Below are 123,659 nucleotides of genomic sequence, written 5' to 3' on the forward strand. Positions count from 1 at the left end.
TAACTGGAAACATCCTAAAAAACCTACTAGAGCTACCTGGTTATGTAAGATAAATGGTGTTATCCCCCTATACAAGTTGATGTATATGGTTCGAGGACGCCCCCCCCCCCCCTCTCCCAAAATTTTCTAAGATATGGGGTTGCTTGGCCTAATACTGCATCAAATACATCTGACTAATTCTTCTACTTTGGGAGAGCTGCAGGTCTTTTTTCTTCTACCCTTTACTATATGCATGGATGCTGGGTGTTCGCTATATTGGTGGTTGTGCTGTGGGTAAAAGCTTTTAAACGTTTTAAGGTTTTTGTTCTATTTTGTTATAATCCCCCAGGTTGGGAATCTTGGCTTTTTTTGTTGAGAAGTTCCATGTTAAATTAAAAATAAGAGGGTATTATCAAGTGTAAAGGATTGAAAAAGATCTGAGAAATATTCCAATTGTCTTTCTTGTATTGTGTTATATAAAATGCTCAATAAACGTTCCTTTAAAAAAAAACAAAAAAAACTTTCAAGGGCATTTCTTCTTTGGCATATGGCAACATGGTCTTCTCAAGTATTTTGATATATTCTAACTGATCCATGATCCCTCGTATGCAATAAATTGGCCCAATACCATGCTATGTGAAACATCATGATTTTTGCACCAGCATGCTTTACTGTCTTCACAGTGTACTGTGGCTTCAATTCAGTGCTGACATACTGTCTGCGGCCACTAGACCCAAAAAGAACAATTTTGCTTTCATCACTCCACAAAATGTTGCACAATTTCTTTTTGGGCCAATCAATGCATTTCTTTGCTAATTTTAACCTATTCGGGACATGTCTTTTTTCAACAAAGGGGAATTCTTGCTGGTAACTTGGCTTCACTTAATCATCTTCCGATTGTAGCAGTATCCACTGCTAAGTTTAGATCTTCTTTGATCTTTCTTGAAGTGCTTATTGGCTGAGTCTTTGGCATTCTGGCTATTCTTCGATCCATTAACAGTAGTCCCCTGCTTCCTTCCACATCTTTCAGGTTTAGATTGCCACTTCAAGGCATTTGAGATCATCATAGTTGAGCAGCTTATAATTTACTGCACTTCTCTATATGTTTTTCCCTCTTCAAATTAACTTTTTAATCAAAGTACATCCTTCATGTTGAACAATGTCTAGAACGACCCATTTTCAGCAGTATTTCAGAAAGAAATGCAATATAACTAACGTTCAACATTTGCCACCCTCCTTACTTAAATAAGGAGGGCCAAAATGAATGTCTGTATTCCACAGAATTAATGACTTCAACTATTTAACTCCTCACTGCTATTATTTTAAAGACTCCCCTTTCAATTAATGATTCAATTACTCAGAAGGAGCGGCATGCAAGCCCTAATTGTTGGATCTGTTTTTTTCTATTACTCTACTACATTTACAAGAAAATTACTTGCTATGTAGAAATATCACTTCTACCAAAAACAGTGATTTATCAGGTTAATGATGTTGGACTGCTATTTTTTGAACGCTACTGTATCTTTAGGCTTATTTAAAGTAGGGGAGTGATATTTCTTTCTGAATATTTTGGCACTATACAAGCAATGAGAATTAGAACCATTGATGAAATATGCTACTTTCATTCTATTGTCTTCTGTCGAAAGCCACCAGTGAAACTTTACAACATATGAGCTGTACTTGCACTACAATCACACGGCCTCCTGTCTGTCCAAGTGGATAAATTCTGAGACATGATGGACAAGTGAGGAGAATGGGGCATGTCATTAGCTATAAATCCTAGTACCAAGGAAGAGGCAGCACCCCCACTCCAGTCTCATTACATTGCCAAGCACGGACCTCCCAGACAGTACTGCTCTGCCAGTATCTAACCCTCCTTGGCATCAGCAGAGGTGCGGACAGGCGCATAGATGAGTTAACACTAATGGCCAACGCCAAATAAAACAAGACGCAAAATAAAACTCAGAAAGAAAACAATCAATAAAGCCATTAATTGTGTCTGTGAGGCGATTGTGCACATTGTGCAGATCAGCATTGTCTCCCTGTAATTTATGTTCTGTAGTAATGAGAAACACCATTATGCCAGCTCCTCAGAACGTGTGGCGATCGAAGCCGGGGGCCGCTCACAGCGCACAGGACAGCATACTCCACATTACATTGTTTCAAACAAATGAGATGGCAGAAGATAAAATAAACTAATCACAAAATAAACGAGCGCAGCATGCAGAGATTTACATAAAACCTCAGATAAATCACAACCACACGACCAGAATAATGGATGAACTCAGCACAGATTTACTGGAGACTTCACCCCCAATGATCACTAAGCCTCTCCGCTGTGCATCCCAAGAATTTACCACCTACAAATGACATTCACCAAGTGATGGTGGAGACTCAGAGTCTTCTATCAGTGATATCCAGATATTATAGGGTCTATAGATTCTGTACATCATTATACAGTATAGTATCTATGAGCTCATTCCCATGGCCATGGGAATGAGCCCATAGTACAGGCACTATTTAGGGTCAGTATTACAGCCACAATATGCGGACTTCGGTCTACTGAAACAAGCTTTGTTCCTATGGGGTTCTATGATGATATTGTCAGGGATCGAACCAGGGACCTCCTGCACTCCAGTCGGCAGCTCTCTCCCCTTTGGACAGTTCCTTGCTGAAACCCAGCCTTGTTCTATGTTTCCTTGCTCCTGGTAAGTCCACTCCCTGTCTAGGCCCCACCCTGCTAATAGTTTGGACTTCCTATAAAAGCTTGGCCCTGCCTCAGATCCAGTGCATGATTATTGCTCCACCAGCCCTTGATCAAGCGCCTCTTCCTCCTGCTCCTCTGCAATTGTACCAATACCTCCTGTTGCTTACCTCTGGCTTCTATTTGTCTACGTTTCCGCCTCATCACCTTGCACTACATGACATGACTTCCCAATAACGACTCCCGGCTATCCTAACTACTCTCCAGTGACCAGCACGGCTACTATACCTGCAACTCCTATCCAGCACTAGTAAGACATAACAAAATAATCACGTCCAAACATGGAGCCCATGAAGGGGCGGAGCATGCCGTTGGCGAAGTGAGACATGCGGGAAGACGGCTCCGGCAGAGACAGCAAGCATAAAGAGAATTACCGGCAAAAAGCAGCAGCAAGCAAGAGAGAATGGGACGCAGGAGAGCCCACAGCACCTCGGGACGTCTATCCGAGCCAGAGAAGGGCAGGATGGAGCACTTCTTGCGCCCACAAACAGACGCGGCCAGCGGGCACAGCAGAACAAAGATGGCGCTGGCAGGAAGCGCAGCGGGACATAGCGGCGGCGCGGACTATAAGGAGATGCCGGGAGTGACAAGCGCCGGCATGAAGAGCCAGCCACGACACTCACAGCCTGAGGCAGCAGCAGCCGACAGCGGAGAGCTGGAAGGGGAGCCCGAGAGAGAGGAAGAGCAGCAGCGCGGCAGCATGTCTGAGGGGAGGCACCAGACGGGACGGGCAGCAGCAAGGGCTCTCTGGAGGAGTTAAGCCAAGAGCATGGAGTAGCAGAGGAGGACCAGCTTCCACCCAGCGGATCTACAGCCAGCATGGCAAGGGAACGCCTGAGCCACAGAAGGTACTGCACTACCCCACACATCACACAGCCTAACACAGCAGGCTTAGTGAGAGAGGGACAGGCTCATATCCCAGTGAGGCAGAGGAGAGATCTAGTGGAGCCCATCAGCCCAACAAACAGACCCCCCTCACAGACCCTGAGATTAGGACCCAAAGAAGGCACACAGACAAACTCCCCAAAACAACCTGATAATGGGGAAGAATGGAACTGGAGAGACCACCTACGCTCCCTGCCCACCAAGAGAGACCTAGACAGCTCACTGCATAAATTAGAGCTATCACATAAAAAAGACATAACAGCACTGCAAAAAGATATCATACACGTGGGCCAACGCCTGGTGGAGGTGGAGGAAACACAGGAAAAGTTACTCGACACGGTGGAATCCCATAGAAAAGTTATCGATACTCAGTCTGCACAAATATCAGAACTATTCCTCCACCTAGACGATTTGGAAAATCGTCATAGGAGGAACAACCTGCGCATAAGAGGGCTAGCGGAAAGCGTTGAACATAACCAGCTAAGAACATGGGCTCAGAAATTCTTCAATAGCCTCCTAAAGAGACCCCCAGACGAGCCAATCGAAATCGACAGAATTCATCGCACGCTGGGACCTAAACCCACAGACCCTGCAAGACCAGGGACGTGGACTGCAGGATTCACTTTTTCCAAGAAAAAGAACTGATCATGCGCAAAGCCAGAGAGGCAGGAGACCTGGCTCACCAGGGATCACCAATCCTCACCCTTCAAGACCTATCCAGATGCACGCTACAATTGAGAAGAGCCCTGAAACCGCTGTTGGCGGCACTGAAAGAAAAGGAAATCCTGTATCAATGTGGGTACTCTTTTCAGCTCCAGGAGCGTAAGGGAAACAAAAGAGCCTCCTTCAGGTCCCTGGGAGATTTACCGGGATTCCTAGGCACCTTTGAACTCCCAATGATTGCCCTGCCAGATTGGCCCCATCGTGAAGGGACACTAACCCCATCCATAAGCTCCGCATGGCAGACAGACGGTAGAAAAAGCAAGCGCTGAGCGGTGATCAGCTGTATGCACTTACAAAACGCTCTAATGATTAAGCAATGCATATATGCCTGCAATTTTCATCATTTATCTCGTTTCTAGGTCCATTTGAAAGCCGTCCTTCATACAGTTAAAGAACAATGTCGGTAAACAATATTCAGCTTGTTAGTCTCATAGATCTGCCGGGGCCAGCCATAGGGGTGACCTCGCCTTCGGATATCTGTACCCCCAAGTAGGGCACGCAGCCAAAACGCTGCTTGGAAATCCGTTTCACAAAAGGAGTTTAATAATGTTTAGAGGCACTAGGCCTCTTGTACCTCCAGTTTTCTGTTTCTTCTTCTTTACACCCGTCTTTCTCCCCCTCCCCCTTCTCCACCCCAGGTCCCATAGGGGCATAGGTGATGAACATCTCCAAGCGCACCCACACTCGCGCAATTATGGCTAATGTAACCACATGCTCATACAACGTTAAGGGGATGAACACCCCTGAAAAAAGGAAGCAGGTTTTATATCACCTTCACAAGAAGGGGATCTTGGTGGCCATGCTACAGGAGACTCACTTCAAGGCAGAAAATATTCCCTGTTTCTCATGCAGATTCTATACCACATGGATCCACAGTCCGCACCCCACAAAAAAGCAGGAGGAGTCTCGGTAGCATTGCACAGGTCGCTGCAACATACAATTATTGACCAGCTGATAGAGCCACTTGGTAGATACATTTTCTTAAAGTTGTAAATAATGGGTTCTGTACTGTAATTCGCTAATATTTATTTCCCCAACCAGGATCAGGTCGCCTTTGGAGTGGAGATTATGCGTAAGCTGACCAACTTCGCCGACGGAACAAGCGTGGTCATGGGAGGGGACCTTAACATGGTGATGAACCCGGAGGTGGACTCGTTGACGGGTAAGTCCCCCATCTCCCACACAGCACGACACACACTGAAAAGAGAGTTAGAGAGAATGCAGCTGGTGGATATGTGGAGAATATTACATCCAGGCGTCAGGGACTACAGCTTTTACTCAGCGGCCCATAATAGCTATAGCAGGATAGACCACCTCTTCATCTCGCACAGGCTGCTAGATGCCAATCCATCGTGTTCAATAGGCCCATTTCTATGGTCTGACCACGCGCCAATATACGGAGAATTTACTAGTGTAGGCAGATTACCCAAAATAAACCAGTGGAGACTAAACGAAAACCTTCTCAACTACACATTATGCGTAGGCGAGATTAAAAAAACGATCGAGACATTCGAAATCACTCACAGGAACGACCCAACCAACTTTCCAGTCAAATGGAAGGCACTCAAGTGCATCCTAAGGGGGGTCTTTATATCCCATGGGGCCCGCCTCAAAAAAGATAGGTCGGCAAAACTGAAAAGACTATTAAGCGAACTCCATACCAAAGAACAAAAAAACAAGGGCCACCCAGAGGAATCGCTGAAAGCAGAAATATCTACAATACGACATCAAATATTGTCTATTCTGGATCAGAGGTCGATGGGGTTCAGAGACAGAATGCGAAGATGCGCCTTCGAATACGGGGACAAATGCGGGAGATGGCTGGCCAGAACCTTGCACCCCAAAACACCAATGACCCACATCCCTAAGATACAGAAACAAGACGGGGGAGTCGCCCACTCGACCTCTGAAATTCTAGAGGTCTTTCAAAAATATTACAAAAACTTATACAATATAGAAGGCAACACCAATATGACACGGGGAGAGGCGGAAAGGGGGATCGAGGAGTACTTAGATAACTACGCACCGGGCCCGGTGGAACCAGAGGAATCCATCAACATTGAGGAGGATTTCTCGAGTACAGAACTTGAAGGCCTGATAAGACCTTAAAACAGGGAAAAGCCCTGGCCCGGACGGGCTTACCACCAAATTTTATAAACTCTTCAGAGAAGAATTGTCCCCCATAATCCTGAAAGCCTTCAACGCTATAAACAGAGGGTGCCCCTTCCCGGATCAGGCGCTGCAAGCACACTTGGTCGTACTGCCAAAGCCAGGGAGAGATCCTACGGCATGCGGAAATTATAGACCCATTTCACTCCTAAATATAGATGTAAAAATATTCGCGAAGTTGATAACAACCCGGCTACAACCCTGTATACCAAAGCTTATACATAGGGACCAGGTCGGATTCGTCCCAGGGAGGGAGGAAAGGGACAATATAATAAAATCCATGTCATTCATGTCGCAGGCCCGGAATGCGGGGTCCCCGCTCTGCCTCATGGCTATAGATGTGGAGAAGGCTTTTGATAGGGTCGGATGGAGATTCTTAGAAGCCACGCTGAGGAGAGTGGGGCTGGGACCCCGCATGAGGGATTGGATCATGGCCCTATACCAAAGGCCCTCAGCCAGAGTAAGGGTCAATGGGACTCTATCAGAAAACATCCCCATAAAAAATGGTACGAGGCAGGGTTGTCCTCTGTCACCATTCTTATACATTCTAACAATGGAATCCCTAGCTAATGCCATTAGAAAGAATGACTCAATTAGGGGCGTCAGAGTGGGACAGGCAGAATATAAACTTTCTCTATTTGCGGACGACGTCCGCATATACCTGTCCAGTCCGAACGTGGGAGTCCCGGTCCTGTTGGGAGAGTTCGGCAGATTTAGTGAAGTGAGCAATTTTAAAATTAATCTACAGAAAACGGAAATGCTGAACATATCCCTTCCGCGACAGGAGATGGAGACCTTGAAAGGGCAGTTCCCATTCAAATGGCAAGCTAACTCCATTAGGTACCTGGGGGTTCAGCTCCCATCGGACCCGGCGGACGTGATCAAACTGAATTACAAACCGCTCATAACCAGTTTAGAAAAAGATCTAAACAATTGGAACCCGCTATTCCAGTCATGGGTGGGAAGAATTAACACAATCAAGATGGATGCCCTTCCGAAATTTTTATACATCTGCCAGGCTTTCCCAGTTAAGCTAGCTAGGCCCTATCTGAGGCACATCCGCTCTTTAATTACAAAATTCATATGGCAAGGCCGTAGACCCAGATTAAAACTCAGCACGCTAACTAGAGCTAAGGAGGGAGGAGGCCTGGGACTCCCAGACTTCTCATTATATTATAAGGCCAACATAGCCAATTGTGTTCTGAACCTCCTAAAACACAAAGAGTTTAAACTGTGGGTCGAGATCGAATATGAGCTGGACCCGAACCTGGTACAAGGTGCATTCTAGATACCGGGCAGCCTGATTAGAGGTTCACCTAACATATCCCCCTTACTAAGGCAACTGACGGAGGCTTGGTCAGACCTGCTGAGGGGATACCCACTGGCCTCGATCCCAGGCCCACTCACCCCACTGTTAGCAAACCCACAATTTAAGGCCTTCGAGCAGCATAAATCCCTGCTGATCACTCCCACAAATACATCACCACGCCTGAGAGATGTGTGGGGACAGACGGGGCGGAGGCAACTAATAGAGCTCTTCTCAGAGGGGCGAGTTCCCCCGGGGGCGTGGATGGAATACCTGCAGATGAGGGGTTCACTGGACTCCCTGACGCCTGGACCAAAACCAACACAAGAACTCACAACCTTCGAAAAAATGTGCATGTCCACTGGCACAATCAGACACACAATCTCTCTGCTCTGTAAGACGCTGTTGGGGTGGGAGATGGGGGACGCCCGCCCGGGATACATAGCGGTCTGGAAGGAGGAGCTGGGCAGAAGCTTCCCACCGGTGGCTTGGGAGAGGGCCCTCACCCTGACACACAAAGGACTACAGGAACTAAATTACAAGATCGTGTCACGCTGGTACAGAACCCCAGAGCGGCTACACAGAATGTTCCCCCAGGCCACATCCAATTGCTGGAGATGCCCAAATGCAAGGGGAAATATGTCACACGTCTGGTGGGAATGCCCGCCAATAGCCGCACTGTGGGAAGATGTATCTGGGCTACACAAACGCCTCTGCAGAAAGGAAATACAACTTACACTAGAAATAGCAGTGTTATCCATGTTTCCGGGGTCCATTGCAGAAACCAAGAGGGGTCTGCTTCGCTTCTTTGTTCAGGCAGGTAGACAGGTCATACCAAGGTTTTGGCGGTCTACAGACCACCCCACCAGGAGACACTGGGTGGAGGCGGTCAATGAGCTGGCAAGGTATGAGGAAATGAGAGCGGAGGAAGACATGACTGTGGAAAAGTTCTACGCAGTTTGGCAGCCATGGCTCGACTTTAGGTCATCCCCAGAGGTGGCAGACTGGGTAAACCAGGGGACGGTACCGCCCTAGATGCGTCACCCGTCATCCCGTGAGCAGGAAAGAGAGAAAGGGGAGACACCCATATACGGTGCCCGCAGCGACACCGCCCCCTGGCGAAGCCGACCAAACACCAGCACACCCACACATAGGGCAATGCGAATACCAATATTGATGTACGACAACAGTGCGTCACCTACCCATACCCCTGCTTCCCCTTCCCCCACAACCACCCTCTGTTTTGACTTCTGTCCTGCTTTTTCTGCTGACATCTCCTCAGTACTAAACTGATACTTTCCTTTGTTATAAGTTTTCACCAGCTACGTAGACAAGTTTTAATAAAATAAAAATTACAAGGACAACACAATCCAAAAGCAGGATACCAAATCATGCAACGAGCAGGAGAGAGTCAATGTTAGAAAGTATGCTAAACGGTATCCATTGTAATGCAACAAGAAATGTTTTGTGCATTTAACGTGATATGCCCTAATAAAAACATTTTGAACCAAAGATGGAGCCCATAGTGGCCAATCTAAGAAAACAGATCATGGAGCTCCAGGAATTGTGTGCCTTCTACCAGGAAAAGGTTGCTAGTATGCAACGACAGATCGAGGGCTTACGGAGGCAACTCTTGGAGATGCGCAATTCAGTGACGGACATCCGCACTCTGCTGCCAGCGAAATTTGCAGGAGATAGTCGCCAATACCGGAGTTTTTTTAATCAATGCCGGATTTATTTTCAAATGCAGCCCACCCTGTTTATCAGTGACCGGAAAAAGGTATTCTTTATCATTAATCTCCTCACTGATGAGGCACTTGCCTTGGCCTCGCCATACATGGAGACCAACAGTAATCTCCTCGACAGCCTCGATACATTCACGACCTCTATGGGTCAAATCTTTGATGATCCAAACCCTTGTGCTATGGCTAAAGGGAGATTTTTTTTGAATGGGTAAAGGATAAACCTGCCAGAGTGGAGACCCCTGATAACCTTGAAAACTTCATTCAGCTATTCATCCGGATTGATCAGAGACTTTCCGAGAGGCGAAAGGAGAGACCTGGGTTTGGGCACCAACACCCCTTTCTCCTTCAGTCAATTTACTTTGTGTCACCCTTGTCTTCAGGCCCCATCACACAGGAGACAATTGAACTGAAGCTCCACATGAACCCTAATCATCAAGAAACAATCAGCTTCCAGCTCATATCATCCCCTAAATTTTTAGGGATTCTTGGGATCCCCTGGTTCTCTACCCATAATCCCTCTATCAACTGGGAAACTGGGATGATCAACAGGACTTTAAGAAATTACCATTTCACTACTTGATGTTTAGGGATGTCTGCAGCAAGAATGCTGCAGACAACGAATTTCATTGAAAAAAAAAGACTCTACTCTTTGACCGTGCATTGATTACCGAGAACTAAACAAGACTACTATTAAGAATCGTTATCTTCTCCCATTAATCCCAGAACTACTGGAGAGGCTTCGGGCAGCCAAGAGCATATAATATGGTCTCTGTCCCAGAGACGAGTGGAAGACGGACCTCGGAACAAGGTATGGACACTTCGAATCCTTTGTGATGCCATTCAGCCTCTGCAATGCTCCCATAACCCTCCAGCACTTTATCAACGATGTATTTCAAGACCTGCTGGATCAATTCGTAGTGGCATATCTTGACGACATCCTCATCTTCTCTGACAATTTGGAAGAACAACGCGGGCACGTTCGGGTGGTCTTGGAATGACTCCAAAAGAATAACCTCTATATGAAATTAAAGAAGTGTGAGTTTGAACAGACCCAAATGCAAATCCTGGGATACATTATCTCCCCAGATGACTTAAGTATGGATCCCAGCAAGATTAAAGCCATCCTGGATTAGCCCATTCCAAGAAATGTGAAGGATGTACAGTGCCTGATTAGATTTGCAGACTTCTGCAGAAGATTTATCAACGACTTCTCATCACCTCCCCATCACCTCCCTTACAAAAAAGGCACACAAGTTCTCCTGGTCCCCGGAGGCACAAGTCACTTTGGAGAAACTAAAGAATCTGTTTACTTCAGCACCAGTACTGATCCACCAAAAAACAGAATTGCCTTTTGTCATGGAGGTGGACACCTCCGACTCCACTGTGAGAGCTATCCTATCACAAGGTGTCAGAGATAAGATGCAACTACCTCCTTGTGCATTCCTGTCCTACACCCTATCACCTGCAGAGAAGAACTATGATGTACGGAACAAGAAACTTCTGGCCAGCAAGGTTGCTTTCACTAAATGGAGGCATCTTTTGGAGGGAGCCAATCATCCAGTAACTTACTAACCATAAAAATGTAGAATTTCTCTGCACTGCCAAGAGGTTATCAGTGAGACAAGCACGATGAGCCCTGTTCTTCTCCAGGTTTAATTTTGTGGTGTCCTACCACCCGGTTCCCGAAATGGCAAGGCATCTTCATTGTTCAGGATATTTTCGGAGCCTGAAGAGAAGTTAAATACAGACCATACAATTCTGTCTTCAAATTTTTTTAGGTATCCTGCATTCTGAAGACCTCCTAACAAAGTTTAAAGGAGGCTAGGAAAGTTACTCTTTCCTGAGTCATCCTTTTTAAGATGTGAAGCTCTCTTTTGAAAAAGGCCTTTGGAGACGGGAACATCAATTATATGTCCCCGAAGCCAGTCAATGTGAAGTCCTTAAACTGGTCCATGATTCCAAACTTGCCGGTAACTTTGGGGTCACAAAGACTTTGGAACTTTCACTTAGTTTTTGCTGGTGGCCCGGCTACAGGATGGATGTAAAGATGTATGTCACCTCTTGCGAAGTATGTGCTCGGAATAAGACACCACGAACTTGCCCTCTTGGTTTGCTACAGCCCCTTCCAGTCCCATCCAGGCCATGGGGGTTTATATCTATGGACTTTATAGTGCATCTGTTTTCATGCTGCATTGACCACCTAGCTGAAAAGTGGGTGGGTTTAATGAAGGTAGTGTGGCCTCCTATAGCTCAACAGAGTTACTATAATATGAATGAATTACACACAGCAATTAATAGCTGGCATAAATTAGATATTTTTTTGGTGCACAGAAAACCAAAAGATGTGCCAAAATTATTAAGAGGCACATCTTACTCTAGTGCATTTTATATTAAGACAGGCATAGAAAACGCCTATCCTAATAAATCTGGGCCTCTGCTCTTCATACCATTACCACAGATGATTGCACTTTATATACCTGTTTCCTGAGTTTCTTCTGATCTCTAGCAGGTCACCGCTTATTAGATGGCTTTGCTCAGCTAAATGTTAAATCTCCCTGTGATCTTGAGATGCACTCCTGACGTCTTGGTGATTGGGGGATTATACTGCTGACGAGCGGCTAAATGATTTTCCTGCAATTTACAACAATGTTGACATTTCAGGACAAATCAACAAAGCACAAGATTTGGAGCTGAGAAACTATGAGCATTAATGAGAGCGTAGAGCTGACAGCATTGCACATGGCATCAGAAGATTGTACTGGGTACAGAGGGTTTGATCCAGAACCTGGAGACCTAGCTGTGTGTGACCTGGGAGAATGGGTATTAGTGGGGATCACTGGGGCTATCATGGGTGTTTGAACTTGCACCAACTTCAGCTTCACAAATAAGCACAATTTTTTATAACTCCTTTTCATCAGAGCATAATTCATTATTCTGCTGGTTATTACTGGAAAAAGTCAGTAAACTTGTGGACTTGTTCGACTTAACAGCTTAGTTCCTATAATGGTGGCGGAGCTTATTTTTTCCTATATTAGACGACTGTACAGAGCCTGATGTAAAAACGGTGAAGAGATTTCATAATTCTGGGACTGACCATCACCTGGAATAGAATAACTAAGGAGAGGCGACTATGCTTAATTTTTTTATTTTCTGCCAGACCCAACTGATTGGAAAAGTTTTTGTAATAAAAAAAACCCTGTAATAATCCCACTTGCTGATATTAGGATCACTGCTCAGGGGGGCATAGTGGAGGCTGCACAAACAATGAGGGGACACATGTTACACGTGTTCAGGAAATATCCCTGAACTGTAAGGGATAATACACATTAGAGAAAAAAACTATTGACTGCTCTATACAGCTGAGGAATGGAGTGAATGGAGTTATGCATCACAGCGACTTAGTGGTGTCACTTTTCTTGATCGGCCAGGCTGAAAAATCACCCCAACTTTTGCCAAATGACATTGGGTAAGACCGACCCATTTTTGCTGAAAATTGTGGGAAAACCAAATTTCCCAAAATGCCTGCTACAGATGTCAGAGTGCAGCCAATCAGCAGTCAGGGCGCCTTGATGATTTCACCAAATGGGTCATCCGCCTTGCATATGTGAAGCAGTTTCATTAGATGCCTGCAAAACATGACCTAGCCATATATAACATAGGCGCAGTGTAAGCAGCGGCCATTTTACAGATGAGCATAGGACAGAGACGCTATATGCCGTTTATAAGCCTATATACCATGTGGTCTGTTATTAGGGAGAGATATTCTAGATATTCAGATGCTGGTGTGAACACTTGTATACCAGCAGAGAACGTAAACGGAGTTGTAGTAGAGAGACCAGAAAGAGAAGTGGCATCACATATAAATGGACAAAAGTATTTGGACACTGCAGAAAATCTGCAAATATGCAAATACTGAGGTTGCCGAACGACATGCTGGGAAGGGCATGGGTTAAAATAAAAGCTGCTCATTTTGTAATAATTCATTCATCCAATCGAGCACTTGTGGGACGAACTGGATCAACAGGTACAACACCGCCACCCACACCCATCTGCACAACAATCTCTTCTCACAGCCTGGCACGACAAATGACAAGCTATTCCTGCCCAGACTTACAGAGAACTTTTGGAAAGTATGTCCACAATGTGCTGCCGCTCTAATACAAGCAAGAGGAGGGCTGACACGTTACTAAATAGGATAATAAAGCACTTTTTCAAAAAAACATGCAGTGTCCAAACACTTTTGTCCTTATAGTGTATATATGCCTATAGAAAACGTGGTCTGTCCTTATAAGGAGATATATTCTGTAAAGTGTATATTTCTGCTGCTGGCACCATATATAGCAGCAAAACAGACAGAAAAACTATGCTTTGGCGTGCGTAATATTGCGATTCTCTGAAGATGTTCAAAGTCACAACTCCGGCCACTCTGAATTATTTGCAGGTCTTATGCAGCTGAGGGTGGGGTGAGAGGAATTAAATTACACTGCGTAAAATAGTGACAGTTAACAGAGATACAAGTTATACTCTGTGGCCTTCTTTGCTCACACATCGTGTCACCCCAGGATTGCAGCCCAGTTAGTTGTTGGTGGTTTTTGGTGAATATAAATCAAAAATAATCCAAACAGAGAAACAGCAAATACGCACAGTGCGTGTCAGCGACCTTAGACACTGTTCAAAGTCACGAGTCTGACAACTATGAATTATTTGCAGGCTTTACACAGCTACCTGAAGTTTTCTGCAAACTACAAAGTTAGCTGAAAAGTTATACAAAAACTACACTAAAAAACAAACACAAAAAAAAGAAATAAAAAGGAAACATACTTTACCTAGTGCCAAATCCCCGACACTCTTGGAAGCAGTCCACATGGATCAGTCTGAGGAGCTGTTTGATCATTCAGTGTCATAGATGTCAACCAGGCAGTCCAAACAACCAGAGGGAGAAACCCAAGACATTGAATGAATTGATGCCCATTATTTTCCATCGAAGAGGAAGGTTGGGGAGGGTCAGTGTCAATGGTCAGCCCTCCACACGTGATGTGTATTAAGAGGGATGCGGAAACGGAGATGCCAGCTCCCGGTGCTCACTGTGACATAGAGTCCACTCAGGAGGAGAAGGACAACGAAGAGGAAAAGGAGGTGGAAGAGGGGGAGATACTTGATCTAATATAGAGAGGCAGGAAGAACTATCAGAGCAGCACACTGGGGAAAAAGGAAGAAGTGGACGTTGTGGGGAAGCACCCTGGCAAGACAAGGAGTAGCGCATTGCATGAAAAAAAAGCAATTTTGTCATCATCAGGCTCTTATAGAAAACTGTGCTCACACATTCGGCAGCGGCAGTTAACGCTAGCACCCAACTGTCTTGTCTGTGACGTGTCTACACGGTGGAATTACACATTGCTTATGTTGCCGAGGCTAAGCCAGCAGCAGCAAGCGATCACAGAGTACTCAATGGTGTATGCTGTTAGCAGATGCGGTATAGAGGTTGGTCACTTGACATCTGTGAAGTAGATGCAGGTCAAAGATGTTTGTCCTGTTTTAGCCTGCTTTGAAGAAGCGACCAAAATGGTCAGTCATGATGACGCTCCAATCAGTATTGTAAGATCCCGGAGTGGGAGTGTAGGACTCATGGTAACTGCTGAATTATTGTACGCACCTGGGTACATAACAGTAAAGGGTTGGGGACTGATGGCAACAGCTGGCTTCTAATCCCTAGTGTGAGGTCGCCAGTGTAGTGGTCCCCTTTAGAAGTGGTGAAGGGTCAGCGGGTTATTACATTCTAATCTTCCATTACCCAACCTGAAGGTGGTGGCTCATAGTGCTATTTCCTTTCTATTGTCTCCCATACTGCTTCAGTGGGTTTCCTCACCAGGGCCGCAGGATACTTTCTGCTAGCACTTTGCCCCTTTTTATTCTTCACTCATACTTTCCAGGGAACGACTGATCAAGCCCAGTTATGTTCCTTAAAGGGGTTTTCCGAGTTATTTCTTTTATATAGTATAGTTTTGGACTCCCCATACCCAAAACTATGTAAAAGAAATATACTCACCGCAGCATCGGGTCAACGTTCCAGCAGTCCAGTGCTGAGGCATCTAACAGGTGACGTCACCTAGCCAGCAGGCCTGGTGACGTCCCGTAAACCTGTCACATGTAGAAGCCCTGGGGCAAGTTTACGGGACCTCACTGAATATGTCCCTGCCGACCTCCCATCGGCTGTAGCAGTCACATGTGTAAACAACCCACATGACCGCTGCTGTTGATGTAAATAGAATACCGCTGTGGAGAAGCAGAATGTGGCAGGTATGTGTGTTATTCATTTTTATTTTTTGTTTTTACACAAACCTTGCACCTCCACTGCCACCAAAGTAAAAATAAAAGAAAATTAAAAAATGTCTTTAAGCCAGCTGTCTACTGAACTGCCACTGCACAAACATTTTTGACAAATTGTTGTAAAGCCATGGCCTTTTGCTGCAGTTTTGCAGTTGTCTTGGATAAAAATTGGAACATGACCACTATAACCGAATATATCCTTACATAGACATCATAATCCTGTGCCGAGGCATGCGTCCACATTAATAATGTAACCAGAACAGAAGACTGGACCTGCTCCACCACGGAGCACAACCGTAATCTCAGCAAGAAGCTGCAGGGTCCACATGATTAATTACCAGATATCTCATCCATTATTAAGTAACACAAAGTGTAAAGCCGTGAAACCTTTCAGAGAGCGCCGCAGAATAAACTACACACAACTCCCTCATCATCGTATCCTTCTGAAAGGAAACCTGATACGCAGTATATGAGCTGCCAAGACAAGCGGAGGAGGCAAGGTGACCATGTTCCTGCCTCACCAAATGGCTGACATTAATACAACACCAGGGGTGAGGTTCAATGTGTCAACAACACGTTTCTACCTAATGGCAATTGTACCGAGCAAAACATGGCAAGCAGAACATTTCTACTACAACATCAAGTAAAACTATAAAAATGTCCAAATATACTACAAATTAATGGTGACCTCAAATATATGTATGTCGGATATATTTTCCTGACTGTACTTCAGTAATGCTCTGGAAAATAGAAACATGTAAATATTAACACATTACCTCAATGACATAAAATGTGTTACTTTTGAGCTAAATAATTTACTAACGTGGTGATTACAACCAACAATAGCCATTTAACACCCCAAATTTTCTGTTATTAATTCCATAATGTGTTAATACTCCATATTCCACTCAATGCCACAAAGACTCTTATCCCCATGATGATTCATGTGCAGCCGCAGAACAAAAGGAGATTTATCCCAAAGCTTATTTTGTTATAGTAAACACAGCCAGAGTACCTTGTAAGACCAATCCGGTATTCTACAAAGGAGTACCTGTAACATTTCCGCTGGAAATCCGTGGTCGCCAAATCCGCACCTAAATGGTGCAAATTTGGCCAGGTTTTAACTTGTGGATTAGCAACGATTAGAGATGAGTGAGCACTAGAGATGAGCGAGCACCAAAATGCTCGGGTGCTCGTTACTCGGGACGAACTTTTCGCGATGCTCGAGGGTTTGTTTCGAGTAACGAACCCCATTGAAGTCAATGGGCGACCCGAGCATTTTTGTATTTCGTCGATGCTCGCTAAGGTTTCCATTTGTGAAAATCTGGGCAATTCAAGAAAGTGATGGGAACGACACAGCAACGGATAGGGCAGGCGAGGGGCTACATGTTGGGCTGCATCTCAAGTTCACAGGTCCCACTATTAAGCCACAATAGCGGCAAGAGTGCCCCCCCCCCTCCCAACAACTTTTACTTCTGAAAAGCCCTCATTAGCATGGCATACCTTTGCTAAGCACCACACTACCTCCAACAAAGCACAATCACTGCCTGCATGACACTCCACTGCCACTTCTCCTGGGTTACATGCTGCCCAACCGCCCCCCTCCCCCCCCACAGCGCACACCAAAGTGTCCCTGCGCAGCCTTCAGCTGCCCTCATGCCACACCACCCTCATGTCTATTTAGAAGTGCGTCTGCCATGAGGAGGAACCGCAGGCACACACTGCAGAGGGTTGGCACGGCTAGGCAGCGACCCTCTTTAAAAGGGGCGGGGCGATAGCCCACAATGCTGTACAGAAGCAATGAGAAATAGAATCCTGTGCCACCGCCATCAGGAGCTGCACACGTGGGCATAGCAATGGGGAACCTATGTGCCACACACTATTCATTCTGTCAAGGTGTCTCTGCATGCCCCAGTCAGACCGGGCTTTTTAATTCATAGACACAGGCAGGTACAACTCCCTATTGTGAAGTCCCTGTCGACCGACAGCATGGGTGGCTCCCTGGAACCCACCGGTGATACACAAAAATATCCCATTGCATTGCCCAACACAGCTGAGGTAGTAATGTCGTGCTTAATGCAGGTGGGCTTCGGTCCACACTGCATGCCCCAGTCAGACTGGGGTTCTTTACAAGTGGAAACAGATGCATTTATAATTCCCTGTGGACCCACAGCATGGGTGGGTGCCAGGAAGCCACCGGTGGTACATAGAAATATCCCATTGCATTGCCCAACACAGCTGAGGTAGTAATGTCGTGCTTAATGCAGGTGGGCTTCGGCCCACACTGCATGCCCCAGTCAGACTGGGGTTCTTTACAAGTGGACACATGCAGTTACAACTCCGTGTGGACCCACAGCATCGGTGGGTGCCAGGAAGCCACCGGCGGTACATTAATATATCCCATTGCATTGCGCATCACAGCTGAGGTAATGTCATGTTTAATGCAAGTGGGCTTCGGCCCACACTGCATGCCCCAGTAAGACCGGGGCTCTTTAGAAGTGAACACATGTAGTTACAACTCCGTGTGGACCCACGGCATGGGTGGCTCCCTGGAACCCACCGGCGGTACATAAATATATCCCATTGCAGTGCCCAACACAGCTGATGTAACGTCAGCTGTAATGCAGGTGGGCAAAAAATTAATTGGATTACACTGTAGGCGAGGGCCCACAAAAATTGGTGTACCAACAGTACTAATGTACCACAGAAAAATTGCCCATGCCCAACCAAGAGGGCAGGTGAAACCTATTAATCGTTTTGGTTAATGTGGCTTAAGTGGTAACTAGGCCTGGAGGCAGCCCAGTTTAACGAAAAATTGGTTCAAGTTAAAGTTTCAACGCTTTTCAGAGCATTGAAACGTATAAAAATTGTTTAGAAAAATTATATGAGTGAGCCTTGTGGCCCTAAGAAAAATTGCCCGTTCGGCGTGATTACGTGAGGTTTCAGGAGGAGGAGCAGGAGGAGGAGGAGGAGGAATATTATACACAGATTGATGAAGCAGAAATGTCCCCGTTTTGGATGGTGAGAGAGAACGATGCTTCCATCCGCGGGTGCATAATACGTATTGCTTAGGTATCGCTGCTGTCCACTGGGGCAGAAGAGAAGTCTGGGGAAATCCAGGCTTTGTTCATCTTGATGAGTGTAAGCCTGTCGGCACTGTCGGTTGACAGGCGGGTACGCTTATCTGTGATGATTCCCCCAGCCGCACTAAACACCCTCTCTGACAAGACGCTAGCCGCAGGACAAGCAAGCACCTCCAGGGCATACAGCGCGAGTTCAGGCCACGTTTCCAGCTTCAACACCCAGTAGTTGTAGGGGGCAGAGGCGTCACGGAGGACGGTCGTGCGATCGGCTACGTACTCCCTCACCATCCTTTTACAGTGCTCCCGCCGACTCAGCCGTGACTGGGGAGCGGTGACACAGTCTTGCTGGGGAGCCATAAAGCTGGCAAAGGCCTTGGAGAATGTTCCCCTGCCTGCGCTGTACATGCTGCATGATCTCTGCGCCTCCCCTGCTACCTGGCCCTCGGAACTGCGCCTTCTGCCACTAGCGCTGTCGGATGGGAAGTTTACCATCAGTTTGTCCACCAGCGCCCTGTGGTATTGCATCATTCTCGAACCCCTGAGAGTGCAAAGGCTCTCCTTATACCGTGGGTCGAGCAGTGTGTACACCCAGTAATCCGTAGTGGCCAGAATGCGTGTAACGCGAGGGTCACGAGAAAGGCATCCTAACATGAAGTCAGCCATGTGTGCCAGGGTACCTGTACGCAACACATGGCTGTTTTCACTAGGAAGATCACTTTCAGGATCCTCCTCCTCTTCCTCCTCCTCAGCCCATACACGCTGAAAGGATTACAGGCAAGCAGCATGGGTACCGTCAGCAGTGGGCCAAGCTGTCTCTTCCCCCTCCTCCTCATCCTCCTCATGCTCCTCCTCCTCCTCCTGAATGCGCTGAGATATAGACAGGAGGGTGCTCTGACTATCCAGCGACATACTGTCTTCCCCCGGCTCTGTTTCCGAGCGCAAAGCGTCTGCCTTTATGCTTTGCAGGGAACTTCTCAAGATGCATAGCAGAGGAATGGTGACGCTAATGATTGCAGCATCGCCGCTCACCACCTGGGTAGACTCCTCAAATTTTCCAAGGACCTGGCAGATGGCTGCCAACCAGGGCCACTCTTCTGTAAATAATTGAGGAGGCTGACTCACACTGCGCCGCGCAAGTTGGAGTTGGTATTCCACTATAGCTCTACGCTGCTCATAGAGTCTGGCCAACATGTGGAGCGTAGAGTTCCACTGTGTGGGCACGTCGCACAGCAGTCGGTGCACTGGCAGATTAAACCGATGTTGCAGTGTCCGCAGGGTGGCAGCGTGCGTGTGGGATTTGCGGAAATGTGCGCAGAGCTGGCGCACCTTTCCGAGCAGGTATGACAAGTGGGGGTAGCTTTTCAGAAAGCGCTGAACCACCAAATTAAACACATGGGCCAGGCATGGCACGTGCGTGAGGCTGCCGAGCTGCAGAGCCGCCACCAGCTTACGGCCGTTGTCACACACGACCATGCCCGGTTGGAGGCTCAGCGGCGCAAGCCAGCGGTCAGTCTGCTCTGTCAGACCCTGCAGCAGTTCGTGGGCCGTGTGCCTCTTCTCTCCTAAGCTTGCCCACCGCTGTGCTGCCACGCCGCATTACACCGACTGCTGGCGACGTGCTGCTGACACATCTTGATTGCGAGACAGAGGTTGCGTTGGAGGAGGAGGAGGAGGAAGGTGCTTTAGTGGAGGAAGCATACACCGCCGCAGATACCACCACCGAGCTGTGGCCCGCAATTCTGGGGGTGGGTAGGACGTGAGCGGTCCCAGGCTCTGACTCTGTCCCAGCCTCCACTAAATTCACCCAATGTGCCGTCAGGGAGATATAGTGGCCCTGCCCGCCTGTGCTTGTCCACGTGTCTGTTGTTAAGTGGACCTTGGCAGTAACCGCGTTGGTGAGGGCGCGTACAATGTTGCGAGAGACGTGGTCGTGCAGGCCTGGGACGGCACATCGGGAAAAGTAGTGGCGACTGGGAACTGAGTAGTGCGGGGCCGCCGCTGCCATTATGCTTTTGAAAGCCTCCGTTTCCACAAGCCTATACGGCAGCATCTCTAGGCTGATCAATTTTGCAATGTGCACGTTTAACGCTTGAGCGTGCGGGTGCGTGGCGTCGTACTTACGCTTGCGCTCAAACTGTGGCGCTAGTGACGTCTGGACGCTACGCTGAGAGACATTGCTGGATGGGGCCGAGGACAGCGGAGGTGAGGGTGTGGGTGCAGGCCAGGAGACGGTAGTGCCTGTGTCCTCAGAGGGGGGATGGATCTCAGTGGCAGGTTGGGGCACAGGGGGAGAGGCAGTGGTGCAAACCGGAGGCGGTGAACGGGCATCGTCCCACCTTGTGGGGTGCTTGGCCATCATATGCCTGCGCATGCTGTTGGTGGTGCCTCCCCAGCTGATCTTGGCGCGACAAAGGTTGCACACCACTGTTCGTCGGTCGTCAGGCGTCTCTGTGAAAAACTGCCACACCGTAGAGCACCTTGACCTGTGCAGGGTGGCATGGCGCGAGGGGGCGCTTTGAGAAACAGTTGGTGGATTATTCGGTCTGGCCCTGCCTCTACCCCTGGCCACCACACTGGCTCGGCCTGTGCCCACACCCTGACTTGGGCCTCCGCGTCCTCGCCCGCGTCCACGTCCTATAGGCCTACCCCTACCCCTCAGCATGGTGTATTACCAGTGATTTGATTTCCCAGGCAGGAAAGAAAGTGGCGCAAGCCTGCAGCCAAAATAGAATTTTTTCCCTTGTTTTTCAAAGGACAAGCCACACTGCGTGTATTCAATGAATACTACTAAGTTTAATAACTGTGTTGTGGCCCTGCAAATGTGTCACAGAACTGCAGTGATGCAAAGTTATTGGCTCCAGCAGATCAGGCATTTCCCATGCAGGAAAAAAATTGGCGCAAGCCTGCAGTAAAACGTAGCTGGTTGCGTCTGATTTTTTTTAACGTTCTGCACGCAGCACACACGTACCCAGAGCCCTGACGGCTGTCAGAGGCAGGCGAAATACAATTTTTTCCCTTGTTTTTCAAAGGACAAGCCACACTGCGTGTATTCAATGAATACTACTAAGTTTAATAACTGTGTTGTGGCCCTGCAAATGTGTCAGAGAACTGCAGTGATGCAAAGTTATTGGCTCCAGCAGATCAGGGATTTCCCATGCAGGAAAAAAATTGGCGCAAGCCTGCAGTAAAACGTAGCTGGCTGCGTCTGATTTTTTTTAACGTTCTGCACGCAGCACACACGTACCCAGAGCCCTGAGGACTGTCAGAGGCAGGCGAAATACAATTTTTTCCCTTATTTTTCAAAGGACAAGCCACACTGCGTCTATTCAATGAATAATGTATGTCTTCTGGCCCTGCCTACACAATTCTATCCCTGTAGTATTAATGCCGGGTGCAATGGTCTGCACAGCCGGTTTTGAGAAAGAAAAAAAAATATGCAACACTGCTAACAGCAGCCTGGACAGTACTGCACACGGATAGATGTGGTCCTAGAAAGGACCGTTGGGGTTCTTGAAGCCTACACTCACTGCTAACACTCTCCCTGCCTAACCACCACTTCTGTCCCTATTGCAGGGCGCAATGCTCTGCAGATCCAATTTTGAAAAAAAATAAATAAATACAGTGCTAACACAGTACTGCACACTATTAGATGTGGCCCTGAGAAGGACCGTTGGGGTTCTTGAAGCCTACACTAACTCCTAACGCTCTCCCTACAGCAGCTCCAGCACGATACCACTGTCCCTCAGCTAACTCACAAGGCATGTGTGGCGAGCCGCGGGAGGGGCCGACTTTTATACTCGGGTGACATCTGATCGCCCCAGCCACTCACAGCAGGGGGGTGGTATAGGGCTTGAACGTCACAGGGGGAAGTTGTAATGCCTTCCCTGTCTTTCAATTGGCCAGAAAAGCGCGCTAACGTCTCAGAGAGGAAACTGAAAGTAACCGGAACACTGCGTGGTACTCGTTACGAGTAATGAGCATCCCGAACACCCTAATATTCGCACGAATATCAAGCTCGGACGAGTACGTTCGCTCATCTCTAGTGAGCACCCAAATGCTCGGGTCCGCATTATTCGAGTCAAGTTTTTCGTAAAATTCCAGAGCTCTAGCCGAGTAACGAACCCCATTGACTACAATGGGAGATTTGAGCATTTTTGTATGTGGGACGCCAGGTACCGAGCTTTTTTTTTTTCTTGGTTCGTTCGTGTCTCTCTCGCGCGATGGGGCCAAAACAGGCACGTCACAGTGGGGAGAAGCCAAAAGCTTGGGCGGGGTAGAACACGATTTGATGCTCATTCTAGTAACGAGCACCATCGAGTACGCTAATACTCGAACGAGCATCAGGCTCGACAGAGTACGTTCGCTCAACTCTAGCAACGAACTTCAACCCTTGTATTTTAAGGGTTGATTTCTGCAGCATAAATGGACATACTAAAGATTTAGAATCTGCAGCCTTTTTCAAAAAGGCTGCAAATTCATTACGGAAAATTCCACACCATGTGAAGGAGATTTCGGAAATCACTTCCACATGGCTTGTACTGTAAATGCTGCAGAATTTCCATAACTATTCCACCAGAAATTCCACAGCATTTACTGCCAGTGTGAAGGCGGCATTCCAACCAGCTTTAAATGTCTACATTGTTATTCAAAATAGCCACCAGAGAGTGCAAAAACTGCATCTATCACAACGCCCCATTGCCATATACTGACAAGTGTGCACTCACAACTGTACAAACTATGTCGTCATCACAGAATTTGACAGCACTGCACATGCCTGATCAGTAAAACAGTGGAGCATACCGGACGAAGCCATTGGATACCATTGGGGTACTAAGTGGGTGGAGACCATAGGTGAAGCAATATCTCTGTAGCTTCATAAAACAAGTCATAACATAATATTGCAAAATTCCATGTTATCACCTTATGAAGCCTATGACTCTCACTATCAATCACTGGAATACCACGTTAAATTGGCTTATGGGGTGCGTTCACACATCACTGTTATGCTGCAGATTTTGTCATAGATTTTGGTCCCGATCTGCAGCAGATTTCAACTTTTCAATTTGAATTCATTTGAAGGGCTGAAATCTGCTGCAAATCTGCACCAAAATCTGTAACAAAATCCACAGCAAATTAGCGACAAGTGAACACTAGAGATGAGCGAGCACCAAAATGCTCGGGTGCTCGTTACTCGAGACGAACTTTTCGCGATGCTCGAGGGTTCGTTTCGAGTAACGAACCCCATTGAAGTCAATGGGCGACCTGAACATTTTTGTATATCGCCGATGCTCGCTAAGGTTTTCATTTGTGAAAATCTGGGCAATTCAAGAAAGTGATGGGAATGACACAGCAACGGATAGGGCAGACGAGGGGCTACATGTTGGACTGCATCTCAAGTTCACAGGTCCCAGTATTAAGCCACAATAGCGGCAAGAGTGCCCCCCCCCCAACAACTTTTACTTCTGAAAAGCCCTCATTAGCAATGGATACCTTAGCTAAGCACCACACTACCTCCAACAAAGCACAATCACTGCCTGCATGACACTCCGCTGCCACTTCTCCTGGGTTACATGCTGCCCAACCCCCCCGCACGACCCAGTGTCCACAGTGCACACCAAATTGTCCCTGCGCAGCCTTCAGCTGCCCTCATGCCACGCCACACTCATGTCTATTTATAAGTGCGTCTGCCAGAGGAACCGCAGGCACACACTGCAGAGGGTTGGCACGGCTAGGCAGCGACCCTCTTTAAAAGGGGCGGGGCGATAGTCCACAATGCTGTACAGAAGCAATGAGAAATCCAATCCTGTGCCACCTCCATCTGGAGCTGCACACGTGGGCATAGCAATGGGGAACCTAGGTGCCACACACTATTCATTCTGTCAAGGTGTCCGCATGCCCCAGTCAGACCGCGTTTTTTTATAAATAGTCACAGGCAGGTACAACTCCGCAATGGGAATTACGTGTGCACCCACAGCATGGGTGGCTCCCTGGAACCCATCGGCGGTACATAAAAATATCCCATTGCATTGCCCATCACAGCTGAGGTAATAATGTCATGTTTAATGCAGGTGGGCTTCGGCCCACACTGCATGCCCCAGTCAGACTGGGGTTCTTTAGAAGTGGACACAGATGCATTTACAACTCCCTGTGGACCCACAGCATGGGTGGGTGCCAGGAAACCACCGGCGGTACATAAAAATATCCCATTGCATTGCCCATCACAGCTGAGGTAATAATGTCATGTTTAATGCAGGTGGGCTTCGGCCCACACTGCATGCCCCAGTCAGACTGGGATTCTTTAGAAGTGGACACAGATGTATTTACAACTCCCTGTGGACCCACAGCATGGGTGGGTGCCAGGAAGCCACCAGCGGAACATAAATATATCCCATTGCATTGCCCATCACAGCTGATGTTACGTCAGCTGTAATGCAGGTGGGCAAAAAATTAATTGGATTACACTGTAGGCGAGGGCCCACAAAAATTGGTGTACCAACAGTACTAATGTACCTGAGAAAAATTGCCCATGCCCAACCGAGAGGGCAGGTGAAACCCATTAATCGCTTTGGTTTATGTGGCTTAATTGGTAACTAGGCCTGGAGGCAGCCCAGTTAAAATAAAAATTGGTTGAGGTGAAAGTTTCAACGCTTTAATGAGCATTGAAACGTATAAAAATTGTTTAGAAAAATTATATGACTGAGCCTTGTGGACCAAAGAAAAATTGCACGTTCGGCGTGATTACGTGAGGTTTCAGGAGGAGGAGCAGGAGGAGGAGGATGAATATTATACACAGATTGATGAAGCAAAAAGGTCCCCGTTTTGGATGGTGATAGAGAACGATGCTTCCATCCACGGGTGCAGCCTACGTATTGTTTATGTATCGCTGCTGTCCGCTGGTGGAGAAGAGAAGTCTGGGGAAATCCAGGCTTTGTTCATCTTGATGAATGTAAGCCTCTCGGCACTGTCGGTTGACAGGTGGGTACGCTTATCCGTGATGATTCCCCCAGCCACACTAAACACACTCTCTGACAAGACGCTAGCCGCAGGACAAGCAAGCACCTCCAGGGCATACAGCGCGAGTTCAGGCCACGTGTCCAGCTTCAACACCCAGTAGTTGTAGGGGGCAGAGGCGTCACGGAGGACGGTCGTGCGATCGGCTACGTACTCCCTCACCCTCCTTTTACAGTGCTCCCAATAACTCAGCCTTGACTGGGGACCGGTGACACAGTCTTGCTGGGGAGCCATAAAGCTGTCAAAGGCCTTAGAGAGTGTCCCCTGCCTGCGCTGTACATGCTGCCTGATCTCTGCGCCTCCCCTGCTACCTGGGCCACGGAAATGCGCCTTCGGCCACTAGCGCTGTCGGATGGGAAGTTTACCATCAGTTTGTCCACCAACGCCCTGTGGTATAGCATCATTCTCGAACCCCTTTCCTCTTCGGGAATGAGAGTGGAAAGGCTCTCCTTATACCGTGGGTCGAGCAGTGTGTACACCCAGTAATCCGTAGTGGCCAGAATGCGTGTAACGCGAGGGTCACGAGAAAGGCATCCTAACATGAAGTCAGCCATGTGTGCCAGGGTACCTGTACGCAACACATGGCTGTCCTCACTAGGAAGATCACTTTCAGGATCCTCCTCCTCCTCCTCCTCTGGCCATACACGCTGAAAGGATGACAGGCAAGCTGCATCTGTACCCTCAGCAGTGCGCCAAGCTGTCTCTTCCCCCTCCTCCTCATGCTCCTCCCCCTCCCCCTCCTCCTCCTCCTCCTCCTCCTCCTCTGGCCATACACGCTGAAAGGATGACAGGCAAGCAGCATCTGTCCCCTCAGCAGTGGGCCAAGCTGTCTCTTCCCCCTCCTCCTCATGCTCCTCCCCCTCCTCCTCAACGCGCTGAGATATAGACATCAGGCTCTGACTATCCAGCGACATACTGTCTTCCCCCGCCTCCGTTTCTGATTCCAAAGCGTCTGCCTTTATGCTTTGCAGGGAACTTCTCAAGATGCATAGCAGAGGAATGGTGACGCTAATGATTGCAGCATCCCCGCTCACCATCTGGGTAGACTCCTCAAAGTTTCCAAGGACCTGGCAGATGTCTGCCAACCAGGCCCACTCTTCTGTAAATAATTGAGGAGGCTGACTCCTACTACGCCACCCATGTTGGAGTTGGTATTCCGCAATAGCTCTACGCTGCTCATAGAGCCTGGCCAACATGTGGAGCGTAGAGTTCCACTGTGTGGGCACGTCGCACAGCAATCGGTGCACTGGCAGATGAAACCGATGTTGCAGGGCCCGCAGGGTGGCAGCGTCCGTCTTGGAGTTGCGGAAATGTGCGCAGAGCTGGCGCACCTTTCCGAGCAGGTATGACAAGTGGGGGTAGCTTTTCAGAAAGCGCTGAACCACCAAATTAAACACATGGGCCAGGCATGGCACGTGCGTGAGGCTGCCGAGCTGCAGAGCCGCCACCAGGTTACGGCCGTTGTCACACACGACCATGCCCGGTTGGAGGCTCAGCGGCGCAAGCCAGCGGTCGGTCTGCTCTGTCAGACCCTGCAGCAGTTCGTGGGCCGTGTGGCTCTTCTCTCCTAAGCTGAGTAGTTTCAGCACGGCCTGCTGACACTTGCCCACCGCTGTGCTGCCACGCCGCGTGACACCGACTGCTGGCGAAGTGCTGCTGCTGCTGCTGACACATCTTGATTGCGAGACAGAGGTTGCGTAGGAGGAGGGTGGTTTAGTGGAGGAAGCATACACCCCCGCAGATACCACCACCGAGCTGGGGCACGCAATTCGGGGGGTGGGTAGGACGTGAGCGGTCCCAGGCTCCGACTCTGTCCCAGCCTCCACTAAATTCACCCAATGTGCCGTCAGGGCGATATAGTGGCCCTGCCCGCCTGTGCTTGTCCACGTGTCTGTTGTTAAGTGGACCTTGGCAGTAACCGCGTTGGTGAGTGCGCGTACAATGTTGCGGGAGACGTGGTCGTGCAGGCCTGGGACGGCACATCGGGAAAAGTAGTGCCGACTGGGAACTGAGTAGCGCGGGGCCGCTGCCGCCATCATGGTTTTTGAAAGCCTCCGTTTCCACAAGCCTTTACGGCAGCATCTCCAGTCTGATCAATTTTGCAATGTGCACGTTTAACGCTTGAGCGTGCGGGTGCGTGGCGTCGTACTTGCGCTTGCGCTCAAACAGTGGCGCTAGCGACGTCTGGACGCTACGCTGAGAGACATTGCTGGATGGGGCCGAGGACAGCGGAGGTGAGGATGTGGGTGCAGGCCAGGAGACGGTACTGCCTGTGTCCTCAGAGGGGGGTTGGATCTCAGTGGCAGGTTGGGGCACAGGGGGAGAGGCAGTGGTGCAAACCGGAGGCAGTGAACGGGCATCGTCCCACCTTGTGGAGTGCTTGGCCATCATATGCCTGCGCATGCTGGTGGTGGTGCCTCCCCAGCTGATCTTGGCGCGACAAAGGTTGCACACCACTGTTCGTCGGTCGTCAGGCGTCTCTGTGAAAAACTGCCACACCGTAGAGCACCTTGACCTCTGCAGGGTGGCATGGCGCGAGGGGGCGCTTTGGGAACCAGTTGGTGGATTATTCGGTCTCGCCCTGCCTCTACCCCTGGCCACCGCACTGGCTCGGCCTGTGCCCACACCCTGACTTGGGCCTCCGCGTCCTCGCCCGCGTACACGTCCTATAGGCCTACCCCTACCCCTCAGCATGATGTATTAGCAGTAGTGCAGAAACAGAACGCTGTAAATTAAATGTGCCGCTTATTGGCCTGTGGTTGGAGGCTGACTTCGTTTACGGAACGCCAGGAAATAATTTGGCGCAAGCCTGCTGTAACACTTAGCTGGCTGCGTATTTATTTGTAGAACTACTACACCCAGCACACACAGACCCAGAACACTGAGCACAGTGACAGGCAGGCCAAATAGATTTTTTGCCCAATATTTTTTAGAAAAGGACCACTGCGTATATTCAATCTATAATATGTCTTCTGGCCCTGCCTACACAATTCTGTCCCTGGAGTGTGTCACAGAACTGCAGAGTGTTGCACTGTTATTGACTGCAACAGAGCGGTGATTTCACAGCCAGGAAATAATTTGGCGCAAGCCTGCTGTAACACTTAGCTGGCTGCGTATGATTTTGTTGAAGTACTACACCCAGCACACACGGACCCAGAACACTGAGCACAGTGACAGGCAGGCCAAATAGATTTTTTGCCCAATATTTTATTGAAAAGGACCACTGCGTATATTCAATCAATAATATATGTCTTCTGGCCCTGCCTACACAATTCTGTCCCTGGAGTATTACTGCAGGGAGCAATGCTCTGCACGGCCGATATACCAAAAAAAAAAAATGTGCAACACTGCTAAAAGCAGCCTCCACACTACTGCACACGGTTAGATGTGGCCCTAAGAAGGACCGTTGGGGTTCTTGAAGCCTACACTAACTCCTAACACTCTCCCTACAGCAGCTCCAACACGATAGCACTGTCCCTCAGCTATGTCACAACGCATCTGAGGCGAGCCGCGGGAGGGGCCGATTTTTATACTCGGGTGACACCTGATCTCGCCAGCCACTCACTGCAGGGGGGTGGTATAGGGCTTGAACGTCACAGGGGGAAGTTGTAATGCCTTCCCTGTCTTTCTATTGGCCAGAAAAGCGCGCTAACGTCTCAGAGATGAAAGTGAAAGTAACCCGAACATCGCGTAGTGCTCGCCTCTAGTAACGAGCATCTCGAACACGCTAATACTCGAACGAGTATCAAGCTCGGACGAGTACGTTCGCTCATCTCTAGTGAACACCCAAAAAAACTTCCTGCGTTCTATGTTAATTTTTCCTGAACAATCCAGTGAGCGGGCATGGTCGGTCTCTGCTAATCTCATTGTGCTGCATAACCCGTTCCTCTCTCGATCAGTAACAAGGTGTCTCTTACGTCATCCACAGGATGGTCCAAATCCTGAGTATGCACCACAACCCTGGACTAGGACATGTGCAGGAGAGTAACTCAAATCTGCCCACAAGAGGGCTAAATGATCTGGGATCCAGTTGTAATTTTAGCAATTGGATTGGGAGAATCAGACTGAACCCGACGAATACCTCCCATGCACATCACTGATCTTTCTGGAGATCTGCATTAAAGGGGTTGTCTCGCGAAAGCAAGTGGGGTTAAGCACTTCTGTATGGCCATATTAATGCACTTTGTAATATACATCGTGCATTAAATATGAGCCATACAGAAGTTATTCACTTACCTTCCCTGCGCTGACGTCCCCGTCTCCATGGCTCCGTCTAACTTCAACGTCTAATCGCCCGATTAGATGCGCTTGCGCAGAAGGGTCTTCTGCCTTCGGGTCGTGTAGCTCCGCCCCATCACGTGTGCCGATTCCAGCCAATCAGGAGGCTGGAATCGGTACACATCATGGGGCGGAGCTACGCGATGACGCGTAGAAGGGGCGGAGCCAGAACGCCGCTGCTGCCGAGCCGAAGGCAGAAGACCCTTCTGCGCAAGCGCGTCTAATCGGGCGATTAGACGCTGAAGTTAGACGGAGCCATGGAGACGGGGACGCCAGCGCAGGGAAGGTAAGTGAATAACTTCTGTATGGCTCATATTTAATGCACGATGTATATTACAAAGTGCATTAATATGGCCATACAAAAGTGCTGAACCCCACTTGCTTTCGCGAGACAACCCCTTTAAGGCCTATTTACACCAGCAGATGATCACTCAAAGATCGCTCAAACAACAGTTTGAGTGACAGCTGTGAGTGATCATTTTGCATAAACTATTAAGTAGCTACTCAGCTACTTAATAGCATTTAAGTGTGCAAATGAAGCCTTTGCTGAAAGCAGTTAATAGCCTGAGGCTCTTATCTGCGCTCAGATCCTTTGTTCTCCACGGGGAAACAATGCTATCAGCACTCCCCATGCAGAACTGCTGTTAAGGCTGAAGGACGATTTTTAGGTTGGGCTGAATTTAACAATCAGCTAGTGGTGCCCGAAAAGCGCACGATGGGCGCACATTTAGACGTGCCGATGATCACTAAAATGATCGCCGATTAGCGATTTTTTTAGCAATCACCGGCTGGTGTAAATGGGCCTTTAGATTGCTGTCCCCTCTACCTTCTGACAGATCGTTATGTATTCCGCAGATTATTACATCACTGACCTCTCTAGAGATATGCTGAACATTAGTTTGTCCCCTCTAGCTCCTGACTGACACATAGTGTTATATTCTGCCAACTATTAGACCACGGACCTCCCTAGATATCTGCAGAACATTGCTCCTTCAACTGCACAAATATATGTATTCTGCAGATCTTGGAAAGGTCACTGGTGTAATGATCTGCAGAACATCGCTCTGCTCCTTTAATCTTCTGATAGACACATACCAGTACATTCTGTAGATTACATCACTGACCGCTCTAGTGTTTATCGTAACCCTACAATTCACCTGACCATGCACTAAATCTGCACTCACAGTGCAAAGAACCGGCACTGACTCTGTTCCAACTTCCACTTGTGAGGAGTTGAAAATTAGGATTCCGTCAATTATAGAAGCTCCATTGATAAAGGTGACATTGAGCTTCCTCTCATATTCAGCAAGACATGGAGTAACTAAGTGGAGCATAGATGACTTTGGGGGGCAGAATGCTCAATGTACCAACCCAAAATAGAGGGGTCACAGGAGCAAAGACAAATCCCATATCCTGCATTTAGCTCAAAACAGAGATTATACCAAGAATGCAAAACAGACACAATGAGAAAAGTAGTACTGTGCTGTGTCTAGAAATACGGAGGTCTTCTACTGTGCAGTGTCCATATAAGATATACAAAAAGATATTTTGCATTGTCCCTACATAGAAAAGTGACACTGTGCAGCATCCATACATACAGAGAAGCGGCACTGTGCAATATCTTCAGTTACACAGTGGTACTGTGCAGTCTATACATCGACTATGGTCGGGTACCCATGAATTTATGACGTTCAAGTTGTAATTAACCATACATCTGCTGGTTTAGTTATATGCCTCTTGTATGACACCGCGGGCGGTCTCTGCGCTGAAGTTTTAAGAGAGCAGTAATGAGGAACATCATGTGAGCGCAGCATTCATTGACACAAAGTCCATTCTCCCTGCTCACAAGAATCATCTACAAACGTCTGAATTCCTCTAATTTTCGTTCCTTCGGCTGCAAGAAAACAAATCTCAGTCGGCTTTTTACTTATTTTGACTTATTTCCTCATCTCGCCACTAAGACGAAACACATTACAGGAAGCACGAACTCTGCAGCTCCCAGATCACCCCCAGGGGGGCAGTAAACGCTGCATCTACTTAATAAAAACATGTTGATATTTCAGATCTAATTGCTTCCATTGGGAGAGTGAATATATTGGGCGAGCGGTGAGGACATCGTAAGTCATAAAACACCAGAGTAATAAAACGCAGCAAGTCTCCAGTCTGCGGCTCCATAATGAATGAGACCCTATTCATCTTCACATGGGGGTCTGCCGGAGATACACGATGCTGGCCAGGGAGCGCGGCGGACGACATATTTATTCCCTGAAATTTTACCGCTCTGAATTCTTCATTACACATTTGCTGCTCTGTAATAAGAGCAGTTTTCTCTATGTATTATGGGGGGAGCATGAGCAAATTTGTTTTGTGCGCACACTGACCAGCTGCATAGACTAAGTGAACTTACTAGCCGTCACCTTGCAATCAAAAATTAACGTGTTATATAGACTGCCCTCAGCCTTTGACATCATCCTATCGCATATTGAGCTGCTACATAAATTGTGACCTCACTGCACTTACATTATGACATCACTACCCAATCACAGATAGATCTCCTATTTAGACTGTGCGACCTCATTGTCCTCAGCTTGTGGCATTATAATTATTGTCCAATCTCAGATTAACCTGCTGCATTGACAATTTAAATGGAAAGTAATAAAATATAAATAAAGGGGTTTTCTAAGACTTTAGAAAATTGTCAGTGGACTAGAAATGTATAAAGTAAAGAAAAACGACATACCTGCTGTAATGGCACCCTGTCGAGCACTGGAGCCCTAGTGAGCTTTGCTGAGAACCCAGAAGAAGTTGGCAGGAGGTCACATGTCGTATATTGTACATGTGACCACTCAGCCAATCACAGGCTTCAGCAGCTATGAAAGACTGCTGAAGCCGAGCAGCTGGCGAGCAGGTGAGTATCTGGTATGGTTTTTCTTTATTTTCTACATTTTTGAGCCACCAACATCCTTTTAAGTTCCCGGACAACTACTTTAATAGAGATATCTCAGAGCAGAAACTTGTGAATGGTAGACACACAAGCAAATGCAAATGAATATTTAGATGAAGTGATGATATCCAGTATTCAATATAATTACAAACAGTATTCCATGCATCTGTTGGGTGGTTTCACATCTGTGTTGGAACCTCTGGTTGAAAGTTCTGTCGAAGATCTGGCACAAAATACCGGAAGAAGCGCTTTTTCTTTTGGCTAAACTACGGAATGCTGAGTGGAAAACAGACAGACCCCATTATAGTCAATGGGGTCTGTTCAGTTCCGTCCAAAGATGGAGCCATTCAGCCACGGCAATCCCCTTTCCTATTCCTCAAATGGAGCTGGAAAGCGGAACCCCAAGTGCAGATGTGAAGCCACCCATATCCGGTTACATGCAGTGCTTCATACATCAGCGATCTGCTTACACATAATAAATAGTTCATACATCCATGATCTGGCTACTTGCATCATTCCATACATCAGATCACTGTACATAAACAATTTACTGATATGGTTAAATGCAAGATTCCATACATCAGTGATCTGGTTACATACAAGTCAACTGGCTAAATACAGTATTCCATATACTAGTTAACTGGTTACTTGCATTGTTTCACACACTAGTGAAGCGGTTACATACATGAATCCACCCATCAGTAATCCTGTTATATCCAGTATTTAGACTAAGCAAATCAAAGAAGACAGTTTAATTTCCAAAGTGCAGAGCCAATTAATCAAATATATTCCCAATATGATGCAAACATCCATGTATGTAGAAATTCTGAAAATTTTGAGAGCTTTGCAGCTATAAAATAGGACTTTATTTAAGTTTTAATTTAGAAGTTTGGTATCAAAATGGTCTTTTGATATTGACTTAGAAGAGTGGTCACATGATATTGATATAGACAAATTAAATAAATTAAAGGGGTTGTCCCGCGGCAGCAAGTGGGTCTATACACTTCTGTATGGCCATATTAATGCACTTTGTAATGTACATTGTGCATTAATTATGAGCCATACAGAAGTTATAAGAAGTTTTTCACTTACCTGCTCCGTTGCTAGCGTCCTCGTTTCCATGGAGCCGACTAATTTTCGGCGTCTAATGGCCAAATTAGCCGCGCTTGCGCAGTCCGGGTCTTCTTCTTTTCTCAATGGGGCCGCTCGTGCAGGATGCCGGCTCCGTGTAGCTCCGCCCCGTCACGTGCCGATTCCAGCCAATCAGGAGGCTGGAATCGGCAATGGACCGCACAGAAGCCCTGCGGTCCACCGAGGGAGAAGATCCCGGCGGCCATCTTCAGCAGGTAAGTAAGAAGTCACCGGAGCGCGGGGATTCAGGTAAGCACTCTCCGGTGTTCTTTTTTAACCCCTGCATCGGGGTTGTCTCGCGCCGAACGGGGGGGGGGGGTTGAAAAAAAAAAAAAAAAACCGTTTCGGCGCGGGACAACCCCTTTAAGGTGATCTAGATACATGCAGTAATTAATATATCTGGTTACATAGGGTGAACTGGATACTTGCAGTGCTCTATGCAGCAGTGACCAGCTTATATTAAAAATGGCATGCCACATCTGTCAAATGACAGAACCCATTGACTATAACGGGTTCTGCCTGGTTTCTGTCATTTACCAGTAAAGAATTGTGCAGCATTTTTTTTTACTATTTTTCCAGCATGTGTTATGGAAACCATGATCCCCCCACCCCCCAACACACATACGCACAATACATAATGGAAAGCTCTAAGAAATGTTTACAGGGACTCAGTTACATTAAGTGTTCCATATATCAGTGATCTGGTTACATGCAGTGTTCCATGGATCACAGATCTGGTTGCATGTAATAGTCTGGTTGCATGCAGTACACTGGTTGCATGCAATGTACTATACATTAGTGTATGGTTTTGTGTAGTTACATACAGCATTCTAAATATGTAGTGATCCAGGTATGAGAAGTGTTCTATACCAATGTTTCTCAACTCCAGTCCTCAGGGACCGCCAACAGGTCAGGTTTTCAGGATCTCCTCAATATTGCACAGGTGATGTAATTATTGTCGGTGCCTCAGACATTGCCACAGGTGTTCTTACCATAGGATATCCTGAAAACATGACCTGTTGGTGGGGGTCCCTGAGGACTGGAATTGGGAAACACTGTTCTATACATCAGTGATCTGGTTACATACAGTTTCCTATACATCAATGATCAGGTCACAAAGTCCACGTGTGTGGAAATGTAAATTTCTTAGAGTTACCCAGACAAATCGGACTTTACAAATGAACAGCAAACTGAATTGTTTAAAATCTGTCTTTCTCTGAGTTTCTGTAAAAGAATCATGACAGTCATATAGACAAATTAAAGAAATTAATCTGATGCACTACAAACACCAGCGTGTCAATGTTTAAAATTCTTAAAGAACTTAAAATTGGCCAAAAAGGAATGAATATTTGAATTTATGTCCAAATGCTAAAGGACATAGAAAGCAGTCATTGACGATGTCAAATCACAAGCTATGGTGAAGAAGACATTTAGCAAGAAATTCACATTTTTATTGTCATTTTTATTCATTGTTTGCAACTGCAAAATTAGACATTGCTAGAAAGCAACAGATAAGAACATATCACATATACATTCTGTTGCTAGAGTAGAAAGAGACCGAGCAGAAAGTCACAAAAGAAATCTACTCCGCCAAACTGAAATGTCATATTCTGTTAGAAGGAAGTAACCAAGTAACAAGGTCTAGGAGGATAATAGGAAATTACACGTAGTACATAAAGCTTACATGGAGAGTTCGCAAGGTCAAACCTATATGGAGTCTAATTCCATCAAAGCCAAGTGTACCAAGTGTAGAAAAAACACTTTTCTCCAAAATGATGTAGCAACACCTTGTCAAACAGAGTCTCTGAATATGATGTCCCCATAGTCATTAAAGGTAAACAGAGAAATGCAGTCTTTTGAATTTAGGCTTCATTCAGTCGGCATTTGAGACCCATCTATGGTTTCCACCTCGGGGTTCCATTGGAAATTCCAAAAACAGCATTCAAATGGAAGCCTGGATGGAATTACAGGCTATCATTACTAAAACAGAGACATACGTTGCAAGCTTTGGTTTACGTTTTAGAGAGTTTGGGTTTCTGGAAATGAAATAAAATCTGTTCAGAGACCAAAGCTTGCAACGTTGCACTCTGACTAATGCAAGCCTATGGTTCTATCTGAATGCTGTTTTTGGAATTCTAGATGGAACCCTGAGACAAAAACCATAGATGGGGTTCCAAACGCATTATTGACAGAGAGGTCATTAGTTGTGGATTTAGGTGCCCCCAAAATATGACTGTACTGCTAAGTGTCCTAATGGCTTAAAAGGGTTCTCTAGGAAATTAAGAAAATAGGTACAAGCTATCAAGCCTGTGAGAAACCTACCCTAGATAGTAGCTACTACAAGAGTTGAGAGGGAGAGGTGAGAAGTGCAGGTGGGTTACACAGATGGAGCAGAGCCTAGGATCATTCTTGTCAGGCCAAGTGACACTAAGCATGCCAGGATATTGGGGGCACATACTGTGGCTGCAGCATCGGCAGCTGATTGTAAGACAGCACCCTGTTTATAAGGTTATTTTCATAGAGATACTCCAGAAGAACATCTCTTAGAAAGCCTTCAAGTATTTAACTCACAAGAGAAGTTACATTTACCAGCTTGTAATTTCAAAGTTCACTTATTGACCTCCTTTTGAATATTAGAACGCCATTTGCTATGCGCTACTCCTGTAGAGCAGACAGTTCATTAACAAAGGATCGGATTGGAATCCCCGTCGATCAGCTGGTTCCTGGTGCTGCTGTCACTACGGGCAGCGCAGGAAGCAGATCGCACTGACCATGGAGCAGCGGCCCAGGCTGGTATTACAGGCACAGCTCCCATTGAATTCAGGTCCTTAATGAAAAAGAAATCCAAAAAGTCCTGGACAACCCCTTTAAATATTAGAAACAAGTGCCTGTCCATCACTGGACTTAAATTTCTGCAGAAATCAGGCGTGAAAGCTACTTTGGCCCAGTGGATTATCCATTTTAGTCCATTTCCTCGTCCTATTTCATACAGAGGGGACCAACATTTTCAGTTTTACATTTCTTAACATTTATGGCAATTATTTGTTTTCTGTTTCACTTATTTGTCTTTTATACAGACTTTTCTCTTTATCATTTTTTTATTTAACTGCATTTTTATCTAGATTTTTCATAGTTTTAATAAAATATAAGAAAGAATCATACAAATAGTACAAGTACAGATAACATTTTGCGTTGAAGCTTCAAAAGTCTAAGAAATGTCCAATTTGCAGATACATTATGCAATACCACTTAAGTATTTGTATGAAGAATATAATCACATACATAAAAGACGACACAAGAGGGAAGAAATACAAAGAGTTATAATTGGCTAATTGGCATGTTATCCAGAAAGTTTCCCATGGTTTTCAAATTGTATGAAATCTGGACAGAGTGCCCAATTTAATACAGAGCGTGTTGTATATATCACAGATCCCTTTACATGCAGTGCTTCATACTTCAGTGATCTGGTTCCATGCAGTAATGTGGTTATTATTTGCAGTGATCCATACAGTATATCAGTGATCTGAGACATTTATGTCAGTTAATTAAACATTGTGTTTGTAATGAGCTTCCTGTATTGAACACTCAGTTTCGCTTGCGTCTCGCGGATTAGCACTAATACATTGGCAATGGGCAGAGGAACGGCATTTGTGACGGTTGATCCTATGACAGAAGCTATCAGTTTTCTTTTGTTGCCTAATAAACAGTGGGATTTGCTTAAGTTCAATCAATCTCCATTTCAAAGATTTCCATATTCAAAGGTGTCTTATCTGTAGAAGTCCAATGATTGTTTCCGCGGCGGGGGGATAATTAACGTCCTCTGCTAGATGCCATCACAGCGCTCTTAATTGTGTTATTAAGAAACTTAATTGGGTTTGTTCTTTGTGGAGCTGCCGCCTTAATATTCATCAATGGCATTAGTCCTTTTGGGACCGGAGTACAGGTCCAATATTTTATCATTCTTGGTATGAACACTCATTGACTTGTAATGATCATTCTTAGTTTAAGTGGAGCAAAAAGAGAATGAGTCGATAAGGGAAGACAGTGCAAATATTCTGCACATCACACGTGGTGCACGGACCAGTTACTATACAGGTTAAAACAATCTATCGCTCCCTGTTATCAGCTTTGTTAGACTGCGGAGAGGTTGACAGTTGGACAGGTCATCATGCATGCTCCCGCGATTATTATTTTGTCCCTTTATACACTGACATTAGCTTTCTCAGACACTTACTTGATATATGTGTGTGACTGATATATACTGCTCCAACACGGCTATAACCTCCAGAAACTTTAACAGCATATGTGACTGATATCAGCGTCACTTCTTATGTTCCACCACTATAAGAAGCTGTTGCCAGTAGGGTTACCAGCCCTTTTAGTAGGACAAGAGGATTTCAGCACCAGGGACAGTTCTTGCCCTTCTTTATGTATGTTTAGTTACTTCTGTATGAGTTATATGGCTGCCATCAGGGGCATCACCCAGCTTTCCTGGCCTCCTTAAGGACATATCTACTAAATTATTCAGCCACTCAGTACCTGTGCCATCTTACTGCATAACTAAACAGATTTGTGACACTAGCAGCAGAGCAGAGCTCACATCTCACAATCAAGTGTGAATAAACCACTATATGTCAACCATTACCATAATGACTGCAGCTGTAGATGTGACTGGAGTATAAGACAGGATGTAACAGCAGCTCTGGATGTGACTGGAGTATAAGACATGATGAAACAACACAATAGTGACTGCTGCTCTGGACACTACAATATAACTAGGAAAGTATTGGTCATCTTCACAATCACTTATTGTGCTTCACACCCAATAAGTATCAATTATATTTAAGGTAGCAATGTCAAGACCATCAGACAAAATAAAAGAGCCAATAAAAGCTACTTCCTCCTCTACGGCAGCGCATTGTTAATTTCACCTATAAATCATCAGACATATAACGCAGAATAGCACTGAGTCCTAAAAGGAAAACACATCTCTGCATGTATAAAGAGTAATGACCCGAGTCTAGGGTGTAAATCTGGCGCTTACCTCCCCCTCAGTCTCTCATTCTTCACTTATGTTTTATGATGGTTTGAATTAATTTGAATTAGATTTAATTAGGTTTTAGATTGAGCTTCAGATTTCGGCCTTGTTGCTGCATTAAGCGTTTCCCTCCAGCGCAGGTTATTTGTTTGTTTGATGTGACTGAGGAATTTACGAGGAGAACATTATATCAGCTTTTTATATCATTTTATATAACTGTTCTTGGTCAGAGGTTAAATACTTGCCAAACAATAGTCATTGATGGTCCAATTATACTTCAGAACTGCTCCCATAATTCTGCAGCTTCAGAGCTGAAATCTACTTGTTCGTTCAGAGTCTGCAGAGCTGGCTCTGGTGGTTTGCAACATACACTGCAGTACAACTTCCTGACCACCAGAGGGCAAGAACAATCATGGACAAGGCTCCTGCACTATGCCTCAATCTATATCACACCTCCTGTTTCCAGTAGGATTGCTACTCTATATGTATTAATGACAAGCCCTACTGGGAGTTATGAGGTTAATGCCAATTGCTGGGGACTTTAATTCACCTTGACTGCATATTCGTGCATAGAATTCAGTCCGGTGTATGGGATGAGGGTTATTTAAGGAGAATATGGGGTGTCAGCAATCAGTCCCAATGCTTCGCTGAACTCCATTTAGGCTCCAGTCATCTCATCTATTCTCGTTCACCTGAGTTTTCCACTGAATAACTGCAAACCCTTGTACAAGATTGTGTCAGCTGATGAGATTAAGCAAAAAAACCTACTAGTGATTTATAACATTAGAGATTGTTAGTAAACAATACTCCACCCCCAAGACCCATCACCACCTCCAGCACGTCACCCCAACCTTCACAACCAGCAGCAAGTCTGTAACAGTGCGTATGTAACAATGTATTAGTGCAGATAAAAGCCTGAAGTCAATATGAGAGCTTTGTGCTGCTGCTATGTATCGCACACAATCTATTGCCTGCACCGGTACATTGTAACAAACCCTCAGCTATGAGGGCAAGACTAGGGTAGATCTTGAAAATTTTGAGAAACTAAAGGGAACCTGTCACGTCCGCACAGCACCATAAACTAAGTTATGGTGCTGTTATGGGACGTGACTGAGAGCTAGTGATATGTTTTTAATACTGGCTCCCTGAATCCAGCAGTATCCCCCTCTGAAGTAGGCGTGCGGCACAAAGAAACAACTCTTTCCAGAGTCAATTCTGACAGCGGCATTTATATCCACTGAACGATGTTTGGGGGTCCCATACGGCCCCCCGCAAAGAGATCACAGGGAGCTGTGTGGATGTCATGGCAGCTGTGGTCCTTCTGAAAGTCCCCAGGGCTTGCCTTTCAGAATGCCTATCAAGCCATCCCTGCGGGGTGACTTGATAGACTGCCTGACCGATAGCAGTATGATGTAATGCTATGACATTACATCATACTGCAGGAGCAATCAAAGCATCGCAAGTTGTTGTCCCCTCTGGGGACTACGAAAAAAGTAATAGAAGTTTAGAAAAAAAACATATTTGCCATATTTATAATAAAAGAATCTAAATAATTTAAAAAAAAAACATATTTGGTATTGCTGTGTCCGTGAAAGTCCGATCTATCAAAGTAATGCATTATTTACCCCGCACCAAGAACATCGTCAGAAAAAAAAAGAAGGAACACCAGAAATGCACTTTTTGGTCACCCTGTCTCCAAGAAAAAATGCAATAAAAAGCGATCAAAAAGTCATATGTACTCCAGTATGGTAGCAACGGAAAGTCCAGGACCTCCCTCAAAAAATGAGCCATCGCACGACTATGTTAATGGAAAAATAAAAAAGTTATTGTGTGCAGAAGATGACGTAAAATCACAATAATGAAGATTAGCCACAATTGAGCCACGAGCATAATTAGCATTTTCCCAGCCAATAATATTGTGTAAAAAATACACTGCAGCGCAGAATTCCATCGGTTGAGTTATTTCTGTTAGCTTAAATAGAGCCAGCTGTCTTCTTTTCCGAGCGCCGGACGCAGGTAAACTCACTCCCCCTCCCTTTTTTTTAAGCTCTAATAGGAGTCTATGGTAGCTTCCTGCATTTTTCTTCAAAAAATAGGTCAAAACCTATCTTTTGACACAGTGGGGAAAAAAACCACGGCGACCAAAAACGGTCGGCGACTTTTCACATGCCCAAAAATCATCCATGTGAAAGAATACATTAGAATCCAATGCTTCTAATGCATGGTTGTGATATTTGGTTGACGTTTTTGCGAGGCTGAATGGCCGCATAAAAATGCTTGTGTAAATGAGGCCTAACTTTCAAACAGAGGAAAGAGGGACAACTCTAGTACATTTTCTGGGCTAAGCCATGCCCAATCCCACCCAGTCTAGTATTATTGTGGATGGGCCTGTTAGCGCATTTGGTTAAATTTGGAGAATACTAGAGTTGAGCGAACATACTCTGCCGAGCTTAATGCTCATTCGAGTATTTGCGTACTCAATGGTGCTCGTTACTCGAACGAGCATCATGCTGTGTTCGACCCCACCACAGTTTTTGGCTCCTCCCAGCTGTGACGTGCCTGTTTTGGCCCCTCCCCGCCGTGACGCAGCGCACGTCATTGGCAAATTTTTTGTCAGGCAGGAACGGGGGGGGGGGGGAGAGAGAGAGAGAGAGAGAGAGAGACGAACCTAGGGGAAAAAAGCTAGGCACCCAGAGTTCCACATACAGAAATGCTCGAGTCTCCCATCGTAGTCAATGGGGTTCGTTACTCAAGTAGAGCTCTCGAATTTTATGAAAAGCTTGACTCGAATAACGCAGACCCGAGCATTTGGGTGCTCGCTCATCTCTAGAGAATACTCAAAGGGTCTCGTAGCCTTATCAATCAGGTATGTCTGATTATCTGAACAGTGAGCTGGAGAAAACCTCTGGACACAACACATGTGTCGTTGAGTCATAGTCTGGAGTTCTTCTGCCTTATTTTTAAAGGTAAATGAGAAATAACAAGCAGTCAGCGTCTGACAACACCTGATAACCATCCTATCGCTGATTGACAACATGTAGAACATTTTGTGTCAGCGAATGATTTTAAAGGTTAACATGTGATGCATGAATGCATTAATCTTATTAGCCAGCACACATCTAGCACCACATATAGTAATGCCATAACCCCTAGATTTTTCTTTATTCAGCAAATAGCTGGTCAAATATAGTTCAGTCTAGAGGTTGTTCTTCTTTTCGACTGATTTCACAAGTCTAAGCAAAATTGTAATAACCCGAAGGAACAATGTACTTAGAGCAATTTAGACGAATCACTCTTACAGTGCCCTTATGCATGGAACAAATATTGTTGAAATCATTGAAATGTGCAGAAATAGATGATAATCGTTCAGCGTGAATCCGGCCAACAATTGAACAATGAACGATAATTTGTTCTCTGATCATTCGTCTTTTATGCAGGTATAAAAATCATTGCTGTTTGCCAGTTGTTCCATGTAAAAGACGATTGTTCAGTCATTCAGAAACCATTGTTAGTCATTTCCAGACTACCCTGCCAGACTAGCGATGGACCGAATGAGCTGAACGAAAATAATGACAAAAAAATATAAACATATAAAACACACATTGTTGAAAGCAATTGACTGATTCGATCATTCGCTTGTTCAAATGATTAATTGCGCCATGTAAGAGGACCCTAAGAAAAGCCTAAGAGGATGCAGCACTAATACAGCGCTGCGGCACTTTTTTACTTTAGGATTAAAGGAATAGAAATGGCGTCACATCTGTGCATGGGAAAACCACGAGGCCCTGCATGAGCATCACCAGACTGGACAAACCGAACTATAGAAGACAAAGACAGTCTAATCCAAACAGACACAAACTGGATGGATACAAATCTGAGAATGCTTTCCCCATACAAATCAGGACACTGGAAGAAGGGTGATTGTCCCAATAAGGACGGCCCAACGTGTTGTACCTACTGAGCCTAGTCTATCCATGTTTGTACAGAATTATCCTCAGCATTGCTTCTATCTCTGTACATGTGGGCATAGCTCTGTACTAAGGAGTCATAAAAGCAAGTTGTGCCATATATATGGGCTCTAACTGTGTGTAATATTTATAATAGTCACCCTGATATGCATTATTATATGATGATTATTATTACACCAGGTTCAGTGTGACTAATATAAATCCTAATATTACAGCTTACGTTCCTGGATCAGATGTGAAGGCCTATATAAAGAAGCAGAAGCTCTTCTATTATTAACCAAGGTGCTAATTAGTTCCGTGATCATAAAGATTAAAGCTATCCTCTTCAATATTAGGAGCCACCTGGTTATTTGCTCTTCACACATCCCACACAGGTACCTCATGCAGAAAAAGAAAGCAGGCATGAAAGTGAGATCTCAGAGACGGTATCTACACTTCATCCTCCCTTCCAATTCAGTCCTTGCTCCCCATGCCCTTCTACTCCCTCACACAGACTGCTCCCACACCTCCCTCTCTCTGACAGCCCTGTCTCGGACACAGCCTAGCTCCAGTCTGAAACCCCACTGGACTGTCTTACCCAGAATGTTCTTATACCTTTGCGGATTATTTCTACTATACTGTGACCATCTTGCAAGCTATTCTCAGGAAAAACTTTGCGAACATCTTCATTGAGCTCAGTGCACCTCCTCCAAGCCATAGGATTTCAGTAGTGTCCTAGCAGCCTCATGATACCCCTTCTCTGATGCAGACTGCCCTCTGCAAGGCTAGTTGTGGATTTGATGTGGAATTGCAGGCATGCTTCAAGCCATTTTTAACACCATATCAAAATCTGTAGGTAGCCTGCGGATTTTGGTGCGGTGCATCATTCGGCCTATTCTGTCCCATGTGAAAGGTCCCTAATGAAACTCTCTACATCTCTACCATTGGTTGATTCTCCTACTTCAATAAAAGACTCACAGTGTCAGAATAGATGACACTCTAATAGATTTGATATCTGGGGGATCACAGAATTATAGAAATTCATAAACAAAGCTAAAAGAGGTCATGGTCTTACAAAATCGGATAATCACTAGTGGCCCCTGCTTACCCTCCCTACCAGTGTTACCTTCTGCCCAGGATGTCCATGGGTGCACTTTCCCTTTAATCAAGGAACTATATCTCCTATAACCATGTGAACTTTCCTGGCTTTGGCTCCTTACGTTAATCCTCTGGCATAAAGCTTAAGGGACATGAAGTTATGAACACTCCACATAATAAACCTATTAAGCTTTAATGTAAAGGCGTCATTTAACTCTTGAGAGGTAAAAGAATAGATCCAAAATACTTGTACGGATCAGACCACCTCGTCATAAGTCTTGAGCTAAGCTAATACTCCATGGTGACTCATGGCCACCGGATATATCGCCTTATAGGGATTCTGTTCTCCCATTACACATCCTAAGAATCTACCACTGAAACAATTTGGAGCATTCTCCTTGATGAGGCTGGGGTGTCAGGATTGCCATCAAGTCCCCCCATCCCTGTTACCCAACACACAGGCCTGCCAGCATTTCAGTTGCCTGTTCTCTACTAGAGGATGAGTAGGGCAGACCTTATTATGTTTCTAAGGCGTATGATATCGCGTATTACACACGTGTAATACAAAATATTAATCTCCCATAGACTTTCAATTGTGCTACTCATACGATGTACTAGAAATACATGCGCAAATAAAATGGCAGCGAACTCTATCCTGGCACGTATTACATGCCAAGATAGTGTATGGGGATTGCCGGCACACGAAGCAAGCATGCATGTCATTGCCTACCTGCGCGTGAGAGGTATACACACGACATACTGCAAACATGATCATGTGAGCCCGTCCTTAGAAGGACTATACAAACCATTTCTGGAAATGCAACAGTTTATTTAAAGAAGGAAAACTTCATTTTCCTCTTGTCACAATGTATCAGCCTGTATTTCAGGACAGGGAAGAGATGTGTGCTGATGTTGCATTAAGCTCCCACTGGATTTTCTACACTGATACACTGTAACAAACCCTCAACTAAGAGAAGTGTTTGGTCAGGGTAGGTTTTCAGCCTTTGGATGCAAACAATGAATATTTCCACTCACTAACAGCAAGCACAGATCTTAAAAATGACGAGAAAATGAAAAACAAATTGTCAAACTTTTCATTATACAATGATTAAGCTTTGGTCGTTCTCTAGGGTGCCGCTGCTATTGAAATAACATGTCAAAAAATAAATAAGTCCCTCTATCACACTTACATTGAAGCAGATAGAACCAGAACGCAATGGGTTAAAGATGCTGAGCTGTAGATAACAGAAAATAATTCACTGCAGTCATGTGACTCGGGGATCTGTGCGTCATTATGTTGTTTTCCTTTGGATTTTTATCCCTTTATATGAGGATATAAAACTTTCTCGTGTATTTCCGTGTTGCTGTGCGGCGCCAGCAGCGATGTGATATTTAGCAATCCAGGGAACATAATATTCACCATAAACTCCCCAGATCATGTGCCGGTGGCCCCTCCTAGTTTTATGTGATACCAGGATCCTGACATGACTGAGACTACGAGCCAAGAAAGCATGAATATAAATGAGCGCCGTCTGCGCCATCCCGCAGTATTTTTAATGTTACACCATGGAGACATCTCCTGTATAATGTAACAAAATGTGGTAAAAACAACTCACGATTACAGCTTGTAAGGATTTAGTGAAGAAACTTAGAGCTGAAGAATCAGAACTCAAGGACGTATGCCCCATAGAGGCAGCTGCTATGGGGCCCATGATAAAGTTGGGGCCATGGCTCAGGTTAGCCCTACTCTAGCCTTTCTATGGTCTATGACCCTGTTCTGGGAACTAGATCATTTCAGAGGATAATGGAATCCTACCCTCCTCCAAAAGATGGGGGCAAAAAGAGCCAGGGGTGCTATGATGTAAGGGAGCAAAGCCATTTTTAGTTTAGGGGTCTCAGTACTAGAATCATCTTAGAAACAGCTCTCCGCTGCCTTGCCTGAGGATCACATTCTGAGTTTTGCTATATGGTCCTATGAATACCAATTTTATCCCTGCGCTCCCCATCTCCTGGCCCCTCCATCCTCCTCACCTCCAGGAGCCGCTTCATGTGAGTGCAGATTAAACGTTTTACAGATGATAATTACATTGCATCATTTAGTTGACGTCTAATTTGCATTTATGTTGCCAGAAATCCCTGAAGATAAAACAAGTTTATGAAAACATTGTGGCATCTTGTGTGACAGGAAAAAGTTTAAAGAAACTGAGACATAAAATGAAATAACTTTCTGGATTCTATCATGAAGGGAGGAGGAGGAAGAGGGTGTCCAGAGGGGGTGCTGCAGTTACCGCAGTGGACGCAACTCAAGTATGTAAAGCAGTAGGGACTGCAGTGGTGGCGCAGATATCTAGACAATACTATCCGGAAGAACCATACTCTTCAGATCCACCACACAATGCTGCCCATAGCAAGGTACTGTACATAGGCACCAGCACATGACAGTGTCTTCTCCTGGTCCATCAGAAGGTACATCTCTTGCCTCACCACATACCATTGCTTCCTCCTGGTCCAGCACATGGCACTATCTCCTTCTGGTCCACCACATGGCACTGTCTCCTCCTGGTCCACCACATGGCACTATCTCCTTCTGGTCCACCACATGGCACTGTCTACTCCTGGTCCACCACATGGCACTGTCTCCTTCTGGTCCACCACATGGCACTGTCTCCTTCTGGTCCACCACATGGCACTGTCTCCTTCTGGTCCACCACATGGCACTGTCTCCTTCTGGTCCACCACATGGCACTGTCTCCTTCTGGTCCACCACATGGCACTGTCTCCTTCTGGTCCACCACATGGCACTGTCTCCTTCTGGTCCACCACATGGCACTATCTCCTTCTGGTCCACCACATGGCACTGTCTCCTTCTGGTCCACCCTATGGCACTATCTCCTTCTGGTCCACCCCATGGCACTATCTCCTTCTGGTCCACCACATGGCACTGTCTCCTCTTGGTCCACCACATGGTACTGTCTCCTCCTGATCCACCCTATGGCACGGTCTCCTCCTGAATTATCACATGGCACTTTCTCCTCCTGGTTCACCACATGGCACTGTCCCCTTCTGGTCCACCACATGGCACTATCTCCTTCTGGTCCACCACATGGCACTGTCTCCTCCTGGTCCACCACATGGCACTATATCCTCCTGCTCCACCACATGGCACGGTCTCCTCCTGGTTCATCACAATGTATATCTCCTACTCCACCGCATGACATCATCTTCTCCTGGCCCACCAAAAAGTACATCTTCTCCTGCTCCACCACATGGCACTGTCTTTTCCTTAATAATATTACCTTTTTGTGGTCCATCAACCTTGTAAACTGCAGGTCCACCACGCAGCAGCATCATATTTTCCTGATCCCCTTCATGCGACTATCTTATCTTGATCCACAATGTAGCATAATCTACCATTGTCCATCATGGGGCAATGTGTTCCCCTGGGTCCCACTACCATGTCTACTTATGGAAAAATCATCAGCAAATTTCAGTAAAGGGAATTAAAATCTAAAGCAGATCTGATCACAGCTAAAGCCAAGAGCCTCACCAGACATGAGATTTCCCAATCTTCCCAGTGTTGTCTTTATATGATGAATGTAGAATCTTAGATACTTAGGCCCCTCATCCATCATGTGATCAACTTCAGACTGAAGAGCATCTATATACAGTGAAATTCCTGTAATCTGGTGTCTGGTAATCCATCACTTGTGTCCAGCACATAACTACATGTTTGTTAGACAGATGGTTGTGGATCTGCCTTGCCACACAATGATTTGACGTAGGCTATATCTGAAGACAGCACTTGGAGAACCCCGGTTTTAACTGCAGCATGTTCTACTTTTCTGCACATTTGCGCACCAGAGGTCCCTATAGAAGTCAATGGGGGTTGCCAAATGCGCATGCAAAATGAAGGAGCTGCGTAATTCTGTAAAAAGAACACATCTGAGACTCAGAAGAATTAGCTATTTCACTTGGTGTGTCTTTGTTTGCCATGCACGAATGAACATGAAATACGCCAATACATGCGCAAAGAAGCCTGTGTCTGTGTGACGCGATACTAAATGCGTTTTTTATTACTATGAAATTTCAGGTCACCTAAAGGTAAATTGCATATTCATTCCTACAACAACCCCATAATCTAGAATATTCGATACTACATAGACAAATGCACACATATACACTGTTATATATATTCACACATGCTACAAGTATAGCACATTAATAATCACTTGTCATTTCTCTGGAAACCACTGGAATGTGTCAGTAATATATAGACTATGGGATTTGACTACAATTATTGGAGGCCCAGAGCAGTAAATCATAGAGTTTCCACCATGACGGTCCAATCTGTATAAGTAAACAAAGTGCAGATGATGAAAAGTAGAATCCAATAGCACCTGCGGCTGCGGCCACCAGTGAGTTCTGCTCCGCAGCCTCTACCTGCAGCAAGGGATCTACATCTTCAATAAACAATGTGATGTTCAGCGCTGAGGAGGGGCTCAGAAATTATCTGTTCCATCAGCAGGAAATAAAAAATCTATGCGACTGTCCCATATCACATCGGCCACAACTTAACCCATCAGCTGCTGGAGATGTGACAGCAATACAGAGCATAGAAGGAAAAGTTTATGCATATCTGCTGTACTATATACTGCTTCTTCATGTAGCACAGAATTGTTTTATCAGTGACATAATCTCCATGCTACAGAGTCGTCTTCTCTCTGTTGTACAATGTACTGTCTCTCCAGGTACCTGCTGTACAATACATTGCCTTTCCATGCTATAAAGACTTTTTCTACTTGCTGTATAAAATATTGCTTCTCCACCCTCCGTAAACTTGATTTTCTGTACTTCTTCCTTATCATGAAGTATATAACATTTTCTATCCACTTTTTTCACTCCCTATTAAATGTTGCCTTGAATAGGGAATACTCTGGACCTCCTGGGTCTAAACGTGGCCATACATATTAGACAGAAGTAGGCTGATTATTGAACAACCTGGTAAGCAATCGTTTCTTATCCCTCCAGAGACTACAGTGCTGCCATCATAGCTCAGGTATAGAAGATCTGCACGCTAAATGTTCTCTCCCTCGTTCTGCATAATATCATAGAAAGCAGGAATCAAGAACCGTCAGCGAAGATGCAGAAGTCTCCTTCGCACTTCCCAATGTGCCCTTTTTTTAACAGTACGCTCACCATAGGCTCCACTCACAGTCCCATTTTTCCTGCCTGGCAGTCTGATGTGCAAGGATACAGAACTCATCACTTTCGGTCTGCCATCAAGTTTCCCTCAGCTTTGGTATCAAAATTTTTTTGTATAGAAAAAGATTCCTTTCCGCGCTCCTACTGTGGACTTTAAGACAAATCCGCTGTCATGGCAGACAGTTCTTTAGCAGATACAATTTATTCACGAAATGAATATATATAACAAAAAAGATGCATACAAGTGTAATCACTTTGTAGCAATGGACATACAACGCGTTTCGGTGTTTCAAGAACGCCCTTTTCAAGCATAACCTATATCCAAACATTTACCTTATAAATAGTGTATCTTACCTTGTGGAGGTGGGAGTTCCGTGTGAGGCGTGCGCCGCCATGCCGTGTCGCTCTGACGTAATCTCTAAGTGTCCCGCAGTCTGTTCGGGGATACTTCGTATGCGCATGCGCACATACATATTCAACGTTTTTTACGTAGGATAAAGGGAGATTACGCTTAATCAGCTTTGGTATCAGCATGCTTCCATGGTGAAGCTGGGCACTATTCAATCACAGGGTCTCAGCACTTCAGTATCTGCTGCTAGCCAGCTCCTCCATGAAGTGAACGTATGGTTCAGTCCCCCAGAGCCAGGGGTGTAACTATAGAAGATACAGGGGATGCAGTTGCACCCGGGCCCAGGAGCCTTAGGGGGCCCATAAGGCCTCTCTTCTCCATATAGGGAGCCCAGCACTATGAATAAAGCATTATAGTTGGGGGCCCCGTTCCAGGTTTTGCATTGGGGCCCAGGAGCTTCAAGTTACGCCTCTGCCCAGAGCACACAGGTGAATCGCAGGCTTCACTTTATGTCCTGAATTCATCTCATCATCTATAGTCTCACAACTCCCTACTTTGCTGAATCCCCCTATCTGGAAGTAAACTAGCAGCACCATTTTTGAAGGATGGCATGCTATATCTGCAGCGCAGACCACCCGGTGCCTTTAGGCTGCACTGCGCTACTTGCATAAGAAGGGCAGCCTTGCTATGCAGATAGCGTAGCCGCACCAGTCGTGCTGAGCTGCGACTCATTACCACAGTAATCCGCTACACAAGATGCGTTAGTCTTGTTACATTGGTATACCTCTGTTCCTCCAGAGCTCTCTGGTTCATGAATAAAATGACAGATACACAGTATAGACAGACACATACAAAGGCAGAGCACATGAAGGCGCCTGCTGCTGTTACTGTCATGCGTGGAGGTCTGATGACGCAGGATTCAGGATACAATGCTGCACATGGAGTAACCAAAGAATGCAGAAATAAGAATGAACAATAGAATAACAATGATTGAGCGATTGAACTTTGAATAAAGATGCAATAATCGTTCAAAAAAATTCCTGGATCGTTCAAATTTGAGCAATTATAATCGTCCATATAAACCCGCGCTTGTAATTGCAGGCACAGCTTCCATTGATTACCCTACAGAACAGATTTACAAGGCATTCAAGATGTTTAGAGGATTGTGCTGGATTCACCTGTTTCCCTAATGTAACCGCTCTCTCCATCCATCCCTAGCGCAGACATAAATGCTCAGGCTCTGATTTCCTTCATTTTTACACGTCTTGCCCTTGATTTCATTCCCCGCTGGATGAAATAAATGAGCATTTACCATGCCTTTGTGAGATGGTTGAGGGATAGCAGGGTGTGGGAGGTTAGTAATGGCCTCATCCCTCATGGTCAGTCTGCGTAGGACGATGCTGATATTGTAGAAGTGGTGCTCTCCACGGCTCTGTGCAGATGCTGTGGTCCTTTGGATTCTCCTTTGTCTCATTTTTTGTCCTTTTTTCACCTGATGCTGTCCAGAAGTAAAAAATCCCATCTCATCAGTGTATTGGCTACAGAGCTCACTCTCCAGTTACATCTGAGAAAGGGTGAATGCCCATGAACGGATTTCTACTGCGTTTCCTGCGGTGGAAATCTGCGTGTGAATTCCGCAGCTATTAGGTTCTATTGAACCTAATAGCTTTTCTGCCAGCCAATGGTCGCATGGGGAATTCTACCATGGATTTCCGCAGTAGAAAATAAATCGCGGCATGTTCTATTTGCTGTGGATTTACGCTGCGGAAGGTCTCCATTAATATATGGTATTAACAAAGACCGCAGAAAAACACGCATAAATCTGCTGGCATATCCTGCGACGCTCGTGGGCATGAGCCCAAAGACCTTACAGGGCTGACGCAGTCCCATGTAAATAAAGCTTGTATAAGAAAAGGTTCCGCAACTTTCTACTATACTTTAAATTCTTCACCATTGCTGTCAATGAATTAAACATTGCGACCCGTGCCCTGGTATTGACCTATACTTACCTGTCCGGCATCTTCTCTCTCTGCACTGCGATGTGCCGGCTGGCGCACAGCCACACATGCACAGTGCAGAGGCGGCGCATCAGCGGTGCCGTTTCTGTGCGGGCCGCTGCGAGGCTTGCACAGAAATAGGAAATACCGCAATTTGTTTACCATGTGAGTTTTCACACGGTCAAATCACGTCTGTCTGCTTATCTAATGGAATCCTATGGCAGCGTGCAGAAATTCTGCAGGGCTCATGCTGCTCACGCACGCAACGAAATAGAGCATGCTGCAATTTTTTTCTCTTCATATCGATACACAGTGTCCACACGCTGGTGTGCATGGATCAATGAAAGTCCACTGAATTTAATTTACTCCATTTGCTACATATCATGCAGTTGTGCAATGCACGTGTGATATGGCGTGAAAACATGGTCGTGGACATGAGTCCTTAGAAGGTGTCTGAAGATAATCCTGTGTCTTGTAATCCCAGCTGCAGCACAAATCTCTCTTTTGCCACAAACTCCAAGCTAATAGCTATTCTACACTAATACTGTACATTGTAACAAATCTTCAGCAGTGAGAAGTATCAGGATAAGCCGAGACTAAATTGTAGGAACTGCCAGGAGTAAATAGCGAGCAGTTTTTTTTGCTCTTTACCACTCAGATGGTTTGGGTGTTGGTGAACATTATTCCTTTATTCTGCGTTTTCACTCCAGCAGTAATCAGGATATATAGAGTGCAGTGAATACGTTTGCACAGCGCTGTCTGCCCCTCCGAGCGTCCCCTCCTCATCCTCATATCAGTGTAATTACATCTGCTTGTTTGGTTACTGTAATTTCTTCTGTAGTCGTCTTCTCCTCTGGAACGCAGCAGTGTCAACAAGCATTAATACGTAATTGAGATGATAGCATCATTAATGTCACTTCTGACCAGCTACTATGACAGCTAGGTGTTCGCAGAAAGCACAATAGTGCGGCTTCTGTAAACCAAAAGATTTTCAGCAGAAAAACTATGTAATGTCCCATTTACACAGGACGATAGTCGAATAAACCTGTGCTTCCCAACTTCAGTCCTCGGGGACCACCAACAGGTCATGGTTCAGGATATCCTATAGTAAGAACACCTGTGGCAATGTCTGAGGCACCGACAATAATTACATCACATGTGCAATACTGAGGAAATCCTGAAAACATGACGGTCCCTGAGGATGGGAGTTGGGGAACACTGCCTGAGTGCTGACGTCACCGGTAGGGTCAGTTAGTGCACGTGTACAGTGATTAGACAGCAAGAGAAGACTGCTGGATCACTGGCTTCCTGCTCAGCACTCACCTTCTACGTGAAGCACAATAACAACAAGTTAATGAATAATAAACGATTTATATTGGACGGTTATCGCTCAATTTAGTTTGTTTGGATGAATTTTGAGCGATAATTGTCCTGTGTAAATGGCCCTTGAGACACACGTGTAAAGACATCCGGCTGCCACCCAGCCCTCAACTCCTCTCAAGGTGCTCTGGCTGTACTGCTCCAGTACTAGGACATCGACATACTTGGCGCTCAGGAATAAAATAAAGTCACAACAATACTCGGGGGGGGGGGGGGGGGCAAAGATTACACCGACACTTGGGTTAAATGAAGCCCCAATATTTTTGGCCATACAGTGATTCTACAGTTTGGCGAGGAATGGTTGACTTCTTTAGCGTTTTACTGATAATACATATGAAACATAAAGCAGCCGCACTAGAGAAGTCTTTGGGCCCAAATAAGGGACAGTGACACAGCTTCTGCAGCAGGTACAAACAAAGTTCAATAGAATCAACTGATCTTTTCCACTTGTGGAGAGGCACTCATTTAGACCAGATTCGCATAAGCACATAAGTATTTGCGTTCACGCTTACGTCGTATTTTTGTGGAATGGGCGTTGCGTATTTGCATGAACAACTGGATTTTTTACTGTAAAAAATATGCATCAATGCTCCCAGCCATTGAAATGGCCAATCAGTTTCAAGAGTTTAAAATGTTCTCTTTCCCTGCGCAAATGCACAGGAAACTAGGGCAAATACATGCATGTGAACAAACCCATCTAAATCAACGAGTTCCATTTTCTGCATATTGTGTGTGCAAATTTTTCGCGCTCAAATATGTCCCTGTGAATCCTGCCTTAAGGCCTCGTTCACACGAGTGTGGTTTTAGCGCAGTATAGGCGCATGAAAAGATTGCAGTTATACTGCACTAAAGATAGCGTGTACGTTATCATGGCCAGACGATATGCACTGTGATCTGATGCATTGGATTCCAATGCTTCCGATCACATGGGCGTATTTGCGAGACGCTCTGGAACTATGTTTGGGACGGAATACGTCGGCTGCTGCATGGGCTCCTATGGGAGCCCATGGCAGCGGCCGTAGGTGGGAGGGAGTTTAGCAGCGTGGCTGCTAAACTCCCTCTCTCTATTCTCCTCCCCTTCTCCGTGCAGGCTCACCTGTCTTCCTCCCCGTTCATTCTGTACAATGGGAGGGGGCAGGGCTAAGTGCCGGTCTGCCCCGCCTCCTCCCATTGATGGCTATAGACAAGGGGCGAGACATGGGCGGAGCTAAGCGGAAGACAGGTAACCCTGCAATGGGGTGGGAGGGGAAATGGGAGATGGCCATATGAACGACACACAAACATTTGATTTGTGCGCCCGTTCATCAGGTTTTTCGCCCACAATGTAGCGTATATCGGCCAGCCGTGAAAACAGCCGGCCGATATGCACTCGTGTGAAAGAAGCCTTACTGTGTCAGGCTCACTAATGGCCACAGTTAGGCTTTATTTACATGAGTGTTCTTATGCAGCTATTTAGCCATGTTTTTATGTCCCCCAAAAATCGCGACCATCTGAAGCGTTGGCTTCCAATGTATTCATTCAATTGACCAATTTGTACCCACGTAAAAACGTTGTGTCGGAAAAAATAGCACAAACGTGATCAAAATCAGCAAGCAAATTTATACGCTGCTGGAAAAGATGGATCTTGCTCTATCTTTCGACCAATATATGCTGGCAGCTCCCATTGACTCCTATGGGAGCAGAATAAAAAGGGAGGGGGAGTGAGTTTAGCAGCGTCCAACGCAGGGAAAAGCTTAAAGGTGCCTCTATTTAGGCATTAGAAGTCATTCCAAAGATTTATGCCGAGCGAGGGATTTCCGGGCTGTGGCGTATTTTTTCTCTAATACGTTGCACCCGGCCGTGTGAATGGACGAGAAAATGCTAATTAAGCTTGGAACTTGATCACATCTTTTCTTCATTCACGCTTTTTTTATGGCGCATACGGCTGACCGTAAAACACATACACTTGTGTGAATGAAGCCTAAGTCTAACTCCCTCACTCGGACACCAGTCATTGGCAAGGCATTAGGCTGCCTTTCCACAGCCGCAAGAGAAGAGGGGGGAGCACTGACAGGTCTCTGTGATGAGCCTATCTAATAGATAGGCTCACTGCAGAGAATTACGGCAAGCCGCAGCATGCCGCGATTTTAATCCTGCGAGCGCAGAATCGCTATGATTCTCCGCTCGGGGATGTCAGGCTGTGCTTTCCATAGTTAGCCTATGAAAAGCCTTTTATAGCCTGATCCGTGGGTGATTTATCGCCAGGGATCACGCTACGACTATCGCCTATGGACAGGCAGCCTTAATGTACAATAGAAAGAATGTATGTCCTCTATGAGGGTGTCTTCAGATGACCGTATTTTCGCACACAAAATTTGCATGTGCATTGCATTGAGATGGTTCGTTCACACTTTAGCAGCATGAAGGTTCCTGTACTTAGAGCGGTTGTCCAATTGTAAACTATTGATGGCCTAACTTTAGGATAGGTCATCAATAGTAGTTTGACAGGGGCCCGTTACCTGATACACCCACCAATCAGCTGTTCACCATTCATTTCAATGTGATTTGTCCTGCAATTTCAACCCTGGCCACTACAGTAAACACGGAGCTGTCTGCTTCCTGCAGAAATCTGCTTAGTGCATAAGCACACTGACTCCAAAAACAGTTGAATGCCAGGGGTTCTTGGTGATGAACCCCAATGAGCTACTTTTGTTGAAGTATCCTGAGGATTGGCTATCATTAGTTCACAACTGGACAACCCCTTTAAAGGGTAAGTCCATCTCTGAACCCCATATTACAGGTCACATATAGATCTAATCTCTATAAACTGTGGAGTCACATGGATTAGTAGTTTCTACACATACACATCTCTAAGAATAGCAGTTTCTCCAAAAACAAATAAACAGAGCATACTGTGTGCAGACACTGAATGTCTGCCTGTCCACGGGCGATAGTTCATTGTGTTACTCGTGGCTGTCCACGAGCAGAGAACCACAGCGATTCTCCGCTCGCGGGATTCAAATCACGGCATGCTGCAATTTGCCACGATTCTCCATGGTGAGCCTATCTGTCAGATAGGCTCACCGCAGAGAGCTGACAGCGGCCCCCCCCCCCTCCTCCCCTGTGGCAGAATATCGCTAGTGATATTCCGTCACTGCCGTAGACAGGGGGCCTTATCCGCTGCCATAATCCGGCCGCAGGTAACACAGTGAACGCTTTCCATAGACCTAACTATGGAAAGCGCAGCCCGACGTCTCCGCTCGCAGGATTGAAATTGTGATATGCTGCGCTTTGCTGCAAATCTCCGCGGTGAGCCTGTCCATCAGATAGGCTCACCGCGAAGACCTGTCATTTCTCCCCCTCCCCACCTCCATGCTTCCACATGGCAGAATATCGCTAGCGATATTCTACCTCGCCCGTGGACAGGCAGTCTATGGGGGAATACCCACTTGCGTTTTTCTTGCGCGATATCGCTGCGTTTTTTTCACGCGATTGTCAATGGGACTTTCTAATGTTAAAAACGCATCGCACAAAAATTGCAAAGCACCAACTTGCGATGCGTTTTTTAACATTAGAAAGTCCCATTGACAATCACGTGAAAAAAAGCACAGCAATATCGCGTGAAAAAAAACGTGCAAGAAAAACGCAAGTGTGCAGGAGCCCTAAGACGGTAGAACACTGAGTACAGCTCTGAAGTACTATACAGGCTGCCATTCGGGAATACAGGATAAGCACTAAGGTACACAGTGACTCCACCACAGTACAGGATAAGTAAGGCCGCCTGTATGCGAACGGATTTGCAGTGCAGAATCCGTGGTCCATACCGTGGATCCGCAGCAAATACTGTTCAGTACATGCTATGGAAAAGCGCTTCTTCCTGCAAACTCACAGAATCAAATTGCGGTTTTCGCAAATTTCGTGAGCAGAGGAAAAACTCTACATGGTCGGCTTCCATTGAAGTCAATAAAAAGTGTCCGAGCTGCGGCCCTTCCGCAATTGACATTGCAGAAAGGTTGAGAATTCCGTGTCATCGCCTAGCAACGGTGCGGGAAAAATAAACTTTAAAAAAAAATCTGTACTGCGTATGTCTGACGGCGACTTGCCATGGCCATCTACAGTATAAACTAAAGAAAAAGAAGACAGGTAAGTGCGGACACCCGCTGCTGTCAAGGTCAGATTCTGCTGTGGGCTCCCCCATGCGGAATCCAACCCGCTCGTCTGTAGGTGGTCTAATGTAATGTGTGTACACAGCGCCTCCACCGACAGAACAGTGAGTGCAGCTCTGGAGTATAATACAGGATGTAACTCGGGATTAATACTATTTACAGAGAAACTTGGTGTGAAGTTAGAAAGTAACAGGTAGAAGAAAGCATCTGATTGGCTGTCATAGGTGGCAGCAGCTGCATGATACAGGGGATTGCTTTGCATAGGTTGACCTTGGTGCCCTCAACTCCATTATTTCGGTTGCAGTTGGCTGGAGCCTCCCCCATTAACATCAGTGATAATTGTGAACGGCACGGAACCTGCAGCGGGGACGTTACTCATTATTAGGAGATACATCCCAGCACTCACAAGTCGTCAGCTGTGATTACACTACATAACGTTTTAACTGCCCGCCGGGTGCTTGTAACGGCCGCTCTGTATAATTATGTCTTACAAAGTCTGCTCTCATCAATCTCATTACCTGTCAGGACTGCACCAGCCATTAATGACCTCTTATAGGACACGGTGTAGTTCTCCCATGTGTTTGTTTACTGCATCACATAAAATTATATGAGGAGCTGAGAACTTTGGGGGACAAAGCGGCTGCAATTTAGGCAATAAAGGAAACAACGTGTCTCAAATTTGTACAATTGCCCATTAAAAGCTGAAATTTTCCAGATTGTTATTCTGCTTATTGTGGGCAGGTTTGATGGGTTGCATAGTCCAGAGCTGCGTTCGTACATGGCATTTTTTGTTGCTGTTTTGAACCGGGAGGGGGAGTGGGGGTGATTAAATGAAAGCGTGTATTGTTAAAAAACGCATGCGATTTTTAAAAAACACATGCAGTTTTTAACAATGCATGCATTTAAAATAAAAAAAATGCATGTGCTTTTTTTTAAAAAAAAAAAACCAAAACGCTGTGTGTGAACGCAGCCTTTAGGAACCTTTAACATGCTTAGAATGTGTGGTTCTGACATCCCCTAATAACATGTAGGGACAGCCAGCTCAACCCGACATTGAGATTTCCCTGCATAGCTCCCATGTCGGGCGAGGTCCGACACGTTTCTAACACTTTGCAGAAAAGAGGTCCGACATACAATCTGTCTTCTGCATATGTATGCTGGTAATTATTAGGAAATTGTAGTACCAGTGTTTCTGGTGTCGCAATGCGCCACACAGCTCTGCTACATCGTGCATCCATTATGATCCCCACACATCACACACAGCTCTGCTACATGCATCCTGATTGACACACATCACACACAGCTCTGCTACATGCAACCTGATTGATACACATCACACACACACAGCTGTGGTACATGCATGCTGATTTCCAGGCATCACCAGCTCAGCAGACTCCTGGATACTGTGATCAGCCCCTGGTCATGTGATCCCTGACTTCATCCACACAGGTGATCACATGACGGTAACGTCATCACATGTCCTGGTGGTAGCTGTCGGCTTATCCAGTATACAATACTTTGTACCAAACTGCACAATGGCTCCTCCCACAGCAGTAACATCACCGCAGGTCCTTCAGCCCACCGGATCTCTTTCACCAAACTGCATAATGGCTCTTCCCACAGTAGTGACATCACCACAGGTCCTTCAGCCCACCGGATCCCTTTTACCAAATAGCACAATAGCTCCTCCCACAGCAGTGACATCACCACAGGTCCTTTAGCCCACCGCATCTCTGTGGTGGTGGTAGGTCGGTGTCTTCTGTCAGGACTGCGGAGTTGTGTCTGAGATAATTATGGCTTAGCTGTATTCTCATTTGTTATTTTTGTCCTCCCATTCCAAGAGCCCTAACTGTGTTGTTCTTCTGTCAGTCAGGCTCTGTGTTTGTATATGTTGCAGGACCTGCGATGACATCACTAGGGGCGGAAGGATGACATCACCAAGGGTGGAGCATGAGAAGCACCCACACACATACATACTTATAATGGACAAGTGGTCATTAGTAGTTTAATTTCATGTCATTCACACTGGGAACTGCTGCGTAAATATTAAATCATACATAGAAACGATGGAAACCAATGATCTGAAGAAAATGCTTGGAATGACCAATAATGCTTAAGTAGAAGTAGCTGTCTTATTTTCCCTGCGTTGTACACAAGGCAACTCCCTCCCCCTACATTTTTCCTGCTGCCATTGAAGTCTATGGGAGCTTGCTGCGTATCACATCAAAAGATAGGGCAATACCTATCTTCTCACACGGCGTATGAAAATGGTCACCTCTGTATTATTTTTCCTGGGATTATTATTTTATGCGGCAAAAAAATGCTTGTTTGAATGAACCCATTGAAATCCAATGCCTCACATGGTCGCGTTTTTTGAGCGATTTTTTTTTTTTTAACATGACGAAATACATGCTTAAATACGGTTGTCTGAATAAACCCATAGGACCCCTTTACACAGGACGGCCTCTCGGGTCCAGATGCCTGACAGGTCATCCCAGCAATGATTGTTCCTTGCTGTTACACAGGAACAAGCATCACTGACTGAACAGAGGCAGAGTTGTCTGGGGAGGCATGCAGAAACTGAGCGGCAAACGATAACAGAACAAATTAATTTGTTTTGTCGGTGCCCGTATTTAGGCTGAACGATACATTCAGATTATTGCTGGATTGTGGGAATCTGAACGATTTATCGGCTCGTGTACAACATATATTATATAGTGCCACTACTAGCCACAATGATAAGCACCTGCTTGTAGCATACACTGGACTCCGAGAGTGATAGGCAGCCCCCTAGCTGCAGCAGCCATGCTGTCTATGTTTTGTGCGGTGGTTGCTTTGCTTTCATCTCCATTCTGTACATCTGGAGTTTTATTATTTCATATTCAACAAAAGCTTTTTATCCAAAATGACAGAAATAAAGCTGAGAAGCGTCAAATTCCCTGAGTCTAATATTCTCCCCAACTTCAAAGAAGAAGCCTCATCAGTATTCGGAGCGCACAGCGGATGCTCCACGTTCAGACCCCTGAAGATGTGCACTGTGCCGCCCATTAATGTCACATTTGGAAGATATTAGTGGAACGGTGGCGATAACAGGAGGGCGGCAGAAATCACTGAAATCACAATCCTTATTTGTCAGGAGAAAAAAGGAAATTTCACGGTGAAATGAAAAGAATTTTCTACAAGAAAATGCAAAACCTGAAAAAGGGGTTGCTAGAAACAGCAATTATACTGGGCCCTATTACCAATATTCACTAGTGTTGCTTATCTTCAACTACACTGCGCCAAACAGTGACAGCTCACAAAGATGCAAGCTATACTCTGTGGCCTTCTGTTATCACATATTGTGCCTCCCAGGGATTGTGGCTTATTTAGTTGGCAGTGCTTTTTTTGTTAATATAAAACCAAACAGGGAAACAGCAAATACACACAGTGTGTGTTAGCGGCCTCAGATGTCATTAAAAGTCACCAGTCCCGCCACTACGAATTATTTGCAGGCTTTATGCAGCTAGCAGTGGTTTCTGCAAACTACAAACTTATAAGCTAAGTTACATAAAACTACATTAAAAAGTGAACCATCCCCCAGGTATTGGAATGTAAAAAAAGATACCACCCCAATCATCCACAAGCACAGAGCCTGAACACGAGTATTGCACAGCAATGGAAATGCTGCCCTTCAGGCTAGTGGATACAGACGCTTTCTGCAACGTGATGTTCCATGCTAACCAACAGCACCAGATGCCCAGCCACAATTTCTTTGCCCAAAAAGCCGTCCCTGGCCTGCATTGCCATCTGAGTGATAATGTGTCCCTGACATTGAAGAGCACTGTCAGTGACAGCATAACCTGACCATGGACACGTGGTCCAGCAAGCATGGTCAGAGGCGTTACATATCCTTAACAGCACACAGGGTCATAAAACCAAAAGTGGTACCTCCAACAGTTGTGGGACATTCATCCTTCTCTGTCCCTCTGTCCCTTCCTCACCCCCTCCTTCTCTTCCTCCACCTCTTCATACTACCCTTCAACACCGTCCACATCAGCACCGGTATTCATATGTGACAAAATCCAAACCCCAAACAGCGGTCCACATGGTGATCGCCAAAATGCTGTCCTAAAACTTGTATGTCTAGGAGAGCACAGCCATACGGCCAAAGAGCTGTTAACGGCTCTACAGGTCCAGGTTGATATGTGGCTGTACAATTTGTAGCCAGGCAAGTTCAAGTTCACACACGTACCTTGCCTGACCCATATGATGAACCGGGTAGTGCAGCACTTCCTAAGCAATCACCCAGGTTTACATCCACTGCTACAAAAGGCCACGAAACTGTGCTGACACTTTTGTCATTCACACCCAGCCACCTATCGTCTGGCGAAGATGCAGCAACAGTTCGGACCACCACTCAATCGTCTCATCTGTGATGTGCCTACATGGTGGAATTCCACGTTGCATATGTTGCTAAGCCAGGAGCAGAGGGCAATCACGGAGTACCAGCGGATGCTGTGTGGAGGTTGGTCACTTGACGACTATGGAGTGGCTGCAGATCAAACATGCCTGTGCTGTTTTAGCCTGCTTCGAGAAGCGACCAAAATGGTCAGTGGTGATGATGCACTGATCAGTATGACCATCCCTGTTGTCTGCCTGCTGGAACAGATGTTACAGGGCCTCAAAGACAATGATGTGTTCTTGTCACAGGAGCAGGAGGAGAAAGGGGTAACAATCTTGCAACTGGCTGGCGAGACCGCCATTACACATTGGGCAAGAATGGGAGGTCTCTTCTCCAAAATGTTTCTCCATCCCTGGGGAAAATATAGAGGAGGAAGAATGTGGGCCACCACCCTTAGGTAATCTGAAGCATCTGAGCGCCTTCATGCTGCAGTGCTTGAAGAAAGATCGTCACATAGGCCACATCAAAATATCAGATCATTACTGGGTGGCCACTCTCTTTGATCCCTGCTACAGGGCCAAAATGACGAATCTCATTACGGCAGTGGAGAGCGTTTTTAACCCCTTAATGACATGGCCTATTTTGGGCTTAAGAACGCAACGATTTTTGGTGGATTTTCTTCTCCATTTTTCCATCGATGCGGACGTATAAGGGCTTGTTTTTTGCGTGGCAAACTGTAGTTTTTATTGGTGCCACTTTTGGGTACATAGACTATATTGTAAAACTTTTTATTTTTCTTTTTTATGATAACAGGGAGAGAAAACGCATCAATACTGCCATAGATTTTTTTTTTTTACAGCGTTAATCATGCAGCATAAATGACACAATCAATTTTTTCTGCGGGTCGGTACGATTACAAAGATACCAAAATTCTAACATTTTTTTAGTTTTTTTTCCACTTTTCTGCAATAAAAACCCTTTTTTTGGAAATCTTTTTTTTTTCTAAATCGCTGCATTCAAAGTCCTGTAACTTTTTTTTTCTTCTATGTATGGAGCTCTATGAGGGCTTATTTTTTGCAAGACGAGCTGTAGTTTTTATTGGTACCATTTTGGGGTACATATGGTTTTTTTGATCACTTTTATTGTGTTTTTAGGGAGGCAAAATGCTAAAAATTAGCATTTTGCCTCAGTTTTTTAGCGTTTTTTTAACGCTTTTTTCCGTGCACAGTCAAAAGCATGTGCCACTTATTGTACGTGTCGTTACGGACGCGACAATACCAAATATGTGGGATTTTAATATTTTTAACATTTTTCTTTTTTATCTTTTTTTTACACAATTTGTGTCCCTCTGGGGCACTTACAGTACAGCACTGATGATCGCTGTGATAAGGCATGGCAGGGCTACTGCTCTGCTATGCCTTATCGCTTATACAGCAATCACAGGCTATGGCAATACAGAGCATCAGTATCTGGCCTCCTGTTGCCACAGCAACCAGCCGGGCTCTCTGCAATTATATCGCGAGAGCCCAGTAACGTCACAGACGGAGCGCGCTCCCTCTGTGAACCCCTCCCATGCCGCGATCTACTTAGATCGCGGCAGGGAAAGGGTTAACAGCGGGGGGCTCATCTCCGATGCACCCCTGCTGTTGCAGCGGGAGGCGGGTTATGACTGACAGCCGCCTCCCTCTGTGGGATAGCGCAAGATCACTTATGATCTCACGCTATTCCCAGGACGTAAGTTTACGCCCTGTTCCGGGAAGAACCCCGCTGCCAGGATGTAAACTTACGCCCTGGAGCGGGGAAGTGTTATCAGGGCAGACTATTAATCAGCTTAAGTATAGCATTTCCTCATTGCTGTGCGTATGTAGCTCATGGTGGACAAACAGCAAGTATAACAGATGTCTGGTATAGGTTTTTCAGCCCATTGCATCCTGCAGCAGAAGCAGTCAGCACTTATCCATCATGGTCCAAGACTATGTCAGCTCCCACATAGATGTACTCAGACATGGCATTGGCCCTTTTGACTTCTAGAAGTCTGTGCTGGATGAGTGGCCAGAACTTGCACAACATGCTTTATAATGCTTTACTTAAAGGGGTTGTCCCGCGCCGAAACGGGTTTTTGTTTTTTTTCAACCCCCCCCCCGTTCGGCGCGAGACAACCCCGATGCAGGGGTTAAAAAAGAACACCGGAGAGTGCTTACCTGAATCCCCGCGCTCCGGTGACTTCTTACTTACCTGCTGAAGATGGCCGCCGGGATCTTCTCTCTCGGTGGACCGCAGGGCTTCCGTGCGGTCCATTGCCGATTCCAGCCTCCTGATTGGCTGGAATCGGCACATGACGGGGCGGAGCTACACGGAGCCGGCATCCAGCACGAGCGGCCCCATTGAGGAAAGAAGAAGACCCGGACTGCGCAAGCGCGTCTAATTTGGCCATTAGACGCCGAAAATTAGACGGCCTCCATGGAAACGAGGACGCTAGCAACGGAGCAGGTAAGTGAAAAACTTCTTATAACTTCTGTATGGCTCATAATTAATGCACAATGTACATTACAAAGTGCATTAATATGGCCATACAGAAGTGTATAGACCCACTTGCTGCCGCGGGACAACCCCTTTAAAGTACTGGGTTCCCTATATGGAGAAGAGAGGCCTTATAGGCCCCCTAAGGCTCCTGGGCCCGAGTGCAACCACATCCCCTGTATGCTCTATAGTTACGCCCCTGATTAGCTAGCACACTGGCAATTGTTACTCACATATGACTGACCATAGATTTATATCAAAGACCACACTGTGCCCTCAAGGTGATGTTGCTGGTTGTGGTGGTGGAAATGCTGCTGCTCTCCTTCTCCTGCTTCCCCCATGTTTCCTCCTCCTTCTCCCTAAATGAAAAAAAATGATAAACACAAGAAACCGCTGTAACTCTACAGCTTTTCCTTGGAGAAGGTCCATCCTTGGCCGTTCTGTTCACCTGGTAGAACTTGTCCTTTGCAAACTTGATGGCATTGCTCATAAAACAAGCAACACATCTGCTGTCTTGTGTAGCGAAATTTTTTGAGCGCTCTACAGCTGTTTTTTAGAGAAGGTCCGTGTTGGAGTGTTCTGTTCACCTTGCAGAATTTCTCTATGTAAAATGTATGATATTGCAGAGGCGTAACTTGAAGCTCCCGGGCCCCGATGCAAAACGTGGAACAGGGCCCTGAATTATAATGCTTTACTTAAAGTACTGGGTTCCATATATGGAGAAGAGAGGCCTTATCGGCCCCCTAAGGCTCCTGGGCCCGGGTGCAACCGCATCCCCTGCATCCTCTATAGTTACGCCTCTGATATTGCTTTTAAAACAAGTAGTAAACCTCCTATCTTCCTTTGTACATTTGCTGACCCTATGTGGGCCTTCTTCATTTTCAGTGATACCCCTGTACTACGATTGACCCCTACACCACTGTACACTATTTTGACCAATGTTTGGGAAGAGCACAGTGTTCCCTAGATGTGTTGATGTAATCCCATGAAATTTGGGGGGCTTTGGTTACAATGGAGGGTAAATTAGTGAACCACTAATCGCTCGTCACTAATATCCCCCTCCAATACACATAGCTTTGGGCTATAGAGTGCCATAGCTCCCACCCACTAAGAAGAGCAGCAATGACATAAGCATACAAGGTGGAGCCATCTCACGATTGAAATGCAAGCCTCTTACTATATGGACTCCATTTTTATTGCATATACAGGACCACAATGTCTGACATCAATACTAGAAGAATCCCAAAACACTGTTCACCAAGTTTTGGGGGGCTACAAGCTGCTCCACTGGTTTTACAGATCCCTCCTTTGTATAATATATGTAGTTAATATAGAGGTTTCCGTACTGAAATATCAGCTGACTTGTCTGCAGTATATTTGCTGCAGGCCTAGGTCTAGGGTAGTACTAGATATCCCCAAGAGGAAGAGTCAAGCCCCCATGATTTGCATTGATGCTTTTATATCCCTGAATTCTAGTGAATAAATTGAAGGGATGAGAGAATACTAGATACATTTCAGCCTATATAAACGGAGAAAAGCAGAGAGAACACTAAGGGAAGTATGACACCTCAGGCTGTTCTATGGTCAGACACACGAGACAAGATAATAGGGAGCTCTATGCCTATTCTGTCCCCACAGCTCCATTATGGACGCACCCGCAGCAGTTAAACCAGCAAGTTATTTCCATTATTCTTCCCCAACTAACAACTGTACAGTGAAGGATTTCAGCAGAAAATACATTGTTACCATGACGAATACAGAACAGAGAAGCCGAGCGGCTCAGGAAGCACAAATATTTGAATAATAGGAATTAAGTTTGGCTTTATTTGCTGCAGAGCGGTGGAACGGAGCGATAAAACTGCCAGCGAGCACGTGATAGAGCCGGAACGGCCTCTCAACTTATTATATGGGACATAAAACTGTTCTCTGGGACCAGGAAGAAAGAATCCTGGAGGCAAGAATAAAGTTTTGTGGATGTTTTATTTGCCGTCTTCCAAACAGAGTTTGAATGGACGATAAATATCCGATGCAGTAATATATGGCGATTATTCCGCTGCAGCAGAGAATAGACTTAGATTGTACTGTACACAGAATTGTGAGCTTTCCCTTCATTGGGTGACAATAAACGCTGAGCTTCAGGAGAAATACATCCTAGTCCCGCTCTGGGGATTTATAGCTGCTCTAAAAGTTCTGCCATTTCACGTGCTGTCGGCAATGCAGGAGGGGTGCAGGTGATCCGCAGGTTACCATGACATACCTGAAACTTCACATACATTCAAAGAGGCCTGTCATACAACTCCTCCATAAAAGCCCTATTATGCTGTTACCTATTGGGAGGGGCTCTCATATCAACAGCTTTCATTAAAGGGATTTTCGAAGATTAACCAAAAAAAATAAATCATTACTAGTCTCTTAAAAGTCCTGCAGCTGCAACACCACTCCTCCAGACCCAGAAGTTCCCAGAGGGGTTCACATGCCGTTCATCATTCACGTGATCTCTGCAGTCAATCACTGGCCTCAACGGTCATGTGTCTGAACGGCACATCACTGCTGAGGCTAGTTATTGGCTGCAGCAGTGGTAGGAACAATGAATAGCATACGACTGCTGTCAGAGGGCTGGGACTAGAGCAGCGGTGCTGTGAATGGAGGCAGGTGGGACAAAGATTGCTCCAGCCCGCCCGCCTTCATTCAGTGAGCAATTATCGCTAGGACAGCTGTGGGCCGCTGAAGCTCCCAACAGTTGTCCCATGTAAAGGGGCCCTTAAACTGACCATACACTTTAGGTAGAAGTATGTTGCTATTTGAATAAACATTGAACAAATGATTCATAGAATCCTAGAATGGTAGAGTTGTAAGGGACCTCCAGATATTTGTCCAACCTTTGTTTGAAAACTTTCATTGAAGAAGAATTCACCACCTCCTGTGGTAACCTGTTCCACTCATTGATCACCCTCACTGTCTAATATCTAATCTGTGTCTCCTCCCTTTCAGTTTCATCCCATTGCTTTTAGTCTTTCCTTGTGCAAATAAGAATAGGGCTTGTCTGATGAACGTTCATTTCACAGCTACAGCCACAGACATTTGAATTGTTGTAATTGTCCATACATGCTTAATGATACGGGGCGGCGGAGGAGTAGTCTTCCTGGGAATATTCTTAAAATGAAAGATCATTCATGCACTACAGATCTTTCTTTGACCAGACAAAAGTTTCAAACATGGCCAACTTCTTTCCAGATGATGACAGTTTGTCAGTTGTCGGCTTAAATGATCATTTGTTTAAGGGATTGTTCAGGACTTTTCCTATTGATGACCTATCCTCAAGATACTGTAGATCATCAGTAATTGATCAGCAGAGGTCTGCCTCTCGGGATCGCCACTGATCAGCTGAAAGTCTCACGTAGTGTGCAGAAAGCACTGCAAGCAGATATTGCTGTCATCATTGCAGCAGCCCAGGTTGATACGACAGGCACAGCTCCCCTTATACTCCATGGGAGCTGCACCTGCAGTACCCACCTGGGCCACTGCAATATCGACAGCGTTATCTGCTTCCAGCGCTGTCCACACTGACCAGTGGGAATCCCAAGTGGTCTACTCCAACCAATGAATGATTAATGACCTGTCCTGAGGATAGGTCATCAACAGTAAAGGTCCTATGAGACCTATGAGGCTATTTAGTCGAATAATTTTTCATGCAGACTGATGGTCTTCGTGAAAAAAAAAAACTGCTGCATATCCTATTCTCAGGCATTTTCACAGATGAGTATAGCGCAGACAATATGCAAAGTCCGTGTGCTGTCGCATGCAAGTGGTGTCATATGGCTTTAAATTATTAATATACTGGATAGTTTGGGCTCAGTTTGTGCCAAAATATCTTACATGCCTTGTATGACAATTATTATGTATTTTGGGTTCACATCAGCATTTCAGTCTTCATTTTCCTGTTCCGTGCCAAGATAGAGAAACTGAAAAGATAGATTCACTAAAATCTCCATTGATTCCAACTGTTCCAGTAAAAAAAATGAATGGAAGCAAACTGTAAGCATCAGTTTTTCTGAAAATCCACTGAAATCAATGGGAAAAAAACTGAAACGTTTATTTCAATTTTAATTCCATTTCTTTGTTCCCAGAGTGGATTCTGTAAACGCCTGTGTGAATTCAACCGGAGGTGTTTAGAGAGATTTAAGAATTGTGACTTTTTAAAAAGTAGCAAAATTTGTCACAATCTTACTCCAGTAGCTGGGTAAGATATAAAGTAACTCCTCATCTCTAGACATATTTAAGGATGTGACAAATTTACCAACATTATGTGATATTTAATAAATCCATCATGTTTTAAAATGGAAAAGGGAGAAAGCTGCCAAAAAAGTGTCATCAAAAACTCCCTAATGATGAATTACCCCCAATGTGTAGCAAAATGTTGTATCAGGTTTTGGACCTACTTAACAGGCAAATATACCAAAACGAATAATCTACTGTGCCTCGCTCCAAGAGGTGCTTAGTGGGAATGGGTGTGGCTTGGCGGAAAGGGCATGGCTTAAATACGACAACATGTGCTAAAATTTTTGATAACAAGTTTTGTGTGAAACTAAATCAGTGGCATAAAGTTAGACAAAAGTGTCAATAAAGAGGCACGAAATGTATCATCATACGCTACAGTAATAAATGTGATGCATTTTTTTAGACTGCCTGGTCTAAACACTATTGGATAGAAGTAGTAAATCTGCCCCAGTGTATTAGTTATGGAGTGGGTCATGGGGTAAATACTATGGAAGAATTTATCATCAGAGGAATTTTCGATGCTTTTTTTCTGACATGCTTGTTTCAGCTCTTCAGCACAAAATGTATAAATGATGTTGATAAATTTGTAGTATCTTTAATATGTCTAGAGATGTTTCTACACTCTTCACACCACCCGCCTACTGGCGTGAGATTGCTCCAAGAATAAAGCTGTCTAAAGACTTCACTACATTCGAACTCCACTCCCTCTTCTAGACACTTTTGCAAAGTGTCTAGTGAGACTCAACATCTGTTCTTTTTGGCACAATTCAGTAGTAAATTTGTCTAAATTGATCTGCACCAAAAAGACGGCGCAACTTCAGCCAGGATTTTGATGCATCACCAGTGATAAATATTCCCCAATGTATCACATTGGGATTACTGGAACCTTTTATTGTATTGCACACTAGCTGTAAAGGCTTATTCACACGAGTGTATTCCAATGCATCAGATCACATAGGCGTATTCCCGTGGCATAAATGCTATCTTCCTAGCTGGATCACGACCGCTGCCATTGACTCCAATGACAGCGGCTGGAGAAGGGAGGTGGGAGGGAGTTTAGGAGCTGAGTTCCATCCCGCCCCCTCCCATTGCTGACTGCAGACAATGAGTGGGGAGGGGCAGGAGATTAGATCTGCCCCTGTCCCGCCCCCTCCCATTAGGGAGGAGAGAGGAGGTGAGCCGGCGACAGGGAGGGAAGGGCTGTGAAAACGCCGGCTGATACACGCTTGTGTGAATAAGCCCTAAGTGCGAGTTGCGCCCGAAAGAATCTGACACAGCTTGCATCAGACAGCACATGGACATCAACCTACACAACATATTGACGTGCATTAGCATTTCCTATTTCTTGCCTATAGAGAGCTATAAGCCACGCAATGAGTTTTTTTACACAGACCGTCATGTGTATACCCATATGTGTATGGGGCCCTGTGCTGTCCGTGCAATTACACACACAGCACAGGGCACCAAAATTCGGTATTCTGCCAGAGGTCTTTCCCTGCCTAGAACTTTAACTAAAAAACGTAAAGTGCCCTTTCTGCCCATGTTATATTATATAGTGAAGACATATGATGTATATAACAGTATATCACTCCACTGCATCATAATGGATGGACTAAAGCCTTTTAAGTAATGGTCACTGCCCTAGGTTTATCAATTTTCAGCCTAATGTGAGAAATGGGTGGTGGTCCTTCAGTGCTGCAGGTGCCCCCACTAACGTCTGCTTGTCAGGACTTATATCATAGCAGACTCTACCTGGGCATGGAGCAGTTCTGTTCTATGACGTCCCCAGGCTGGAGGAGTTTTCTGGGGTGACTCTGGAGGCCCCCAGTAATAAGCAGTGGCTTGTAGACATTTTCTTATTGGTTTGTGGCTTTTCTGTGAAGGTCGGGGTGAGGAAGGAACCCCTCGCTGATCCAGGCATCTGTCCTTAAAAGTCTCATCAGTTTTCCAGGAACCAAATGTCCCCGAGCATTGTGATTGCAAATAAAAACCCAAGAGCGGAACTAATATGAAAGCAGAATGAAGTCCATTTAAATGAACAATACATCCCATAATCTGGGAGGGGTAGGTATGGGTTACAGCAGCTAATAACTAATGCATTGTACACCAGGGGAGCAGAGATTTACTCAAACCCCTTCCCCTATAATAATAGCTTCACCTTATCTCAAATGACAAAGGTATAGGATGCTTGTGCATGTCCTGGGGTCTCCAGGGGACAGTAAAAAGGACCTAACAATTCTAGAATCCTTCCCCAGACAGCGCAAAGATGACTCCAGCCACAATACAAGGCCCAGCCTCCAGTCATCTTTTAGAAACTGAATTAATGTCTACTGAAAAGTTCATACATTTTCCAGTAGACTTTGCATTTCAATTTCTCAAAATTTTCAAGATGCTTGATGTCAGTGTATGGGAATATTCTTAACAGAGATTGAAACTGACCTAGTCCTGGTACCACAACTATATCCAGTCTGGTCAGTCTTCTGTGAGCTAAGCAGCTCAGACTGCAGACTGGTAGGTGGTACTTACACTGATACATTGTAACTATCAGGACAGGACAGAGATTTGTGCTGCTGCTGCTGATGTGTTTACTGTCTAGACCAGGGGTGTCAAACTCATTTTCACTGAGGACCACTTCAGGCTCATGGTTGTCTTCAAAGGGCCCATTGTAATTGTAAGACTGTATAGAAACAGTGATCCCCATAGTGGCCACAGTAGTGATAGTGCCCCCATAGTAGCCCCAGTAGTAATAGTGCCGCCATACTGGCTCCAGTAGTAACAATGACCCCAATAGTGGCTCCAGTAGTAATAGTGCCTGATACTGGCCTCAGTAGTAACAATGACCCCCATAGTAATAGTGTCCCCCATAGTAGCTCCAATAATATTACTGGCCCCTATAGTTGCCCCAGTGATAATAAGTGACCCCTATAGTAGTCCCAGTAGTAATAGCGACCCCCTATTGGTCTGTGACCACTGACCCTTATCCCTCAGCATCTTCACTGCATACTGGACAGCGCATGCAGACAACAGGAGGGAGAGGTCAGCGATCACAGACTACTGCAGGCTGTTAGGTTGCTGCACAGCCAGCGGGCCACATCAAATGAGCTGGTTGCCGGATTCGGGCCACGGACCTGGTGTTTGACATGTGTGATCTAGACTGCATATAACAAATTATTGGCGGTGAGAAGTACTATGTCAGGATTGGTTTTTAGCCTCTTGTTGTTAAGAAAAACATTTTATTCACTGACAGCAAGCAGAGATCTTGAAATGGTGAGTAACGGAAACACAAAGTCTATCAGAAAGTTGTTGAACTTGGTATTATAGAAAGATTAAGCGTCATTTACATAAAACTGCCTCTAAAGGATCTGCACACTCCGTTCCTGAAATACTCTGTGCTGGCAATGTAAGTGACTCCAAGCGGGCCAGTCCCCAGGTCACTTTGCCTTGAGAATACCATAGGACATCCTAAATACAACATGGTCCTCTACATTGTGACTTCACTAACTGCGATGTAAACACCTGTATAATAACGCTGTCTGCTTCTTTAAATGCAGCAGCAGGAAAAGAGCAGATTCATTTGGCACCTAAGCAGCCGATTAATATTTATGCCTTTCTGTGACATTCGCTGTCACAGACAGTGTTCCTCCGTCGCTCAGAGAGCAGCACAAGGGAAAAGTGTCGCTGAAAGGGGGGAAGTGCTGAATATTGCAGCCAATTACAGGCAAATTGTAATGCGCTGGAGGAGATCACGCTGCCCGCCACTCCGGCTCATCTCCACATTTGTACTGGGACATTAAAAGAAGCACTTGTAATAAATGTTCCAAAGAAGATGTAGAATCAGGGTCCCAGCGCGGTAGGAGGGGCTTCCAGAATCAGCACCAACCTCTCCAGTCAACACGATGGCAACAGCAAGGGCGGCTGGTGACAATGCAGCCCCTACCCTAGTGATTTCTGGGGTATGCTTTGACCAAAAACAACATTATGGGTAAAGCGCAGGATATTCATGCAAGATGCGGGGAGGACACATGTGGCCTATCATAGGCAATGCCGTGTACTGAGCTGGTGTATCTAAGCCTATTATGAGTCATACTGTATAGTGAACCCCTGTGCCTTAGTCATATGATGTATCATACCATTTGTTGAGCCATGTATCTACTTCTATTGCGCGTGGTGCTGCAGCGTCCCATAGGGGAACCCCGGACACCTGACATACGTGGGGAGCTGGGAGGGTAAAGTAATGGCTTGTCACGGCGGCACTTACTGAACTCCTTTTCCAGAGGCATATACGCAGTCAAGGCCAGAGTAATACTGCAGGCCACCGTTGACACTCTTAGGAAAGGGAATGCCAATAACACAGGAAAATGGGGGCTGCAGTTATCACGGGTGACGCCACCGTTCCTACACACACCGGAATGGCCTTCGGCGGGGAATAAATGTAGACAGAGATAGTCTTTGAGTGCCACCGTTCCCTGGGAACTTTTACTTGGAAAATTTAAACAAAGTACACAAGGCAGTTCACTTTAAAACATTACAGTGCAGACAAATGACTTTCAAAAGTAATAAAGATTATTCTCTTGCAGTACCTCCACCCCAACTCAGAGACGCGCAGGTGTGGCAATTAAAGGGTGTACCTCTACGCGGTGATCCTGGCTCTGGACAGCCACATAGGAAAATTAGACAATCAGGAGGTAGTACCCTCTGCACTGGCCTTGTCCTGAAGAATTACTTACAAATGATCTCTCACTAATGGGGGCTTACTCCACTCACATCCAGAATTCAGACATCATGGGAAATCTCTCCTCCTCTTCCATCTTCACCACAAGGAGACTAAAAGTGCCTCCATGTGGCTCTGTGCTTTAGGTGGAACTCCGGTAGCAGACAAGATGGAACTCTTGTACTCTAGAAGATGGACCCTTTCCTGCTCTCAGACACTCCTATTTATATCTTCTTTTGTACCAAGTGACATGGCAGACTTGACACATTGACATGCAGACTTGGATTTTATTAAAGTTAACCTCTCAAGCGCTGCAGCTGTGCAACACACATACTGGAAATGACAAGACATGCTTGCACAGTGCATCCACATAGGACAAATATGTATGACATTTATGGAGGGGACCAGGATGATGTGCTGGGCACTACAGTGCTGTCTGCTAAATTGCAGTATCTAAGCCTATCATGTGTGATGCTGCCCACTGAGTTGTTGTATCTAATCCTATATGTGTGATGCTGTCTGCTGAGCCGTTCTTCTAACCCTATCATGTGTGATACTGTCTGTTGAACTGCACATGTAAGGGTTTCTTTACATGGGACAACTCTTGCCCGAATAATTGGCCCATGTAAACAGGGTGCTGGACGAGAAATCGCTCAGTAATCGCTATTTGCTTTGTTTCAGCTCACTGAAATAAAGGGACTAGTGAGCAATTTCTTGCTCAGTGTAAAAAGGCAGTCGCTCATCTTTGAATGACTACCTGTTCACAGTGAATAAAGGCAGGCGGACGGAAGAGATCTCTGGCCCCTTCCGCTTCCATTCGCTGAATGACTAACGCTGCTGTGTGAAAGCACAAGAGCAATAAGTCTTGTGATGACTGACGGGTGTCAATGCGCCCAACAGTTGCCCCGTGCAAAGCCACCCGAAAGGTCCCTTTACACAGGACTGTCAAGTGCATAATTGCCTGACAGCCATCCCACCGAATACCACCTATCGCTAATATGCTTTACACAGGAGTGATAGTAGTTCAAGTGAGTGGAATCGTTCCAGGGATCGTTCCAGCCCATCCGTCTTCATTCACAGTAAACAGGAATCACTCAAACATTGAGCGGCTCCTGTTTACTGCCAAAAACCAAGCAATTTCACCAAGTGAGTGATTTCCTGCTTAGTGTGCTGCCAGCAGCCGTGTGTACACAAGAAGATTATCGCCCACATTTGGGCAATAATTACCCCGTGTAAAGTACCCTTAAGCCTGTTATATCTGATACTGTCTCAAGAAAGCATACAACTACAGATATTAACCCTTTTAAATCCAATTTTGGATTCAGGGTTTCCTAAAAGCCTTTCTCTTTTTGCTGTTAAACAACAGTGCCATCTGCTGGCTAAAGCCAGTGTGTGCCCCAGAGAGGCTCCGACAGCAGAGTGGCTGGCAATAGATGGTAAGAATACCCTGTCCGACGTCTTCTGACACTGCAGCTGTATAGGCTTCAATCAGAATGTAGGAAGACGTCAGAGAATGGATTGGAAAGGGTTAATCTTAGGCTTTGAAGTTAACTGTAATTATTCTGTGGTCGTGGTGCTGGGGATCAGACAATTGCTGCTCTAATGATGCGGTTCAGTGAGTAAGCCCCTCAGTTCTGTCACCTCCACATCACATGATCTCCTCGTGGGACACCACTCTGCCTCTATCCTTCCGCAGCCGCTCTCAGAGCTCAGAAGCCAATCATTTCATAGACAGACCTTCTAAATGTAAATCGTCCCCCTGACCAGAAGCCCCTTCCTCCAGCCGCCTGTACTGATCTTCCTAATGTGGTCGCTGCTGTTATATCAGGTTGTGGGAAGACATTGGGGTTTGTTCATCTATGAGCGCCCACCATTGTAATCATGATTATTCCTACACTGCAACAACAAGAAAGGTCCTGTATATAAAACTCCATGACCCGCTACATCTAGACATACTGGACATTTCCTCACCGTGCAGATCTTTCACTTTACTTATTTTCAGAAACATCCAGAGCTGAATTCATAATTCTGCTAGGTTTTCTGTTACTGGATACAGTACAGTGCAGAGATTAGATGTCAGTTACAGAGTTTAAACTGATCCAATTATGTACACATTTGCGTAGCGCCCCTTGCAGGTCATGCAGTGTGTAGGGGAGGCAGGGAGGGACACGCAATCCTGTCTTATCATTCTGTGTGGTGTCTCTAGCTCTTTGCGTCCCATTAACTCTGTAACTTCCAAAGTAAATGACAAATGGTTGTGAAGCCCCGGAGTTTGCTGGGAAGTGGTGGTCCCCAGTGTGTGGCCATTTCTGCTAATAGCTGCCATTCTGTTCATCTCATCCCCAGTAATGACACATGCACAGAATGCCACAAATCACAGTGACAGCTGCAAGGGTACCTATGCTGGCAGGACACTAATCACTGTGCCACGCTGCTCCCATCACACAGACATGGCCGTAATGTACAAGACCCGGAAGAGTCTTCAGAAACATAGACAATCATTAGTGGACTACCCGAAAATGGCACAAAATTACATAGCGGGTGCCAACATCACATACAGACAAATCACAGACTCAGATTACTGCATGAACAGGTAATGAGAATCCCAGACCGGATAATACCCCCAGAATAGATGAATGTATGAAGACCAAGAATAGCACATACATCTGTACTGCTCCCTCTCCTCTAATATTCTATATGGGTGTCAGTCTTCACTGTAGTTTGGCATTCTGTTCATGAACTAAGAGGTTCCGGGTGAACAAAGCTGTAGACCGCACTCATTGAAGGGGTGGCCACATCCACATGGGCGATTTTCTCGCCCAATTTTGTTGCGTGTATGTAGAGCCCATGCTTTCCTATAGATTCTTCCACACGAGCGATGTTTTATAGGCTGCGACATTGCAAGACTAGAAAATCGCGGCATGCTCTATACAGCCGCGATTAGCGATTTTTTTCTAGCCCGATTCCCTATGGAGCCTTCCCTTTCTCTGCATTGCATCGCACAAAAACGCGGTTTTCTTGTGGTGCGAATCAACTTTTACCGTAGCAAATCCTACTGCAAAAGCCATAGCTGCAGATAAAACCCCCAAAAATACTAATACATCACCTAAGAGGCGCTGTCATTTCCGGCGCTGGTCTCTTCTTCCTGTCCAGCACTTGTCTTCAGTCTTCTGCCAATCCTTCCTGGATTGGAGGATCGATAATCCCCGCCTCCAGGATAGGCTGGCTGTGATTGGTTCACGACCCCCGTTCTGATGGGCTGATTTCCCGGTGATGATTGGCAGCTATCTCGCTATGACCAAAATTGGCAGAGAGCAGTCAATCAATTGCTGCAGGGCAGGGTGGGTGTGACTAGCCTGCAGCTCATGAATATCAAGGACTACTTTAAGTAATCCTCTATGCATGTGCTGCTACTGTTAAGGGACAAGTTTCACCCAAACTACTGCACAGATCTACACAGCAGACATATCACTGCAATCGATGTGCCTGTAACTGCTATGCTGCCCTAAGAGAGGAGGGCAAAATATAGTGACAGATTCGCTTTAGAGGATCATCATAAGAATGTACACAAAACTCATGGACTAGAGTCCACGGAGGCCGTGGTTCATAGATTTTTGAGACCACTGGAAGATCTGCACTGGTCATGAGGGGCGGAGTCACGAAACTCCCTTCTGAGGGCGCCCACCCACTGGCGTTTGCGATTTTCGTGCGTGAAAAACGCCGCGTTTTCCGCGCGTTTTTTGCGGCGTTTTTTGCCGCGTTTTCACGTCGTTTTCGCGCCTTTTCCATTAATTTCCATTGACTTTCATGGGTGCATTAGGAGAAAAATAAGGACACATATGCAACTGACAGTTCCTATGTTAAAAATCGCAACGCAACGCAAAAAAAAACGCCAGTGGACAGGAGTACATTCAATTCTAATTGCCCTTGAGAAAAAACGCAAAACGCAAAGAAAAAAAAATCGCCAGTGGGTGGGCGCCCTGATACTGTAGCATTCTGTCTGCCTGCTGCCACCACTGGGGGAGCTGTATAGCTTTATTGACTAAGGGTGCACCCATAAGGTCCTCTTCACACGAGCGTATGCGTATTTGTAGTGTTTTTGCGCACACATTGGCGTATTATACTGTACTTTTTGCGCCCACAAGGCATGCTCATTTATGGCAAAGACACACCAATTAAAATGGCTAATTAGTCTAATGAGTTCCAGATGTGTTTTTTTCCAGCAAAATTACGCAGCGTGAAAAAATATTTACGTGTAAACTATTTTGCGAATTTTCACCCCAGATTTCACCCTTGATCATGTCAGGACGTACAGTAGCCGTAAAGTATTTAACTCTCCAAACACAGTGTAGTGTAGCAGGCCGCCGTCATCTGTGTCGGACAAAAAGCAGTGTGGCTAACAGCACTAATGAAATGTCCCAAATCATGACTGCCCCCTGCTGGTTTCCTTCACCATGTACAATGCACGTGGCTTGGTCATATACCGGCCACTAATCTGAATACAAAGTATCAGATCCTACAAACTCAAAACATCCCCAAGTTAAATGAAGGATCAATAATGATATTTAGTTGCCATGGTGACAAGAATCCAGAGGGATCTGATTTTCTGTGTCAGCCGCTCTTGTGGGGAACCTGTGATTGGGTGACGTTCTAATTAGTCATTTTGGTATGTACATTTTTCTGACTGATCTCTAAGGGGGGCCGGCGGCTGGAGTCACCTGGAGCGTTGGAGATGGGAGCAGGTCACAAGCAGACGTGTCACGTAACCTGAGCTATCGCTGCTCTGATTACTGGAAGGGATGTTTATGAGAAATTAGCAGCAGACATCACGCGCCATTTACAGAAGGATTCTCCGGTATTCGCACCTGGCTGCTGTTAATAGTGGAGCGCGGCTGAAATATCATCTCCCACCTGACTTTACGCCACTCACAGCGGAGCAAACACAGGAAATGGACGCATTACAAGAGCGTGATGAGAGTCCTCAAGAACCGTGTCAATCACCATAAATGAAAATATGGATAGAATTAAAGGGCCAGTACTAGGGATGAGCGAGCGTACTCGGAAAAGCACTACTCGCTCGAGTAATTTGCTTTATCCGAGTATCGCTGTGCTCGTCCCTGAAGATTCGGGTGCCGGCACGGAGCGGGGAGCTGCAGGGGAGAGCGGGGAGGAACGGAGGGGAGATCTTTCTCTCCCTCTCTCCCGCCCGCTCTCCCCTGCTCCCCGCTGCGACTCACCTGTCAGCCGCAGCGGCACCCGAATCTTCAGGGACGAGCACAGCGATACTCGGATAAAGCAAATTACTCGAGCGAGTAGTGCTTTTCCGAGTACGCTCGCTCATCTCTAGCCAGTACTATAAGGCCGCAGCTTGTAACAGTGTAGCAGGGCTATAAGAGAGGATGATATCAGACACACATATGTCTCTAGTGATTATAACAGAGCAGCAGCATTATAAGAGGAGAATGTCTCTAAGGCTATGTTAATAAGGAGGGTGGAACAATACCTCTGCAGCGCCACCTATTGGAAGGCAGCATTCCTGCAAATCAATGTACGACTTTTTAACAAGTCTGTAAAACAAGGATTGGGAATAGAACACCATACACAGACAGCTGCTCCTCTTGACCTAAGGCTATGTAACAAGGGGCGGAATGTGCTGGGAAGTGTCTGCAGCGGACATTCCATAGCATAGCCACAGCGCAAAATCCACCGCAAAATTTTGGTGCGGATTTTGGTGTGGAAATCACCTCCCCACTTGGAGAGGTGGGATATAAACAAAATTACAGCTGCTACAATAGCGCCTATCAATTTTCGCATGGATTTTGTGCTGATTTATTCCATAGCGCGTGAACAAGTTTTAGAAAATGTCGTCCACTTGGCTGATAATGTAAATGCTGCAAATTTTCCACAGAGGGTCAGCACAGAAAATCCACAGCAAATCTGCCCCGTGTGAAAATACCCGAAGGCTACCTTCACGCATGACGTCTGCGGTGCGGAAATTCTTCTACAGAATTTCTATTGCATTTCTGCAGATGGCCTGCGTTAGCGACCTTTCGCACACAACGGAATTGTCCGCGGAATGCAGCGCAGATGCGAATTTTATCAGTTTATGCAGACTTTGATTGCGAAATTACATCTCCTGCATGTTAGAGATCCGCAACAACAACTCTGCAAAACATTCTTCATTCTGCAGCAGAAAGTGTTTCTACTGTGAAATCTTGCAGTTTTGAAGACACGCAGATTTTAGCAGATGCGGAATTCAAGTCCGTAGAGATAACATTGTGAAGCAGAACTTTCCACGCGGGCTAATTCCATCCAATGTAAAAGGTTCCTTAACGAGGTTTGCAAATTTGCTGTGGTTTTTGTTGCAGATTTTGTACAAGTAGGCTGGATTCACACGGGTGTATATTAGCCTGGTTTTCACAGGCGGGCGATATACGCTGCCCCTCGATGCATTGGTTTACAATGCATCAGTCAACATGGGTGTATTTCCCAGCATAAAAGTGCTTTTCGCCAGTGGCTGCATAGACTCCTATGGGAGCCTACGACAGCTTTTGGAGAAGGGAGATGGGAGGGAGGTTAGCAGCATGACTGCTAAACTCCCGCCCCCTTATCCCCTCCTCGCCGCCCTTGCTGGCTGTTTGCAATGGGAGGGGGCGGAAGCTAGTTGCTAAGCTCCCGCCCTGTCCCGCCCCCTCCCATTGCTGGCTGCGACAAGGGGTGGAGAGGGGGCGGGACCTTAGCACACTAGCTGCCGCCCTGTCCCGCCTCCTCCCCTTGCTCAGAGACAGCGAGGGGGAGGGATAGGGGAGACACAGTTTAACAGAGCTAAACTGTCTCCCCCTATCCAACACCATTGCGGCCTTTGCCTATATGCGCTGGGCCAGGGCATCTGAACAGGTGCACAAATGTTAGATTTGTGCAACCATTCACGTGTTTTTACGTCGCCGGACGGCAAACGTAAAAACGGCGCCGGACAGCAAACGTAAAAACATCGACGCCTGTGTGAATCCAGCCTACTTGTGTTTTTCTGTGCAGATCTTCTGCTGTGCATTGTGTGGCTTTGTGATATGGTAATGGTAGTTCCTTCACACGGGTAAACTTTTTTTTTTTTTTCAAATGTCAACAAATGCAGATTCGCAATCAGATCTGTGCTTCCGCAGTGCAAATGCTTCAAAATCTGCAACAAAAGTGTATTTGCTGATTTTAGTGCAGTTTTTATGATTTACTGCATTTCCATGCAGTTTTTGCAAGTTAGACATGGTGCCGATTCGTAATACGCAGCATTTTTAAAATATTTTGTGTATCCACAGCAGAGGAATTCCGTTACATGTAAAGATTTGTAAAATCTCATTTATTTGGCCTGTACTGTAAACTCTGCAGATAATTCCACTAACGGACATTCTGCAGCGTTTACTGCCTGTAGGTTCTCAGCACTGGAAAGGTGATGTTAAGTAGTAATAATGAGAGGCAGGCAAAAATCGCATGAATGAAGAATAGCTGCGGTCAAGTCCTGAGCTTTAGCCGTGTTTTCTCATCCATTCACAGGGCGGCTGTGGTGTATCAGTGAAAAAATACGCTGCTGTGCGGAAATCCCTCAGTTGGTAGAAATCCTCGTAATGACATCTAATGGTTAACTAGAGACAGCTGGGTTCTTTTCCCAGCGTTGGACACTGCTAAACTCCCTCCCTCTCCCTTTTTTTCAGCTCCCATAGAAGTCTATGGGAGCCTCCCGTGTATCTCGGCAAAAGGTAGGGCAAGACCTATCTTTTCACACTCTGTAAAATAAGAATGAGAGGTCGCCATTGTCCGCTTATTCCCGGCGCGATCATCTGAATGAATACATTGGAAACCAATACTACAGTTGGTTGAGATTTTTTAACACGGCTAAATTAGACGCGTATATATGGTCGCGTGAAAAAGGCTTCATTCCAATGAACAACACTACAGCCTCACTCATAATGGCTGATAACAGGGAACAATACATTATATTCCCCTACAATAAGGGCCCTTTTAAACTGCAATATAAATTGGAAGGAACATGCAACCGGCGGTGAAGTAGCAATCGTTTACCTTCACTTGGCATGCAGTTACACTAAACAATAAACAACGCCTGTTTATACGAAAGGATTTGCAGTAGACTAACGATTTTTAGGTCTATGTGAAAGATCCAATCTGCAATAATCTAACAGTTTACCACTGATCGTTTGGTCGCTGCACGCGTTTAATCCTATCAATTATCGTGCAAACCTCTCAATCTAATGATTATTTGCACAATAATTGTGCCATGTAAAAGGGTCTTCAGCCTCAAATGAGTGATAACAGGGAGCGATATGTTGTATTTCCCTGTCCTTTAGTCAGCCTCTTCTCAGGTTGAAATAGCTGATAATAGTGAGCAATAGATTGCATTACCCTGCCCTCCACTCAGCCAGAGTTGTCCTTCACATAGAAACATTCTTGTTCTTCTAAGGGTACATTCACACAGGTGAGCGCGATATCGGGCCGAGAAACCCAGCCCGATATTGCGCTTTTTAAGTGCGTTTTACCTGCAGATGTGAGGAGTCTTTCATGCAAAAACTCCTTGCATCACTTCTGGGAGATTGTTTCAAACGCGTCAGAGGATCAGCATGCGCTTTCCATTGATTTCAATGGGAAACATCACATCGCACGGCATGAGATGTGTGGACTGTCCCATTGAAAACAATGGGCGATGTGTTCCGAGGGAAATATCGCTCATGTCTATGACTCCCTTTAAAAGAATGGAGGTCGTATTCATGCACGTTTTGTGCAGCCCGCAACACACAAAACTCACGCAAGAGTCGCTCTCATGTGAGTGTAGCCTAACAGAAACCTTTATAAAAGGGTCCCTTTATAAGTTGGCATGTAGAACAGTTCAGAACATTGAGTCAAACAGTGAGGAGTCCACTCCTGTGGTCATCTGAAGGCTCTTGGCTATTCATTTATAACATACAGCCCCAGTCAATAAGTTGTGTTCCAACTGACACCTTATGTCCAAGTGGCAGTAACTCTGGCAGGACGGCTGCCCACATGTACTGTAAAGAAAACAGGATGAAAAAATCTACATTCAAAAAGTAAAAATGTATTAGAAAAGTTAAAACAAAGTTCATGTAAAGATGCATAATGAGTAAAAAAAAAAGTAAGGTGATCCATTTCTTATAAAAAGACAAATGAAGTGTGTGGAGTTCTGCTGTCCCCCAGTGGTCACATCTGACTATTGCACCACCAGCTCACTGGCATACAGTTAATAGGTAGAAATACAGGAGAGAGCCCCCATCAGAGTGAGACTGGATGAGGGGAATTAACATTGCAGCCTATAAAAGCTGTTGAGACATTATGTGTAACTTCTGCTTCCGTTAATGCGACAACAGCCTTCCATTCTGAGTTCAGGAGGAAATTTTCTATTTTGTTATTTTGCTTTTTTTCTAGAAAATGAACAGAGAGAATCCAAAGAAGCAGCTGTTCCTGGCCCATTGTAGCAGAGTGTAATGAGCAGGCAGCTGCCACCACCACATTATCTCATAGAAAACTGCGCCATTCATTTCTGATCGCGCTTCTTCGTAATGACGCAAGCTGTTTGTACAGAGGATTACGCCGCCGCTGCTCTCACAATTAATGCTGGTTGGATGTAATTCTCAGAGATGATGACGCTGCAATTTTCAGCAGATTACATGCCTCCCCCCATCTATATATTGCATATAAACGATGACAAAGGCAAGAACTAGATAAACAAGATACAAAGGCCGTAATTCATCCGGACAGGCGTTTCCTATGACTTAATATAAACTGCTCTGATGCTCCAAATTGTCTAAGAGGCACATAGAATGTACAGTAGGCACGTCGTGCCACGGTTATCAACATACCCACTTAGCTATGCCCACTTTTTGGAAACGAGGTATAATAAAAACTAAAAAAAAGTCTTGAATTTTTTATGCAAAAAAGTGTGTGCCAAAGTTTGTGATTCGTATATGCCAGAAAACTATTGCAAGTGTGTTAATACACTTCCCCCCAAAAGTAAAAGCCAATGTAGAGGCACTGAGCAAATGAGGGCCTTTTACTAGATAAATCTCCATACATCGCCAGCTCACTTGTGAATCTGCTACTTTATTTCTCAGGTACTGATCCTGAGCTGCATCATGTTTTACACTCCTCTCACATCCAGAGCTGCATTCATCCTGCTTCCTGTTACCCCCTGGGCTGCAGCAGCTTTATACTCACTGCTTCCCCCTCTTGGGTTACGTAAGGTTTGAGCTGCAGAAGGTTTTGGACTTCAATAAACATTGAGAGCTGCGTTACATTTTGCTGCATCATAGTGTTGTCATGTCTTACATCATGTTTTATACTCCAGTCACATCCAGAGCTGTAGTCACAAATCTGCTGGATTGCAGTGTACAATGCATAAAACACCAACATAATTGTGTCTGGCTGTGACTGATGAGCTCGGGATCTGTATACACTTGCTGTAGGTTATATGACGATTACAGGTGGATGTGAGATGATGTGTCAGGATATACAGACAGGGGTGACCACAGGGGAATCTTCTCGATCCCTCCTTTCTGCCTGGGTGGTCCTCACTCTCCCTCTTATAATGAAGGTTGATTCCATATACAGTACTGCAGTGTATTACCAGCTCCCATTGTTTTATCTCCAGGTATAAAATCCTGATTTATCACTGCGCCATTAAGGCTGCCAGTGGTTAATTGCATGTAGGTTAATTGCTAGCATTCCTGGCTTTACGGAGGGATCAATCCCTTTCATTGCTCCAGTAATGACACTGTAACAGGTGCTGGCAGTTCCTTCTTGTCCTCTATGAACGATGTACATGTCCCGTCTAATGTCACCTGACTACAGCTTGGCGCCAGAAGAGGTACCACGGGCAGACAGGAGCCACCATATCACAGTCAGCAGCCACAATCTTCACCATTGCCCTCTGGCACATTACCATATATAGGACTGTGTGCTGTCCTTGTTAATCATTGTCCTATGTGTGCTGTCCTATGTTAAACATTTTTTACATAGACCTTGTGGTTACCTATGCATGGGCGAGCACGATATTGGGCTTAGAAACGCAGCCCAATATCGCACTCGTGAACATGCGATTTACCTGCGGATGGACCTCCAACCTGTATGGCACAGCATATGCCCACGAATGATATGCTCACGGGCATGCGCAGTGTGACTTTTTTTTTTTTTTTGCGTATGCGCAGCATATCATCCGTTGCCCATGCAAGTGCATAGGGCTCACGCTGCGTAGTGCGCAGAGAAATAGAGCATGCTGAGATTTATTTCTCTTTCATTGATTCTATTCACCGTGTATCACGCATCCGTGCAACGCACGAGTAATATGCGCTGAAAACACGGTCGTGGACATGAGCCCTATACTGCATACCATGATGGACTGGTAAATGTTTTGTGAGGTCAGGAGAGAGAGATCCGCAGCTTGTAAGTGACAGAGGTCTCAGCTAAGTGTCTGCTGTCCAGGAATTACTTGTCAATCTCTACTCCTGGGAGGGAGAGAGCAGAAAGGATGCGGCTAGTACGGTCCTGCCCCGATATTGGAAATAGGAAAGTGCAGAACATCTGCTGAAATGAAGCAATAAACATTCCCTGTCACTGTCAGCAAGCAGAGATCTTGAAAATGGTGAAGAATTGAAATATAATAGGGCAGATTTACAAATATTGATTGTGCTTAGAACTTTGGCCCATTTAACATAGTAACATAGTAAGTTGAGATGAAAAAAACATATGTCCATCCAGTTCAGCCTATTCCCCCAAATGTTGATCCAGAGGAAGGCAAAAAAAAAAAACGCCAATTTTTATCATTTAAGGGAAGAAATTCCTTACGGACTACAATCTGGCAATCGGAAGTTGTGGATGATTAGAACATATAATGTATTGTCAAGAAAGATGTCCAGGCTCCTCTTATCCCCCACCACCATGTTCTCAAGCAGAGAGTTCCACAGTCTCACTGCTTTTACAGTAAAGAACCCCCGTCTATGTCAGTGTAGAAACCTTCTTTCCCATAGATGTTCATGTTGCATCAAGTTTTACACCTATTTATGAAACAACTATACCAAAAACAATAATCTGCTGTGCCTAGCCCAGCAAGGGGTGTGATGCCATGGGAAGAGGCACGGCTTAGAAGGTTTGGTGCTAACGATTTTGCACACATGACCTGCATTCTGCAGGCTGTAACTCCCTGGGTGGTTGGTAGAGCTTCATGGCCCGGACACTTCTAGCTTCCCATGGGGGATGTTATTACATGACAATATTCCTAATGTTGTCTGTGAAGAACAAAGAGAAGTATTACTGCTCCTTTACAGCATTAGAGAAGCGGGAGTTTCTGGCAGTCTTTGAAATGTTATAGCGCAGGGCTGGGAGATTAAAGGACAGACATAATAGCATTACCGTGGAGCGCGGAATAATATAGATCATGGTGGCCATGGATGAAAAGACCCAGGCTAGAGGGATATTAGTGTAAGAAACAGCTGGGAGAAAGAGTCGCAATTACACTGCAGATGGGACGAGAGACGGCGCACTCCTAAAGGGCTTCTCCAGGTCCCAGAAATTACAGTTCAGAGCACGCGGCTGAAGGGGGGCAGTGTGCCGCCATGCCGAGAGACCATGGGGAAGACTCGCTAATCCTCAGTAGCAGCGTAAATCAGATAGTCCAAAAAATGCACCAAATTTATCACAATGGTTCATGCTGAATGAAATTTGGCATATCTTCAGACACTTTTTTCAAACTTTATACTACTTTTTGGTGTATCTGTTTATGGCACATTCTCACAAGTGTATTTTCTGTCCATATTATGTACATATTTTTAAGGCGGTAATACAAACAGCATAAACCCCATTGATTTGCATTAGGGTACTCACATTTATTTATGTTTTTTTTAACACTGACCAGTTGCAAGAAAACAATCGCCGTATGTATTTTGATTGGTGTAGTGGACCGAAATCGCCCAATAAACTCTATGGTATTGCCTAAATTGATTTTTTTTTTTTGCGTGTGTGAAGAACACACTTAGTGCGCACCAAAATGCACTAAATATGCACATGTAGTGAAAGCAGTGCATACGCCCGTGTGAGGCCGGCTTCATACTACCGGATGCCTATTGCGGAATCTGCGATCAGTGTCCGCGTGGAGGATCTATAATAAATCGCACACATTGAAAGGTATGTACTTTTGCGTTTTTCTTCACACTCACAGATACGAATTGCGTATTTCGCAATTGGAGGAAAAATCGCAACAGGCTGTATTTTGCTGCGGACTCCGCACTGATGGCCTCCATTGAAGTCAATGGAGGCTTTATGACCCACAGCCCATACGCATTTAACATTGCAGATGGGCTGCGGGTACCCGTGTCATCGCCTATCAACCACACGGGAAATACAAATATTTAATAAATGTGCCTCTTTCTGTTTAAGTTTCTAACAATTTTCAAGATCTCTCCCTGCTATCAGTGAATGAAAATGGTTTTTTTTCCATCCAGAGGCTGAAAACCCCTCCTGACTGGGGCAAAAGAAGACAATCCTCTGTGAGCTAAATACAGCAGCACAATTCTTTGTCCTGTCCTTGTTACAATGTATCAGTGCAGGTAAATGCATCAGTCTGGAGACTGTAAATAACCCATTCAGCACCAAAAATAGCAGAATCCTGCTGACAACTCTGCATCAAAATCCATAGTTCAGGCCATTTACACACAAAGATAATCATTCAAAAGGTTTTGAGCAAATGTTTTGCATAAACTGCTAATGGACACTATTGTCCATTAGCAGCTTATCACCTTCATTTGCATGTAAATGAGCCTCCAGGACCTGTATGCAGAGAACGGCAGGTGCTCTGTTCTCTGCATTCAGCTCCCTTGTTCTGCCATGGGCTGTCAGCTGAATACAATGTAATCAGCACTCCCATGGAGAATACAGCACCATGGACAGCAAACACAGCATGCGGTCTGTGTTATCTTCTCTCCCGCTGAATGATGGATTTTATGCTTACCTAAAAATCATCGTTCAGCCTAAGAGCGAAAGATGGGAGCATTTACACACAACGATTATCGCTCAAACTATGGCTTTTTGGCGAATTTTGAGTGATAATCATTGCAAGTAAATGGGCCTTAAACCGTGCTGACTTTGGTGCAGAATTCAGGGATGCCATTTTCTGCAACACTGTTGTGGAATATTCCGTCTAGAGATGAGCGAACGTGTTCTTAACGAACACTTACGCTCCCGGACACCGGCTTTGCCGAGGACTTCAGTGTCCGCGCGTAAAGCTTCGGGGGGCGCCGGGGGGCGGGGAGAGGCGCGGCGGCGCGGGCAGCAGCAGCGGGGAACAGGGGGGAGCCCTCTCTCTCTCCCTCTCCCCCCCACTCCCCGCCGCACCCCCCCGCGGTGCCACGGCGACCCCCGAACTTTTTTCGCCCGAGCACGGAATTGCTCGCAAAGTTCGGTGTTCGGGCGAAAAGGGGCGGAGCCGATCACGTTCGCTCATCTCTAATTCCGTCCCATGTGAAATGTCCCGTAGAATGTTGCAGAACTGCTGGATGACTCCTATTATCCAGCAAGGAGCTATATATTGAAGGGGTTGTCTGCCCTCTTTTTCACTGATGACCTATCCTTATCTAGAAAGGTCATCAGCTGATCGTCCTCCTCGCTGTCTAGTGCAGCAGCCTTCTCTGCTGGTCAGGACTGGATGCGACATCATGACCAGCAGAAACGCAGCAGAGTATTAGTACTACAGCCCAGATTGTGGCTGATGGGAATGGTAGTGCAGATCGCCCTTGTGCAGGAGACCCTTCGATGAATCCACTTTTGTGTTCTGCACAACAGACAGGAGGATGAAGATATCACATGTGAGCAGAGAATCCCCTGGCGGCCTTAATTTCGAGCCTCGGTCAGCGACAGCTGTGTTCCTGATAGCTATTATGTTGTGAGCTGGTTCCTTCCAATTCAATCCCAGGCAGAGCGCTTCCTACAGGTGTCTCCTTCTTCCAGCTCATCAGCGGCTGTCACAGCAAATCCTTGTGTCTACTCCACATCAGGCAGAAGATGAAGGAGAGTGGATCAGCAGTGCCCCCTATTGGCACAGCGTCGCACTGCAACCAGTCAGGCCTTAACCCTGAGGGGCTTAGATCCTGGTTAGGGTCTTCTTACTAAAGAAATAGCAGTCAGATATATCTTTTCCTGTGAGGAGATGACATTTACCATCTGTAGCCAACAACACATCCACAACCTGGGGGGGCTGACTACTTCAACAGAAAGTAACACCTGAGGTCAGGGGTTAATACTGAATGTTCCTGTCGTATGAGATGGCTTAAGGGTTAATGCATCTTATCCTGTGAGGGATACTTGAAGGGGTTAATGGTAATAACTTTATTGGTCTATGGCAGTGAAGGAGTTACACTTTAAAAAGTAGAGGATACAATGGACTGGAGGAATAAATAAATCTTATTTGTATAGCGCCAACTTATTCCACAACACTTTCAGGTAATTTATTTATTACCCCCCACCAAGCTGGGTTCTCATTTTACCGACCTCATCAGGATGGAAGGCTGAGTCAACCTTGAGCCGGCTACCTGAATCACGCGGGGATTGAACTTGCAACCTTCAGGTCGTGAGTGAGAGCTTAGGGCTGTATTTCTGCTACCTTAACACTTTGCCCTTAAGATGGTTTCACGCGGGCAAGAAAATTGTGAGCGGCAGCAATGTTTTACGGTAGCAAGAAAAAGCAGTGCTGTCGCTCAAAAAGCGCAAGAACATAGACGCGATTTTCTGGCGGCGATATCATTGTCGCCCGTGTGAAACTACCCCTAGGGCCCATTTACACGGTTGTAGGCGTTTTACATGCACCCGCCAACGCCGTGAAAATGCCGGAACGGCAAAGGGCCTGGCGTGTATACGCCAAGGCCGCAATGCTGTTGGGCGGGGAGAGACAGCATTGCCTCGAGCGAGCATTGCCTTTAGCGAGTACCTCCCCGCTCAAGACGGAAGGTTTGGGTGCCGGCGCGGGGGAGCGGTGAGTAGCGGTAGTCAGCTGGAGGGAGCGGGGGGGAGAGAGGGAGAGAGAGAGATCTCCCCTCCGTTCCGCCCCACTCTCCCTGCCCGCCGCCGGCACCCGAACCTTCAGTCTCGAGCGGGGGAGATACTCGCTAAAGGCAATGCTCGCTCGAGCAATTGCCTTTAGCGAGTATACTCGCTCATCTCTATTTAAGACCTAATCTGCAAGCGACACACACCCACGTGAGTGAGCCCTATGTGAGATATGAGAAACCCAGAGCAGAGGGGTGTTATTGTATTTTGATGCTACCGGAAGCTAGGGGTTTGACAGGGCTTTCATACAGGAACGCCCCTGTCACACCCCTAGCTCCTGATTGGGTCAAAGCTTGAAGGTCCTAGCAGCATGTGGATTGATTTGTGCCTGCCCTGCAGCCTTAGGGTGAGGGTTAGTTTTCTTCTTAGGCTTACATTATTATTTCACATTAGCGATGTTTTGTAGGCTGTTACATTGCGAGAATATAAAATCGTGGCATTCCCTATAGAGCTGCGATTTGGGAGGTTTTCTAGCCCATGTCTCCCTATAGACCCTTCCTATGTGTTACATCGCATCGCACAAAAACACGGTTTTCGTGCAGCGCGAATCAACTTTTACAGTAGGTAGTCCTACTGTAAAAGCCCTAAAATAAACCCTAGCTGCATAAAAAAAGAAAATATCACCTAACAGCCGCTGTCCGCTCCGCCGCACTTCTCTGCATCTCCAGCAGACTTGCTTGTAGATTTCAGCCAGTGCTTCCTGGTCAGGGGGTTCAAAACCCCTGCCTCCAGGAAGAGCTGGCTGTACCAATCAGAGCTAGCGCTCAATGAACCAATCACAGCCATCACATTGAATGGCTGTGATTGGTTCATCGAGTGCTGCAGTGATTGTCTGAGCCGCGGCACTTGCTGAAAACTACAAGCAAGTGTGCCGAAGATGCAGAGGAGATGTGCGGTGGAACTGACAGCACCTCTTAGGTGATGTATTCTTTTTTTCTTTCTTAAAGGCATCCAGGGCCTATTTTCAGAGTAGGGCTTATATTTCAACCCCACCAAAAAATCCCAGCAAATAAGCGCTACACACTTGCGATACCGCCACGAGAAAACGCAGTGATGTTGCACTGAACACAGATGTTTCCCACCACCACACTGCCAATAATGTTAGGGGTACTTGAAAAACTGCTTTAAATATGAGAAGATCTAAGTCAAGTATGTTATTTGGCGGGGGTCCACTAACTGTTTTTGCACAGGGCCCCACGGATTTATGCGTCTACCCCTACATACCCGCACTTTCAGAACAAGCTGTTCTGTGTGCAAGAAGAATATCACTATTTCTGGCTACGATATGACTTGCATGTGAAATTTTTCACCAGTTTTGTTCTCTGCGGGCTCATTCACTGATTCTGAGTTTTTCCCTCAGTCAGTGGGTGTAGCCAGATGCTATGATGTCTTCTATACATTTCACATTAGAGATGAGCGAACGTACTCGTCCGAGCTTGATACTCGTTTGAGTATTAGCGTGTTTGAGATGCTCGTTACTAGAGGCGAGCACCACGCGATGTTCGAGTTACTTTCACTTTCATCTCTGAGACATTAGCGCGCTTTTCTGGCCAATAGAAAGACAGGGAAGGCATTACAACTTCCTCCTGTGATGTTCCAGCCCTATACCACCCCCCTGCAGTGAGTGGCTGGCGAGATCAGGTGTCACCCGAGTATATAAATCGGCCCCTCCCGCGGCTCGCCCCAGATGCATTCTGACATAGCTCAGGGAAAGTGCTGCTGATGCTGGAGCTGCTATAGGGAGAGTGTTAGGAGTGATTTTAGGCTTCAAGGACCCCAACGGTCCTTCTTAGGGCCACATCTGACCGTGTGCAGTACTGTTGAGGCTGCTTTTTGCAGTGTTGCACATTTTTATTTATTTTTTTGTATATTGGCCGTGCAGAGCATTGCGTCCTCAGTCTGCAGTAATTTTACATAGTATAGGGCCAGTAGTGCTGAGGCAGGGACAGTGAAAAAGGTGAAAGACATATACTGTCTATATAGGCAGTGGGCTTTTCCAAAAAAATTTGGGACAAAAAATCTATTTGGGTTGCCTGTAACCGTCCTGAGTGTACTGCGTCTCTGCTGGGGGTAGTAGTCCTAATTAATACGCAGCCAGCTAAGTGTTACAGCAGGCTTGCGCAAAATTCTTTCCTGGCTCTGCGTTGCCCATTACATCACCGCTGTCATCCTGTCCAGAGGGAAACAGTCTGCAGTAATTTTACATAGTATAGGGCCAGTAGTGCTGAGGCAGGGACAGTGAAAAAGGTAAAAGACATATACTGTCTATATAGGCAGTGGGCTTTTCCAAAAAAAATTGGGACAAAAAAATCTATTTGGGCTGCCTGTGACCATCCTGAGTGTACTGCGTCTCTGCTGGGGGTAGTAGTCCTAATTAATACGCAGCCAGCTAAGTGTTACAGCAGGCTTGCGCAAAATTCTTTCCTGGCTCTGCTGTGCGTTCCGTAAGCGAATTCAGCCTCCAACCACAGGCCAATAAGCGGCACATTTAATCACAGCGTTCTGTTTCTGCACTACTGGTAATACACCATGCTGAGGGGTAGGGGTAGGCCTAGAGGACGTGGACGCGAGCGAGGACGCGGAGGCCCAAGTCAGGGTGTGGGCACAGGCCGAGCTCCTAATCCAGGTGTATCGCAGCCGACTGCTGCGGGATTAGGAGAAAGGCACGTTTCTGCCGTCCCCACATTCATCTCACAATTAATGGGTCCATGCGGAGACCTTTATTAGAAAATGAGCAGCGTGAGCAGGTCCTGTCGTGGATGGCAGAAAGTGCATCCAGCAATCTATCGACCACCCAGAGTTCTGCGCCGTCCACTGCTGCAACTCTGAATCCTCTGGCTGCTGCTCCTCCTTCCTCCCAGCCTCCTCACTCCATTACAATGACACATTCTGAGGAGCAGGCAGACTCCCAGGAACTGTTCTCGGGCCCCTGCCCAGAATGGGCAGCAATGGTTCCTTTCCCACCGGAGGAGTTTGTCGTGACCGATGCCCAACCTTTGTAAAGTTCCCGGGTTCCGGGGGATGAGGCTGGGGACTTCCGGCAACTGTCTCAAGAGCTTTCAGTGGGTGAGGAGGACGATGACGATGAGAAACAGTTGTCTATCACTCAGGTAGTAGTAATTGGAGTAAGTCCGAGGGAGGAGCGCACAGAGGATTCGGAGGAAGAGCAGCAGGACGATGAGGTGACTGACCCCACCTGGTTTGCTAAGCCTACTGAGGACAGGTCTTCAGAGGGGGAGGCAAGTGCAGCAGCAGGGCAGGTTGGAAGAGCCAGTGCGGTGGCCAGGGGTACAGGCCGAATAATCCACCAACTGTTTCCCAAAGCGCCCCCTCGCGCCATGCCACCCTGCAGAGGCCGAGGTGCTCAAAGGTCTGGCAGTTTTTCACTGAGAGTGCAGACGACCGACGAACAGTGGTGTGCAACCTTTGTCGCGCCAAGATCAGCCGGGGAGCCACCACCACCAGCCTCACCACCACCAGCATGCGCAGACATATGATGGCCAAGCACCCCACAAGGTGGGACGAAGGCCGTTCACCGCCTCCGGTTTGCACCACTGCCTCTCCCCCTGTGCCCCAACCTGCCACTGAGATCCAACCCCCCTCTCAGGACACAGGCACTACCGTCTCCTGCCCTGCACCCACACCCTCACCTCCGCTGTCCTCGGCCCCATCCACCAATGTCTCTCAGCGCACCGTCCAGCCGTCGCTGGCGCAAGTGTTTGAGCGCAAGCGCAAGTACACCGCCGCTCACCCGCACACTCAAGCGTTAAACGTGCACATAGCCAAATTGATCAGCCTGGAGATGCTGCCGTATAGGCTTGTGGAAACGGAGGCTTTCAAAAGCATGATGGCAGCGGCGGCCCCACGCTACTCGGTTCCCAGTCGCCACTACTTTTCCCGATGTGCCATCCCAGCCCTGCACGACCACGTCTCCCGCAACATTGTACGCGCCCTCACCAACGCGGTTACTGCCAAGGTCCACTTAACAACGGACACGTGGACAAGCACAGGCGGGCAGGGCCACTATATCTCCCTGACGGCACATTGGGTGAATTTAGTGGAGGCTGGGACAGAGTCAGAGCCTGGGACCGCTCACGTCCTACCCACCCCCAGAATTGCGGGCCCCAGCTCGGTGGTGGTATCTGCGGCGGTGTATGCTTCCTCCACTAAACCACCCTCTTCCTCCTCCTCCTACGCAACCTCTGTCTCGCAATCAAGATGTGTCAGCAGCAGCACGTCGCCAGCAGTTGGTGTCGCGCGGCGTGGCAGCACAGCGGTGGGCAAGTGTCAGCAGGCCGTGCTGAAACTACTCAGCTTAGGAGAGAAGAGGCACACGGCCCACGAACTGCTGCTGGGTCTGACAGAGCAGACCGACCGCTGGCTTGCGCCGCTGAGCCTCCAACCGGGCATGGTCGTGTGTGACAACGGCCATAACCTGGTGGCGGCTCTGCAGCTCGGCAGCCTCACGCACGTGCCATGCCTGGCCCACATCTTTAATTTGGTGGTTCAGCGCTTTCTGAAAAGCTACCCATGCTTGTCAGACCTGCTCGGAAAGGTGCGCCGGCTCTGCGCACATTTCCACAAGTCCCACACGGACGCTGCCACCCTCCGCACCCTGCAACATCGGTTTAATCTGCCAGTGCACCGACTGCTGTGCGACGTGCCCACACGGTGGAACTCTACGCTCCACATGTTGGCCAGGCTCTATGAGCAGCGTAGAGCTATAGTGGAATACCAACTCCAACATGGGCGGCGCAGTGGGAGTCAGCCTCCTCAATTCTTTACAGAAGAGTGGGCCTGGTTGGCAGACATCTGCCAGGTCCTTGGAAACTTTGAGGAGTCTACCCAGATGGTGAGCGGCAATGCTGCAATCATTAGCGTCACCATTCCTCTGCTATGCCTCTTGAGAAGTTCCCTGAAAAGCATAAAGGCAGACGCTTTGCGCTCAGAAACGGAGGCAGGGGAAGACAGTATGTCACTGGATAGTCAGAGCACCCTTCTGTCTATATCTCAGCGCGTTGAGGAGGAGGAGGAGGTGGAGGAGCATGAGGAGGAGGGGGAAGAGACAGCTTGGCCCACTGCTGAGGGTACCCATGCTGCTTGCCTGTCATCCTTTCAGCGTGTATGGCCTGAGGAGGAGGATCCTGAAAGTGATCTTCCTAGTGAGGACAGCCATGTGTTGCGTACAGGTACCCTGGCACACATGGCTGACTTCATGTTAGGATGCCTTTCTCGTGACCCTCGCGTTACACGCATTCTGGCCACTACGGATTACTGGGTGTACACACTGCTCGACCCACGGTATAAGGAGAACCTTTCCACTCTCATACCCGAGGAGGAAAGGGGTTCGAGAGTGATGCTATACCACAGGACCCTGGCGGACAAGCTGATGGTAAAATTCCCACCCGACAGCGCTAGTGGCAGAAGGCGCAGTTCCGAGGGCCAGGTAGCAGGGGAGGCGCGGAGATCAGGCAGCATGTACAGCACAGGCAGGGGAACACTCTCTAAGGCCTTTGACAGCTTTCTGGCTCCCCAGCAAGACTGTGTCACCGCTCCCCAGTCAAGGCTGAGTCGGCGGGAGCACTGTAAAAGGATGGTGAGGGAGTACGTAGCCGATCGCACGACCGTCCTCCGTGACGCCTCTGCCCTCTACAACTACTGGGTGTCGAAGCTGGACACGTGGCCTGAACTCGCGCTCTATGCCCTGGAGGTGCTTGCTTGTCCTGCGGCTAGCGTCTTGTCAGAGAGGGTGTTTAGTGCGGCTGGGGGAATCATCACGGATAAGCGTACCCGCCTGTCAACCGACAGTGCCGACAGGCTTACACTCATCAAGATGAACAAAGCCTGGATTTCCCCAGACTTCTCTTCTCCACCAGCGGACAGCAGCGATACCTAAGCAATACGTAGGCTGCACCCGCGGATGGAAGCATCGTTCTCTATCACCATAAAAAACGGGGACCTTTTAGCTTCATCAATCTGTGTATTCTATTCATCCTCCTCCTCCTGCTCCTCCTCCTGAAACCTGACGTAATCACGCCGAACGGGCAATTTTTCTTAGGCCCACAAGGCTCACTCATATAATTTTTGTAAACAATTTTTATACGTTTCAATGCTCATTAAAGTGTTGAAACTTTCACCTCAACCAATTTTTATTTTAACTGGGCTGCCTCCAGGCCTAGTTACAAATTAAGCCACATTAACCAAAGCGATTAATGGGTTTCACCTGCCCTCTTGGTTGGGCATGGGCAATTTTTCTGAGGTACATTAGTACTGTTGGTACACCAATTTTTTGGGGCCCTCGCCTACAGTGTAATCCTAGTAATTTTTTGCCCACCTGCATTAAAGCTGACGTTACATCAGCTGTGCTGGGCACTGCAATGGGATATATTTATGTACCGCCAGTGGCTTCCTGGCACCCACCCATGGTGTCGGTCCACACGGAGTTGTAACTGTATGTGTCCACTTCTAAAGAACCCCAGTCTGACTGGGGCATGCAGTGTGGGCCGAAGCCCACCTGCATTTAACATGACATTACCTCAGCTGTGATGGGCAATGCAATGGGATATATTTATGTACCACCGGTGGGTTCCAGGGAGCCACCCATGCTGTGGGTCCACAGGGACTTCACAATAGGGAGTTGTACCTGCCTGTGTCTATGAATTAAAAACCCCGGTCAGGTTGGGGCATGCAGTGTGGGCCGAAGCCCACCTGCATTTAATCTGACGTTAGCTCTGCTGTCCAGGGCACTGCAATGGGATACATTTATGTACAGCCGGTGGGTTCCAGGGAGCCACCCATGCTGTGGGTGCACATGGAATTCCCATTGCGGAGTTGTACCTGCCTGTGACTATTTATAAAAAAACGCGGTCTGACTGGGGCATGCAGACACCTTGACAGAATGAATAGTGTGTGGCACATAGGTTCCCCATTGCTATGCCCACGTGTGCAGCTCCAGATGGAGGTGGCACAGGATTGGATTTCTCATTGCTTCTGTACAGCATTGTGGGCTACCCTTTTAAAGAGGGTCGCTGCCTAGCCGTGCCAACCCTCTGCAGTGTGTGCCTGCGGTTCCTCCTCATGGCAGACGCACTTATAAATAGACATGAGGGTGGTGTGGCATGAGGGCAGCTGAAGGCTACGCAGGGACAATTTGGTGTGCGCTGTGGACACTGGGTCGTGCAGGGGGGGGGGGGGGGTTGGGCAGCATGTAACCCAGGAGAAGTGGCAGCGAAGTGTCATGCAGGCAGTGATTGTGCTTTGTTGGAGGTAGTGTGGTGCTTAGCTAAGGTATGCATTGCTAATGAGGGCTTTTCAGAAGTAAAAGTTGTTGGGAGGGGGGGGGGGGGGGCCCACTCTTGCCACTATTGTGGCTTAATAGTGGGACCTGGGAACTTGAGATGCAGCCCAACATGTAGCCCCTCGCCTGCCCTATCCGTTGCTGTGTCGTTCCCATCACTTTCTTGAATTGCCCAGATTTTCACAAATGGAAACCTTAGCGAGCATTGGCGATATACAAAAATGCTTGGGTCGCCCATTGACTTCAATGGGGTTCGTTATTCGAAACGAACCCTCGAGCATCGCGAAAATTTCGTCCTGAGTAACGAGCACCCGAGCATTTTGGTGCTCGCTCATCTGTATTTCACATCTAAAGAAGAGTAGATCTGCTCCCCTATCACCATCTCTCATATACATATAACCAGCAGCAACATGGAGGACATTGTACAGCAGTATTGAGCAGTGTAGATGGGATTCCAGTAGTGGGGAGAGATAAAAGGCTGCAGCCATGTCTCCCTCCGGCAGCTACTCCGCTTCCTGATCCCTCAATAAAGCTTACAATCTGTTGTGTTTCTGCCTCTTAATATGGATTTTAGTAGTAAATTGAAAGTGAATGATCAGTGCAGGAGGCGTGGGGGGGGGGGGGGAATCTGGTAAGTGGAGAAAGAGACTTTTTTTTGTAATCAGATGTTACAAAGTTTCTTTTATTCGCTTGTAATAAGTATCTGGTGTCGGCCCGGCTTGTAGTGCATGATCACTGCTCCATTCATTTCCGTACACTGGAGACCCATTGATTTCCTGACTGGTGAGGGTCCCAGTGGTCAGACCTCCACCAATCATCTGCCATGAGGATAGAGGGTAAGCAATTTTGTGTGACAAATGACAACCCTTTTAATAGTAAAATGTACAGCAAACAGAATCTGCTATGGAGATGGGGGGACAGAGGTGACTCCCCTCTAGTGCTCTATGACCCCGCTGTCTCAGGGAGCAATGAGTGCAGTTAAAAAAACTAACTCCTCCATAAGTATATACCGTGTTTCCCCGAAAATAAGACAGTGTCTTATATTAATTTTTGTTCAAAAAGGTTTAACTTTTTACATGTAATGCTGCCTGGACACTATTTAAATTGACTTTTTTAATTAACTGTTAGCAGGACTTAATTTTGGAGTGGGGCTTATATTTCAAGCATCCTCAAAAAGCCTGAAAAATCATTTTGCATCCTCAAAAATTCTGGAAAATCATGCTATGTCTTATTTTCAGGGTATGTCTTATTTTCAGGGAAACAGGGTAGTACAATCTGTAGACACTGGTCAGTAGCTGCCTGTCAGGGCCTTCTACCCCTCTAATAGGTGGGGTTTACAATGGAGGTGGTATCTCCACTCCCTCGTGTATAGTTAGGCTGCAGAATGACGATCTGATTGCTGCCATGAACTTCCCAAGAAGTTGATGCTGTAGTGCCCATGAAATAACAATCCGACCACAAGTTTTATATATCAAATATCTAACATAAAAACATAAACTCGGCCAGTTGCTATGGGCAACGCCTCCACTGTTCTTCATGTTTGCTGCACATAATTCATCTCCATCTATATAAAGATAACCGCCGCAGTACAACACTCCATGCCTCTGGGTGACTGCTCTGCTTCTGTCATAGATCCTTAGCTCATCCTGGATAGCTTCATTACAGAAAACTACACTTCCCATGAACCGTGTACAGTGCGGAGACGGCAGGGGATGACGGGAATTGTAGTTTGTTTACTAAATCGCTTAGCAGCCAATCAGAAAGGGCCATGTAGCCGAGCGCGGATGACGAAACTTCTCGGCCGGAATTCCCTCCCGCTTTATCTGATTGGCTGTGCAGCAGTTCACTCTTTCTGATTGGTCCAGGTGGAAGAGCCGAGGTCGCTGATTCGTTGGGGGTCTCTGCTCGGGTGGCTCTGGGTTCTGCCTTAGGCCGCGGCCGGAGCCAGCGGCTGTCAGTTAGGTTTGCTGTAAAATGGGAGCCCGAACGGTTCGGGCTGTGTTGCTGCTGGGCCTTTACTGCGGGGTCATAACGGCCCTGCTCGGGTACGGGGTCTCCCGGTGTGCAGCAGGTAAGTGACGGGGAGTTAAGGGCTGACAGACTGGAGACTGACAGCAGAGGGGGGTCTGCCATGCTGGAGGTAGTGAGGGGCAGCAGCTGGCAGAGACTGACGGCTCTTGTGTCTTCTGTCTTGCAGATGATGGAGAGGATGAGGAGCAGTCGGTGAGTATTTGCTCCCTTATTGATGTATTGCCCCCTGCTGCCCGGAGGCTTCTGTCAGGTGCCGCTGCTTCCCCCATCTGTCATCTCCCCCGTTACCCTGACTGTTACCTCTCATTACCAGGAGATCCCGGAGGCGCTACAGCCCCCCACCGCAGAGCAGCCGCTGTACGAGGACCCTGCTGCCGCGCGCTCAGCATGGTGGATGGAGAATGAGAGCCCCCCAGATAGCCAAGAGGCTGACCCCGTGAACAACCACCCCCCGACCCCGGCACCCCTGAACACAGACCAGGAAACCCCTCAGGAGGAGTCCCAGACCAACACGCAGACTGTCACTTTCCTGGACAACACCGACAGCCTGGAGGGCGGCTCGGGGGCCGCGGACAGCTGGCCGGAGCCGGAGGGCAAGAAGGAGGCCGACATCCAAAAATCAGGTACAGTCCCACAGAAGCAGCGTACCCCCTATATTACAGCAGCCTGTCAGTGCCGGGGTCTCACATCAAACCCCAAGTCAGGCAGGGAAGTATCAGTCCTAATCCCCTGGATGCTCTGCCTGCTGGGGAGGTTAGTGCGCCCCCAACTGCTGTCACCTGCAGAGCGATGATCCCCATCATACGGTGTCCTGGATAATGCCGTCACAGATGGGGCTTTTGTTTTTGGCATATGTACATTGGCACCAAAATTGCACATGCCATGGCTGCCAGTGTGGGACTTGCCTAAAGAGGTAGGTGGTGTCCCTGGACTCTCCGAGGACGGGTTACATTACATGTTGTTTGGTCTGGTGACTTACGGGATCATCCAAGCTGGTCCCGGGCTGGAAGTAATCTTTGACTGCCCGCTGCCCCTTGCTGTACCTGGGTACGTCAGCAGGTGGTATTACTGGGTGATAACGCAACAAGAGGCTTCGCCGGCGATGACCCAACAGTGCTGCTCCCAAGTGACAGCAGGCCTGGCGCTGACATCGTTGTACGGCGGACATTACTCTAACTTCTCCGTCAGCAGGATCTGCCCATGGTAGGGGTGAGGTATCCCAGGAAGGGGTTAACTCTCCCAGAAAGCCCCTTAACCCTGTGTGTGCTGGTGTGAGGGCTGCCGGGACTCCTCTCCCGTCGAGCGTGGTGAACATTGTCTAAGCTGGTTGATCATTGACTGTGAGGAATGGGTGCGCTGACCCAGCTGGCGGGGGCAGCAGACGCAGGGCAGGTCCTAGACTTTGTTTACGGACAGATGGCATTTGTTTCTCTGAGGCGCCCATTTTTTGGAATTGTAGCAGCGTGAAGTGCAGCCATATTGTTACACTGAAGATAAAACTCTTTCCTATTGGTTGAGGCTACTTGATAGGTGATGATATGGCCGCTCGTCCTGCCTGTCACTTCTGTAAAACAAGAATGGCTGCAACACATGGAGCACAATGACCAGACGGCGGCCGCTGCTCCGACTGCAGGTTTACGGATACATCGCTACTAGAGATGAGCGAGTATACTCGCTAAGGCACATTACTCGAGCAAGTAGTGCCTTAGCCGAGTATCTGCCCGCTCGTCTCTAAAGATTCGGGGGCCGGCGCTGGTGACAGGTGAGTTGCGGCGGGGAGTGAGGGGGAGAGAGGGAGAGAGAGATCTCCCCTCCGTTCTTCCCCGCTCTCCCCCGCCGGCCCCCGAATCTTTAGAGACGAGCGAGGACATACTCGGCTAAGGCACTACTCCCTCATCTCTAATCGCTACCTAAATATTGTGTGTAGAAATTCTGCAAATGAAGGAAAGAGCGCTGATACGAATATGAATAAAGTTATTACACTAAAGCCGGGCTCGCACAAACGTATCTGGCAGCGCTGCGAGATATCACTGCGTGCCGCCCATAGCCATGTACTATCTTGGCATGTATGTGCATGTAATATGTGCCAAGATAGAACATGTGTGAAATACGTGCGCAAGAAAAATTGCAGCAAGTTGTCTCAGTGACAACATGGCCGCCTACAGCAGATTGGTACAGCGTTTTAGGCGTAAGACCAGCACATGTAATACGCTGCACCAGCCCGGCCTTAGGTGTCCGTCACACTTGTGTATTCCTTCAGTGTCTGTAAGCCGAATCCAGGAGTGGAACAGTCACACAGCTGGTGTGCTGCGGATGGGACGGGTCAGCAGTAGCCGATCAGCTGGGGTCCGCCGCTCGGGACCCCGACCGATCAGCTGGGGTCCGCCGCTCGGGACCCCGACCGATCAGCTGGGGTCCGCCGCTCGGGACCCCGACCGATCAGCTGGGGACCGCCGCTCGGGACCCCGACCGATCAGCTGGGGACCGCCGCTCGGGACCCCGACCGATCAGCTGGGGTCCGCCGCTCGGGACCCCGACCGATCAGCTGGGGTCCGCCGCTCGGGACCCCGACCGATCAGCTGGGGTCCGCCGCTCGGGACCCCGACCGATCAGCTGGGGTCCGCCGCTCGGGACCCCGACCGATCAGCTGGGGTCCGCCGCTCGGGACCCCGACCGATCAGCTGGGGTCCGCCGCTCGGGACCCCGACCGATCAGCTGGGGTCCGCCGCTCGGGACCCCGACCGATCAGCTGGGGTCCGCCGCTCGGGACCCCGACCGATTAGCTGTTTGGTTGCCCGCTGTCAAAACACGAGGGGTACGGAGAAGCAGCTGATCAGTCGGACCCCCTTGTAGTGGCTGGGGCTGGTAAATGCAGGTGGAGCTCTCATTGACTGTAATGTGAGCTGTGCCTGCAGTCGCCATCTCTGATCTCTGGGCGTCACAAAGTTCTCGGAGCCGTGAACTTCTGCTCCATAACCCACGTGCTTTGATCGGTCGGGGTCCTGTGCGGACGGACCCCAGACAGCTGATCGGTCGGGGGTCCTGTGCGGACGGACCCCAGACAGCTGATCGGTCGGGGGTCCTGTGCGGACGGACCCCAGACAGCTGATCGGTCGGGGGTCCTGTGCGGACGGACCCCAGACAGCTGATCGGTCGGGGGTCCTGTGCGGTGGACCCCAGACAGCTGATCGGTCGGGGTCCTGTGCGGACAGACCTTCAGTAGCAGTCAGCTGAGTGTTCAGCCATTATTATCCCCCTACGTACCCCTTAACGTGTATGCTGGCTTCAGCTGAGCATTTCTGTGTTTTGCATGGGGAGAATGGAAGCTGCAGCTTATCTCCAAGGGGTGAAGGGGATTAGGCATTGTAATGCTGTATGCCTGATCCTCCTTCCACCATCATCTGTTGGAGTCAGGAGGGGGCTCCATAAAATAGATGGGGGTTATCAGTCCCACGAAATTGGTGGTAACCAGGTGAGTTTTGTCTAATATGTATGGGGACCTTTAGAGTTATCAGTTGGTTGCGGGACCCTAAGTGACAATCAGTATGACTGTCCCCTCAGTGCTGTTCTCATCATTATACTGGACACCCAACACAAGATTGGATTTATTAACCCTTGCACAGGACGCTCTGCTGTGCTTCACCTTCTCCTCCTGCCAGCGCTGGAGGTCCGTGCAGCACTGTCATTCAGCGAGGATATCCATGACCCGCTCCAGCGCTCAACATCACTGTAAAGTTACTTATGAGAGATCCTTCGGGAATCCACAAGGAGTTATGGGGGAACTATGGTGTTGCTTGAGTTTCCCTTTAAGCCCCCACAGAGCACAGATCTGTTAGTTCCCCCTCCCTTGGGCGGCGTGCATGCAGCTGGGGGCTCCTGGTCCTTGTGTCACGGTTCAGGGCAGCGATTTATGTCCGGAGTTTCATCATCCAGATGTCAGTGTGAAACCTCCATCTGTCACCGTCGCGCTCCCCGTTCCCCGCCTGCAGGTGTTGGCTGCGTCACCATTTCCCCTCCAGCTTATTGGCCCACGACACACTGCTGTAAACAAACGGTAGGCAGAAAGTGACAAACTGAAGAGGTGTCTATAGGAGGCTGGATGCTGTACAGGGCTCACACACAAGTGCATGAGGCGCTCAGAGCCCAACTGACTAGTTGGCGGTCGGCCCATCATGTCTTGGGCTCCAGAGTGTAGCAACATATATATGGTCAGTGTAATAACCCCTCCGTGTGTAATAACAGCTCTCTAAGGGACCCCATGGAGTTGGCTGCAGCGCAAGTTCGGATGTTGTCAATTAGTGCAGATTTTGTTGGGTTTTTTTGTTGTTTTTTTTTTTTTTTTTACTGCAGAATGCGTTCTGCGGAATGTGTGTGTTGTTTTTTTTTTTTTTTAATGCAGACTCTATTTGCCAAATTGCATCTCCAGTATGCTAGATTTCCACAAGATATCCTGCATTCTGTGGCAGAGTTTAACCTTGCGGCTCTGAAGTAATAATAATAATAATAATCTTTATTTGTATAGCGCCAACTTATTCCGCAGCGCTTTCAGGCATGGATAAATGCAAAACAATACAACAATTACAATATAAGGTACATTGGGTTAGACACAAATGGGTTGGGGTGGTACAGGAGGTGCAGGGGGTGGGGAACACAGGCAATAGGAAATATTATGTACAGATCATTTATCAGAAGGCAAACAGGGTGGAGCACCATAGTGAGGGGCAGGGGACTAGGTCAGGAGATTTGGTATGCTTCCCTGAAGAGGTGCGTGTTTAAGGCACGTCTGAAATTTCGTGCATCGGGAATTGTCCGGATGCCTTGGGGGAGAGCGTTCCAGAGGATGGGTGCTGCTCTGGTGAAGTCCTGTAGGCGAGCATGAGAGGTTCGTATTACAGGGGTGTTTAGTCTGAGGGTGTTAGCTGATCGGAGTGAGCGCGCTGGGTGGTATACTGACAGGAGGGAGGCAATGTATGGTGGTGCAGCGCCATGCAGAGCTTTGTGAGTGAGGTAGAGGAGTTTAAATTTAGTTCTGCAGTGGATGGGCAGCCAATGCAGCGACTGGCATAATGCAGAGGCGTCTGAATAACGACTGGATAGAAAAATGAAGTAAAGACATATGGATTTTAACGGGTTTGGAATTGAAGCCCCATAGTGATATGCAGTCTAATTGTAGCCCATGTGAAAGGCCCGTAATCCTTTCAGGACCAAGGGTCACTGATGTGTTTTGTACTAATGCACTCTAAAGTTAGATGACTTCTATAAATCTAGTGACATCTGGGCATTAGTCACTTGCTTGGGATCACCATCTTTACAGACGAGACAGGTGGCGTTCTGCTCACATACATACTTCACAGTCAGAAACTTTTTTTCAAACTAGCTTCTGGCAGGTTTGTTTTGCCTCAATTACACAGTACTTTACACTTTAATAGTGCACAGAAGCAAAACAAAACCTGGCCGCCAGGCCTCTAACTATACATGAACACTGCACTAATAGGCGTAGTGCCTCAAAATGTCACATTGGCATACCATAAATCAGCCTCTTGCCAGCACTGGGAGCATCTCATACCCTGTCTTGTCTTGCCTTACACATGCCTCCTCATAGCCTGTCTTCAGGGAGCTGAGAAGTTTCAAACAACTTCGAATGCTTCTTCTGACAAACGCCCACTTCTTTTTACCAAGGCCTCTCAGGGGAGCATAATGAGACCAATCCACAGCACCAAACCCTTCTTCATTGACCTTTTTCCTAAAGTATGGCCCTCTAGTGGCTCAAACTTGTCACTACAAAGGGTACACTGCCACTGTATATAACCCTGAACGATCACTATGTTGGGGACAGCAGGTGTTGACATCAGTAAGGCAGTACTGTGTGACGGCCTCATCACGCTCTGCTCTCGGATAATCTGCTGACCTTTCTTCTGTGTAGCAGAAGGCAACATTTGGCAATCATGGGTAAACACTGTAACATTGACTGCGGGCCGATTGTTGGTCGCTGGAGGTCCGGTGCCAAAATGTCTGAAACAGTCGTACTTGTTGGTTGTTCCTGACGCAATCTATCAAGAGTACCAAGACTGGCCAGCCATCTGACAGACTATCCCACAGCAGCAGGCCACGTGTGGTAGATCCTAGAGGCCAGCATTGGGTGGCACGTCCGGTATCTCAGCAACGATGTACCACAATGGACCAACTGACCCCGAAATACAACAGCGGGGAAGTTAGATAAATTTCCACAATGACTACTTGGGGTTCAGTCGCCATATCCATTGATTGCACTGTTGAGGTTCAACAAGCAGGTGGTGACTGTGTCATGGTCTGGGTAGTGTCTTCGTGGCATGGCTTTGGGACTATTAGTAGCATGGCCTAATCCTTTAATGGTGAACACTGCAGGGCCTTGTTAGCTGACCATCTGCACCTGTATCTTCAGGGAGTCTTCCCTGCCCTCAGTGCCATCTTTGAACAGGACAATGCTCGGTGTCATTGAGCTTGGATCACTAGAGAGTAGTTGGAGGAACACAACAATGAATTCTCCACACTGCCTTGGCCCCCATACTCACCGCACTCTTACCCCATTAACCATGTTTGGGATATGCTGAAAAGGGCAGTGAGATCTGCTCCCACTTGTCTGCGAAATGTGCACCAAATGCCAGAGCAGCTGCAGCCCGTTATTGAGTTGGTGTTCCTAATGTAGTGATCATTCAGTATAGATTCATAATAGAATAGTATGCTTTTTTTTTTTTCTGTTTGCGGGACCCATTGCACTTTTTTTCCAGCATCATAACAGAAGCACTGGATTTTTCACTTGTCATCATTGTATAGGATAAATGGACAAAAACCTTTTTGAAAAAATTCAATTTCGATTATATAGCACACCTCCCTTTAGGTGACGATCACCCTGTACATTATACAGTCCAGAAGCTCACCAAAATGAGACTAATCCTCGACTGCAAAGATTCAGTGTTCTGTCTAAACTGTAACCTCTTCTCCATCAGTGATCACTGCTATCGGGGGGACGTCGGATGGAGAACCATGTCACTTCCCCTTCCTCTTCATGGAGAAAGAATATGATGAATGCACATCAGATGGGCGACAGGATGGCAGGTTATGGTGCGCCACCACCTACGATTACAAGAGCGACCTGAGATGGGGTTTCTGTGAAAGTAAGTGCCCTCTGCAGATGATGAATGTTGGAAATGTCCTCATTAATAATTAGTTTCATGAGTCTATTAGATGGGATGTTAGACCGTCCTCATTTAGCAGGATTTGTAACCTGTTTACAGCCCTTAATGCTCTTTGTGGTTTTAGAAAAGATGGAGAAAACATGCACACCCAACATCATAGACACCTCTGTTTCTTCTTTTTAAAATCTCCGTCCGTGCAGTACTGCTGACTCTGCATGTTCGGGGTTATGTTGCCACCCCAATATCGGTGACCTTAAGGCATATTCACACAATGCAGAAGAAATGCGCATAGGAAACATTGGTGATTTGAACTCCTCAGCTGCCCTATAGTCGGTGCAGACTCTTCCTGACGTGTGTGAATTGCTACATGTGAACTTGGTCCCAGGATGTACCTGCTGGATAATTGGAACGCTCCTCGGTTGGGACAGCTTGCTATGACTGCAGACTTGGCAGCTGGAGACTGAGCCGGTGCCTTCTCTGCATTCTTCCTCTTGTCCCTTGCCATCCAGACCTTGTATATGTTATTACCGTGTCATCATGAATAGTTGTGTAATCATATGTGGTCCTTAGTGATTGATGTCATTGGTTTAATTTCTTTAACCATCCAGCGGAGGAACAAGCCACCCAGAGGCGGCAGATGCAGGAAGCAGAAGACCTTTACCAGCAAGGCATAAAGATACTGAATGAGAGCACCAAGCGGTCCCAGAGGAGAGAGTATGTACTGCGCCCTGTATTCTGTGCACTTTCCATGGTATCCTGTCTCTGAACATGCATTTTCAGGTTCTCATTGTTTCCTCTGCAGGGCGTACCAGTACTTCCTGAAAGCTTCTGATATGAGCCATATTAAAGCCATGGAGAAGGTGGCCTATGCATTGTTATTTGGAGATCCCCTGAAACAGGATGTCCCTTCAGCCAAGGCCCTTCTAGAGAAACTGACTGAGCGGGGATCACCCAGAGGGCAGACGGTAAGAGCACTCGATGCTGAGAATAATTGTAATGCCATGTAAGAGAAGCAGATGATATTTAGCAAACTTATTCCAATAATCTTGACCTAAGGACGTATTAATAGAACACTTCAATGGAAACCAATGCCACACTTTTTACTAGCAGTGGCAAATGGCACAGCTTCGTTATACCACGGTCAGCTGGGTAAAATCTGTACTGGAAAATAGCAGGGGGCAAGTTGGAAATAAGACAGCAGCTGAATATCCTGAAACAGTGCAGTGTCTATTTATCAATGGCCAGATACTACTAATACATAAAGACCACCGGGATCAATCATCGTCCCAAGAGCTCACACTCCAATTTCCCTATTACACAACTTTGATGAAGGATTAAAAATACCCCCCCCCCCCCAACACCATATCCATCTTGTATTTTTACATGAGCCCATCATGCTCATTTATTACCATGTAACATTGTGTTTCCCCTCTGTGCTTAGGCTCTAGGCTTCCTTTATGCTTCTGGTCTTGGTGTGAACTCTAGTCAGGCAAAGGTAAGAGCATTTCCTCTCCTAATCACTGTGTGTGCCGCAAGTAATGCTCTGGGTTTGTCGTGTAATTGTGGCTTTTGCCCGTTGCAGGCTCTTGTCTTTTACACGTTTGGCGCGTTAGGAGGGAACCTGATAGCACATATGGTTCTGGTGAGTACGGTCGATGCCTCCACCACATCTAGGAAATGTTTGCAATGAGGTAACATGGAAATCCATGTTACTGTCTTGCATGTAAAGAATGCATTGTGTTTCTCACACTGCTGCTAATAAATGGTTTCTTGCAAGACTTGAAGTCTCATTTCTGCTGTTTTAGGGTTATCGCTACTGGGCTGGGATTGGTGTTCTGCAAAGCTGTGAATCTGCCCTCACACATTACCGGCTGGTTGCAAATCATGGTAATATATTGTGTTGTATTGTAACTGCGAGTTATAGAAAGTAGTAACACTGGCCATGCGCCTGCTAGAAACTGCCCAATATCTGGAAGGATCAGCATGATATCCATAACTTTAAATGGCATTTATGTGCTTTGTAGCTTGTTTATTTTGATATATCCTAACTCAGTGATCCTGCAAATAATCCGATAAATCAGGTACAGATTGGAAAGTTCTAATATGAGACCTATATCTGTTAATACCCATCAAAGTCTGACAGTGAAATTCATTAACTATATTACTGTGACCCTTTCTTCTATTTGTGCCATCTTTCTGCAGTGGCCAGTGACATTTCACTCACCGGAGGGACAGTAGTTCAGAGGATCCGTCTGCCTGATGAATTAGAAAATCCTGGTATGGCAAGTGGCATGCTGGAGGAAGATCTGATCCAGTACTACCAGTTTCTGGCTGAGAAGGGGGATGTCCAAGCCCAGGTCAGTTTCTAAAGAAATGTATCCTTGGAGAAAGTTCTATCACATTTCTGTACTGATCCTGAGTTACATCATGTAGTCTACTCCAGAGCTGCACTCACTGTTTTGCAGCTGTGGAAAGTCACAATTCTGAGGTTTTGTTTTTTGCAGGTTTTTTTTTTCTTTGTTTTTAACTTTATTACAAAGCAAATACTGTATTTGGAGTTCTGCTTGAATATCCTATAGCGAAAGATGAAAATTGTGTGGGCAACTGCCTACTAGACAAAGCAAGTGCAACTATAGTCTCATGTAATAAAGCGTCATGAAGATTACATGACCTGAAGGAAATGAGGGAAGCAAAGAAACACATAAGACCGTACCCAGCAGGGAGAAATCTTTTCTATTCTTGCGGTACCAGAAAATTTGATGGTGCACCCTCACAGCTCAGAGTATGCCGGCAGTTTATCCAGCAGTCCCGGATATTATGTAATCCCGTATCAACTGTCATGTGTTTTAAATACTAACTTTTTTATGGAAATTGATAATCCTGACCCTTTAACTCGGCTCCTATAATGCAGGGGCAGTTAATTTTTCTTACATTTGATTTTTGTACAGTGTTTGATGTAAAGATGATCCTAGCCACAATGCAAATTACAGAGTAAGTGCTGTTCAGGCACTGAATAAGCAGGGAGTGCTGAGAGCTCTGAATTGTGAGAGCAGCTCTGTAGTACAATATACACTGGAACTCCTTGTTTAGATAACTATTGGCACTGCAGCATTTGCACGTGTTTCTCTAGTGTCTACTGATCCTATATAGGTGGAGCTGTATTTGATATTGATCTTTTCTCTCCAGGTGGGACTTGGACAACTTCATCTACATGGTGGACGTGGAGTAGAACAAAACCATCAGGTATATCGGTCATTTTAGTCACTAGCTGAATAGAAGGGGGACCCTACCTTGGGCTCAGCACAGCTACTTCTGCATGTGAATAGGGGAGTGATGTGGTGTGCGATCATTTTAAAGGGAACCTGTCACATCCTCACATGTTACTTGGGGCCGTTGACAGTGAATGATTTATCGTTCAGCTTCTCGCTGGATTGTGCGAAACTGAACATGCAATGTAAATGTGGTCAGCGATTGAATGGCGAGCGAGAATTTGTTTGCTTGTCCAGTTTATGCAGGCATAAAAATGAAACAACGTTCGGCCTGTGTAAACAGGCAGATGTTCACCTATGAGTGACTGCCTGTTTACTCTGAATGGAGGTGGGTGGCCAGAAGAGATCTCCAACATGCTCTGCATCAATTCACTGAACGATTTATCGCTCCTGTATGAAGGCACAAGAGCAATAATTGTCCTGTATAAACGGACTCTTAAAACCTCAATCCCATCAAAAACCTCTTGAAGTTAATTAAAGCCCAGTCTGTTATCACAACATTGTTCTGCAACATGGCTGTGCACCCTGCACTATGAATGTAAGTCCCTACAGCCTGGGTAAAGCAACAACAACAACATAGTGATGCTGTAGATTGTGCAGCGAAGTGTTTACCAAGCAGAGGTGATGCCATGTACTGTATGTATATATCGACTCTAGTTGCTTTTACAAGGAACTTATGGAAATTGAAGGATCTGGTACAAGAGGTCTCTCATCATATCGCATCAAACCACACTTAATTAAGGGCTAACTCGCATGGGGGGGGAGGCTGCGTATTATGCAGTCCTAAAAGGACATTGATTTACATTGGTACATAAATACACATGTTTGGGGGGGGGGGGGTGTTTTCACGTGCATATTACACATGTGGAAAAAGACTGCAGTATGTCCTATTTTGGTGCGTATTACATTATCGGCTATGGGGCTTTAAAATCAGCAGTGAATACACATGTTACATATGTATCTAACTGTGTACTGCGTATTATGTGCCCCCCACCTCCATACGCCCGTGAGAGTGTGACCGTAATTTGCTATAGTAGTCTGTGGCTGGACTGGGCAGGTAGAAGTTTTTTTGCCAGTTGCAGCTTTTCTTTATTTCTTCTAAATGTCATTTAGTTTTTCATTTAATTATTACACAGAGAGCTTTTGAATACTTTAATCAAGCTGCCAACGCTGGGAACTCGCACGCCATGGCCTTCCTGGGAAAGGTGAGCATTCTCGTCCTGGATCATTTTTATGTGCCATGACTTCTAGTGGGATGTGTCCCAATACTTTACGTGGGACATTCTGAACCCACCTCTGAGGTGGAGCCCCGATCCATGCGTATAGGTCAGAGTAGAGGATATTGTTCACAGTGAGTCTTGCATTGTCTCTTTCAGATGTATTCAGAGGGCAGCGACACAGTCCGGCAGAGTAATGAAACAGCCCTTCAGTACTTCAAGAAAGCAGCAGACATGGTACGTGGAGGTATCCCTGCCTATTCCTGGATGTCTACGAAATGGTCTGATGTATAAAAAATTTTGGGGTGGGAAGATAAATTGGAATACTGTGAATTAAATCTGTGGCAGCATGATAATGAATATAACCCACAAACACTAGGTGGCAGTGTGGGAATGAATGTATCTGCTATCTCATTCTCTGCATTTATTTGCCCTTTCAATAACAGGGGAACCCGGTTGGACAGAGCGGTCTTGGTATGGCGTATTTGTACGGCAGAGGAGTTCCTGTGGTGAGTGATCATCAGATTATTGTGTGTGTGTGTGTGTGTGTGTGTGTGTGTGTGTGTATATATAGTATGTGTATGATCTACTGCTGCAGGAGGGCAAATCTCTCACCAGCCTTCTGTTTTTCTATTTGTAGAACTATGATCTGGCACTAAAGTATTTCCAGAAAGCTGCTGAGCAGGGATGGGTAGATGGACAGCTTCAGCTGGGGTCCATGTACTACAGTAAGTGCCAGATACTGAAACATGACACAAGTAGCCAACAGATTTCTTGTAAAGGGGTTCAGCAATATACACTCATTGTTTAAGAAAATAAAAAAAAACTGTGATTTGTAACGTTGACATAAGTAAGGCTACATTCACATCTGCATTTTGCATTTCAGTCATATTTCCATCTATCTGTTCCATTTTCTGAGCAAAGAACCTGAATTAAATCTGAAATAAACTGATCCTTTTTTTTCCCCCCTATTTGACTTTAATGGGTTTTCAAATAGACAGAAAACTTTCCTTTTTGCTTCTGTTCAGTTTTGATTTCCATTTTTTTAACAGAACAATTTGCACAGCAGACTGCATTATTTGTTCAGTTAAACAGGAACCAAAGCAAACAAAGCTTTCGGCTATTTTAAAGTAATCCGTTTCTAATTCCGTCTCTGTGCTCAGAAAATGGAACAGATAAAATTTTATGACTCAAAGGCTAAATGCAGAAGTGAATGTAGCCTAAGTTATACAACATCAGAGCAAAAGGATAATTTTATTGCAGAAAACGGAACACTTGAGGGGAGGCTCTAGTACCCTGTTGTACCGCCTCTAGCTTGGATACAAGATATGATGCAGGCGGACATGGAGGCTCTAGTACCCTGTTGTACCGCCTCTAGCTTGGATACAAGATGTGATACGGACAGGAATGGAGGCCCTAGTACCCTGTTGTACCGCCTCTAGCTTGGATACAAGATGTGATACGGACAGGAATGGAGGCCCTAGTACCCTGTTGTACCGCCTCTAGCTTGGATACAAGACGTGATACGGACAGGAATGGAGGCCCTAGTACCCTGTTGTACCGCCTCTAGCTTGGATACAAGATGTGATACAGGCGGGCATATAGGCTCCAGTACCCTCTTGGGTCACCTCTAGCTTGGATACAAGATATGATGCAGGCAGACATGGAGGCTTTAGTACCTGTTGTACCGCCTCTAGCTTGGATAGAAGATGTGATACGGGTGGGAATGGAGGCTCTAGTACCCTGCTGTACCACCTCTAGCTTGTATACAAGATGTGATACAGGCGGGCATGGAGGCTCTAGTACCCTGTTGTATCGCCTTTAGCTTGGATGTGATATGGGTGGGCATGGCGGCTCTAGTACCCTGTTGTATTGCCTCTAGCTTGGATACGAGATGTGATACAGGCGGGCATGGAGGCTCTAGTACCCTGTTGTACCATTTCTAGCTTGGATGTAAGATGTGCTACAGTAAGGCATGGAGGCTTACAGGTTTTGAATGGTATCCTGTGGCATATCTGACTGCACGATTAGGTTCCGTCACAGCAAATGTAAAGTCGTAGGCTGTCAAAGTTTATCCCAGATGGTTCCATACATGTTCTATTGGTGATAAATTTGGTGACCTGCAGATCACGGAAGTGTGACAATGTCGTGGAGACTTTCCTGTGACACCCTTGTGTGTGCGGCCAAGCATTATCCTGCTGGAAAATGCTTCTTGGAAGCCGCCATGAGAGGAACACATGTGGCTGCAGGATGTCCTGAACATATCGCTGAGCTGTCATTGTCCCTTGTACCACTACTAGGGGTGACCGAGTATCGTATGTGATGGCCATCCAGACCATCACACCAGCAGTGGGGCCAGTGTGCCCCTCCACATCAAAGGCAGGATTGAGGCGCTCACCCCTGGGTCTCAGATATTAACACGGTTGTCATCGGTGCCCAAACTACACCATAATTAGTCGCTAAAGACAACCCAGTTCCAGTCCGTAGCATTTGTCATTCACAACACCACTGCAAATGGAGAATAGACGCAATGGTGGTGGGTGTCAAAAGCGCCTGGAAATGGTACTGACAGATACATGGGCCTGTAACGATGGCACCACCTGTCTCTGGATGGTAGACAACAAAACAGTTGGAGCATCTTGTGTTTGTTGGACAATCAAACAATCCTCCCAAATGGTGTTCTGTCTAGAGTGTCCTGAGCTGGTTGGTTTGTGTGCGTGCCTTCACGCATCTACTGATCTCACCCCTTTACAGTCTGGTCAGAACGGCCCAGGTAGCGGCAATTCTTCAGCTTCTCCCATTCCAATAATGCGCCCCTCTTTAACTCTGTTAACGGGGTGAAATCTCTTCTCTGCGTCGTAGAGGCGTCTGGTGGTCAACAAGCTCTACACAAGTGGGAAAAGAGGTCACTACATACAAGTAGTCTCTGAGAGCATTTTATAGCCCAAGGATGGACACAGCCCATCATTAGCTCTCCACCAATTCTTCAGGTGTCGTCAAGATACAATAATACCGTCACATACTGCTAAGAGACTAGTACAAACTTCAAGTGTGCCGCTTCACAGCAAAGACACGGTTGAGACGCTCAGCCTCACATGGCTGTTGTCTCTGCCCAAATTAAACTTGGATTTGCTGCACTCCGTAGCAGTCCAGTTTCATCAGTCATAACACCACTGCAAATACAGGCAACGGTGGGTGGCAGTACACCTGGGGTACATGAGCACAATTGTCCTTCAGCGCCTGGAAATGGTTTGGACAGACACTTCTTATTGGCCAAGGGTCAACCACTTTTGTGGCCTAAGGTGATAAGACCGTTCATCTAATCACGCTACAACTGTAATCATTTACATATCTGCCTGAGATGTAACTGCATGCCGAGTTTTGTAGCAAAACAACTTCTTCTAGGTGCTTGAAAACCTTTTTGAAAAGTGTTTACAATACATTTATTTATGTAATGATAATTTTATAAATAAAGTTTGGGGTTTTTTTTAAATTATTATTATTACATTTTATACTATGAAGGAGTTGGGGAAAACTTTAAATGCTGACCAAGCTATAGTGACATTAATAATTAAAGAAAGGTTTATCACATGATAAAGATGTTGCAAGTCCTTTTAAAATGAGTCCGCCAGGTGAGTTATGTAAAAACTAATGGTGTGAGATGATTAGAGAGTAGAAATGGAGACAAATTCCACACTGGACTAGTTCTGTTTATGCTGCATGGCTTTGAATGCAGCAATACTTTGGTGACAAAGTTTAGAGGGGTTTTCCTATGAAATTATCGACTATCCACAGCATAGGGAATAACTAGCTGATCATTGGGGATCCAACCGCTGGGACTCCTGCTAATCAGGAGAACTGGCACCTGGAGTGTACCCAAATGAATACAGTGATGGTCACACATGCACTGCATCACTCATTCATTTCAATAGGAGTGCCAGAGACGGACAAGTTTGTGTTTGTGTACTTCCGGCAGTCTTATTGAAAAGAATGGAGCATTGGCGCTCCTGTATGTCCGTCACTATTTATTTGGGCATGTTCCAGATTCCCGATCAGGGAGAGCTTAGCATTCAACCTGTGGATAGGGCATGATTTCATTTAAGAGGATAACTCCTTTCAGGAAAGTATTTCATTCATGTATAAGGTTTTAAAAAATCCTGGCAACTGGTAGCCTTATGTGTAACATTTGCTGAACAGTGGCATCAGATGGGAGGTGATGCCAAGTGGTGGCAGAGATGATTAATAACCTTATCTGCGTGTTGTGTGCTTGCAGATGGTGTCGGCGTGAAGAGAGATTACAAGCAGGCACTGAAGTACTTCAACCTGGCGTCTCAGGGAGGTCACATTTTGGCCTTCTACAACCTAGCTCAAATGCATGCCACGGGCACTGGAGTTCTGCGATCCTGCCAAACTGCAGTAGAAGTAAGTGAACCCTAAAATGCTGTACGTCCTATGAACTGCAGAGAACACGTGCGGTAAAGTCCATGTAACGTAAATCTCCTGCAACCCTCAGGCTATGGTCAGAGTCCAGTGCACACAGAGATGATCCGGGACAAATCTTTCTCTTTTCCAGCTGTTTAAGAATGTTTGTGAACGTGGCCGATGGTCTGAGAGGCTGATGACGGCGTATAACGGCTACAAGAGTGGAAACTCCAACGCCGCTGTAGTTCAGTACTTGCTACTGGCCGAGCAGGGATATGAAGTAGCACAGAGTAACGCAGCCTTCATCCTGGACCAAAGTAAGAAACTGACCAGGCAGCAGGGCTCTGACAGGGTTAATCATAGGGCCTGATAACTTATACTTTGTACACTTTAGATCTGAGTTAATACTGGTTTGGTGAGGGGTTTAAAGGGGCATTTCCATCTCAGAAATCCTATTTCATTGAGTCTGAAATTGCAAAACAATGCATTCATCCATGAGATGCTCATTTCTAAAATGCTTCTTTCTCCAGATAGTGCAGCCATTGATTCCTCTGTTTACTGCTCGTTGCTCAACGGTAGCTGGTGACCGGGAGGAAAGCTAGTGGGCATATGCTCCTGCGATCCCAGGCCTTCAGATTTAGATGAAGGAAATGCAAAAACGCCGGTCTCCTCTGCTCCTTTACTATTTCTGTCCATAGAAGAGGTGGTCTGTTTCCATGGCAACAAGCTGTAAACAACCAGAAGGCAGAGGGATCAATAGCTGGACAATGGCGCATTTTGGAAATAAACTTCTTGCGGGTCAGTGCATTGTTTACAATTTCGAACACCTTGAAATATATGATTTCGAAGATGGAAATACCGTTTTAAAGTTCTTTAATTTTAATTAAAAAAATAAATAAACCAAAAGATCAGGAACTCCTTTCTTCTATGTTGTCTTTCCAGGGCCCTTCTCCTGGGTGCTATTACACAGCCTGTATATTGCCCTTATGGCACTTGTTGACTTTATGGGGTAGGAGACTCTCTAGACTTATATGGTGGTAAAATTCTCTTGGCCAACTTGACCCCAGATTTTCAATATTCTTTATTTCTTGCGCTCCGCATTATTCATCACTTACATTATATGATCCCTTCTCTTACAGAAGAAGCTAGTCTATTTGGTGAAAATGAGACGTACCCAAGAGCTCTCCTGCACTGGAATCGGGCGGCTGCACAAGGTCAGTACACCCATTATATAATCTTTGAAATGTATCTTTCTTTTCTTTTAATGCTTTGCTATGTTACAGTTCAGATCTGACTTCTATTATTGTATCCTGACATCAAATGGTTTTGTGCAGCATAACGTACTGCTCCCCGCTCATACATCTGCACATACTGATCAGCAGCCAAGTTCTCACCTATAAACTGCGCCTAGAGACTAAGTATATGTGCCGGCAGTTACTGTCTAGGATTCACACAGGCGTTCTAGGGTAATGGCAGCATTAAATGGTGTCCTTTCCTGGTTTCCATCTGATGAATTCTCTGTCTGCTGTCTTGCAGGTTATACTGTGGCCCGGCTGAAGCTCGGCGACTACCATTTCTATGGCTTTGGAACTGAGATAGATTACGAAACGGCTTTTATTCATTACCGCCTGGCATCTGAACAACAGCACAGCGCACAAGCCATGTTTAATCTGGGGTACATGCATGAAAAAGGACTGGGCATTAAACAGGTAGGTGCTCAGATTAACAGGTATTGTGACCTGTAATATTAGCAGTGTCTTAGGACTAAAAAATATTATAACCAATAACCTATGTACTACAATGGAAGATGTTGTGTTCTGCATGAGAGGTATATATTATGATGAAACACACAGCTCCTGCAGCCTGATGTGGGTATGATCAGCTGTTTATGTAGAATTAACAGTGGAGTCATTGGTACTGATCCTGAGTTATATCCTGTATTCTGCTCCAGAGCTGCACTCGCTATTCTGCTGCTATAACACAGGGCACATACAGTCATCTAATGTAGTAAATACTATAATATAGACAACATTTCAAAGTTAGGCCAGTACAGGACAAGTAATGTATGTAAACATTGCTTCCACCTGGAGAATAGTGGGTGCAGCTCTAGAGTAGAATACAATATAACTCTGTACATACATTACTTATCCTGTACTGATATAGAGTAAGACCGAGCGGGCCAGATTCCGCAGCAGATTCCAGCCGGTGACCCTGTGTACCTCCATTAACTGTACTGCGGATGACCATGGAGTCTTGCAGGCGGTCATGCGCTGTACAGTTCTTGATTTTTGTTTTGTAATTCCCGCACTGTCGCTTGGCGATTGATGCTGGCACCCACAGGCCATACGCAATGTTTATTGTGTATGGGCTGCAGCTTGGACGGCCCCTGCAGCAAAATAGAGCATGCTGCGGTTTATACTCGCAGAATACACAGCTCGTATCTGCGTGCGTGAATAAAAAATGCAGGCCTTTCAATACCTGCGATTTACCACGGATCGTCTGCATGGATAGCAATACAAATCCGCCCGTGTGAGTCCGGCTTGACTGGTGTAGAGAGATTTCCAAAACAAGTTTGTAAAATCCAGTAGCAGCTTAATGATTAAAAGCTTCACTTTATTATGGCAGCTTTAAATACCAATTATAACGGGCATTAATTGCCCACTAGGCCCAAAGCGTTTCCAGCATGACCACTCTTAATCATAGCATAATGAAGAGCGGTCACGCTGGAAACACGTTGGGGCTAGGGGGCGATTGATGCCCGTCATAATAGTTTTTAAAGTCTGCCATAATAAAGTGAAGCTTTTGTTCATCAAGTTGGTGCTGGATTTTGTCAGCTTGTTTTGGGAGGATTCCCCTCCTAGCTGTCCTCCAGAGCTTCTGTGCACCCTTCAAGATTGCAATCAGCGGGAACACATTGGGAATGTATCTAGGACTGGGTGAGGTGACTTACTGCTATTTATTTGTATTGACCCAGTGACGCTGCAGTGGATTGTATATGTAAACTAAAGATGATTGGGAATGAATAACTGTATTATCCTTATTTCCCCATTTCTTGTATGCTTCTCGTGTCTCTTTTGTGACCTCTTTTACAGGATATCCATCTTGCTAAGCGATTTTATGATATGGCGGCTGAGGCTAGCCCAGATGCACAGGTCCCAGTCTTCCTTGCACTCTGTAAACTTGGCATCCTCTACTCACTCCAGTACTTTCAGGAGCTGAATGTAAGTGTGGAACAAGTAATCTTTAATACTACAGTTTAGTTCTTGTGATTTCTCAATATGTTTATCTATAAGTAAAGCTTTGAGAGATCCTAGAAATGGCAAAAAGCCATTCAGAAACTTTTAGCTGGACCTATAATGTACATCTGACAGTAGGGCCAAATTCAAACGAGAGTGTTTGTGTGTGAAAAATTTGCATACTCAGAAAATGCAACCCATTGACTTCAATGTGTTTTTTCACATGCGTGTATTTTATGTACGCATTTCAGTTGCGCAAATAAAATATGCAACATGTTTTATTTTCCTGCTCATTTGCGCAGGGAAAGAACATTTTGAAGTCCTGAAGCTAATTGGCCATTTCAATTGCTGAGAGCATCATTTCTAATTTATTTTTTTGCACGGGCAAATGCACATGATTTGCACATGCAAAAAGTACAGTAAAAAAAAAAAACGCAGTTGCGCTTACACTCGTGTGAATCCAGCCTAAAAGGATTAACAAATTTTAGAATGAGCAATCTGCTGCACAGTGTATATAGTCAAACCAGACGTCTGACATCACATCCCTCATCCGTGTGATCTTCTGACATGTCAGAAGATCACTTTTTGTTGGAGTGCCTCTTTAGGCCTCATTCAGACGAGCGTATGTTTTGCGCACCCATAATGCAATCTTCTAAAAGAACCAATAGGTTCCTACAGAGACATTCATAGGCACGGAATTGGAAGCGCAGAAGAGCGCGCACCTAAAAAAGATAGGACATAGGTGCGTGTTTTGCAGGAGTTTCCATTGACTCCTATTGGAGCAGGAGTTAATGAAAACTCCTGCACACGAAATAGCTTCCCTGCTGCTTACAGCAGGGCATTTAAAAGGTGCTTCTGGCAATAAGCACCTTTTAAATGTCCTTCTGTTAACCGCTTAGTCATCGCGGGGATGAGGGAACTCCCGAGGGTTCCGTTAATCCGCGCAGGGAGTCCCCTCATCACTAAACACTGACAGCACTATCGCAGTGTTTAGTGATGAGGGCTGCAGCAGGGACAAAAGAATCCTCTGTCACAGCTGTGGCAGAGGAGTGCGATGCCATCCCATTGCTTTTAATGGGGCCGGTGCTACTGAAGCCCCATTAAAAGCAATGGAATGAAAGTTTTCTGCTCATGCGAGCGGCGGTTTTTTTTTCGCGCACATAGGCGTGCAGAAAAACACGCTTGTCTGAATGGGGCCTTAAGATGTAATCTAATGCTGTATATGGCACTCCTAGTGTAGTAACCTGCCTGTAACTAATTCTTCCCCCTCCCTTTTCTGATCAGGTGAAGGAAATGGTTTCACAAGTGGATATGGATCAGCTGCTGGGACCAGAATGGGACCTCTACCTCATGACCATCATAGCATTGCTGTTAGGGACAGTCATTGCTTATCGGCAAAGGCAACCCCAGGTCCTTCTAAGACCTCCAACACCGGCGCCAAGACCAGCACCACAGGACCCTCCCCCTGCACAACAGGATCAGCCACCACAGGAAGATCAGCAGCCGCCTCAGTAACATTGCTGCATCCTGTAAATAGAGACTGACGCAAAGGCTTCCAGGAGACCGGAGGTGCTTTATTCTGGTGGCATTCTGTCTGGACATATGCAACCACTTAGTGACTATGAGTGATACGAAGGCAAGGTTTTGTTTTTTTTTTGTTTTTTGTTTTTTTTGCCCATCTTTGTTCGCTGTTTAAAAATGTCTTTTTTACACAGCAGAGGACGGTCCTTGAGGAATTCCACTATTTATTACAGACTTATCGGATAAATACTTGACTATTTGGGGAAAGTTTATTTTTTTTAATAGGGCCAAAAGCTGAGCTTTTTAAACCCAGCTGGTGAAGAACCTTTGCTCTCCAGCTGCGGCCAGCCCGGTGACCAGAGGATCCAGGAAGCGGCGTGGGTCACTGTGGTCATATGTTTTCCTGGCTCTGGGACTGGTCTCAGGCTTCTTCTGACTACATAAGGCCCTTCCCACTTACTTGTATTAGACCCCTCTGTACTACAGCCCTGGCTATGTTTAAGCCTATTGATCAGCCACCATTTGTAAATGATTATTTTTATAGTGCGCTTGTTAAGTAAGGATTGAAATTGCCTCTTTCTTCTATTTGAATTTTTTTTTTGTATTTAATTTTAATTTGGGGTGCAGCGGAGGCCTCAAGGTGAAACTCCATGTAACAATTTAAAATTCAACTTTTGTCCAGAGTTTTGCTGCTAATGACTCCCTCAACCCCCCCACCCCAAAGTTCCACTTACCTCGCTACTGCTGATCTTAACATTACCAGTTGGACCCTGCACCAGCCATCACTAGGAGTGTAGTTGGGATGAGGTGCCCGGGAATCTGTAAAGGAAATGGCTCCTTGTGCTGACTGATCTGTCACACTAAACTATGGGCTAAAGTCTAAGGGGTTCTCCAGGAAATAAAGATAATAGCAATTTGTCTATCCCTCCTCTGAGAAATCTGTGCTGGCATGTAACTAGGATAGGTTGCGTGCCATGAGGGACGGGGATGAAGTCTGATGCTTTAAGCACGACAGAATATTACAAACCCCCCCCCCCCCCTCTAGGTCTTGAACTTCACACAACTGGTCACAGTTAAATTCTAGGACTGATTTCTCAAGAGGCAGAACGGCCAAAAGCCTTTTTTTCTCTCCAATTTCCTGCAGAACCGCTTTACCTGGCAGAGCTTTACCTTTATACACGCTTCCAGGCACCTCATGACACTGCCACTCGGGTAGTGATGCCTGACACCCAGAACACAGTGGTGATGTGGGTAAAATCTAAGATATGTAGAACCCCATGTTTAATTTTCAGTCCCCATTAAGGTATGTTCACACAGAGGGTACACTGTGGACTTTCTGTCCTGATTTGCGGATGGAAACTTCGCAATGTATTACAATACTAGCAAAGTGGATGAGATTTTAAGAAAGGCAGGAAAACAATCCATGCAGAAATTACCATTGGCAGCATGTCACTTTATGGTGTGGATTTTCACTAGGTATGTCACCCTTTACCATCCGTGGGGCGAAATCGATGAATCTCGCCATGGATTCATGGGAAAACTTGTATGTGTGAACAAACCCTTAAACATGAACTGCTGCTGTTACTTGTTGGGCAAGCTGCATACATTTCAAGATTTATTTTCCCCTCCCGTCTTATTCCTCTCTGGTGATGGAGTGAGCTTTTTGACCCATAAAGGACTTGTGTATTCTTCACATCCTCTGAATCCTGAGGATCCAGCAGGAGAAGCGAGTAAGAGTCCCAGAGTATGTGGAGTGAGTGGTGGTTGTACCCGGAGTGTTGCCGCCCGGTGATTCAGGGTTCAGCAGTGTCATCGTTCACTCTGGCTTGTAAGGTTTATTTAAGTAATAAAATCAGAAAAGGAAAGGTGGGTACTTTGTGTTTTCCTGTCACGGGGGCATCGGTCAGGATTTATCAGAGCTCCGGGCAAGGTGCAGCCTGTTATTAGGGCGTCCTGCAAGAAGTTCTCTGGAATTAAGTGCTGATAATAGGGAGCCACAAATGCGCAACACAGCATACAATGATTAGTGTAGAAATGGTGTAATACAAACCGCTTCGAGGCTGGAGGAGATCTTAATGAAGATAAAACTAAAAAAGAAAAAAATATATATATATTATATAGCTAAATGCATAAGAGGGGGTAAGAAATTGGATATACCAGTCTCTCCTCTCAATGCAAGCAGATCTGTCAATTGGGCCTCATTCACACGGGCGACAAAGTTGTGCAATTTTTGTGAAATAACTTATTGAGAACCATGGACTTCACATACATGTGTTTTTTGTAACAATGATTTTGTAACCCGTGTGAAACAGGCCACAAAGAGCAAGCAGACTCTTTTTTTGGGTTGACCTCATTACCCTGCCTTAGGAGAAAATAACATGGGTAACAGACCTAAAAGAAACTATTATCACTTACATGTATATCCAAGAACTCCTGATTGCAATTGTAGCCCATCGGCTGCAGCAATGTTGTCCCGGGTCCCTTCTGCAGTGATGTACGACCAATGCAATGTCCAGTACTGGAGCGAACGTTCTCTATCTATTCTGAAACTTTGAACTCTCTAGCAAACACCAGGCTCAAACTGTTCCACTGTAGGACAACAGTAATTTCAAATTTTATAAATCTAAATCATCTGAGAAATATAATAATCTATTTTCAGAAAAAATACATAACTATCCTAAGAACTAAAAAATTAGAGAAAAATGTATTTTTGCTATACATAAACAGTATAGATCAATTAGCACCCAAAAAGAATCTAATTAAAAAATATTAAAAAGGTAATAAAACTGAGGCCAGAAGAAGTCTAAGTAAAAAGAAAAACCACAATTTAATTATATAAAATAAATGTTAAAATCGTCAATTTCATTGTTCCAGACTTTAATATAAACTGAATAGTGAAAGACAAGTAAACCTATACATCCACTACATTTCACGTTGGCATATCAGTTTAAAATTGCAGAAGACTGCAAGAAAATGATCCAGATTATTGCGCCATTGTATGTCCTTCCTATTGGGATGCTGGATCCTTTTCTTGCTGCCTTCTGCATTTGATTCCGGCCCGGTCTGTTCATCCTGCACATGCCTAGGGTTTGCTTGGTCAGATTGTGAGAAATGTCTAGAAACCCTGTGGTTTGGGAAGTTATTCAGAATATGTGAGTGGTGGTTAAGCCTCTCTCAGGCCTTATTCACACAACCGTATATATGCAGCTATTGTAGCTGCTTCCAAAAATCGTGACCATCTGAAGCAGTGGATTCTAATGTAATCATTCAGATAAGCGATTTGTGGGCACCTAAAAAAAAAAATTGTGCCTCGACTTTTCGTAGCCGCGATGGGAAAACACTGCTATAGTTATCAGCTACCTGGCGATAACTACAACAATAGCCGACCACTTCAGTCCAGTGGTTGTGTAGCTCCCATTGAAGTAAATGGGAGCTAAGGAAACAGCGTGGCCCTGTGTGCTATGCTGTTACTGCAACTCGGGGAGTAGCCAACATCATAGCTCTATGCTGCAATGTTACCGTAGCTCTCATTCACTTCTATAAGAGCTACACAAACCGCACTGTGCTGAAGCACCCGGCTCTTTCTGACAGGTGGTCAGAATAGGAAGGCTGGGCTTTCAAATTTTGTCTATAAAAATCCGAGTTGAGAAAACCCCTTTTTAATCTCTGAACTGGGTGACCTTTATTTTGGAGCCTATAGGAACGCTGAAGAAATGGATGACTGGACATGAGCCACAGTACATAACAACAGCCTCCTGAACATTATCAAAAGTGGAATGGCAACATTTACATGTTAAGGATGCACCTCTCCTACCAAGTTACAGCATGTTATTAGGTCCATCCTGTGAGAAGTTCCCTGACACAATGTGGCGATAGCAGAGAGCCACAAATGGGCATACCCACACACCCACACCCACACCCACCCCCACACCCCTACCTTTCCCACGAGACGGCATGGATTCCGATGCATATACGCCGAGACTACCATGC

The 123,659-nt window shown here is 46.3% G+C and overlaps 1 protein-coding gene across 2 annotated transcripts; it reads left to right on the forward strand.

Annotated features, from left to right (window-relative positions):
• Positions 1–48,801: 48,801 nt before the first annotated feature.
• On the forward strand, positions 48,802–121,534 carry SEL1L (SEL1L adaptor subunit of SYVN1 ubiquitin ligase). 2 transcript variants are annotated; one of them, XM_066607598.1, is made up of 21 exons: positions 48,802–48,806; positions 99,001–99,021; positions 99,143–99,452; positions 105,816–105,983; positions 106,613–106,718; positions 106,807–106,969; positions 107,446–107,499; positions 107,587–107,646; positions 107,810–107,891; positions 108,207–108,361; positions 109,191–109,247; positions 110,410–110,478; positions 110,650–110,727; positions 110,937–110,999; positions 111,131–111,218; positions 114,764–114,912; positions 115,064–115,229; positions 116,052–116,126; positions 116,449–116,621; positions 118,005–118,133; positions 119,433–121,534. In XM_066607598.1, the coding sequence occupies exons 3-21, from the start codon at positions 99,224–99,226 to the stop codon at positions 119,661–119,663; spliced, it is 2,295 nt and encodes a 764-aa protein (XP_066463695.1). In that variant the 5' UTR covers positions 48,802–48,806; positions 99,001–99,021; positions 99,143–99,223; the 3' UTR covers positions 119,664–121,534. The 2 variants fall into 2 exon arrangements, with proteins under 2 accessions (XP_066463695.1, XP_066463693.1); XM_066607596.1 differs by lacking the exon at positions 48,802–48,806 and adding an exon at positions 98,681–98,869 and having other exon boundaries at positions 98,996–99,021.
• The last annotated feature ends 2,125 nt before the right edge of the window (positions 121,535–123,659 follow it).

Source organism: Eleutherodactylus coqui, chromosome 6 (assembly GCF_035609145.1).
Source record: "Eleutherodactylus coqui strain aEleCoq1 chromosome 6, aEleCoq1.hap1, whole genome shotgun sequence".
Taxonomy (NCBI): Eukaryota; Metazoa; Chordata; class Amphibia; order Anura; family Eleutherodactylidae; genus Eleutherodactylus; species Eleutherodactylus coqui.

What these genes read in the sequence shown, in the direction of transcription:
- SEL1L (XM_066607596.1), top strand. Translation starts at nt 98,773, where the DNA reads ATGGGAGCCCGAACGGTTCGGGCTGTGTTGCTGCTGGGCCTTTACTGC. An exon ending in GGCCGACATCCAAAAATCAG is followed by an intron (nt 99,453 to 105,815) that starts GTACAGTCCCAC and finishes CTTCTCCATCAG; the next exon opens with TGATCACTGCTATCGGGGGG. An exon ending in CCTGCCAAACTGCAGTAGAA is followed by an intron (nt 114,913 to 115,063) that starts GTAAGTGAACCC and finishes TCTCTTTTCCAG; the next exon opens with CTGTTTAAGAATGTTTGTGA.